This window comes from Botrytis deweyae (assembly GCF_014898535.1).
Source record: "Botrytis deweyae strain B1 chromosome Unknown BDEW_014, whole genome shotgun sequence".
Lineage (NCBI taxonomy): Eukaryota > Fungi > Ascomycota > Leotiomycetes > Helotiales > Sclerotiniaceae > Botrytis > Botrytis deweyae.
In genome coordinates this window covers 905,084-1,037,618 of record NW_024066221.1, presented here as the reverse complement: position 1 = coordinate 1,037,618, position 132,535 = coordinate 905,084, and the positions used below count along the sequence as shown (strand labels likewise).

The following is a 132,535-nucleotide window of genomic DNA, read 5'->3' as shown; positions in this document are numbered from 1 at the left end:
TTTTTTAACTAATTATTATTCTCTTTATTTTTATAAATTCAATTTTTTATAAAATTAATATAAATCAATCAATTCAAAAAATAATTTAAATCTATTTTCAGAATTAAATAAATAAATAAAAATAAGTTTTAATTTATTATAAAATAATTATAAATTTTTTATTATAAATAATATTTATAGTGATAACTAAATTGATTTATTTTGCTAATCACTATTCCCTTTTATTTTTGAAGATTACTATAGCTTAAAGTTCAATCTTATCAAATTTAGAATTATTTCAATTTAATATAAAATTATTAATTCAAAAGATATTGAAAAAGTAAAATCAAATATAAATAATTCAATTAAATCTTTATCAAATTCTTTTTTCAGATTTTCAAAAACCCTAAAATTGAAATGTGGAGAAGTAATGACCAAATAATGACTTTTTGGGAGAATTATTATTCTTTTTAGGGTAATAATTATCATTAATACTAACCACCAAAAAAATCCTTAGAATAATAGTTAGGAGGGTGTGGAAGATTAATACGTCGAAGAATTAACTCATACCCTGTATCCAATCACAAAATACTATGAATCAAATATCATACGGAGCATTACTATTGGCTAATATTGTATTAAACCAATAGGACAACCCTGAACTGTGACCTGATAGTATGATTCGCTATATCACACTATATCCAGAGCAGCCCCATTTATACTACCATATTGATTAATGCTAATAACTATTAATTATTTAGATATTAATATAAAAATTCTATATTATTTTATTTGAATAAATAAATAATTTTATTATAATATATATATATTATATTAAAATTGAAAGGTTTATATTATTCAAATTTAAAATTATTTAAAAAGTCTTTTTAATATCAGGATTTTGAAATATATTTTTTTTAATTTTATTATTATAATTTTAATTATTATTTTTATTTTTATTATTAAAATCAATTATATATAATTCAATTATTTCATTATTCTTTTGATTAATCATTATTTCCTTTATTCCTACAAATTCAATTTTTTATAAAATTAATATAAATTGATTAATTCAAAAAATAATTTAAATTTATTTTCAGAATTGAATAAATAAATAAAAATAAGCTTTAATTTATTATAAAATAATTATAAATTTCTTATTATAAATAGTATTTATAGTGATAATTAAATTAATTTATTTTGCTAATTACTATTTCTTTTTGTTTTTAAAGATTATTATAGTTTAAGATTCAATTTTATTAAATTTAGAATTATTTCAATTTGATATAAAATTATTAATTTAAAAGATATTGAAAAAATAAAATCAAATATAAATAATTCAATTGAATTTCTATCAAATCCTTTTTTTAAATTTTTGAAAACCTTAAAATTGAAATGTAAAAGAGTGGTAATCAAATAATAACTTTTTGGAAGGGTTACTACCCCCCTTAGAATAATAATTATCACTGATGCTAACCACTAAAAAAATCCTTAGAATAATAGTTAGTATTTAAATCGAAACACCCTAATACATTATTGACTTTATAAGTTCTCTAAATACTAATTTTTGCCCTTTATATATCAAATCAAGGCCCCTAAATTTTGATTTAAAACTCTAATATCAATTACCCATAATACTCTATATATATCAACTATACTAATTTTATATATGCTCACCCATATATAAAAAATTCTAGCTTTCAATATTAAGGATTATAGGCTATTGAACCACCTGTATAGACAAGGAAATTCACTCAAAGGAATTCACTTCAAGGAAATAACTTCCATACAATAATAACTATATTAAAGATATTTAGGCGAAAGCAAAAAAAACTAGTTCTTTTAGTAGTGTTTATATAAGGCCTATTATTTCTTTTATTTAGCTAGCTTCTTAAATTGAATATAAATAAACATTTAAGAACCTATATATAGTGGGAACCATATCTTCTGTATCTCTTTCAAACCAATATTAATTAGTAATATTACAAATTATTTATTTATTCGAAATACCTTTTTACTTTTATTTCTTTTACTTCCATTATAATATCCCAAACAAACGCTAATACTAACTTTAAACAAACCGATAAGAAATTCGATATTAGTAAGAAACTGATTTTATTTAATCAATTTATTAGTATAAAAGGATATATTGATATAATAATCAACAATACTAATCCTCTATAAGCAGATTTCAGTATTTTTTTTTATAAAGATCTGGATTTAACTAATATTTCTTTTTATCCTTATTTCACTACTTTTTCTAACCCTTACATTCCTTCTAATAAAATATCAATTAAAAAAAGAAAAGCTCAAAAAACTATAAAGAATTTGGAATTCAAAAAAAAACTTTAAAATTATTCTTTTTTAAAAAACTTTAATAAAACCAAGCAATTCTATAAAGAATATACATTCAAATTGAAAACAAAGTATTATATCAATAAATATTTTCTTTTTAGAAAGGCTGTATATTCAAATATGAGGATTATCGATATATTTTTTTAGAATACAATTACATTTGATTTCGATTGTATTTGTAAAAGTATATTAAGGAATATTAACAAGCTAATATTATATAATTTTTGTACAATCTTGTAATATTATGAAATTTATATTAATATTAATATAAATATTAAGGATATTTTTATAAAAATGTTTGATTATAACAAATATTATGATTAGACTATAAATCAATTTTTGGAATATTAATCTATTAAAATACAATTATTTATATTAATGAAATAGGCTTACCTCCCTATCGAATTTGGTTTGAGATCATAAGCCGAACCTCTCGAACCTAAGAATGGTGATATAGCTAGTCAACTAACTTTGTCAAAACCTAGCAAAGTTATATCAATCCTTTCTTTTGATATAATAAAAGAATTAGTTTTATTTCAATCTCCATTTCAATCTGGGGATACACAAAATACACTTTTATCAGATTTTAGGGTTCCATCAATTAATGCTCCTGTAGGATTATTTAATAATAATAATAATTCAAATAATAATCATAATAATAATAATAGTTAAAATAGTAATAGTAATAGAAATAATAAAGATAATAATAAAGATGATAGTAGAAGCAATAATAGAGGTAATAGAAATAAAGATTATTTTAATCATCTTAACTATTAGGAAAATAATTAACACAATTAGAGTTGTTGTTTTATTGATTTTTTTAAAATCTATAAAGATGATGATAGGTATAAGAATATCAATAATTCTTTTTAATTAAAAATCTTTATATTTATAAAATATTGTTGTAGAATATTTATATCAATTAAGATAACTTTAATAACCTTTTTTATTATACTTTTAGGTACTGTTAGAGATTTTTATTAAATTAATTTTAATACTCTTTCTGAAATATATGAAAATATATATAAAATAATAATTAATAATTTCGAAGGATCTGAATATTAATGAAATATGCTTTTTAAATAAAATAGAATTATTTTTAAGAATTATATCGAGAAGAATTTAATTAAAAAATTTCAGAAAGTGTTTAATATGATGATTATAGATTTATATTTTATTTAGTATATTATTTTTAGAAATATGTATAATTTTTAATTATATTATATTAAAATCTTGTTTGTATATGATGATATTCCGGAATGTTATTTTGTAATATGTAATTTTTATTTAATTGTTATAAAGTTTATTAATTAAATTAAATAAATTATTGATTTTTATTGAAAAACATTTTTGAAATAGAATATATTATTTAAGATATTTTTTATAGATTAATATTTTTATAATAATGGATTTTTGAGTTTCTTTTTTTGGAAATTTTATAATAAATATATTGGATGATAATTTTTCTTTGTATTAGTTGATAAGGGTAAAGATAATTATTATTTCTTTAATTATAAGAAGAAGGGCTATAGATATTATAAGTATATATAGAAGGAGAAAGATTGATTTAAGACAAATTATTATACTAAATATAGCAAATTTGATGATAAGAGTTTTATAAAGCAATATAAGCAGTTCGTTATTGATATTGAATAAGAAAATAATCAAGATAATAATAATAATAATAATAATAATAATAGTAATAATCATTTTATTAATTAATATTTTATTAATATAAGTGATTCTAAAAAGATCTCTAGAATATTCTTTATCTCCATAAATACTTGTAATAATTCTTTAATAATAATTAATCTCAATAATACTACAAATATTTATAAATTAATAACTAAGATATTTAATATAAATAATAAGCAATACAATATTGATATATTCTTTGATATTATAATCAATACAGGTGTAGCTGAAAGATTATTTATTGAATATAACCAGTATTTGATATAAAAGAAGATTGAGAATATTAAATATGATATAGCTACTACTGGGCAAGTAACAATCCAATACAACATTGAAGCAATAATTTTTATTAATTCGTTTTACACTAAATTTCTATTTGAAGAAATAAAATAGAATATAATAAAAGCCGATCTTCCATTCTTATTCTCTTTAGCTAATATAAATAGACTTAGGTTTAAGTATAATAATCTTAATAATATTACTATTATATCTAAAGATATTTATTTTATATATTAACGATTTAATTATACATTTCTACTATAGAATATCAATATTAAAAGATTAATTAATTATTTTATTAATAATAATAATTATTATTTTATTGAAATTGAGCTATAACAAATTCATTATCAATTCGATTATTTATCCGTATACAAATTCTATAAGATATTTAAATACTCTAAGTATAATAAGGATTTTGAGATAATCAAATAGTTTATTAAGTTTTATTATTATTATCAAGTTTATAGTAAGTTGTTTAGCAAATTCAAATTCTTTTTATTTGATAAGGATTTTGAGTTTAATTATATTATATTTATTAATATACTTTATATTAATAATAATCTGATTTTGTATATTATTAATAAAACCATATACTTTCAAGCCATTTGATAATTAAATAATGTATTTGTGAAATATATATAGAATAAACTCTATGAGTGTTAGATTGATATATATATTAATCTATTAAAGTATATTACTTATAATGTTAGTATTAATTTTATTAAAAAAGAGTTTCAATAATATACTATAATATTGGTACCAATTTCATTAAAAAAGAGTTTCAATAATATACTATGTCAATATTCATTTAGATAAAGACAATCCTTATAGAGATACATTATTTAATTAATATAATTAAAAGATTTCATATACTATCATATAGATCTTATAAAATTATTTATAAAGAAATTTATAAATTTGATATTCGTAAGATAGTTATACTTCAAATAATTATAAAGACAATTAATAATACTATTAGATCTAATGATTTAATATCTATTTTATTTGTTTTTAGAATATTTTTCTATATAATCAATACCAGCTCTCCAATATTTATTATTTAATAGTGTGTTGTTATAATTTTTAAAATTATAATAAAGGTTTATAGACTACATAGTTCTATATAAATACAAAAAGCCTTAAATATATACAATGAATCCTTTACAACTATACTTCATGATTTATTGCTAAACAATAAGATTTTGATTTGAAGAAAAGATAATAGAATAATTACCAATAAATAAAAAGAATCTTTTTCATTTATTAATATAAAAAGGGAAATATGTACTTTTAATTTATTTTATAGATTTATAAGATTTAGGTCTATATTGATAAAGCTGTATTATAAGTAATTAGAAATTGAATGTGTTAAGGAGATTGAAGAAATTAATTATAATATTGATTTTAAAATAACTTTATCAAAATCTAGTAAAATTATATTACTTTCTTCAATAGTTATATATATAATAAATCTAAAGGAACTCTTTTTGAATTTATTTAAAAATAATCAGATTCCTACTTCAATATCTTTTCTATAAATAATTATACCTTAGATTCAAGTTTATATATAGAATTATTATTCTAAATATTTTATTACCAATTTCAAAGATTTTATTATATATAAAGAATCTAGAAAAAAAAAATTAATAGATTAATAACTAAAAGTATATTCGAGATTGTATCACTTTTGAATATTCCTTTTGATATATATATTTTTAAATCACAATTTATTAATAAAATCAAAAATAAAAAAATAAATATTAAATTCTATAAATCAAAACTAATTATTCAAATATATAATAATATTAATAAAATATTTATATTAATATAATCCCCAATTATTCAATAATTATATTAATATATTTTAATCTTATTAATTATAAATATTTGAAAAATAGGTATAAAAGTATATATTCGAAATATTATTTAGGTATATATTTAATCTACTTCAAACTTATATTGTACTTTTTATATCTATATTCTAGAAAAAATGGATTTATTAATTAATATAATTTTATTAATTATTAAATTATTATATAATATTCTTAAAACAGGAAACTATTGGTTTCGGATATATTATATCCATTATTATAAGAAGTTTAAAATATAGTAATCTATGTATAACCCTTGTCTTTTGTATACTAGTAATAAAAAGACTGGATTTAATATTATAGAACTTCAAATAAATAATATATTTATTATTAGGGATAGTGTGTTTATATAAACTAAAAACAAGTAATTTAAGTAGATTAATTTTATAATTAAAGATTATAAGGAATTTATTTATAATTATTTATTAAAGTTTAATAATATTATTTTTATACTTAAAGATAATGATATTTATTTCAATTAGGAGAAGTAATATAACAATTTGCAGTTTATATCTATTAAATCTATAAATATATATGGTATATATAATAAGATTTAGAAATATATTTCTATATATAAATAATATATTATATAATAAATCTGCAGAGTATACATTACAACTATATGCTAATTTAAAGTATCTTTCGATTTATTTATGGTAATATAAATAATCTAATCTAATAAGAATAATATTGTGATATTGAATAAATATATCAAATAGCAAAAAGAAAATTCTATTAAAGGATTCAAATATATATTACTTAATCTAGATTCACTTAAAATTATTATTTTTACTAATATTTTTTTTGTAAATAATAAGGACTATTTGTTCTAAATAGGTTATATAATTGTAATAATAAATAAATATAATAATACTAATATTATTTATTAATTATTTATTAAATACAAAAAAATTACATATAATATTTTAATATTTAAATTATATAAATTAGTTTAGGGATTTAATATTAATACAATAATCATTTTTATAATTAATATTATTCTTGATAAAAAGATTTCATTAGTTTTATATACTGATTTCAAATTATTATATAATTTATTTATAAAATTAGAAATAATTAGTAAAAAGAAACTAATAATTGACATTATAATATTATATCAATCCTACAAACAAAAAGAGATTGTTAAAATAATTTGAATTAATAATTTAACTAATCCGGCCGATACAATAATAAAAGGAAAACCGTATCAAGCTTTTACTGATTTAATTAATATAAATAAAATTAATATTAAGATAATAAAATAAATAGAACAAAATTAAAAAAAGAAATTGATTCTATTAATAAAAAGTTAGGAACTTTAATTAACAAATAAAGAATATTTATAATTTCACAAATTTCTTTTTTGTTATTATATTTGAAATTATAAAAGAAAATTCTAAGTATATAAATAAGGAAATTTATTTAAAGAAATTTACTTTAAAGAAATAATTTCTATACAATAACAATTATATTAAAAGTATTTAGATAAAAGCAAAAGAGACTAACTCTTTTAGTAATACCTATATAAGACTTATTATTCTTTTCATTTAGCTAGCTTCTTAGATTGAATACAAATAGACATTTAGGGGCCTATACATAGTAGGAACCACGTCTTCCGTATCTCTCTCAAACCAACACCACCAAACTTCGAAATAAGAGTCCCCTAATATAGAACTAAAAGCCCCCTAAATATAAACCCTAAAGCCCCCAAAATCAAAAATAAAAGCCCTCTAATATAAAACTTATAATCCCTCAGATACAGAACTAAGAGCCCTTAAGATATAAAACTAAATCCCCTAATATTAAAAATAAGAGCCCCCAAATATAGAACTTAAATCCCCTAAAATCAAAAATAAAAGCCTCATAATATAAAACTTATAATCCCTCAAATATAGAACTTAAAGCCCCCAAGAATAGTATTAAAATTCCCCTAGTACAGAAGTTAAAGCCCCCAAGATCAAAAATTTAAGCCCCTTATTATAGAACTAAAATCCCCTAATATTGAAAATAAGAGCCCTCAAAATATAGAACTTAAATCCCTCAAGATATAGAACTAGACCCCATAATATCAAAAATAAGAGCCCCCTGATATAGAACTGAAATCCCCTAAAATATAGAACTAAGAGCCCCCAAATATAGTACTAAAATCCCCCTATTATAGAACCTAAAGCCCCTAAGATCAAAAATAAGAGCCCCCTAATATAGAATCTAAAGCCCCTAAGATTAAAAATAAGAGCCCTCTAATATAGAACCTTAAAGCCCCCAATATCAAAAATAGGATTCCCCTAATATAGAACTAAAAGCTCCCAAGATCAAAAATAAAAGCCCCTTAATATGAAACTTATAATCCCTCAGATATAGAACTAAAATCCCCTAGATATAATACTAAAATCCTCTAGATATAATGCTAAAAGCCTCCAGATATAATACTAAAAGCCCCCAGATATAGAACTAAAAGCTCTCAATATCAAAAATAGATAACCCCTGATATAGAATTAAAAGCCCCCAATATCAAAAATAAGAGTTTCCAGATATAGTACTGAAATTCTCATATTATAGAACTAGAAGTTCCTAAATACTACTATATAAGAAACCCCTAAATATTAGACTATAGTACTATATCATCAGGATTGAATTAAAAACCAGCAACCCCCACTAAGGTAATCACCACTCCCCCCTGCTTCCACAACCTCATCAAACTTAAGATTATTTCAATTCAATATAAAACCATCAATTTGAAAGATATCAAAAATGTAATTTCATAAATAGAAAATTCAATTGAATCTCTATTCATTTCTTTTTTCAGATTTTCAAAAACCCTAAAATTGAAACCAGAAAGAGTAATAACCAATTGGAGAGTTTTTGAGAGGGTCACCACTCCCCTTAGGGTTGTAATCACCACCAGTGCTGACCACCAAAAAAATCCTTAGAATAATAGTTAGTTATTTCGAAAATGTTTTATTGGAATATTTTTGTATAATTTGTATAAATATTATATTATATTATTTAATAAGATATTTCTAGTATTTTTTATTTATTTCGAAATATACTTTTATATAAATAATTATCTTATTGAATTTTATTTTTTGATTATTAAATCTATTAAAATAAAATAACAAAATAATATCTTAAAATATTATTAAAAAAACTAATTTATATTATATTTAATTAAATTTGATTTTCCTATACAATTCATAAAATATTTAAAGTTTCTTTTCTAGAAAATTATACTTTTTATTATTATATTTGAATTTGCTATTATTACATATTTTTTTTAAATCTAATAAAATGTTTTATATATAGTCTAAATTTAGTAATTTGTTTTATATTAAATAATTAAATAATATAAATTAAAAAAAGGAAATAAATAGAATTTGTTATTTTTATAAATCTCGAAAATCTATTAAAAATAATATTTGAATTTGAATTACTTTTTTTAATAAAATAAGATTATATATATTCGAATATTCTGTTTTATTTTTTAAAAGTAGTTTAATAAAGATTCTAATATAACTAATATTTCCTTTTATTTATTATACTTAAAAACTATAAAGAGTAAACTAAATTCGTACAAATTTGAAAACTTTGCAATATACAAATTTAAATATAGTCTCCATTCATCTCTAATACTACTCCTGAAATTCTTTCCACAAATATTATTCTTTATACTATTTATACTACAAATTAATAATTTATATAATAATATTACTATTTATTTAGATTTCTATAAAATCTGTATTCTCCGGATTTAGCTATTATCCCCAAAGTACAGAATCTACTTTGTATAAAAGTATTTCGGGAATTGAAAAAATTATTTTAAATAGTAAGGTTTGATATTGTTTATATTAAATAGATTTATTATATAATATATACAAATATATAATAGATATAAATAGAATTAATAAAAATCAAATTATTTTGAAAAAAAAATAATTAAAATTAGAGATTTCTTTTTAATATATAATTCGAAAAAGATAATTTGGAAAATATAATATTCTAGTTCTTTTATACAAACTATATGTAAACTTAATCTAATTCAATCTTATTTATCTTTTCGAAAAATATTTCTTTTTATTTCATTTAATCTAGCTATTCTATAATTGAGTTATTTAATTATTAATTAATATTGAATTGATTTAAAAAGGTAAAATTAGAATGATATAGTATTATATTGTCTGCCCTCTTCATACAATAAGGGTATATCTATACTATATATATATTCTACTCTACATATACACTTCGTGTGGCGGTGAGGGGCTAGCACATGATCTGATTCACGTGTTCCAACATTATCAAAGTGGATTAAATCTGGGAAGACGGCATCGACGACTACGACAACCTGTCAAGTGGAAAATCTATGGATATAGGTAAGAAGCAGTCTTACCTAGTCACTTTACCTGGAGAAGAGTAACTTAGTGCACGGGTCTTTCCCAGCGTTACGAGAATTTGTTTGCTTTATATTTACTTTTTATTGGATTTTCTATATTTTTCTCTCGTTGTACACTTCATCTTCGTGAATCAACTCACCTAAATCAAATCAACTCTTCGATTCAACCCAGAAATAAGAATATTAGCGATATGTCAAGCCCTGTACAACGTCTTTAGCTCCCCAACGCGCTCCACCGAGCAGCGAGCTCAGGCAACAATATCAAGATCCCCCTTACCCTCTTGACTGTACTCAATACCAGATAGCAAAGAGTAAGAACTGAAGAACTAATAATTACAAGCTGTAAGTATAAATTTTGGATTTAATACTTATAATCTATAAGGTATATTAATTACTTAAACAATAATATCAAAATCCCTTTTACCTGGTCGATTATATTTAATATCAAATGGTGAAAAATAAGAGTTAAAGGATTAATAATTATGAGCTGTAAGTATAAACTCTAGATCCAGTACTTACAACCCATAAGGCACATTAACTGCTCAGGCAACGATATCAAGATCCCCCTCGCCCTCTCGGCCATACTCAATACCAAATGATAAAGAGTAAGAGCTAAGAAACCAGTAATTGTAAGCTATAAGTATAAATTCTGAATTTAATACTTATAATTTATAAGGTATATTGATTACTTAGATAATAATATCAAGATTCTTTTTATCCTCTTAACTATATTCCCCTGTAGTAGTAGAGTTAATACCTATATATAAATAAAATGTCAGTATAAATTCCTGTATAAATATTTGATATATATATTATTGAATTCAAGCTTTTTTCATTCCTGACGAAATACATTCTTTATTATCGATGAATATTTTCCAGTTCAAAATAAGTATTGTTTATTATTGATATTTTAATAATAGAAAAAAAGAAAATAAAGGCTCTTCAGATAAAGGACCTTAGGAAAGGTGGACGGGAGGGGAGCGAGTGTAGAAGCTAGGAGGAGGAAGGGAGTGAGCGGGGGAGCTAAGAGGAGAAGGGGAGCGAGTGGGGAGCTAAATGATAGGCGGAGGATATTAGCCGAAAGTCTAAAGGGGAGAAGGTTTCCGTATTTTGCTATTTATTTTTAATTTGTTTTTTAAGTAGAAGCTTTATTATTGTACTATATAGTATAGAATGTATTGTTTAAATCAGAATACATATTAAATTTAATCTATATAGTTATAATTAATAATCGATTATTAATCGAGTTTAATACAAATAAACTTTTTCATTTCCAAATAATCTTAGACTAAAACTTTCGAAAATCAAAAAATTTCGAAAATTTCTTTAAGTTCTTTTGAAAGTAAAAATTTCTAATTATATATATATATAAAAGTTAATTATATTAATACTTTATGAGGCATTTTTTCAATATAATATTAATTATTGAAATTTTTAATATAATTGATGAAATTATTTATTCGTCAATTACGGATTCTGCTACTACAGGGTTCAATATCAAACAGCGAAGAGTAAAAGCTGAGGGACTAATAGTTATAAGCTGCAAGTATAAACTCTGGATTCGATACTTGATGTAGATACTAAAGAAGAACAGCCGCAATGCGCATATAGAGATACTCCTTAGTTCGTGTTTCAAGACGAGTGGCTTATAACCATTACGCCAGCATCCTAGCCGAAGCGCAGTCCTCAGTCCCTGTAGTAGCAGAGTTAATATTTTTGTATGAATAAAATGTTAGTATAAATTTCTACATAAATATTTAATATATATATTATTGAATTCAAACTTTTTTTGTTATTAATGAAATAAATACTTTATTATTGATGAATGTTTTTAGTTCCAAATGGTAATTGTTTATTATTGAATTTTAATAAATATAAAGAAAATAAGGGGCTCCCGGGCCTCTCTCCACCCCTCTTGCAAACTCTCCTTGGTACGAAAGTATGGTATGCATGTGCTGCCCGAAGGCATCTGCGACGAATGGCAAAACGGCGAACCACACCGAACAACCAGCCCTTGGTTCGACGGAGAAGAAGAGAGGGAGGATGGACAGTACACCTTGAGGGTGATAAACGATGTCCCGCACCACAATCGTACAACTCGCGCAACTGCAATAAGCCCCCTGCGACAAGCGTACGACATTCCAATCAATATCTCTGATGATGACGAGGATGACAATGAGGAAGAGGAGAATGAGCCGCTTGCTACACCTATAAGAAAGCGAAAAGCGACAAGGAAGGCGGAGGAGACAGTGGTGGTAATGAAAGAGCCTAGGTCTCCGGAAACAAAGAGACAAAGGAAATGATAGGAACGGACTTGAGGGCAAGCCGTTTTTCAAAGAGGGAGGGTGATGTGACGATCTTGCCTCAGACCTAGATTAGTTATTCAATTGCCCTACCCAATAGATCTAATCTCGCTTTGCTTTTGGTCCCCTCCTGATCCCCTTCAAATTTATAAAAGCCTTTTATAGATTTATTCTTTATATAATAGTTTATTATTCTCTGATTATAATGCTTGATTCTTTTCTATTATGCATTGAATTTGTTGTTGTTACAATGTGTTGCGGCTAAATCTTATCGATATTTAAAAAAACTTGACTATACCGATGTGGGATACATCACATCTCTGCAGTAGTACCATACGGGATTGGATACTAAGTATATGCCTTCCAGGTAGTTCAGGGCGTCTTCGGAAGTTCGGAAATCTTTGCGTAGCATCTTGGGCTTTAGATGCCTCAGTGCCTCACCAGTAGTCCATCAAAAGATTGCTCTTACTTGCAAATCTTCACCCGGATAACGGTCTGCATTATCCAAGAGTTAACCTTCAACAAGCAATGTCCATACTTCGAATGAGGGGTTAACTCCGTCATCCAAGGTTTCCGGGTCTTTCACCCTAGCACTCAACCTAGTTTTGCTAGCTAGGGAGGCTACGGAGCCATCACGTATCTCAACAGAAGGAAAAATTCCTGCAGGATTTTCGGAGGCGTCTCTTTGCTGTAGATGTGGTTCCGATGGGTTCGACTCCGTGGCTCGTCCAACTGTCACTCGTGTGCGATGGCGGCTTCTGCTGCGCGTTCTTGGTTCCAGCATTTCCCGAATACTATTCATCATAATGTCTTGTCTAGATAGACCGGGAGGTGGGGAAGCAAGAGGGTCGGGTTGATTGGATTCCATCTCTTCGTCTTCGGTATTTGGAGTGCTACAAGATTCTTGTTGTAATTGCTGGTTTGGGCCCAGGTTTTCGTCAAGAGTTTGGCCTCGTCGTGGTTGAATTCTACGAGGGGGCATCCTATGCCAGGAAAGACGGAAAGGTCTTTGCTTTTTTGATATGGGGGCCTTTCGCTTTCTTGTTCAATGACCTCGAGGGTATAACTTGAGCGTAGTGTCTGCTTCGTTCAGGGACTCGAAAGTATAACGCGTTCAGGGACTCAAAAAGAGTATATAACGTAGACCGATATTATATACTTCGCAGGTAGTTCAGTGACTCAAATGAGTATAACTACCTATAGATAGATATTTTGACCTTCTCAGAGAGATATTCTGTTCTTCACAGGGGTGCTAAGAGTTTGTTATAATGTGACAACAAAAGGTTCAAGGCATAATAGAAAAGAATCAATTATTATAACTAAAGAATAACAAACTACAATATAAAGAATGAATCTATAAGAAACTTTTATAGATTTAAAGGGGATTAGGAGTGGATCAAAAGCGAAGCGAGATTGGACCTATCGGGGCGCCAATTCGAGAAAAGTCTGCCATTTTTGAACCCACTTGAGAACCCTCTACAACTCCCGGGGTCCTACTAATCGAAAATCTCACCCCCTGGAGAACCCTGGATAATGCTACACCTACGGAGCCTCTAATCAGACGAAAGACCATATATGTGCAATGAAGATCCAAGAAATTGATGAGATGCAAGATGACACCCCCACTAATCCTGTCCAATCAGAAGTGTATCCAATCTCCGACTCCGACTCATGCGAATCGGGAAAAGACTAATCCTTGGGAAAGTCTCCCACCAAGGATTTCAATATACGAAGAATATTGATCTGAGGAGCCTTATGGGAGGTGACAGCTTTGCTGTCACCTGATACCTACGAACTCATGGCTTCCAAATCCGTTGCTACGCTCTGACGGATACTGGCGCTAGCACCTACCTTCTTATCAACGCTCGGTTTGCACGACAAATCTCCAAGCGCACGAGCACCCCTTTACTTACCTTGGACCGCCATATCGACATTCAAGGTTATGACGGACGGCCAGGGGCCTCTGTCACCCAAGCTATACGTCTAACTTTACGACTAGACGGTAGAACCTTTCTCCAAGCACCCTTCTTATTGATTGTTATGAAGAGAGATTTGATCTTAGGCAACGGATGGCTTAAATCTCACGATATTATTCCCCGATCCTACAACCATACACTCATATAGCCTGCCAATCTGCCAGCCATACCCAATTTCTCAGGTGGATTCAACATCCCCCGCAACTCTCTGAACAAGCTCGAAACCTTCGGCCATGAGGAACACCAAGCGAACGTCAATCGAAGAAGTCAGTTCTTCGATGTCAACTCCCTGGACCTCTCTATTATACCACAAGCAAAGTTCACTAGTCGACACAATTGGAATATTAAATACAACCTTAGGAAGATGGAAAGACTGGTCGAGCAATATAAGAATCAAAAGATTATGGTCCCCTCCGAGGGCACCAAAAATGACATCTTGGTCCCCTCCGCAGGTACCAAGACTGCTATTCTCAATCACATTCTTACCAATTCTGACCCGTTCGAATCTCCACTGCACAGCTCAATGAACATTGCTGCTAATCACGGCTGAAGCCTTCAAGCTTTATACTCATCGTCACGACAATACGGTTTTTGGCACTAGAATACATGAAGTCGACAACATACTTAAAGATCACATAGGAAACATGGAACCTGCCGAATTCGAAGAGCTCAGTTCTCGGGTCCCCGCTGCCTACCATGACTGGCTTAATGTCTTCTTCAAAACTATGTCTAATGAGTTACCAAAACATACTTGTTAGGACCACCGCATTGAAATACCAAAAGATACAATCTTAAAAACGAGGCCAATCTACAATATGTCGACTGAAGAAATCTTAGTCGTCAAGGAATATATTATGGATAACTTAAAAAAAAGGTTTCATAAAAGCTAGTTCCTCCCCATTCGCAGCGCCAGTCCTATTCGTGGCTAAGCCTGATGGAGGGCTACGATTCTGTATAGATTACCGACGTCTCAATGCTATCAGGAGGGCCTGCGGCATACGGATATTGCGCATGGAAGCTTCTTACTTTGTGGGGTGCATACATCACATCTCTGCAGTAGTACTATACGGGATGGTTGTCATAGCCTACCCACCTTAACTTGTAAGGGACCTCTTTTCGAACGATTTTCGAGGCTAATATGTCTTGAACCTCGAATTCGGCGTCTGCGGCGACTACAATTGGAGGTGGAGGGGGGCGACCTTTTGGCCAGGCACAGGATTGTCTGGTGCTTTTCGGAGTTTATCTGGAGAAAAGACTTCGTGCACTTTTATGCTGTCTGGCAGATCAAGACGATAAGAGTGACCTTCTTTGGAAAGAATGGCGTAGGGACCAGCCATCTGCAGATCGAGCTTCCGGCTAGGTCTTTCAGTGGCAAAGTTTTTGTAGTAACGAAGACTTTGTCGCCAACCTCGAAATTGACGGCTCGTCTGTGCTTGTCGGTATCCCTTTTCTTTTTGTCTTGGGACTTGCGGATAATCTCTTTAGCTACCTCCCAGGCTTTTTGTATCCTAGATGCAAAAGCTTGCGCTTCTTCTTGAGAAAGTTTCTCTTGAACAGTAGAAGCCGCGAGGAACCTATCCCAATCAAAAGAAGTGACCGGTCCGTACCCATTTTGAAGCTCGAAGGGGGACATTCCCAGACTTTCATGCGGAAGGGTGAGTTGTGTATAATCCATGATACACAAGAGTTCTGACCAGTTGTCCTGGTAGTAATTGACGTAAGGACGTAGGCGCTAGTCTAGATACTGATCCATAATCTCTGTTTGGCCATCTGTTTGAAGGGTGGTATGCTGTGGAAAGTTTCAACTTGACTCCTAAGATTCGGGTGAATTCTTTCCAAAAGAGAGATATGAATTGGGGGCCTCTATCGGAGGTTATGGTTTTTGGAGCACCTTTCCATCGATAGATGTTGTTTAAATATATCATTGCCATATCTCTGGCGTTGGTAGTCTTATAGCACGGTATAGAGATGGACTGTTTCGATAGTCTGTCTACTACCACAAAAACATTTTCGTAACCAAATTCGTCAATAGGAAATGTTTTGAAATCCATGGATACATCTGCCCAGGGCCTTGAGGGTATAGGTAATGGCTGTAGGAATCCTGGCATCTTATCCCGGGGAGTATGGAAGTTGTGACAAGTGGTACATTTGTCGACATACTGGTCAATGAATTTTGACATACCCTTGCAAAAATATCTTTTCCGCAGGATCAGCTTGGTCTTGGTTCTTCCAGGGTGTGCTGAGGAGATTTGAGTGTGGGCTTCTTCTATGAGACTGGTACGCAGATGGTCTATATCAGGGACAACAAGGCGATCTTGTGTAAAACGAGACCGTTTCTTATAGAGTATCCTTTCTTCAAGCGGGTTGCCAAATTACGTTCTGCCTATCAGAGCTACCCGTATTATCGCTGTTGTCATTACCCTGTTTCAATATACATTTTGAAAAAGGGTATTTTAGTAGTGATCATGAAGTCGTAGATGTGTTTCGTTAATCTTGGAGGTGCTACGAGTCTTGGCATCGAGTGGCGATTCGAGGAATCGGGAACGTTTGCCGAAAAATTAACATCAAAGTGATAAATAACACGATGACAGATAGAGAGATGAAATTGCAATGGTGGAGACTAGTATGTGTGTTAGGGAAGTTGTGATTATTGGAATATGTTGAAGATCGGAGATTCGCCACGAATTGAGAATCCTCGCAAATGAGAAGCTCCAAAGGTTTAGAAGTACTGTAGATTCAGGCCACTGGACATCCCAAAGGCTGTAGACATAGAAGTGGTGTAGATTTAGAAGTGCTGCAGATGCAGGAGCTTTGTAGGTTTATGAGTGTTCGAATTCAGGGGTCTCGCAAACTCGAAGAGCAGCAGATTCAAAGCGCCACGAATATAGAAGCGATGTACATTCAAAGGGTCGCGGGTTCAAAAACGCCGTAGATTCGAAAGGCGGTAGATCCAAAGGATTGCGGATGCAAAAGCGTCGCAGATTCAGGAGTATCGCGCAGTCTGAAGCGTCGCGGATGTGGAAATGCAGGGAATTCACAGGGCTGCGGATGTAAAGGAGCTACAAGCTCAAAGAGAGGTGGATCCAAGAGAGTTGCGGAGCCAGGAATGTCGCAGATTCAGAGGGCCACAAATTAAGAGATGTTGCTGGTTTGTAGGGCTGCAGGTACAGATATGCTGTATATTCGAAGAGCCAGGGATTCAAAAGGTCGTAAATATAGGAGCGCCGCGTATTCAAGGGCGTTGCGTATTCAAATAATTGCGGATGAGAATGCGACGCAGGTTTGGTAGCCTTGTAGAATCCGGTGCGAAGGGTCGCGAAGAAGGAAGATGATTTCCAGAGCCTTCTGGTGGCATGAGTACTGGTAGAAAGGGTTTGTCAATAGTTTGGCCTCTTGACATATCACCAGCCATGATTGCCAACCTCTTCATATCTTCATCTAATTGAGATCTCATTTTTCGACATTTTGCGCGAGAGTATCTTTCTCTTTGAAGAAAGTGGTTGTTGCTTGATGGTAAAGCTCCACCTCTTTGAAAAGAACCGAGTATGATGTATAAATAGTTGCCGGATCTTTAAATCTGCCATTTATTATCTTCATATCTGCGATGTTCTTCTTTAATATAGATCTGATAGCATGAAGAGGTACATTATCAGTGGTAAAGAAGGAGAGGTCAGTGGGGGATTCATTTGAAGCTATATGATGAGTCTGTTCAAGTGAAATTGAATGTACAGATGAAATATGTCTGTAACGGTGATACATTGACCATCTTGGTTATATGAGAATGCATTTTGTATGGATGTATATACTTCCTTCACTTGTACCACGAGCCATCATTGGTCCAGAAAATTTGATGTTCATTGTGAACTAAATTGATCAGCTCAAATAACACTTCCCACTCAGCAATCGGCGAGTATCCTTTAAAGGTGATCAATATACTTATGGATTTATTTGAGCTCAAGACGCAGCTCTTACCTCAAAACTGTTAGAACATAGCTGCTACAAGTATCACTTGCACTTAAAATTCTTATCATGAATGATATCAGTCTGAAGAGATTCTCGCCTTTTTTCTAAGGAAAAAACTCAAAGCACGTTTTGAATCTTGAAATCAACTTTTTTGGTCGATGGTACTGAGATTTTTCAAGTCGCAAAGCTCATCTTTGTGGTTTGGTGGAAAAACTAAGCGAGATAATCGTAAACAAAATATATCCTCAAAATTGTTAATTTCTGAATTTCAATACCTGCATCCATCTCCAATACCCAACACTCAGCCTTCCTTTCCAATCATGATTTCAAACAAAAGAAGGTATCTTCTTCAAGAAGATGCTGGTAATGATGATTGCGATGGTAGTGGTAATGGTAGGCAGACCGGCTTCGATGCCAAGAATGGTACGCTTCACAATAAGCGCTCCCGTACCAAGCTTTCGAGCAACGGTAGCGATTATCAGTCTTCCAACGAGGATAGGTATTCGCGGGATCGCGCAATTCGTGCCGCCGCGCATTGGCGTACCGTTGGTGCAGGTGCGATGTTTGGTAGTGGGGACCTCGGTGGCCGCAAGGTTCTTCCAAGAATTCACCAAGTGGCGACGCACAACATGGGGGTTTCCGTCCATGGTTGGAAGTTTCAAGCTGGGGTAAGCAAGTTCTCATCATTTAAACGCCACAATTTCTATATCCTGTACAGGAATGTTGGCTAACTTCATCAATTTGTAGTATTGGATCCCATTCTTCGGTATCGCTCTCCACCATCCGCTAGCGTTCCGGTTGACTTTTGGTACTACGATGCCACCACAATACATCGTCGAGTTACAAAGGGCAAATTCGGTATTGGAATCAAGGTATCACTTCTCAATATCAAAGAGAGATGTTGATAGAGGTAGTCAGAGCACGGATGTAGTCTTTGTGCACTTGTCGGTAAAGAGTGAACTCCTTCGAGACTGTCGAGAAGGGTACATTCTTGCCGACTTGGCATCAATGATGGAATTTCTGGACGATTACCAGTCGTATCTGGGCGGCTGGACCAACCGCAACGTGTACCCGGATACCATCGACGTCATGTTTAGGGCATGGCTGGTAAAGCATCCTGAGCTGCCCCACGCTCAGAATCACGTCATCTCGGTACCCAACCACCTCCACAGCAGCCCTGGTAGTACGAATGCCGATGGTAGATCCTTTCGCTCTTTTCCTGGATCCATACCTCCTACCGGACCCAGGTACTCAGCTGGTATGACACCTTCCACCGCATACAAGCCGGTACCTGGTAAAATGGACCCCCCCAAATCCCCGCGTCCTTGGGTAAATCGGACCATAGTTTCTGGATCGGTAGCCCCAATCCTTTCTTCTGCGGGCTCGGCTTCTCCGCCGGCAATCATGGTAGCATCTGCAAGCTCCAATGATGCAACAATCTCCCTTGGCACCGGGCGGATTGCAGGCTCGGTCACTCCTGGTACAACAGCTCTTTCTTCGTCGGGTATTGTGGAGCCTCTGCGCGGGGAAACCACGAAGGCTTTCAAAATTGCGGTAAGTACAAGACTTTGTCCCAACTTTCTACTTAATACTGATGTTCCACAGACTGGTCGTCGCATGCGAGAGCTGTACGATGATAAGTACACCAGGGAAGAGTTGGTTGCGGAGATTAGTAAGGATAGTGGTATTTTTGCAGCGGACTCACCTGCTGCATTGTCTTTGACAGTAAGCACTTCTTTCATTTGTCACTTTGTATACTAAGCCTCAATGACTAATCTTTTTTAACACAGATCCGCCGGTATCTACGAGAAAGATATGATGGTAAAGGTAGTAATGAGGAGATCTTGGCAGCTCTGGCTGAGGATTTTCTAGTGTTTCCGAAGGAGTTGGGGTATTGAGATGGGTAAAGTTGCTGGTAATCATGAGACGCTAGATCTGATTTAGCGTTGGAACCAGAATCCGTTGGCAGATGGACTTTAGAAATTAGTTAGTGGCTGTAATTCAAGGTCATTAAATACTCTATGAAGAAGAAAGAATTTTTTTGGTGAAATTAAGACATTTTCTTGTACTTTGACCTTTGAGAATCCCTTTTCTTTTCTGGTTCAGAGCTCAGCCTTATTAGATGAGAAGTTGATATCCAAAGACAATATCTCTGCGCGCATTAAATTTCCTGTCCCAGAGGACAATTTCTTGATCCTTTTTTTCGCTATTGTTCCAAGATACCCCCCATTTAGGGTCCATAGCAATCAAATCACCTCAGCTTTTGACTCGCCTTCATGATGCTAATGCCGGAATTATAACTAGGTTTTGTTCCACGGAGTGTCAAAAGGACATCGATCGTTCATTGGATTCTCCACTGGTATGTGTCACAATATGTTGAAGAAAGAATTCTCCAAATATGTTATAAAACCGTATATCCTGGCAGATTTTGCAAGCATTGATCTCAATATTAATCTCTTGAGTTCGCTCACATTTTTTGTAATACATATATTATATTAGGTAGTTGTGACTGTTGGACATAGAACCCGTGCCATTAACAACATGCAATGAAATACTTTGGCCATCCAATATTCAAAGAAACGTAACAGCTGCAATCACGGCCTCCAATCCTACAAGTCCAAGTAGAACCCTATCTCCACTTCTCACTCCAGCTGCCCCACCAGTACTTTATAAAAGACCAGTGGTAGTTGGTGTGGAGTTCAAAGTCTACGCTGAAGTACTTCTTGAGGTAGTCGAAGTGGAAGTCGAGGTAGAGCTTCCACTTGAAGCCCCCGTAGTATTTATGGCTTTGTCTCCAAATGAAACATCGAATGAATTTCCCATCAATACTGTCAACTTTGCCCTCTTAACTACATCTGCGGCGTTGAAGTTTCCTCGAGTTTTTCCCGCCACTCGAAGGGAAGCTAGACTCATGTTCATCCCTGTGGTGTTGAATAATAATTGTGTATATCTATGAGTAGTTGGCGCTACATCTGGAGGGTTTGGTTGTAGATATGTGGCAAATGCAGATGTGTTCTTTACGTTGATCAGTTCGTAGATCTTTTGACCTCCGATATTCGTCGTGGTATTTGATGATGTGAGATCGGCTTGCATCCAGTGGAGGAATTGGGAAGTATCACTCCCAATTGTTGCGGGTGGAATATCGGGATCTACCATCATTACTGCGTAGGTACCACTCATTTTTGTGGTTGTACCAAGAATAGGAGCACTGGCTGTGTCTGAGTATTTATTAGCATGCCGTCGCGATGCAACTTAGAGAAAGAATCCTACCAGCTCGTAACATTTGGATTCCATTTGTTGCAAGCTTCGAGCCATATGCAACAGTAAGATCGTTAGTTGAAGATGGTTCAAACCCAGACGGCGTGGAAGCTGATGCCCCGCCGGCGAGCGCAACAGTGAGTACGGAAATTACACAGAACATGTTGCAGGTGATTCTACGTGTCAGGTTGAGTTCAAAATAAAGTTAAATGGATGCTTATCAAGATTTTCCTCCGAGTGACTGAGTTCATATAAATGAATGGAAAGGATAGACTGTTCTTGGAAGTATCACATTGTCACATCACCGCCAAATCATACACTTCAAACTGCCAAGGATTCGAGATGACGACTCAATTGTAAAACAACACACCAAGATCGTTCCAAAACACCATGCGTAACAAGCCAATATTGATCAGAAATCTCAGCATTTCAGAGGACAGATCAGAATTATCTGAAACTACTTCCAATAGTCCCATAAACAATCAGATTGAGCCTCCGAGACATCGAGGGGTGACATGCGAAAAATCATGACATGGAATGATTCAAATACGTGCAGATACGAAAGTTTCTTTGGATTTCCAGAATAGAAGCTTTCCGTATGGAATTATATTAAAATCAATAACATTCATCAAGGGGGCAGCAAATGTCTGACCCCGATGTCATAGCGCTATGTTGCTGGCAACTCCTAGCGGCGTTGGTGTATTATCGGACGGGTTTCGTCACGTGTCATGACATTAATGATCATCTCAAGAGCAATTCTAGTCGGTGCCCTCACATTGTTGTTGTAAAACACGGGGTCAAAAATACATCGCGAAATAAGAAGATTCAACTGTTGTAGATTACTAAAGTTTTAAGGATCTTCAAGGTAGATGGTGATCCTGGGAGCTGGAAGACTTCCCTCAGCCTTCTCCTCAAGCTGATAGGCTTCTTTGAATATTTCGTTGAGAAATTCCAAGCTTTGCTTTCTACCCAGCTCAGTACAGAGCAAATTATCTTCGGTAAATCTGACAGATCTACCCGGGTATATCAATATTTCCCGGATTTGACAAAAACGTGCATCTCCCCAGCAAGAAAAAGATAGTGTTCCGTGCCGGTCGTTGTTGAAAGAATCGATGTCCCCGGCGCTCAAACGTGCCTCACGAATCACTATAGTCTGCATGTATCGAAAGTGATAAAGCTCATAGCCACAAATTGGTAGAGACCAAAGGATCGCATTATTGTAGACGCTAGAGGTAAGTATCGAGAGCTCATCTATTCTTGGATGATAATATATACCAAAACTTGGTAGAAAGGTATTCTCCGGATGAAAACGGTTCGTGAGATACCTGGATTTATACTTTCCTAGAGTTTGGACAGCCGGAGTGGCTTGATAGTTCTTTTGAAAGATGTAATGTCGCTTGACTTCTGCCCGACTCTCTCTATTAATCAAAAGTTGAATTGGGTTTGATGTTATGACACGATTCTTGCTAAAATCAACAGCTCCTTCTATCGTTCTGGGGTACTCATCAACCACAATCGTTCTTCCGACAAAAGACATCTGCCATATCTTGACTCTGAGCTCCGCAGGAAGTTTTGAGAACAAGGTAAATCTTTTTAGCGGGAGACTGCCTTTATGATTTCGCATTTGAACATGTCGATATAGTCTCCTGTTTTTCTCTGAAGCTGGTACCATTCTCGAGATCGCATTGTCCATGGCTTGAACGCTGAGTCCCATCCGAGGATGCGCAGGTGGTGTAATCTTGTTAAAGCAAGTCGACTTCTTTGATATCATGAGATTGTCATTGGTGGGATCCAACGGGAAGAAGATTTTATCGTCAATCTTCAGATTCGAAAATAACTCTATCAACAATTGATATTCTTGGTCCAACATTTGCGCCGCACTACTTTCCACAAAGTCCAAAGTCTGTGTTGTATGAAATTGGAATGTTACCACAAGTCTAGTCTTCGATTTGTGCTGTGCAGATATTGTTAGTTTTGAAAATCATGAGACCTAAGACGATTGAATTTGAGCAAAGCTTTAGAGGCATCTTACTGTGATGGAAGCACCAATTCCAAGCAATGAGCTCATCTCTGAGGATTTCACATCAGGAGCGCCATCAGTGGCGGCTGAAATTCTGAAGACACTCGAAAGATTTATTTTCTCCTACACAAAAACTTGGTTAAAGGTAATCATCGACAGAGCTAGGAAAGACTTACCATTTTTTTGTTCAAGAAAAGGCGTGGACTCTTTGCTCCGCTGTCGCTGTGAGAGAAAGACAATGGATTTACGATCTTAAAAGTTAAAACTTCTAAGTTATATTCTATAACATTAGATAAGTCAAAAACAAGGGACCGTATCCAAAAATATTACGGGCTGCGCTTGGAAGTTGGATTTTTAACCATATCAAATTATCATTAGCTTCACGAACTGGAGAGTGAGGTCCCCGTATTCCGTAGCCTTGTTGAGAACATCAACAATGCTACCTCAATCACGCTGGATCGTGGTGGTCGATTTGAATTTCAAAAATTCACTATATGAAGTATTCTCCCAAGCCCGAGCGAGAATGGGAAGACTTTTTAATTCGTACTGCAGATCTTCTTCTTGGACATACACATTACGGATCTTCTTCCTCAACATCCGAATTGTGTCTCTTCTTTCTGGAAATGGGCATTGCGAATCTTCTTCTTCGAATTTTGTATTGGGGTACTTCCTGGGATGCAGGACTTCTTCACCATCTACATCTGTATTGCAGACCTCCTTCCAAGGGCAATGCCCATCTCCAACATCTAGATTGCAGCCGTCTCTCCACATGCGCATTGTGGCTCTTCTTCTTCAGCATCTACATCTACATTACAGCCCTTCTTCTAAGGTTGTATTGCGGCACTTAATGTAGGCATTGCTATGGCAAATTCTGGAGCCGTCAGCATTTTATGCAGCCTATAATCCGTCCCCTTCCCAGGACTTTATGTAGGCTATAATTCGTCTCCTTCCTAGGACTACACACCGACGAATACTTCACAAGTTCTTCCTGCACAGTACATTTCAACTATATACATGTTTTCTGCAGTTATAGGGATGTCAAGCTTTGCGATGGCGGGCCTCAAGACCGTCATGCTGATAGCAGGTTTCCGTTTCAATTGAGAGAAGAATTTCCCTACTTCAAAGAGAACTTTCTTAGTCTCTGTAAAAGTGCTGGAATACCTCGCTATCTAAATCTAAAAGAAACTGCCAATCCCAACTACTATCAACAAAGCCCTTCCACCAGTCAAGGCAGAGAGCACAGCCGCCCGGCATGCTAGTTTAAAAGCATGGCAGGAGCATGATCGAGAATGGTATTGCACAGCTTGCCATCGAATACAACACTCATGAAAAGGGTCATGTTATTATCGTAGGTTGCACGACCGCGGCAGAAATGTGGAAGAAATTGTGTGCTCATTACAAGGAATCAGGGTTCTCTACTAAAGCTAACGCTATTAATGCTTTTATCTCCATTGACTATACAGACCCTACTACAGTGGAGGAGTCCAAGATCGCGTTCAATAACACTGTTACTGGTTTGGATAAGTTGAGTTTACCACTTCATAGAGAATGGTACGCTTTGCACTATATCAGTCCTTTACAGTCATACTAACCACAATAGACTCAAAGTCAGCGCTCGAAATTGACCAACAAATCTATACCTCCAACCCTGGTTTCTTTCAAAGCCGACATTGCTGACGAGAGCAGAAATCAAGCCAAGACATCATCAACTACAGGCTCTGCACTTACGGCACATAATATAAAGAGCAAGAAGAAGGACAGAGTTCTTTGTAAGGGGTGTAATAAATGGGCGTTTCATACAGAGTCGGGTTACTTGGAAGTTTTTCCGAAGCTTAAGGAGAAATTCTTCAAGAGAAAGTCGGCTATAACTACCAACCTATCCGATCAAAGCGATAGCGATAGCGACAGCGACAATTCGGCTCATCTCAGCGAGCTTTCCAATAACAAGAGAGCATATATGATGTCTGGGATGTGTTTCTATCCAGCGGCAAACTCACAGCTGAGTTCGGCAATGACTTGTTCCTAATTTTGGAAAGTGCACCAAATATCTTGCCATACTGACGGCTTTTCACACAGCAAAGCTTACCGCTATGAACAAAGTATATCAGAGGAGCTTATTGATGTATCGCTCTGTTGGATACCGCGAATGACGAAAGTCAAGGTGGAGTACCGAGGAATCAACCGGCTCAGCGTCGAACATAGAGCGAATGTGGAGGACATACAGAGGACGCAATACGATAGCGTCATACTTAAAGATGGTTCAGAAGACATACCATGCAGCTGGTTCGTTTGGTGTCGCATTTAAGGACAGTCAAGGAGATACATCGGGAACGAATATGACAAGTGTTAAATACGAGAAGAATTCCAGAGTGGCAGTTCGTTTGTTACCGAAATAAAGATGATCGTAGGGGGTTATTGGAGGACCAATTCATTGAGTGCCGCACATAAAGGGAATGAGACGAGGTACCGCAAGAACAGTTATTTTAGCATCGCGAGAAGGATAGGAGAGACATGCCAAGAAGCTAATACGTGCAGTTCAGGACAAAAGAAAAATCAGGGGGGCCTACCGAGGAGCCAATGTGTGTGCAATCATGCAACACACAAAGAGAACCGGCTGGGTGTACAGAAGAACTAATGCCTTGAGTGCAGTACATGAAGAGATTCGGAAACAGAAAAGGAATATTTACCGAGCAGTACAATTAGGAATAATTTGAGATTCAAAAGGATACGAACCGAGCTCCGCATTTAAGGAAAATATCATGAACATACCGAGGAAGCAATTCGTGGGGCGCTATCTATTTGAAGGATTAGATTGGACATCGAAGAGAGGTAACAAGAACTGGATTCTTCAAATACCGCAGATGAGGCAATCGAGAACACAAAGAAATTTTATAACAAGGGATGCAATTGGGTGGGGTTGATGATACAATGGTATGCAAGCCGAGCTGGAGCATGGAGCAAACTCTAGGATCGAAGCGTGTTATCGTACACATCGAGATGGTGAGAGAGGCAGATCAACGGACCGATTGATCATCTCGAGTATATGGGGGGAAATCGGAGAGCCAGATCAAGGGGAATACATTAATCAAAAGCGCGGTTTCTTCGCTCGTGAAACTAAAAGTTGTCCTTTAAATGTCGCAACCAAGTCTTTGGAGAGTTTTCATCAATCTATTTGCCTTTACAACTATCTCAATGAAGAGAGTCTTGCTATTCGTTGCCCTGCAGTCGATTTCAATTTTGCCAATACCACATTCTGAATATCTTAGGATTTCGTGCAGGCTGCTCATGAAATGTGCATCTGCCACGGCATATGAGAAGAATACCAGAGAGGTAGGTCAAGGAACCGATTGATCATTCACAAAATGCGGACAGGGACGGAGAGGCATATCGAGAAGCGGAGCAATCGACCTCTCAATACAGAGACCAGAGACTGATTGATCTACTACTGCATATGAAGAGGGTCGGAAATGCAGGGCAACAAACGAGTGAATTAGCTACCGCGTACGGAAAGGATCAGAGACGTTGGTGAAGAATCTGATTGATCGGAAAATACTCAAATCTCTTTAAATTTAACTTAAACTATATGTGGAAATAACGACCCACATATTATAGAAGTAGCTTATAGATTCGCTTATACTCAGGGGGACTTGTAATGAGTAAAGCGAGGTTGTGGGAAGATCAAGTGATTCCAGGGGATCGACATATAACATACCCGGTGGATTCACAGATATGTACCAAGTCAAGAAGAGTAAGTAAAATTAATTTGGGTGTCAGATCCGGGGTACTTAAACAAGTTTTGTAGCCGAGACGACGCAGTCGGTCGGTACGATGGTAAACGTCATTTACAAGATCTTTAATCTGCGAGTGGATAATGTGAAGTAGATAACGGTAGCTTAGGGTCGGAATATTCAATGCTCAAGTAGATGACAAGACCAAAATCACCTATCCCGTTGCTATGCTTCGACAGAATGGATTCGAGAGAACGAAGTTGAAACAATCCGATTCAGATCTATGACACGTGAGCTTAAGGGTTGACATATAAACTCAGGTCAACTCATAAGCGTATAATCTATCATTCATTTCTATTCATTACATTATTAATACACAAAATCTTAGACCTAAGCATCGATATGCTTCTCATTAACCAAGACATATCTATATCTTGCTTTACCATCCTCCATATCAACAATAGCTTGGTTAGCATCCTTCATTGGGATATTGTTGTTCCATGTCTTAACACCCTTCTCAGCGAAGAGTGCCAACATATCCTTAATCTCATGTGGGGGACCAATGAGCGAAGCACCGATGGAAAGCTTCTTAAGGATGAGGGAGAACACTAATTTGTGTTAACAATGATTTTTGAAACCAAAGGAACAATAACTTACTGTTGAATCCAGGAATAGTATCTTCAGGAGCACCGACTTGGATGAATTTACCCTGATATCTGAGAAGGGTAAGGTAGCTTTGAAGTGGGAGTTTTGGTGAGGAAACAGTGCTGACGATAAGGTCGAGAGAATTTCCGTATTTTGTGGCCCAATCTGGTTCTTCATCGGTAGCTATACATTCAAAAGTCAGTAAAACTCTCCACTGCAACTCATGAAGTTAAAACACTTACCAATGAATCTAGTAGCACCCATCTTGAATGCATCTTCCTTCTTGGCCGAGGTTCTAGAGATTGCGGTGATTTCATCACAACCTAAAGCTTTTGCACTCATGATACCGAAATGTCCAAGACCACCAATTCCAACAATTGCGACCTTTTTTCCTGGTCCAGCACCATTTTGGGCAAGTGGTGAGAAAGCTGTGATACCACCACAAAGCATAGGAGCCGCAATATCAGATGGGATTGAATCCGGAATCTTAATTACGAAATCACCACTTCCACGCCAGTAATCAGCATAACCTCCGTAAGATTTGCTTCCGTCAGCCCATTTGCTGTTATAAGTAGCGGTCATGTGAGCGCAGTATTGTTGTTGACTGAGGTATATTAGTATTATCCGTCAATATGATGAGTAAAGGACCTACCCATCAGCACAAGCTTCACAATCACCCTTTTGGTTCATACAAGAACCACTTTGGGCACCAACACCAACACGATCTCCAAGCTTGATATCCTTCACCTTGGATCCAACTCTAACAGCCTTTCCAACAATTTCGTGGCCGACACAAACTGGGTAATCAGATGCACCCCATCCGGATCTCAAAGTGTGAATATCAGAACCGCAAATACCACAGTGAGTGATTTTGATATCGACATCTGTCTCTTCGAAAGGCTTAGGTTCAAACTCTTGCCAAACCATCTTGCCATTGGCGGCTTCAGAGTCGAGGCCCAACCATCCCTGGAACTTGTAATCGGTTGACATTTTGAGGAGAGATTTAATTTTTGATATTTCGAAATTAATGGTATAATTTTTGTCTTGAACGAAAAAAAGATTTGAAAGACAAAATTTGGACCATGGATTTTATATCTACTCCCTTCATTGTGAAAATGTCATCGTTTGCCTCCATACTCGGAATTACAAATCTGGGTGGAGTCATGATAGGTAGATAGATAAGAAAAGATTGGGCCCTGATTCGGAAATGTTGAAGTTTTAGGTATTGCGCTTGAGCCGTCGATAATGGTCAAGGATATGGGATGAAAAGTCTGATGCTGGAAAAGGATGGAATTGGCTGGAACTATGTTGATGATCTAAATTTGTAGTCAAGGCATTCGTTTCGTTATTCGGCACTTCAGGGGGAGAATAAAACTGTTCACCCTTCTCTTTCTCATCACACATGAGAGCAAAGGTTCAATGAACTCGCTCTTGTCCATAAATATTACGGATAGTGAAGGTTTTCTTTTCCCACTTCCGTCAAGTATTGTTCTTCAAGTCTAAAGCTGCTTTCCTCTATTAGAAGCGTCTGTGTACGCCTGCTTACTGAGGTACAAGAAATCCGTAGTAAAACAGGTCCAAGAGGGTCAAAATAGAAAGCCGCTCTATGCTTTACTACAATATCTTAATATTAGCTCCATTGAATACTAGGATCTAGATTTTGGTTATTGACCATGTGCTTTGTAAAGCCGATGGTTTCGCTTTGTCTTGAATCTTTTGTGGAATACGTAATGTTTCGGCCGATGATGTCTCATGATGTATGATGAATGCATTTAACAAGGAAGATTGGTGGGTCCGAAACTCTACACTCCATCTGTATGGTTCGTATTTTAGACCGTTGAAGCTTTCTTAGCTGCTCGCCCCTGTCAGCATCTTAAGCCCGATCCGCTAAGGTTTAGTGTATCCGATCCGACTGACCCCTGAAAGGTTTTTACTTTAGAAAATTTTTGTAATTGACAACTCGACAGCAACATACGATGTAGACTGTACGGTGTACTTGGTAGGATCTCTAGTTGGCCAATATCCCCCACTATGAGGGTTTTCCATGTATGCTAGGCAGATATTGAGGATCTCTGGAGTTTACGGGGTTTACATTCTCAAAATCCGGTAAACTGAGAGGCCGGATAAGAAAACTCGATAAGATCCGGTAATTGATGTCGGTTACCTCGATGCTTTCCCGTCGGCAATTTACTCCACAGTCACATTTCTGGGTTGACAACACGACAACACGTTGAAAGCATGACTATGCTTTTGCGAGGGAAAGGTTGATTTACTATCAGTTTTCAATTGAGGTTGATGAACATCAACCAAATGTACTCCTCTATTGTACAAAAAAGCCCTCAGCTCTCATCATGAACTATCTGACTGACTATTACTACTCATCAAGCTCATGTTGAACGCCGCATGTATATCGCTTGTGGAGTTGCACAGGAAGTCGTCAAACATATTCCAATTCTCCTGGACATTTACCAACTTGATCTCCTCATTGGGATCGGATAATTAACCAAAAGGCGGGACTTTCTACAGTAAGTGCCAACTGCTATCAGCCGAAACATATTTTCAAATTAAAACTCACTATTTATAATCCTAGATTTTCATATTATTATTAATATAATATAACTTTTTATATTTATTGATTTATTTTCAATTAAAATTTAATAAAAATAAAAATAATCATTTTTTTTATTGTATTATATAAATTAAAAACTCGAGTATTTTTAAAATGATTAGATTTACTAATAAAATAAGCGAAAATCAAACAACTTTTTTAATAATTTAATTCATTATAATATGAATTTCTAAAAATATTAAAATATCAAAGATATTGATCATTATCATAAAAACTTTATAAAAATAAATTTTGAAACAATTCGATTTATAAATCATAAAGATTTTTTTTTGAAAAAATATAGCAAAATATCGATTTTTAGTATGAAAATGAATTTCGCCTGATAATAGTTGACTAGTACTGTATATGGTAATCAACATTAAGATTAAATTTAGCTAAATCAAAAAACGTAACGTCAATCTTTGAGACTAATTAAAATTCAAAGGACTGAATGCCAACCTCATCGACCCTTCACTGTCGATGTTAGACATTAAATAGACGATTCCTAGGGAAGGTTCACGGAATCAAATTCCTTTGATCTGAGATTGTTTTCCAGATTTCAGAATCCGATGTCTGAGAAATTACTGGACAAATTTCAAAGCAACTCTTGTCAAGATATTTCACTGCGATATCACAATTTATCTCTCAATCATAACATGTACTGTGTCTGGAGAGTCTCTGTTATACTTGGATTAGACAAAGGTAATGATGAAGAGTTGTATTCAAGGCACACACATCTATCTATGAAGTATTCTACGCAAACGAAAACCCAAAACCCAAAATTTGTCCGCTATGTATCACTCCATCCCTTTCAATGTAATCGCCATAAACGCCATAGCTATGAATTGAACAATGATACACATATTTACATCATGTGCAATAAGAATGAGAATTATGTAGGAGACCCCATCTCAACTCTATCTGCTGATTTTGTCGGCTGTGTTTGAAATTGGTAATAACAGTAATTCCAATTAGTGATTCACACATCTCTAGTGTCCACTGGTGCTGGCGTTGTCACTGGCGGTATTTGGTGCCACCGTCGTGTATTTATTTGCTCTCGCCATCATCTTCGGGAAGTAATTCGCAATCAGTTGCTCACTTTTTTGATATAAATGTTAGCTTCCGTTCATTCTCCTTTCGAAAAATGGATTCAAGTACAAACAAAGGGCAATACTCACGTATAGAAACTATGATCAGAATTATGAGGTCCAACCAGATTATGGGCTAATTCATGAGCAAGTACTATCCACCAATAAGCGCCCGCATCTACTTTTTCCTCTCCACTTTTTGAATCCAGTTTCTTAAGATGTAATTGTTGAAAAAACCTAAAGTTACAAAATATACTTCCTTGGCTATTGAAAGCAATAGTATTCCCGTGATCATCGTAGAAAATATGGATAGCTTTTCTAGGCAAATTATAGATATCTGCGGCTTCATGAAGTAAAGCTGCGAAGCTATTGAGGGGAGAGACATTTGCAGCGAGGAAATCGGTAAGATTGGGACCGTCAGGATTTTGTCTATCATTAGATATGAAGATACGAGTGCCATTAGAAGCATCTGCAAAGTAGGAGAGGTTTTGACCGGAAGTTGAATCGCAATATTCAGCTTGTTCCTTAACCTGATTGGTAGAGGGAGGGGAAAAAAGGTCGGAGGAATCATGAGCTCGAGATGATTGAATGGCATTGAGCAGATTTTGTTTGATGGCGCCGTTGGAAGTAACACTTTCTGTTTGGGGTTTCTGACCGGTAGTCTCAGAGTAAGGGGGTGGTGGAGCATCTACGGACAATGGCGTCGGTGATTTTACTGGTTCGTCATTGCTGCTTTCAAGACCAAAACGTCGTGAAAGATTTGAGAATAATCCTCGACTCTTTTCTTTCTTTGCCTGAGGTGGTGATGGAGAATCGGAACCAAATGCGCCGGGCATAGCAACATGAGAATTTCGACGATTTTCATCTCGTGCAGAAGCGACAGCCTCTTCTTTTTGATCTTCTCGCCATTGGTTTTCTTGCTCCCGAATTTGTTCCTGTTCTGTTTCGAGTTGTCTCTTTCTTTCTTCTTCGGCAATCCGTGCCTCAGCTGCCTTGGCTCTAAGAATTCTCTCCACATTGTAACCACGAGAACGTAATTGCTGTAAGGATAAAGTGAGAAAAGATTCAAACGTAAGATATGACTGTTGTTGTGGGCGAGCTAATAAGTGCTTGCACATAGCCAAACTAATTTGATATGTATCATATGCATTAGTCACCAGCAGTTGTAACCCTTTGTATCGCTCTTGAATACAGGCAGCAGTTCTTTTTTCTGTATTCGACAGATTGTGGCCTTTCAAGGATCGTCGGACTTGTATGCCACTGACAACTTGTACCGTCAAGTTCTTCTCCAGCCATCGACTATCCCGTTTCACATTCTCACGTGGTGATTCATGCAAGAACAATTTTGATCTCTCAAGAATATGTTTACGGAGTTTGACGGAATCTCCTTGATATGGAACAGCCTGACCAACACGAAGATCTTCTTGTACAATGTTACTAAGGTTGGTAGATCCAAGTGCGAGATAAAATTCTTCCAAAGTATCCTCTAGAGGGGCGCAGACCAAATTCTCTTTGAAGAGACGGTAGCTGTTGTAATCATCAACAACAACAATCTGATTAGGTTGCTCCAAATGCCACTGCTTAAGGGGGGCATCCTCGGTTTCTTCCACCTCAAGATCCTGCTGGTCTATAAGACTGGTCGTATTTGATATTTCCTTGGCAGCCGAGATTTCCTTGGATCCGAGAAGAAACTTGGAAACTCTCATCTGCCTGAATAGAGCCGTGTCTCTTCTCAGCATGGGCAGATCAATTGCAAGAGACCTCAGGAGATTCAAGTACTTTTCAGGACTTTGCATGATTCCAAGAAGACGAGCAGGTTCTTGGCAAACCAGAGCAGCGAGTTCTAACTTGGTAGGCTCATTTTTAGACCCACACTTAAGAAGAAATGTATTGGCCTCGGTACCAAAATCAACAAAGTCAAAAATATTACTATATTCTGAAGAACTTCCCAGATAGCATTGTCGAGGTGTAAGATACTTGATCTTATTCGGAGGTTGTGGTTTTTCATTGGAAAGTCCGCTCGTAATTTCTCGATTGTCGGGTATAGGAACGATAGGTGAATCACTCAGTTTAGCACAACTATTGAGACCAACCTCACCGAGTCTACTCGAAAAATATCCAAAGAGTGTGATAGCTTCACGGCGAGATTTTGGAGGACTTTTGATAAGTCGATTGACGCATTCTGTAATTGGGGGATCAACGGCAACACCAAATTTGTTAGCATGGATACGAAGATCTTGTCGCAATATTTCGAAACCAAGAACGGAGCTCTTCTCATTCGTGAAGCATTCATAAGGGGCAACTCTTCGTTTCTCATCGCCTTCGATTGGAAGAATTCCTTTCCTAGTGTGATTGACATCAAAGCTCGCGTAACCATTCATGTGATGGTTTGCAATAAAGTAAACCATAGCTTTGTCTCGGAGGATGAAATCAGTCGACGACATCAGATCAATAAGTTCAGGAACAGAAGGAAAAGATCTCAGCCCAAGCATAGACAAGAAACGACCTTCATTACTGGTGGATCGATAACTAAACAAAGGCCCTGGCCATTGAAGTATTGGCAGTCCCAAGTCCCTGAGTGCGTCTTTAGGCTCAAAGAGTTCACGAACTTTGTACATTCGGGCTGTACCTTGGGACGATTCCTGACCAGGCGGGCCTGCCTCGGCAGGGCAGATTTGTGATTCTTTCAGTCTCTTAAGATCTTCCAATGGAATGTCTTCCTTTACTGAGGCTAAATACTTGATCAAGTCCATGTGGCGACTGTTGTTGGATACCTCGCCTTCTTTGGCTTGTGTGGGAGGTGCAAGAAGTCGACTGAAGATTGTCTCCAGATCTACTGTTTTTCGTACTCCAATAGCTGCAAGGAACTTCTCTTTGACACCCGGACAATTCGTTAGAGTGGGCAAATCTTCAAAAAGCTTTACACTCTCGAAAAACGCCTCGCCGGGTTTTTTCATGCCACACTTGGTTGGAATCACTGTCAAGGTTGACAGTAGTGATGTGACAGTCGCTTTGGAATTGGCACTCATTCCTTCCCACGACTTTGAGATGATGTGAAGAACTTTGGCCGCGAATTGTGGTGTCGTAGTTATGTTTTGTTCCGGGCCATTTCGATCTCTCGATTCTATTAAATAACGCAACCACGGCACAATCTCGAGGGGCTCCCATCCTAGGGCCTGGAGTTCGTTCGGTTGACATTCTCGAGTGAACTCGAAAGGGATTGTCGTTGGAGGAACCGGAGCTTCAGGTGGTATTCTATTAACATTCAGGTAACTCGTGACACTGCCAAGCGCAATAATTCCACCCTGATTTTTATCATCCCCTAGAGTGGCAACAGCAACATCGAACAAAGAGTGGATAGTCTGGGCATCGATGTTTCCAAGGATAGCCTTATGGCCTGCCCACTTGATAAATTGGATTAGTTGTTCCTTGGTAAGTGCCTTTGCCTCAAGCTCTTGCTTGACGTCGCCAATTGTGATTTCAGTGATGAGCTCAAAGTCTTTCAGCTTCTTCACAAATTCAGATTCGACAAGTGCATCTGGAACGACAGGGATCCCCTCCACAAATCCACTCAAATCTTCTGTGGCCAATCGAACCTTCGTCGTTGGAAGAACACTCCTGGTACTATAAACTTCGATCGATGCCTTCTGATACGCTGTCCAAAACGCTTCTTCGATAACTTGGGAAACTTGAGAACTTGGGGTAGAATCTCCAAAGGTAAAAGTTTTTAATATGTGTGCAGCTTCTGGCAAAAACTGCTCAATCTCGCGCTTCGTTACTTTATTTCCATTTCCGTTTGATTGAGTTGCACGTTTAATCTTGTCAGCGAGATCAGACATTTCATTAGCAAATGCTAATCTTGCCATGATACCAGCAACTCGAAGCATTTCCAGATTCCAAGTTCGAACATACCGAGCATTCAAATCAATGGATTCACGCTCTACGGTCGGAATAACAGATGGCGCAGATAGATGCATACCTGCACCAGTGGTTTGATGAGTCGGGAAACCGATGAAAACCCGACCACCAGGTTTCTTTCCCGGAAGAACAGATGCAAAAACGTCAACGTTCTTTGAAACTAGATTATCATGTGCGGATGCTTCGGTCTCATCATAAGAAGATGTTAGGATGGCCAATTTGGTTGTCTTGGGAGGTGGTTTCTTAGTCGCTCGTTCCAGCTCCGCTGCGAAACTTGGCTGAATATAAGTCTTGATCATTGCCGTAGTCACACGTAGAAATACATTGGTTGTTGTCAGAGCTGTCAGATCTTCAAGTAGCACTTCTTGCATAGCCTTTTCCTCTTGCAAGGCTTTTGCTTTTTGTTGAGCCTGGCTATTATTCGAAGTAAGTCTAGAGAAGAAGGAACGGAGAGAGGGTACATCGTTGGAACTCCCGTAGCTATTATCATAAGAGGGTTTAGATGTGGATGGTTTGGCAGGTTTCCAACCCACCACATTCATAAAGGTAGCATCCATTTGTACACTTTCTCTCTCAAGCTTTTGAACTTTCATGAGCCCTTCTTTAGACCTCGTCGTAACATCCCTCGCAATAGGAACATCATAACTTGGTGCTGATTTCTTCTTCAAAGATATAATCTTAAAATCATCGACATATAATTCGATATTTTGTAAAGCCACGAATGTCAGACTTGTTGCCAAGAATTGGGCTATAGAAAGCAAATTAGGCATTGGCGTCGTGTTGTTCCGGTAGTCGAGGACGAAGCTTGTATTGGGATTCGCTTCACTAGGAGGCAATTGTATCTTCTTGGTAAATAAGGAGTTGCCTTTCCAGTAAAATGCCATAGCCTGATCTCCCGAGCTGACGAAAGGGTCTTCGCAATCAGCGAAAACACTATAGAAACCAACACCGAAAGCCCCAATCTTGGTTTCATCTGGATTCCCCTCAGCTATTCTCTTCAACCTCGACCAATCATTGACTCCGAATGCCTGCCCGTTGTTGGTGGCTAATAATCTCTTCAGCGTATGATTGAGAAGGACATGTTTCAATATCTCTGATTGATTTGTGGTATTCGGGGTTGGGACTTGAAAGGAGGGCAATGTCTCGAACTTGATTGTAACTGTCGTCGCCTGCGCATCTGCAGCATTCTGGATTAGTTCTCGTAGAGTTGTCCATTCCCCAGAATATCTAGCTAGAACTTTATCTATCAAAGCTCTCGTATTAACCGTAACGGCCTCTTCATCGTCACCATCATTCAGCGCAGCTGCTCGTAGTTTTGTAAAGTCCATGGCGATCATGTGTGTTCTTGATCTCGCAGAGTGTCGATTTGCCTCCCCTCGACGGCTCGATAGAATGGGGGGGGTGTATCAGACAATCAAACAAGCTAGAAGATTATCTTTTGTGAACCATGCTTTAATATGAATGACAGCGTTCTGTATGTATGATGTATGCCTATGAGAAGTAGTATCTATAGTAAGGAGTTATGATGAATGGGCGGTTGTTTGCTACCAGCGTCGGGAAGGCTAGAAGGAAGGCTGAGACACACTATCTTACTCTAGCGGGTTCCAGAACATGTAAAGTCTAATGAATTTAAGGATTAAATAATTGCTCGGGAGTTAATGAATGAATAACCGAAAGATGACGCTTGAAATGCAAAATATCAAATTATTTGGGTATTGTTCAAGAAGAAATGGAATAATTCAAAATTCTATCAAAAGCGCGGTGGGTTAAAGAGCAAGAATAGATAAGGTTGCCTGCAGAAAGGCATCTAGTTCCGCAGAATAAGGCTACCAAGTAAGGCTGCAGAAGTTGGTAGGCTATGCTTGATGAAAGACGCCGACCTACCTACGTAGGTACTGAATGATACTGAATGCGTATATGCATACCCTGATAATATTCATAATCTCTACGTAGATTATAAGTCAACTGCTGATGTTGGAAATCAGATAGGGGTATTGTCAGGTATGTGAGCAATTTTGAATCATTACTTTGCATTCTGAATATGTATTTGAGTAGACTGAATACTACAAATGGGTATACTTTCATTACAATATCAACGCCATTTCGATGACTCCCTCCCCATATGTGAGAAAAAATATCATGAAATTAACGTCTCTTCTCTGGCATCCTGTCTTCTCTGCCTCGTATGTCTGGCGAGCGACTTCTTCGAGGCACTCGCTCCCGTGGATTGTTGTGTCTAGAACTCTCATCTTCTCTCCTTGATCGATGTCTTCGATCGGGACTTCTGCTCCGATATCTGCGGGGTCGAGCTGCTGGACTACGACTTCTTGCCCTTCTTCGCGGGCTGGCATCATGTCGACGCCTATGATGTTCTCGTTCACCACTTCTTGACCTATGTCGATGCTTCCTGTGATTTCGTTCTCTTTCATGATCCCTACTTCGACTTCGATGTCTTCGTCTATCTTTTTCCTTTGATCGCCCTTCTCTATCCGCTCCGGATCTATTGGTTCTTTCATTATTGCGGTCATTCCTCAGTAATCCACCTCTCTGCTCTGAAGGCTCGGATTTTATCTGCAGCATCTCTTGCCCATCAGTATTACCAACATAATCGCCAAATCCAGTACCCTTTCCCATTCCTTCAGCATCATCGGTTCCTTCTTCCGATTCTTTGATAACTCTTTTTAATTCTCCAACTTCCACGTTATTTGCTCCTGTGGCTTCACCACGCTGTGCGACCGGCAATCCTAGAGCCCTTGCTATCGCGTCTTCCTCAGCCTCTTTAATTTTTCGAATCTCTTCTTTTCTTTCTCGTGCCTGCTTCTCTTCTGCAGTCTCGTTGCCAGTCGTTTGAGCGTCTCCCTTTGCGTACCAATTCAAATCTTTTCCCTTTTGCCATCGACCAACTGGGGCCATAAGAGAATGACCAAGGTAATTTTCTCGATGCTGCGAGAATATTATGTGAGTAAACGGCATCCATTGGATTGATTAATTGGTCGCGGGGTTTACTTACTTGAGAACTTTGAACCTCATCCCAACTAAAGTTTACACCTCCTCGTGAACCAGATTTGCGTATAGTAGATAAGAGATCCATGATGAAGGCGATTGACTGCGGTGATTGAATTGCTTGGAATGGCTTTGCGCAGAGCGATAAACGATGATGAGTACTCTAGGCTAGGCGAGGCTATCGTGCAGGATCGGTATGTCGGCGTCGGCATCCAAGCTACCCAGTCGAGCCAGTAAGCATAAAGCATGGGCATAGACAACCATCTCCTCGCCTTTCGCTAAACCCATGAATAAGGAGAGCTGGTGAGCCTCTCGAGACTCGAGAGCCTTATTACTCCACGAAGAACTTTATTAGAATGATTGAGTGGACCACTGAGAGTGCCTAGGAGAACGCCAGCTTCTCAGCCTTAGGTCACCCTGTCATTATTTAGTCACAACATCCATCCCTTTGACTTTTAACCTCAATTGTTCGAGATTATTCACATCATCAGAGTTCACAATCATCAGAGAAACATAAGACGTTCGCAAAACTCGCCTGCAAAAGGTCCTATTGTGTGCTGCCCGAACATTTCCCTCATCTAACCTCCAAGGTATATACTTGTCTTTGGAATCATTGTCCGTTGGCTTCGTGCCGCAGCAACCTAGATAGTCCCATGAATAAGGTTACCTAGGCCTTTGAATTACTCTATTCACTCATTCAAACAAATTTGCTGATTTCCAACATGAATCATCCCTCTTTGATTGATCATACTTGATTCATTACATTAAGTTTTGACCTTTGTTATACGATGACCATTATTGCGCAGGATTTTTGAAACATAAATAGTTTCCTCCCACATCACTATCAAAATGGATTCTTCCACTTCATACACCCACGGAACTTCCAATATTCTATGCCAGATTACATCAAAGCTAGAACACTTTCTTCAGAAACACAATATGACTGGTCCAAAAACTCAAACCCCTATTCCGGATGGCCTCAACGACATAGAGACGGCGGTCTATCAAAAAATCATAGATGCTGTCAGTACCTTGCGTAAACAGAGCTTTGATATCCCCCACGTTGTTGTCATTACAGATGTCGGTAAAGATTATGATGATCTCGCGGCTATGATACTTTTGAAGGAACTTCATCGTCTGGGTGCAATAAAACTCGAAGGTTTTATAGCAAACCTGCTACCGGAAGACGCAAGGGCACATCTCGCACGCCAATCTCTTGATCTTCTCGGCCTTGAGGATATACCTGTTGGACAAGGCACCAGAGGCACCGAAAAGAACATTTCCCCAGATTTATATGAATTCCCTGTAAGCGTCATGGGAAAAAAACCTTATCCTAAGCAACTCAGAGGCCTGGAACTTTTGCAGCAGCTCAAGAATAACGCCGAGAGAGACAACTATAAGTTAACGTTCTTGCTTATATCTTCTCTACAAGATATTTCTGATTTTGAAAGATCATTACGGCCAAAGGATTCCTCAGAGCTACACCCTTTGAAGCATGTAATAGCCAAGGTTGTCCTACAAGGTAACTACAAACTCGATCAATCCAGAGATAACAGCAAAGAGCCCACAAGTCACAGTATCCTCAAGGCTGACCAAGGAGCTGCCAACAATGACTTTCATTGGCCATCTGCGCAAAATTTCCATTCGTTTCTAGATCGAGAAGAAATCTCTTCAGTGGTTTACAACAAGATCGCAGCATATGGCACACCATTAAGACCTACAATATTTTCAGAAATGGCCGAAACAGGACAAACTTTGGGAATCGCTTTGAGAGATATAGAAGCACCCCAAAACATACTTTACTACAAAGGAGCATGTAGGATGATCAACGGGAAGTCTGCCCCGATCATGAAAGATCGCGATCAGCAATGGTTCCTACTGAGAAGAACCACTTATTTCGACACGAGAGAACGCGAAATAAACCCCGAGCTGCTACCGGATCCAGAAAGTGAAGAAATTGTGGAGTATTGCAAAGTCATAGTCTATGATGTGCTAGCTGCTCTAGGCACATGTCCTGAAGCTGTCCTGGATGCGTTAGATGTCCTAGAAACCCCCGATTATGAGAGACAACCGGATCATAATAAACTACATCGTGTTGTAGGTATTACTCCGAGAATGAATCCAGACACTGCTACCCAGGAGGAACTTGATGCGGCGGCTCAATTGAATGAAGATGAGGAGAATCCGTTCAAGTCTCCTGCAAGTACCAATGCGGAGACCATGAAGAATGTGATCGAGGCGCTTTTAAAAGGGGCTTTATTGGATTGTAAAGCTAAAGGCATCGGACAAGCAAAGGTTGAGGATAGGTTCTAAGAGGAGAATAGGCTGCGCAAAAAATCTGCTCTGCAGATGCTCTACTAAAGGTCCTATCTGTTCTGTAGGTTATTTGCAAGATGTACTACTTGCTCTGCAGCATGATATTCTTCTAAATTCAGTATAAATCTAAGCTGGAATAAATAATAAGTCGTGGATTTACCTGCAAATCATCTGTTTGTACTTTTCAATAATCTGCTCTGCAAATACCCGTTGCGCACTCCAGAGAAGAAGAATGACGATCCATGAATCTATGCTTGATAGTCAAAGCACTGAATGTATGTTGTTCGTAGAACATAGTTTCAGGAGTCTAGTGTATGGGCCAGGGAGAATATTGGAGTTCAAGGTTTGGGAATTGGAGGTTGGAGTTTGGGAGTTCAGGATTCGATTTGAGCGGTTTCTGTGGCGTTCTTTCGATTGCAAGTGGGAATTTTCAGATTTTGGTCTTCTAGTACGATGAGTTTAGGTCGTTGCACTTCACTTCATATGTTGATACCAAATTAAGACAGTCATCTGTACAAATTGCTTTGCTAGCGAGTACTTGATTAAATCTGGAAACCTACCGCCTTTCGATATTCTACATGGATGCTATCATCTATCAGTAGGAAGAGTTATTGACATTCGATTGTATCAGAACAATTGTTCTTCATGGCAAGTTTGATTAACAAAATGACTCAATCCTACACACCATTGGAATTGTGATGTTTGCATCAATGTCGCCTCAACCATATTCAGATTCCAGTTGATACATAGATTACTACCACAAATGTTGTGCAAATGCGATCAATCTTATACAGAACTAATCATACGATAGTTCAAATTCATCAAATTCCCCAAGCTCCCTCGAGGCAATTTCTTTCTCCGAATTTCCATACTCGGGTCTACGAACAACCCCCCCCCCCCCCCCCCCTCTTCCCCCAATACTATATTCTGTTGAATTTCCCGCAAGCATCAGATATCAAACAAAGGAACTATCGAATTTTGGACCAACGTATTTTCCTAATGATTCCTAAATTCACATTATAAATCATTAGATAGTCTCTGAACAAAGAGGTCTATCAAATCCACGAATCAGGACAAAGAAAATAAATCCGAAAGATGTAAAAGCATGTTCGCTTTAATGAGAGACTCTCACATCATGTCATCGTAAACTCCATTTCATTCTATTCTACTTCGATTGTTTGATTCCTAAATCTTATTGTTGCCTCGATCCTCTGAACTGTGCGAAGTTTGGTGCAGACGGCTCTCCAACGATAGCGAAATCGAGTTGCCAATCCAATACGAGAAAGCTTCATTCCTCGCCGTTTAACTCCCCAGTCACCATCAGGATGCCCTACACACTTCCATCAAATGCAGATGCCAACTTGATAATCAATCGACCGCGACCCCCCACTTGGGTATTCCTCCCCCCTTCCGACGAACAAGAATCAACCTCAGATTCGGATACCCTCCCTCCTTATCCTCCCCCTCCTACTCGTCCACCACCTCGCACTCCACTTACACCACCGGCTCAAATCCACACTTCCCCTCCGACTACATCGAGTTTCAACCGTAGCTCGTATGAATGTGAACACAGCAGCACATCCACAATCAACCGCGAGCTCAAATCATCCAGCCCGTCAAACAAAGAACCCTCTGACGTTCCACCATTTTGCAAAGCACTTTTTTTCGATTCCTTACAATCAAATTTTGATTCCCTAGCGCCACCATCTCCTTCAATTTCCCCCTCTGTGTCCTCACCCTCGACGAAACCATCTACTCCCCAACCATCTACTCCCCAACCATGGTTCCACCCCATCTCGCACCGTCAATTCTCTAAAACTTCTGTCCCTCAAACCAGAGATCGTCCACCTTCCCCCCTCATTCAAGATATCTCTGCTTCAGAATTTTACACCAGTTCTCGTTCTCCTCCTGATTATAATTCCCAACAGCAATTGGAAGAGGAAGACATAAATGATTGGGTAATAATACCACCAGATATCTACTCCCTTTCATCATCGCCATCTTCCCCATCTAATCCTGCTGCGCCAACTTTGCATAAAAGGGGGAAAGTCGGAAGAGAAGAATCTATCGGTACTGAAGGCAAAATGAGTACATTGGGGTATTTATTCAGTTTTTTGTACGTATCCTAGACTTATATCCTTTATGTATAATATTCAATTTGGGGAACAAGAAATCGGGACGGAATGAGAATTGTACTGACAATTGGAGCCAGGATGTCAACGAAAGGGTACACATCAACAGGAACCTTGAAACTTGCACACCAAGAGGACAAGGTCAATGGTGGAGGGAGCACAAAAGACTACAGTGTTTGAAATCTTGCCCGTTGAAAAATCATTCGTATCAGAAAGGGGAGAGAACTGTAGCAATAACAAGGAGCAAATGGGAAGTATTAAATATCTCAATACAAATGTGATTATACAAGTGGCCGATTTGACATGTGGAAATGCTCGAGATCATCTTTACTTCATTTGAGATTTGGAGCGAGAACAGAAAAATTGAATGCGAGAATTTATGAACATCTGCATGCATACTGAAGCGTGAGCTCTAATCATTGCAAGATTGTTGCAGCAATGCCAGGAAATATCAATGATATATTATGAATGTATAACACTAGCGTGACTGAGATGCAGATGTTTCATTTCCATTCGACCAAAATATAAAAATACCCGCATGGCCCCCAAATACTTTCAACTCACCGCCTACCAAAACATTACAACCCAAAGAACTCATTGAACGTACAGTTCGTGACCCAGACGCCTGACCCATATTTCCATTGCCATATTCCCTTCCCATAAATTCACTATTGCTTCTGCACTTTGGCCAAACCCTCTCCTTCTCTCCTGACCAGTTTCCTGGGCAAGATCATCACTTTCCTGCTTAACAATTCTCTCAGCTCCTTGCTAATAACTTTTGGTCTCTCAGGCATGTCTTCCAATTCCCCATTGGTTGGCTTCTTTCCTTTGTCCTTTCTTGCACCCTCGATTGTACCACTCCCCATATCTGTACCACTTGATGCACTGGTAGAGCTAGATGGCTCAGCAACTTGTGATGTACTTTGAGTAGCACGGTGTCTAATAGATGGCTTTGGGAAATTGGACTTTTTATCGATAGCCTCGACTGTTCTCTGGAAGCGACGGAATAATGCTTCTGCACGAACAAGAGTGGATTCCAAATCTATCTGATTGGATAATTCATTAACTTTGTCTCGTTAGTATTTGACACCCTTGAATCTTATGTCATGAATATGAAAACATACCATATTTCAATACTTCATCGAAATGTTGCAGATGTGTCATGATAACGTCCCTATGTTTCTCTAAGATTGCTAAAGCAATGAAAAGATGAAACCCTTGACTTAAGTAATCCGTCCATAATACCTCCCAAAGATGTAAAACGTCCAACCATGCAAATTCACGCTTATACCAGACGAGTAACATGCGGAAGAAGAAAAAGAAATTAGTACTATCTGCGCTTTGAAGGTGGAGATAAAGCTTGGGATCCATAAGTTGGACAAGGTGATCGAGAGTGAGAAGCTGAGAACGCATTCCTGATTGATCCCGGAGAAAATTACGTTCCATACGCTCCATGAAATGTTGAAACCCCCAGAAAGCGATAGCATCGTCTTGCATGACAGCATATATTGGAGCGAGAAGATCGGACATGCCTTGTACATAACCGAGGTCGCGATTGTATTCATTATAGGTTAGAAGCATATCTTTCATTTGCTCCAAATGAACATTGGTACCAACATCAGCAAATGGTGAGTTCGGGTCTGGATGTGGCGTATCTTCTCCTGCGTATAATGGGATGTTACGATCCGTCCTATGAACATCTTTCTCTATCGTGTGAACCCCAAGAAATGGGATATGTCAGCTCTTTCAAGTCTTCAGAATGAGGGGATATTGAGTTTTATTACCTATTCGATTTTTCTGTTCTCGCCACCACTCCCCTTCTTCTCCTTCACCACCCAAGTCGATTAAACGGTCCCACCAAGCACCTTTCAATTTCACATACTCATCTCGTAGAGCTGCCATCACAGCTTTTCTTTCATCTGCTGAAGAATCCCATTCATAAACACCGAGCAAGAACAACCAGGCCTCTTTTCTAACTCCATCTTCTGGGTCGAGTCCACCATGAAATATCCTTTCTTTAACCTCATCTACGGTAACAGATAATCTGCCAGTCCGTTGATCAAAAAACTTGTTCCATTCTCCGAATGTTACGGGTTTCCTCTGTTCCCTCATAGTCAAAGAACCCATTTCTGTTTCCAATAACTCGAAGTCGCCGACATCTGTCTCCTCCATTTCTAAAACATCCCTTGCTGTCCATATCCTCTGATTTTTGTCCCTTTCACTCTGCTCTGCGATACCCATAGCCCATCGCGCTAAGTATATCCTAGCACTATCAAACTCCTCTTGTATTGTTTGAACTTCCGGGTTCTTCATGAATCTCCTAACCTGTGGCGGTACTTTCGGATTTTCAACAATTGAATCGGCCGTCCTTCTCGTAAATGTCGTAACCTTACTAAACTTCTCCATCAGATTCCAACCTGCTTCCTTTACAAACTTCGTAACTGGATCCATCCCAGCGTCTCTCTGCGCACTTCTATATGCACTCGAACCTGTACCGGCAGCACTTCCAACTCTAGCACCACTGCTTGATGGTCTCCTCACCAGCGCAGATGTGACTGGTTTGTCTCCGAACGCTTCCTTATCTTCAGCCGAAGGCTCCACCAAGTAAATGTTAGGTTCTGCACCACTCCTTTCAATCTCAACATATCGTCTCAGCCACCTTAACACCTCATCGCCACCCCAAAACATCTCTCCATTCGCGCCAAATGGATCGAATGATTCCCTCGTCCTCTTCTTCTTTTGTAAAATTGTAGATTGACATTCCGAGTCATGAAAGAATAGTGCAGGGAAGGAATCTCCTGCTCGAGAGTTTATTATGACACTTCCAAACCACCATCCTAAGCTCGGTGGTCGTACGAGAAGGCTATAAATCTGCGAGACGGGTATAGCGAAGGCATAATGACCGACGGATCCAGAATGGGTGGTGGTTGTTGGAGGAGGTGGTACGAGATATGATTGCTTAGGTGGAGAATCGTCTTCTGCAAGATCGACCTTCACATATGTATTCAAGGAATCCCCAAGAGATGATTCTGGAAGCCATGCCAGGAGTAAGGAGGCGGAGGTCTTAGATTTTGCATCTTTAGAGGCGGAAGATGTAGGTCGCGAATCTGGAGTTGACTTCTGTTGTAATAGAGCTATGTATCCGGGTATATTATCTTTCGCAGATGGAGTAGGATGAATATAAACCTGGTGTTGTGGTTGTGATGTTAGTAACAAGCTGCTTGAACTACCCCGCACTTTGCTGGAAGCATCAAGCTGCTGGAAATTATTACCTTGCTCTTGGAGAACAGTAACTTGACCCCTCTTCCCGATTCTGTATATGTAACAGTATTATAATCGCCCTCCTCGTCGTCGCTCAGAGCATAGAAGCTATTCGGCGATACCGGTCTTGCGGGGCCAGAAGACGACGTCATTGCCACGATAATGGGAATTTTGTAAGTCTCACTGAAGTTGCAGTCAAGCAGAAATGTAGTGGGATAACCTCAAGTATCACAAAGTATTAAGTTGACAGCGACGGTATGAAGAACATTATATCTTGAGGTTGTATGATACTGTAGTTTGTGGCTTTGATAGTAGTAATATGACGCGATTGTCTCGTCCTGGAATCATGGTTTGATTTGGTGTTTGCGCGGCAGGCGACTTTAACCAACTCGTGATCTTATGCCACATTCACATGAAAATCAACATTTACGATAATTTCTTCTCCTTTGAAACATTCATTATATTTTCTAGGGGGAGAGGAGATAGGATCACAGTTATTCTAATAATTTGGATAATAGATATTGTCAAAACGAGCCGAATGAGAATGCTGGCTTTTGCCGGCTGCTATCAAGTACCATCAATGAAGCTTTATCTAGGAAAGAAGGCTTCAAATTGGTTATTGCCTATGACCTTATCCATTCCCTTTCGGTGGAAATATGAGAAGTGTCTCTCGCGTTGATGCTATGAGCATTGTTATCTTTACAAATGAATTTTGCAGATGCAACGGACGAAATAGGGACAGACCTCAATCATCCATTCATTCATCCAGACGGCGAATTCGTCGTATATGACATGATCCTTATGTTTTTTGTTGGTCAAAAGTATAGATCCACAATCTTCAGAAATCGAAGCTATTATAGATCGATTTCAAATTCGAAACCAGTCTACCAGCGAATCTCACCTGTTCTTTTCAATGCATTGCGAATACGGTCTTGTCTTGAGAATGTTGCCGTTGAAGAGTTTGACTATTTTCATTGCTCATCAATCCATCCACAAAACATTCTCCTACAAAATTATAGTGTCTAATTTCGAGAGTTTGGTATCCTGATGTTTTGTTTTCTAAAATGGTTGAAATTTTGGCATCTAGGCATTTGGTAGGGAGTTCTTGTCTTGGTACTCTCGAGTTATTCCACCAGCGAGAGAAATGCAGCAATGTTTTCCAAGCTCTCCATCCTTCTTCGGACTTGATATCTGTCGATTGAATTGGCCTGAGAATATAGGGTAGTGAACTCCCGATGAATTGACAAACAATATCACCAATTTGTGTCCCTCCTGGTACCAAACAACACGTACCTTCAAGCGTTTCGGCATATCTTCGATTGTATATCAAGGGATGTAAGCGACTGAAAAGTTCCAAAACACTATCCGGAAGCTTTTTATCTTTCCACTCATTCCATAGTATTCGACCTGCTCTGCCTTCGTCACTTAGTTGAATATCGCGAGGGAAATCAGTAATTAGGTTTATTATGCCGATTTTGTAGCCCACGCAAGCGAGGACTCCTTGATCGTCGAGATATGCACTATTCGAGAGGGCACTTCTTGATTTATCAAGAGGCTCAACCCAGTCAACGATCTTTTGTTTGTATTGTGCCCGGGTTGTCCAGTCTGGCACCCATGATGGCATCCGTGATGGCACTAATGGTCGAGTATGGTAGGCATGATTGAAATATTGTTCTGCATGACTCAAAACGTCGAAATTCTTGTCAGTCTCGATGAGATAGTTGACAATGTCTGAATACACTTGGCGCGGCGATTTTTCATAACTTATCGCAAATGGCTGTGTACCTTTCGGTCTTTTAGCAATGCCAGAGAGTGCATAGATCATGTCTCGACTGTCTGAGGCCATATAACCTCTCTTGGTCACAAGAAGATCAAGGAGATTCAATCGTTTTCCATCTTCAGGTATATGAGGTGGAACACACAGTGGTAGTGATGATTTCCCGTCATTTCCAAGTGACTTTCGATATTCAAGTCGTTCCCAATAGAAACCTTCCAGACGATTCTTGATCACATTATCATACCCTGCACCAAAATAGCTGGTGCTAGGACTTAGGACTACGATCATAGCATAGTAAAAATCATCCCATGAAACTTTTATAGTTCCGCATTGTATCCATATCCGATCGGATACAATTATCTCTTGATAGATCCATACCCGGCTCCAATAAGGACGGCAAAGAACTTCAAATGCTGAATTTCTGATTTCGTCTTGACTTATCCTCCAAGATTGAGTAAGATTTGGCAATGATAAAGTCCCTTTTGTCATGTCTACTAATCCTTTATGTTTCGAATCCCTAATCGCATGAAAGATATTCCCTACCCGTTCACTTGATTCTCCAAGGAAAACAATAGTATCGCAGGCTGCAGAGTAAATCGACCGCATGTGAGTCACTTGCTTGTTTCTCTCTTCAACGTCAGATTGATTGATACATAAACCATCAGCCCAAAGACGAACAACCTCTGTCTGATGTCTTAGATGTCTCAGAGCGGACTCCAGGTTTCGTGTTATATACATAGATTTCCCATCGACTTCTATCGTCCGTTGATTCTGGGCGTCACCCCATGTGTAGGAGAGAGCTATGAATCTTTCAGAATCTCTTTTGGGGGTCTCGGAAGACCATCGACTTTCAATTAACGAACAATGAATTGCCGATGTTATACAAAGAGAAGGCTTAAGTAATATAAGACGAATTGAGTTGAGTGGACCCAAAAGTGGTTTGTAGATATATGATGCGTTTCTAGTAATGTGGAGGGGTACATAAGGTAACGAAGTTCTGTTAATGATGGTACGCATTGTGTTTACTATTCAGAATTCATATGAGAGGGAGGTTAACATATTGTTTGTTGATGGCACGTAGGGATGCAGATGAGCCTCCTCATGCTTGCCGCGGGGTTCTTGTCTGTTGGGCGTGGGGGATTTTGAGACCAGGGCTCTACTGCCAAATAACCAATCTGATGAAGTCCTTTGTATATGTTGACGATCTGTGAGTGTATAATTGTAGTACTAGTATCAATGTATATAAGGATAGTAGAAAAAGTATTACAAAATTCAAATTGAACGCTCTGTTTGGAATATCACGTTTTATTTACGAATAGCGAAGTCAAACTCGGAAACAGACAAGCTCACCGGGAGCGGGCTTGCGGGGTAGCATTCTCCGGTGGAACAAACAAACCAAATGTGCAAATCTCCAGTCCTTGCGAGCTGGTGGGATTCAGTGGGCACTTTGTTCATTGTCTCGGCTTTTTCATTCAATTGACAACTTAATCGAGAAGTTACTCAAAGTTGATGCTTGTCAATGCTTCGAAGGGTACCTTCAAGGTCCAGGTACTTACGGCCCAATGTCATTTATCGCAGACTTAATATAATTGCCAGCCGGAGGGTTTCTTCTTCATCAGCTCGACCCGCCATTACCTCAATATCCATCGGTCAATCTGGAAATCTCAAGACCTTTCTACATACAAAAGCGCAAAGCAGAAATGAGTTTGCAGACGATACAATATATGCGGTTTCCACGGCGTCTGGCAGAGCCGGCATAGCTATCATACGTATATCTGGCTCCGCATGCCTCGATGTATGGTATCTTCCTTTCACTTGATGAGATTTTGTTATTGACTATTATAGATCTATCAAAGCTTGTGTCCATCTAAATCGATCCCAAAACCACGATATGCCGCTGTTAGAACACTGTATGAACCGGCGAACTCTATTCCAAACATTCTCGACTCCGATGCTTTAGTTCTTTATTTCCCTGCGCCAAAAACCGTTACTGGTGAAGACGTCCTCGAGTTGCATGTGCATGGAGGTCCAGCTACAGTTAAAGCAGTTCTAGGCGCAATTCCACAATCTATCTCACCTACGAAGATCCGATATGCTGAACCTGGAGAATTCACACGTCGTGCATTTCAGAATGATAGGCTAGACTTGGCGCAAGTGGAAGCATTGAGTGATACATTGTCTGCAGAGACAGAGCAACAAAGGCGTGCTGCTGTGCGAGGAAATTCCGGGAAGCTTGGTCGTACATATGAAGCATGGCGGCAACAATTGTTGTATGCGCGGGGGGAATTAGAGGCATTGATTGATTTTTCCGAGGACCAACATTTCGATGAATCTCCAGCAGAACTATTGTCAAATGTCACAGCTCAAGTCGAGAATATGTTAGAATTGATTGCCGCACATGAGTCAGCAAGTCATCGGGGTGAATTGCTAAAGAAGGGAATTAGGATTGCTCTACTAGGACCACCCAATGCCGGTAAAAGTTCCTTACTAAATCAAATTGTTGGTAGAGAAGCTTCTATTGTTAGTCAAGAAGCTGGGACTACTCGAGATATTGTCGAGGTTGGTTTAGATATTCGTGGGTACCTGTGCACGTTTGCAGATACAGCCGGTTTGAGAACTCAAGCTTCACAAATTGGAAGCGCCAAGAGTGACTCAATAATCGGGGATATAGAACAAGAGGGCATTCGAAGAGCAAAAGCAAAGGCAAATGAGTCAGATCTTATCGTTGCCCTCGCCAGTATAGAGTGGTCAGAAATTCGGAACGGGTGGGAAATTCGCTACGATGATGAAACATTCGAGATAGCGGCTCGAGCCTCGAAATCCATGATCGTTATTAATAAATCTGATTCAGTGACCCCTGAAATACTGTCAGAACTTATAAATGACTTCAAAAAGTCTCAGAAAGGCAGATTTGATCAATATCCCGTTCCGTTGATGTCAATTTCATGTAAAAATGCTCAGGCATTAACGGATAAGGGAAGTATTGGTCATTTCGTCGACAAAATGGTATCTCTTTTCGACAATATGACATCTCTTCCGACTGGATTTGAGGATTTGCTCGGTGTTACTGAACGTCAGCGCCAGCTTCTCACAGCCTGCTCAGCCCATCTATTAGACTTTATGAATGAAGCACGAGAGCATGTCGATCATGAACAGGAAGCGGATATAGTTTTGGCGGCTGAGCATCTCAGATCCGCAGCCAATTGCTTGTCACGAATTACAGGTAGGGGTGAGGCTGGTGATGTTGAAGAAGTTCTAGGCGTAGTTTTTGAAAAGTAAGTTCAACGGATTTTTTCTCTCGTATCTTGTACGTACAGTGGACTGATTTTTTGGCCCCTAGATTTTGTGTTGGCAAGTAGACGCGAGACGAGATTCAAGACGCATTTTCGCAAGTTGGACAATAGAAATGAGATGGAAATATCGATTTGATATATTATTTCTAAGCATAAATGTTTACGTATTAATAATACAAGAAGTGTGACCCGAAAAAGTGATAGAAGAAAAAGAAGCTCTATGTAATGCAGTGCACTGTAACAACCAGAAATGCCCAAAAAAAAGTTTAGAAAACTCCATCAAATGTATCATCATGATTCATCCCTCAACCGGCGTTCCTCCAATCCCTCTAATCCCAATCTTTAAATCTTAATATCGCCCCCAATTTATGACTCCTCCAAATGGTTATCAACTTTGTTCCACCAACCCCCGACGTGCATGCGGCCTGCAATGCAACCAAACTCGCCAATCTATATTGCAGCCCCAACATGTTGGATATAAGGTAATGAAGATGCGTAATGAAACTCTCGGAATATGCTAGAAGAAAATTGAAATAAAGAAGAAAAAAAGCAAATAAAATGATAACTCCGTGTGTATGCTGCCGTGTATATGCTGATAAATCTAAGCGTTGCGAAAGAAGAGAAGAGTAGGGAAAGTAAAGGAAAACCCGTGAGGATGAGAACTTCTTGATCTTGAAATAAATCGAAAGTAAAAGCTGGTGGAGATGCAAATGTCGTGTAGAGGAAGAAATATACGCGAATTGAAAACTCCGGAAAATGCTATGATGTAGTCGTGAGACTAGATATTTAATGTGCTGTGTTGCCAATCTAGAAGTCTATAGTTGTATATGCCGTCCGTGCTATGCAGATAAGATGAATCGCTGAATCGCTCGAAATCAAACCGCCAAAAATGATATGGATATGATGCGATGAAGGGGTTTAACCGAATAAATGTTTATCAGGTTATCCGATCACGATAAAGAAACGAGAGAAGGGAACATTTAGTTGTATCCACCTCGTCCATCTTCTTCCTCATCATCATCTCCGCGACGCAGAGAAGAGATGGTAGGACGGAAGCTGTCTTCATCTTCGTCGTTCTTATTGGGTCCATTGTAACCTCCTCGTCCGTAGTTGAGGGGAGTAGAGGAGGTGGATGTGGAGTAGGTGGTTGAGGTGGAAGTTTGTGCGGCCATTTTTGAGATTGAGTTATAAGTTGATGTGACAGTAGAGTGTATTGATATGAAAGTTTTAAATTGAAATCGGAGAGACTTGTTAAATATATGATATTGAAGTGCGTTCGACAGTGAGTTTAAGTAAGAGACTGGTTTGATGTAATGTGAAACTTTGTCTTCTATTGTAGTGAAGGCTGTTGATGATGATAGGAATAAAAACCTCAACACAGGAAACGATGCCACTCTATATACTTTCCCTCCTCCTCGTCCGCATTCTCAAATTGTTATAACAGTATCGCATTCTCAACTCATCATGACGACAAAGCCTCACCTCATCCTCTTCTGGCCCCAGTTAGCAACTCTGGGAGTCGAGGAGCCCACGAGACCCATGCAAATCCATATGAAATCTACGCTAACAGAACAGAATATGTATTTCATGGCAGTGAATACCTAGGTAGGTAAGAGCGTAAGAAAAATACTGCAATGAGGAATTGAGTAATGAACCTACATTAACTCCAGACAAATAACCTATCAAATCCTGACAAATCCACTCATAGCATCCTAAAGTTCTCTAGTTTGCCCATCCATAATCACCCTCGTTCGTTTTCGCACTTACTCTAGTAGTCGCGAAAAACTAAGATCAAGTACATCCACATCTGCTGCATTGTCAGATACCCAGTTGTGAGATAGTCCATAAGGTTGGTTCGGATACTTCGCAAAGTTCTCAGCCTCCCTCGTGAACCGAGCTTTGTACGCTTTGGCATCGAGTTAGTGTACATAGAAAAATGCAGTTGTGATTACATGCCCTAAATTCTATTTTTTGGTCTATGAGTGGAGTTTTATGGCTAAATCTTACATGTGCTTTTGGCGGGGCAAGGGTCATTCATGGTCATGGTCATGGCCATCACATCACAATCCATTCCCATCCCCGAGATCCCTGAATGCCCTTTCTTTGGTACTTGGAGGAACTGGGATTATTTGGGCGCGTCTATTTAGAGGACTTCTCATAACGGTAATGTCTCGTAAAGAAAGTGGATTCACTGCGCCAAAGAAGCTTGTTGTTCAATGTTAAAAAAACTCTAATCGAGTCTGAGTTGCATATATAGTATTACGTGTGTATTTTGGCTGGAAAATTAAGAGGAATAATTGTGAAAAGAGACGGAAAGTAACAATACAACACAATATGCATGTAAAGTACCTTACATCTCATCTGTCCATCCACCGATCGTCCACAACACGTTTCCTTCCAGGATTGTATTATGTTGTGTGTACGAATCTCACTCTCCGCTCTCCAATCAACCTCGATAGAAACTGGTATTTGTTAGCCTTGAGGCTACAAGGTTCTGTGTTCACCAACACACCGGTGTATCTCAGCCCTATGATCTAATCTATCTGCAAGGGCCATTGACAGGTCGGTTATTTATATCCCAGTTCGATCGTTTGAATAAGAGCGCGTGAGAGGTTGATTTGTGTGCGGTGGGTACAAGAGTTGCAATAGTCTTTCTTTTGACCAAACAGTTTGTGGCTTGTGTAATATGCATGCATGATTATTTCGAGCGTTCCACTTTCTCTCGGAAAATTTCTAATACTCAGAGAAGTAAGAGCTGTGGCACATGCGCATGTTGAAAGTGTGTTCATTTTTGTCTATGTTTCTTGTTTACGTGTTGCTTGGCCCGAACCTGAACTTGCAACGGCTCTTCTAATGAAAGCCAAGGTGATAAGCGCGGAACTAATCTATTTCCTAGTTAAGGGATCTTCAGGGCATCTAAAAACTTGCCTTATAATTAAAATACTAACTTCTCAATTACCAGATCCAAATTCTCCCAAGCCCCAAGGGAAAGGCGAACAAACGGAAACAGGCGATGATATCCAAACCGAAACGTCGTAAGCTTACCACCATGTCTCTCGGTACCAGAGTATCACTCTTTTCTTCTCTTGACACGATTCGAAAACAAAACGCGATGGAACTTACTCCTAACGGAACCAGTCATCACCCATAACATTCAGCGAAAGTCCCAAAGAGGAAGTTCTGAAGGCTTTGATATGTGGATACATACTTGTGACTCGTCTAGATTCCTAAAAGAGTACGAGCACTTCCAGGCGCTGTGCTTTGTGGAATTACAAGGGATTCGTACGAACATGCCAATGGGAGTTTGGTTTAGGATTCCCCGGATCGGGATTCTCACTTCATCGTAAGGTGGATATACTATATGTTATATTAAAATCAAAGTGAATAATTTTTTGAAATTTGGGGATTGCCGTGTTTATCCGACCTAAAAACATTGCCATGAAGAAACCCCCACTATCACAATGAATAATATACTTACATACACGAGATTATCTTATTAAAAATTAGTTATACTTAACAGAGCCACATCCTAGCAGATCTTATCTACCGCAAGGCCGTTTCATGTTAGTTCGTTTTTCATATCCAAAGACTAAAACGATTACTTGCTTTGCATGGTTTGACAGTTACAGTGCATACAAGCCATGTGTGCATGGTAAGTTCCCCGACCCCGAGTTCGCGTCATTTCATGACCGTCGCCAATAATGAGTAGACCTATAGTTTTCACATTGGTGTGTTGAGTCATTTTGGATGACCTCGTTGTACATACGTTGCGCACAATATAGATTTCTAGGTTACTGTAGATTTATTCGAAGAGGGACTTGTACATGTCTTTCTGTCGAACTCGCAAGGTTATTTTAGTGTTCCTTAAATGGAAACAACAATTAGATAGAAGGTGCCGATTCTTAACTTTGTTAATGACTAAGAGAGTTTTGGAAATTCAGATCTTTTTGTTGCTTATTGTAATCTGTCTACTCGTACAGTAACCTGATATTCGTGAACGCACCCTCCCTCTCATCGTCACCCCTGAATCTCAAACGACACACGGCTATTGCCGAACGATTCTTGTCCTTTCCGCACTCTCCCCGCCTAGGAACTAACTCGAAAGCTTTGTCCATTTGAACAAACTTGACAACAATTTGGATAATAAACACAAAAGATGATGATAATGATTGATGGAGAGGCTGGTTGTTATGGGGCTCTGGCTGAGTAAACATCATCATGAATAAGCAACTAGGAGATGAATAGGTCATCAATCTAGCACTGCCTTCTCCTGTCCACCGAGAACCACGGAGTCATTTGTGTCCAGGTTGAGAAACGTACGATATCGTGACAAATGATGGACAATTTGACAAAATACAAGCCTGGAGATCATAACGGGCATCACGGCATCACGCCGTAACTTTCCAGGTACTTTCTGAATCATTAGTAGTTCATTGTGACAAATTCGACCTTCCAAGCCCTGAATTCAAGGTTTCCAGACAGCCTTCCTGCGATGTACAAAAGCAGGAATTCCATTGGCACCAAATTCTCATAATATCATCTCTATCAAAATGCTCACCGATGGATTCCTCCGAATCTTATTCAAAATTCTCTGGTAGTACGCAGCTCACTGCAGTGAGCAGCCGGATCTCCACAACAATGGAACGTTACCTCGTGATGTATATCATGCCTGAAAAGACACGTTTTTTGGGGGGGGGGGGGTTAAAAATTATTGTTAGGGCTTATCGGCAGTTCAAAGCCTGGGCAAATCCCAATAGCATGAGTGGGTGCCAGAAGGATGGAAGAAAATCAGAGCTGGGAAATGTTTTGGATTGCGAAAACAGGATTGATAGGTTACGGATGTCATCAATTAGCGCCCGCGACAAATTGGAGAATCGAAACCTGAGTGAAAGTGACGCCAAGCCTCGTTTGATTGAAATATTTTGTGTTTGATTTCTATTAATAGAGTCTAAAGGGACAATTATGTGGTTTTTGGTAGATACTACATTGCACTTTTAGTGTTGTGTATATACTTGTTGGAGCAAATTAGTGAGGGTAAGAATAGATATCAAATCTTTTGAATCTAAATTCCTGATTGTCGACCAATTTCATTCTTCCATTCATAGATCATATAATTCCAGGATCGTGCTATATCGTATACCAGAAATAGTCAATTAAAATGTACATTGGATGTGATGTTATCCGAGGAGTCATCCGGTGGGGTATCATTTTGTGAGATCTTACATTGGAGATTTATCATCATCACATCTGGGAGAAGGAGGTGGAAGCAAAACGTGAGTCTAACCGAAATCACGGATATCAAGTTGTAATAGCGACGGCTGCGCAGCTTTCGCAACATGGAACTGAGATACATGTGTGTGTGTACATTTATATCACATCCTAACTGGGAATATTGCAATACAGATCTACCCAGATCTTTTATTTGCGCCGTCAATTCGCCCATTCAACTGTCCAAAGCATCGCATACCGAAATTTGGGGGCTGAATCGATAAATCCCAGCCACTCACCCTTCCTACTCCAATTAGGAAATCTTACGATAACATTCCCGAGGGTGGATCGATAAACGAGAAAAGTGATGGGAGCATACGGTAAATACACTAACGTCGTTCCTTCCAATAAAGTACGGCGCGGTACTTCTCGTATAAAGCTTCGTGTGCTAAAGATTTGGTACCTAGCACTTCTTTCCCCTGTCGTATAGATCTCAAACAGCCATTCTAACCATCAAGTAGTGCTTGATGACAACAGAAATCCAGAAACTACGATATGGAGCGCAGACAACATGATGCAGAAGAAGGCTTACAGAAGGGACCAAGAAAGCCCCGAGATGACAGTACCTTTTCTTAGCACAAGCATTCATTATTTCTTGCCGTCTTGCATGTTGAAATGTCATTTCATGTGTGATACAATCAATAGCCCCCAAAGTTGAGGCTCGTTCGCTTCCATATTGAATTGCGTGGGAGAGGAACCTTGTTGACATGCGTACGGAAAGCACGGAAAGGATGTGCAACCACGAGATAGATGGGAAATACTAGCAGTTGACTTGGCCTCGTGGCTCGGCTTCATTCATGGATGAGGTTGGTGAGAAATCCGGGAGTCTTGGGTTTTGCATTCCAAGGGGTATTGTCAGATTTCTGCGGGATACGGGGGAACACGTTTTTATCATGGGGGTTTCATGATCAGCACACATAAACGCAGTGCGACATTAGAGTGATGGGAAATAATAAGATAGGGCTGTGTTCTTGATGTCCAGAAAATGGGATGGTTTTTCCATGGGTTCGGATGTAAATAAAATCATGTGGGGGTCAATAAGCAGGGAGAATTGTTGCGGTGAATTCTTTCATGTTTAGTTCTCACTCCTTCCATGTGTTTGATAGGTCTCCGAGTAAAATAATACATTGGAGAATAATATATTTGTACGGGAATGAGATTTAAGAGTCATACCGGACGGAGATGCTCGGATAATGCCACCTAATTATTATGCTTTGGAAGATCATTGCTCTTATATTTACAAATTGAGAGATGCATACGTGAATAAATATTTGACTAGCGAAAAAGAATATGATAGAAAGACCAGGTGTTAGTTTCGAGGATTTTGGGTATTTGGAATAAAAAATACATTCTAGGATTTTAAAGTTTTCTACTGAAAATTAATCATAAAGTTGATCATGACCGTTGGTAATCAAATCCCAAATCCATCATCTTTCATACCAGTATCATACAACATCTCTCTGAATACTGTCCAAGGGAGCGAATAAAATGATCATGACTGCTTTGTCAGAGCTTTTTTGAATACCGGGCTTTCTAATACCTTCGACCAGTCGTGTAGCATTGTTGTATTGATAACACTGAGATGTACCTCTTTGCCAGCTCTAGCAACCATCTCTTCTTCATACTTAGCAATGGCAGAGCTTTGACAAGAATCTTTTTTGAGTAATTTGACAAGATTTCCGGCGTCAGTAATGGAATGATTGAGACCTTGACCACGTTCTATTGATAGGTCAGTATATGTTTTCAAGTAGAGAACTGGCACTCACGATAAGTCATTGGATGAGCAGAGTCACCAGCCAACGTCACTCTTCCATTTCTATTATCCCATCGATGAGTTTCTTCTCTCGGGTCCCACACAGCAAGTCCAAAATACCAAACTGGATGATCTTCGGGTAACCATTCAAATGCACTTTTCCAAGGCTCCGCATACCCCTTGGCCATTTCTCGAACTTGTCTCAACCTTCCCGCACTGTCAAATATCTTAGATTCTGCATCTTGAGTTTCAATACTTGAATTCCATGAGATAAAAAAGAAGAACGTCCAACTTTCTGGCTTCTCCGGATCTGGAGCATCTTGCAAACCAAAGAATGCAAACAGATTATCGGGATGAGGTGCAGCCAGGAAGAGAGGATGGAACGAGCGAAGGTGAAGAGCCTGTTCTCGAGTATATTTTGCTTGCACAAACGAAGCAGCATATGGAAGTCGTGTGTTCAACGATTGTTCAGGCCCTAGAAGTAGTCTTCTAACAGTTGATCTTGCACCGTCCGTACCAACTACCAATCTGCCAGTTATATGTTGGCCATCATCAAAGACACAAGTTGTACTTTTTCCATCATTCGCAAAAATTATATCCTTTAATCTTTTGTTCCAACGGATGTCGAGATCCTGGGTCAACAGTGCACGAAGTTTAGATCGTCGTAGTCTGTGGAAGTATGGAATTTCTGGAGCAAACATGACATCTCCTGTTGAGCCATTAAGGAATGAAAGGGTATCAAGGGGTTTCGTGGGTGTATGTGGATCGACTTGACAAGATTGTAGTTTGAGAAGGGCAGATTCGGGTATCAAGGTCTTCAAGGCATTCATTCCCCAATGAAATCCCATGTTCCAGTCCCGTTGACCAGGAATTGATATGGCAGCATTTTTTTCGAATGCAATTGTTCGAATTCCTGCCTGACATTGCAATTAGCAGTTGCGCGTTGCTAGATTGTAGGTATACCAACTTTATGAAGTCCTTGTGCTATGGCAAGGCCTGTACACCCTATGAGATCACATAAAACGGTGAGCAAGTGCTTAATACGCAGGGACCATTCTCAGGGCCAAATTTGTACCTACCTGCTCCAATTATAATTACGGGGTCGGATGGACCAAGCGGAGAATCTTGAAAATTGTCCCCCATAACTTTGTTGAGATGATAATTGATACAAAGACGAAATGAAATTGAGATCAAAAACTGGAAGGGTAATAAAAGCTCGGCGATGACAGTCTCTTATACAATTCAAAGCTATTTTAGAGGAAAACCCACGTCCCTGGAACTAATCTATCTTTGCTAATTGTTTACTTACATCGGAACCAAATGAAGCAAGATTATTGCGTTAGTAGTAGATCAATCTGGATCGTGATTGGATTTGATTTGGAAACCCCGATTCATGTTGTCTTTGAAGAGTTGGATCATCGGTGAATGATGTCTTTAAGTCGCGGGTATATGGTACATTTTGGTATCGGTGGAAGTCTCTACTTGTATCAAGAAGTATTCCAGCATCCACTTTCGATTGTCTGTGGATAAAACATCTCGGTCATTGTTGATTAAATCATGACGAGCCGAAGTATCCGTGATGGATAATGCAATATTCTTGCATGAGAAACAAGAGGACGAAGGCGCCATTAAGAAGATATGGTTACGGTCGCAAAACCCTCGTGGAGTCCAGTACAACATGCTCCAGCTACCTTGGCAGGTTTGGACGGCGAGGAGGTGTACGTGAATAAATGTCTTGCAAAATGATCTGGTCCCCTTGACTAACACACACTACTTGCGGCTCTTCCCGCACTCCTTGGCATCTCTCCTCATGAAGAAACCCGTAGTTACTTTGGATTACTGTCCAAGTAAAAATAGCACTTCACAATACATGCCGCCTCGACGTCTTGCTCAACTAGAACAGCATCAGCGGCTGGAAGTAGTATACGTAAGCCATAACTCACTCCTTTGCGCTTCTATCATTTGATTACTCTTTGCTTAAAATCGAGTAACGAATGATTGTAAGAATTCATTCGTTTTAGATGCAATTGAACCAGATCTTTTCATTATTGAATAAAGATCACTAGAGTTTAGACGCGTCATTGCCTGATTAATTTCTGCACAAGTAAGAAGCGAAAAATGGAGAAGTTAAATTCGTTCCGGAGACGAAATTCTCCCAACAGTTGGGTATAAAAGATACATCTGATCTTGAATCTATAATTGTATTTAACTTACAAGTTTGAATCATCCTATCGCACGATAAAGTTGGAGTAATTTAAAACATAAATCCTTCAACTTCCTTCACATTTCTCACTCCTGAGATACTTTCCGTACACGATTCGTCTCTGTAAATATCGCTTTCGGAGTCTCACCATGATAGATTAGATATCGATATCCCATCGAATTTCGAAAATTTTGAGAATGGCGACAAACGGGCAGAAGGAAAACTTTGACAATTATGATTCTACATTGGAGGGATCCTTAATAGGACACGATACCGATACATCGGCTAGCTAAATCACAGATTATAGTTAATAGAATGGGATGCGTGATCATGCTTATCAAGATGAGGAGTATTCGGTACGGAATACTGTTATTTGAAAACCGGACGGATACTGAACTCTATGGATAGGTACCAAGAGATGAATCTTCTAATGATTCAAGAGATTCTGCCTAGCAAATGTATCTGATAACATTAGATGGTAGAATTTATTTAGCTCTTTTAGACAAGACTCGTTATATATCAGATTAAATATAGCAAGCTCTTTATTTCATGAAAACCAGTTCGAGGTCTCTTCCATACTCTTTAGTTTTTTGCTCTGTATCCATCGTCCAAATGTCATAACAATACAGAAATCACCCAATCTAGACTGGCACTGATCCGTGCTAGAAAAGTGTAGAGACTAGCACCGGGATATGGACTATGAAATTCTGAGTTTCTGGAGGCTACATTGTCTCACTTAAAGCTTTCATCCTGATTTTGTTCGGAGAAATATGGCTGAATAAAATCCATTCGCATCTGTGAGTAACACTGAGCTTTCTTCAGTCCAGACCTTGTTCGTCCTACCCACTTGAGTCATCGAGATTGAGAACACAAACGTCGATAGGACATCGCTCAGAAAGAAACATGTCTTCATTCATATACGAAAATTGTTTGGCTCTCTCGTTGATTGGGACAATTTCTTTTCGAAGACATTTGCATTTCTGCAATAGGTGTTTGAGTCAAAATTTTGAAGCATAGCGTATGAGCGGTCTCCGATGACGATACGTTACGTTGCGTGAGACTAACTTGTGTGAGAAATCGGAGAAGCCGTTGACAGTTCTTTGGGGGACAAGTTCGGCAAAAGATTCACGACTTGGAGGACGGGAGGTTGGTGAAAGCTACAGGATTGAGGAAGTGGTGGAAGTAAGGCATAGATGGGTCATAAATCCATGACCAAGTCTCGCGCATATTTCCGTGTAAGGGACTGAGATAAAAAAATAGGAGGGTTTGAAGGAACTGAGCCGATAGAGCCAGTATAGAACATCTGAAGAAATGGAAGAATGTATGAGTAGATCGCTGATTGTGGTAGGCGATGCATGAGTGCTTCTGTTTTTCTTCTCATCAAAATGGGTCTTCTTAAACTGAATCTTTCTTGATGTGACATGAATAGTCCTGTGAAGTTGCTCACCTGTTCCTGGCCGGAATGAGAAAGGCACCGAAGGAATAGGATATCCACGCCTATCCAGACGGATAAGTTCTGACTCTCTTGTACAGATTTGATATTAATGATAATGGTACCGATACATATAGTCATAAACCAGGAGCTATACTGCATCCACCGCTTCTATACTACCACTGTTTCCATACCACAGCCATAATCTTTGGATTTAGACTTAAAATGAGGTGAAGCGCTAAGATTCCGTACCTCTTAAGTATCCTACGGATCTTTTGATCCTTAAACTTTCAAATTCAACGATGAATTGCGGTTCATCTCTTTATGAGGCGTGTCACTTGATATACAAGTGAAGATAGGATGTACCCAAGGCGTCGCGGTATTTCCTCTTTTTGCCACATCTGGAGCGTTTGTATTTGCCTCAAGAGAATGCAAAAATGAAATACTACTACTTTATCAGAAATAGAATAATCTCTTAATATGTCTACCAAATTTGTAGATTTTACGGGCTTAAGTCAATGAGACCATACATAGATCGACCAGGGACTCACCGCAATTTTCATTGTGGCACTTGCGAAATGAGTGATTGGTGGTCATTAATCCTTCCCATTCCTGCAACCTTACACAGATCATATCGACACAAACCAAATGTCATTGGAAAGGGTAATATACGGGCCGCATAGACTTCGCAAGCAGGATGGAAACTGAATAGGCATTTTGCGAAGGAAATGAGACGTGCAACAAAACTTCTAACATAAAATATATTGGTGAGAGTGAATTTTCATGACTTGCAGTGCATATGATGTGCAGAGTTGGATGGATGCTGTGTCAGGTTATTTTGTGCGATAGGTATGTTCGCCCGCACGAGATCGGAAGATCAATTTGTCTTGGAGCAACATGATTTAGTTGTATATGCCATAGACACTCAGCCCAAGTCATATTTCTGGATAAGAATCTACATCCATAATGTTCTTTGAGAACACGATTGGATGTGGTGATGGTGAGATTGATCACCTTGCAAGTGACAATTACTTTCAGTTCGACAGGTGTGCTTTTAGCGCTGTTCGGCTACAATCACTCGCTTCTATTCTGTTGTATGATGCCAATCAAAGCATAGAATTGAAAACTAAATAATTCCACCCATTTGATTGAAATATCAATCAAGAGGGATTCTCCTTTAGAACAACATCGCTCGACTTTCAGCTTCAGTTTAGATGTGTAGTCGGGCTGATGGACATCGATTATTGCCATTACATTGGTCTTCTGAGCTCGGCAACGCTTTGAAGGAGCGGCCGGAATATTAGAGCCGACAAAGACGACATGAGAACTTTTGGAATAGACCGAATCACAACGACAGTTGACGTAAGCTTATTCGATCTCTTCACGAATCGTGAGAAAAAGGTGATTTTGGGGAGGACTTATGATGAACCCCAAGAGGATATACTAGCTCACGAAGATCTTCAAAACTTTTCGGAGGCTTCCATGTAACATAACCTCTCAATTGTGAGCGTTCGGTTGAGGCTACGGAAAATAGCTCAGCGAACGGGAAGTCGCCGATTTTTTCTTCTCACTAGATACACGGTTTATTGACTGCTGCGAAAGCTGCACTGAGTGCATCACCGGCATGGAACGGGTTCCTGCGCCCGGCGATCAGCTCAATTATGCCGATGTTTTTGGAAGAGTACATCATCTAGTCATGTATCTCTCTTACAAACACCCGAGATTGTCTAGCTTCCGGTGTGTAACAGCCACCGCCCCCTTCACGAAAACCAGACACTGATTTGAGGAGAACCAGAGTCACAAATCGCCCTCGAATTCAAAATCATTTGAGTTTTGAAAAGAGTCGATCAATGATAAATCAAATTTGGCAGCAAAGAAAAATGATAAAATTAGCTTTTCATGCCGAGGAGCTGGCCAGCCAATTTTTGTGTCATAAAGTTGCTGTAGGACTGGAATCTGAAGTATTATTACCGGCTGCCACTGTGGGACGATTTTGAACTTAGCGCAATCAAAAGGTCTCCAGTGAGCTCTTTGCATAACTAGCCTGGAATTTTATTGGATTGTTAAATAAACTTCCGAGTCATTAACACGGGAAAAGTCAATTTAAACGAACCAGTGGCATATTCGCCATCCTCTCCGACAAAGTTTCGTTGGTCTATTTATAATATCAGGGTTTGACAGCACAAATTATTCCATGTACGAGTATTATTCATGAATAGATATGAATAGAGAATAGATGGATGCGCCGTTGTGGCACAGACTCTCTAACGGAAGTTTCCCCGGAATGCTTGCTTTGGCACTACAGCACATCTGTTCACTTCAACCCTCTTTCGTGCTACTAGTTACATCGCGGAGACTGCATATTCCTATCAAAGATACGTCAACAGGTCTGGAGAGTTCGCCATTGAAAAATTGTCGGTACGCGGGCTTCTCCTTTGAAACCATTCAAATCGAATTCTACTCCGACATGTCTTTCCCGGGGTATCATCAGCGTTGTGTTTAGCAATGGTCAGCTACCGATATGATTACAAGGTTCGAGATCTCCACCAAAAGAAATGTTGTGGCAAGTCCACTCAACCATAACGTGCGTCCTGCGGAGAGTGCGTAGGGAAAAGATGCGGATATACAAAATGCTCTGATCTATACACAACCCCCCTTCTTTGCCCTTGTGCTCTTATTTCTTTTGCTGCTTTGCTATTTTGCTTTCTTTTGATGCCTCTGTCCTTTCACGGACTGGTATGGCTCTAACACATCCTATTGCTGTGCTCTACGTTTGTTTCTAACCTTATTCTCGTCGTTCTTACTGCAATCCACACAATTTGACGCTCACTATATGGAGCGATAATGCCTTCTTTTGCTGATCAGCCAGAAGAGGTGAAAATCAGAGAACGAAAAAGAGTAAGGAATCTCTTGAGGTAAGAGTGCTCAGAGTTGTATAAAGGCGGGCTAATTTTTAATTTTTGTCAGGTATTATACCCCGGAGAAATGGAAGCTCACCAGAGAGAGTGAAGATTATGATATCGAAACAAACGGGAGAGGAATACCTGAAACCACATGTGAAGCGGCAGAACAACCGGATATCGCAGAAGACCCGAAAGAAAACGAAACAGGGGGACCGGATTCTTCAAAGCGACTTCGTCATGATCCTACATTGACAGCATTTGCGCAGCTCGGCGCATATCGATTAAATACTGAAAGATCTTTTATTTCTCTTATGGATTCACATAATCAATACATCATTGCAGAAGCAACAAGGAGTGTCTCTTTACATGAAAGAGACGTTACAAAACCTGGCGATGAGATCTTCCTTGGGGCCCGCATTCTGGATATGCATTGGGGAATATGTCCAAACACTATTCAAATATTCACGGCCAAAGACGATACTGGAAACTTAAAAACAAACCTTGTTACAGCAAATCAGACTCAGTACGTAATGAATGATCTCTCTGCTATCGAAAAATACAAAAATCGCCCCTACATCGCGGGATGGCCGCATATGAGATATTATGCCGAGGTTCCTATATACAGTGAGTTGTTCGATCAATTTATTCGTTGAACATAGCTTTCTTGGACATTCGGTCATCCTCAGATTCATCCTCGAGCCCCTCTTGTCTATCAACTAGCCATGAAAAGTCTGCACAGCTGGACTAAAATTGCCACATATTTGGGTTTCATTTTCTGATCAAAAACATTCCTGTCGGATTGTCATTTTCTGTACCTAAAGGCTGTGGAATAATTCACAAGACTGGCATTTGTTCTGACTACGACTTTAATAGGTCCGGAAAATATTGTAATAGGAACATTTTGTGTAGTAGACAACAAACCACGAATGGAGGGACTAGACGAGGAGGAATTTATCATATTAAATGAGATTGCAAAAGCAATTATGAGTCACCTTGTTCTCATCGAAAAACAAGACCATCTAGAAAGGGGAGAGAAGATGGTCAAAGGCTTGGGGTATTTTGTCGCTGGTAAATCCAACTTGGGCGAAGGATTAAAAGATACATCACAAAATGGAATGGATCCTCAGAATGCGTCTCAATCTCATCCAATTGACACATCTGGCTCATCATCAATAACAACAGAAGAAATGGAGATTCGCCAAACACAAGTGAATTCCGTTAGCCCACCAGATCAAACCAGCAAGTTATCTTCTCTTTCGTCTGGATTTGAAAAGGCTAGAATGGTCGGGAAAAATAGGCCCAGTATAAGTAGAACCTCTTCGACGGAATCCACTCGACAAGAAACCTTTGCGATCACGAGACTCAAAAAGGTATTCTCCCGAGCGAGTCAACTTATACTTGAGGCCATGAGTCTTGATGGAGTTATATTTGTTGATGCATGCTTCAGAGATTCGGCAAGCAAACTCGCATCCAAGAATAAAATTATTTCCAGTGCAACCCATGATAAGTCTCAAGGTTGGACTCAAACTGAAGACGTGATGAAATTGCCAGCTTCTTTGGATGAGATAAAACCTGAAGGTAGGCGAGCAGGGAAGGTTTTAACAAGTGATTTGCTTGGATGCAAAATCAGACATGATCAGAATTCCTCTCATTTGGATGAGCCTACGAACATCACCCTCACACAGGCGACTGTTAAGGGCTTAATGACATGTTATAGCCAAGGTCGAATGTTTGTTTTGCATGAAGATGGATCTTTGAATCTTGATTTAGAACCAGAGTCATTCGAAATTTGCGAGAATGGGAATGTCGAACCTGATAGAACATTGGTTGCAGCTTGGGTCGCAGAGCTGATAAAAATTTGTCCCGGTGCACGCACAATTGTGTTTTTTCCTCTGAGAGACCAACAGCGAGAGTGAGTATTTATATGTGCGGCTATAAATTCTACCATTCATGAAAGGCAAGAATTCTGGCCTGTAATGTCTCCTAAAACTGTTTTCTCAACATCACTTTGTCAGTAAATATTCATTTCTAATCATGTGCATAGTCAGTGGTTTGCGGGAAGCTTTGCATGGACAACAAGAGAGCTCAGAATCATGACCGCTGAAGATCTCACCTATCTTACAGCTTTTGGGAACTGTATTATGGCGGAAAAGTCTCGTCTAGACTCCGAACTTGCAGATCGTGCCAAATCCGACTTCATCTCTGTGGTATCTCATGAACTACGCTCGCCGCTTCATGGGTTCGTATTCAACCATCTCTCTAATATGAATTACCAAGCTAATCTCCCCATCCAGTGTATTAGCCAGTGCAGAAGCACTTCGAGATACTTCGACTGGCGATGAACAAGATGATATGATTCGTTCTATCACCATTTGTGGTGAAGTTTTATTGGATACCATGGATCACATGTAAGAAAAAGTTTGGTGTATCGAATTAAACACTGCTAACTCAATAAACAGTCTGGATTACGCAAAAATTACAAACAAAGGAGACACTAAGGATATGAAGGACCTCCCAGTACAATCGAACGGGCTAAATGCCGACTTTGATCTCAGTAATCTCATTGAAACTGTCATCGAAGGAGTCTCGGCGGCACAAAGTTTCCGACAGTTAACTTTCGAGGGTCCACCTGCCGTTGATACCACTCACCTAGATGCGATCTCAGATGAAAATCACATGTCAGATAATGTTATAATTGTTCTTGAAATCGATTGGCAAAGCTCGTGGACCTTTAACTCTCAGATAAGTAGTTGGAGGCGCATTTTGATCAATCTTTTCCAAAATGCACTCAAATACACCGAGTTTGGGTATGTTCAAGTTCGTCTGACAGCATATGAAACCGCGGATGGTCAAGTTGCGAGATTGACTGTTGTTGATTCAGGGAAAGGTATATCCAATAATTATTTGAAGTACGAGTTATGGACACCTTTTGTACAAGAAGATCCTATGAGCATTGGTACAGGATTGGGACTCTGCATCGTTGGCAAATTGGTCGATGAGCTCGACGGGACAATTGATATATCAAGTACAGTTGGTGCGGGCACAGTTGTCCAAGTGGAAATTCCAGTCAAACATTCGGCGGCATTTGATGAAGATGAAGAGACAGACAGCAACAGACTGATACGAGAGACCAGAGATCGTTGCCGAGGATTATCGATGTGTCTTCTCGGTCTTGATAACTATCCTGATCCATGCGAGACACCTACAGATGTGCGGTCTGCACAGGATAGAAGGATGACTGCGATCAAGTCTGCGTTGGCAAATTATGCCGGTGATTGGTTTGGTATGGTTATTCGGAAATCTTGTTCTAGCGCTTCTGCCAGCGGTGTCATTTATGTTTGTTTGAAATCACAACTTCATCGGACGGACCGAACTCGACGGAAACCTTTGATTGTATTTGAGGATACAACGAGAATATTGGATAAGGAAGAAGGTGAATTTTATCTGACACAACCGTAAGTAATAAATCTTTCCCGTTGAAGTTTCGAGAAATCTCTTCTATCCACATTTGCCATTATTAATTACTACATCATGATTGTTTCTGACACGTCATTAGGTTTGGTCCCTACAAATTGGCGAGGATTTTGGGACAATGCATCGACTATCTTGAATCCAAAGACCCTAAACCAAATGATAATGATCCATCCAATACATCACCCAGATTACCATCTAGCACAGGTTCCACCCCGATGCCTACGCCATCTAGTAATGACTATCCCGGCGTTAGGAATACCGGAGTAGATACCAAATATGTCGAAAAGGAAGAAAGACCCAAATTGGTCTTGTGTCACAACTCCAGCGAATCTATAGAATCGTTGAGACCCAAATTCGAAGTACGTAAGCATTCAAATGAATCAACGGACTCGGCAGTCGACATGAGATCAAGTGAAGAGCCTGTCGTGACTTATCACTCCTTTCCCTTTCCAGAGGGATTGCCACATTGGTTCAAGATAGAGAATGGAGTACCTCAATTGATTGATATACAGGAGAAATTGGACGGAAAGGACATGGAGGAACCTGTCGCAATTAGTGCGCCTGATTTATACAACGCAGGCGCAACTTTAGAAGGACATACAAGTTCAGAAAAACGGTTTTCTGTTCCCGAAAGACCGTTTATGCTTGAAGAGCCTGTGGGCATGAATTTCTCAAATCTGGAGAACCTGGCCATTATAGAAAATGCTTCTGTTACTCCAGAAAAATCCCAGATTCTTGGAAAACCGTCAGCCATTGAAAGACCTTCGATAGTAGCCACTGATAAACTTGGGATCGTTGAGAAGGGTAAAATTGCCTCGAAACCAGCATCTATTGAAAAGCCAACAACAATCTCGGAATCACTCATCCTCTCGAAAGCAGCAGTTATCGAGATCGTCAAGCCAGAGCTAGAATTGGTATCGACATCTGAATCTTCTACTGCACCAACTGTCAAAGATTCCGCACGTGCAGTCGTCCTTCTAGTTGAAGACAATATCATCAATTTGAAAGTAAGCCTCCTTACCCTTCCTTTCATCCTGTAGCACTTAATTTCCAACATTCTGACGTTGCACCAGGTACTTGTCCACAGTATGAAAAAATTGCAAGAGGTGTACGACACTGCATCCAACGGTCTCGAAGCATTCGAGAAATACAAAAAAGCACCTGGATCATTCAAATTAATTTTTATGGGTAACCTCCCTTCTCCCAACCCATACCCATCTCGTGTTCCCTTCTGACGTCGAGCCCGCCCCCCACTAACCCCTCTCAGATATATCCATGCCCATAATGGACGGACTCACTTCCGCGCGTTACATTCGCGACTACGAAAGCCTCCACAATCTTCCCCGTGTTCGTATCGTCGCTTTAACCTGTTTTGGTACTGAAGAACATCGTCGAGACGCTGCCATGAGCGGTATTGATATCTTTTTGACCAAGCCAATTAATATGAAGAGTTTGAAACCGGTTGTTGATTTGGATCCAGAGAACGTGGAGGAGGGAGTGATGGCGGAGAAATTTTAAGTGCTACCTTTTTTAATAATCTTCGTCGAATGCAAAAGATCGTAATGGGTGGGGAAGGAATGGACTGGATTGGACATAATTGGATGTTCGGAGTTTTGTATTTTCTTGTTGGCTGTGCTCGGAAGGATCAGGCTCAGTCATCTATTCATCTTCGGATGTACTTTTTATGTATAATCGACGTAGCGTTCTTACCTTGAAAATTGAAACGTATTTTACCACCAAGAGAGCCAACATGGATTTTGTATAAATTGTCCTCTGGTTCATTGTGCTTATTGGCACATCTTTTCCATGCCACTCAAACCCGAATATGAAGCAACAACCCAGGTAAATCAAAAATACAAAATGAGTCATTATTCCTCATCTATCTAAGCTTAAAGTAAACTATTAACCAATCCCAACATGCAACCAGAAACGAATGGTATCATCTATTTCATCCATCCATCCATCTTCATCTTTCATGTATCATAGCACTGCTCTTCGTACAAAATTACAAGGTCGTTTGTTACCGTTCTTCATTTTCTCCTTCACCTTAGCCAATCCACTTCTCATGCATACACTTATAATACACCTTCACCACCCTCATCCCTCAGTCCTCAGCCTTGACTCCCACTACTTCCCCCGGCCTTATCCCCCATAACATCAATATACCCTCTCCCCTTCTTACCCTTTCTAACCGTTCCCTTCCTTGAACCCGCGGTGGGCGGCCCCAACAAATCATCAATACTGGATGCAGTGCTCATTCCCGTACTTGGTCTAGTGGGTGGTGCACTTCCAGTACTCATCAATCCACTCAAATTTCCACCCATTGCACTCCCGTTACTCTGCGTCCTAGCCATTGCTGGGGCCATAGGAGGCTTCACCAGCCCACCATCAGCTAAACTTCCAATATCGCTAGAACCACTAGAGGCTCTTTGAGGTGGTGCGCTTGCTGAGCTAACGGGTCGTGGGGGCATGTTTAAATGACCTGCCGCAATGGGCATCACGCTACCGCTAGCTGATCTTGGTGGACCTGTAGCTCTTGGTGGAGGTGGAGTTGCTGATGGGGTAGGGGTGTTGTCTGCCCCTGCTTTTTTATTGATCCATCTCTTAAGATCTGGATCATAGACAAAGCTACTTTCTTCGCCAAGTTTGGCTCTAATAGCTTTCTTTTCTTGTACGGCATCGGACGAAGCGGTGTCTTTTTTACCACCTCCGAACCAACCAAGACCCCAGCCTTTCTTTTGTGGAGCGGGCTTTTTATCCTTTGCAGCTAAAGAGTTGTTAGTATCGTTCTGAGGCATTGAATCCAAGGTGTACTTACCATCAGCTTCGGCGGCTTTGCGGAAAGCCTCATCTGCTTCTCTATCTTTCTCCGCTTTAGTCTTTTCTCGACTTGTATCTACAGGAGCCTTCAATGCAGGAATATCATCGTCATCATCCATGAAGCTTTTCTTTGGCTTTGTGCTGATCGGCGAATCGGATTGCTCCATTGAATTAGGCTCATATAATGGAGGTTCGTATCCTGTGCTTAATGAGGGTGGTTCATAAGAGCTTCCAGTCGGTGGTTCATATCCAGTCGAGGATGGAGGTTCATATCCATTGCTAGATGGGTCACCACCTCCCATATGTGGTTGATACGAAGGTTGTCCATCAAAACTCATGGGTTGTGGTGAATCGAAATTGGTTGATGGAGTTTCCATTGCAGAAGGAATAGCTTGTGGAGTATAAGGAGAATCACCACCAGTATATGGACTATAACCACTAGAATGAGGTGTGAAGCTAGGGGGTTGATTGTATTGCTGAGAAGCTGGACGATATTCTGAAGACATTTGTCTTTGTGGTTCATATATGTTTCGACGGAATTCACCTGATGTTCTACCACCCTCAAATGAAGTTCTAGGCTGAGAACCATGTGAGGAACTTGGTGGCTCATATGATCCTTGTGGAGTATAAGTAGAACTTGCACCTGGGGCGTATCTCGAAGATGCCTTGGTTTGTGGTGGTTGAGTTGCTGACATGATTCCATTGATACCCAAACCCCCACTTCCATTATATGAGCTACCATAAATATCGGCAACTGACGGCGATCTGCTTATAGTTGGAGTACCACCAGCAATGCGTGCAAATGGACCAATATCAGCCTGACTTCCAGCATTCGACATAGTATCGGTAGTATCCTGTTCGTCACCAGCAACGAATTTATTGAATGTTGCCCATACAGAACCAGATACTTTGTCAATGCTAGGCTTTGAGATCCAAGACCCGTTTTCATCCTTGGGTGACGATTTTAATCTGTTACTAAGATCATCAAGAGATGAAACTAATTGGCCATGATGATATGGTGATCTTCTTGTTTGAGAAGTGATTGTCGAAGCAATACTCTCACAATATTCTAAAGCTTTTTGTCGATGTCCATACTCTGCTAAAACTGCAGCATGATGCAATTTGTAAACTGCCAAATGAGGGCTGGTAGTGACGATGCTAGAAGTATTTGAGAGCGATAAACCATACTCATAAACTTCACTGAGAAGAACTGGTTCCAATTCCCTATCGAAGTCAAATGGTTGCCTCAAATGATCAGAACCAATGAGTACCACATTTGTACTTGGATCATCAATTCCTCCAAATACAGATGAAGTCCTGGCAAACAGGTAACAAATGTGTGCAGCTTCAGCTCTGCCATAACCGGAAAGAAGTTTTCCCAAGGCAGCTAAAGCTTTACTGTCATCTGTGCTTCGGTTACTTAGAACAAGACCAAGTGTCTCACGCCATCTATCAAGACCTTCAAGTGCATCCTTTGAAGAAGTCATTGATGTAGATGTGCTGACCATTTGGAAACCGGCACGGGCAGATGGTGGAACGAGCTCGTCGATACTTTCTTCAAAGTTGCCAGCAAAAATCTCATACAAGGCAGCAAGAGGCTCAGTATTATCACCGACGTTCTTCACCTCCTTTTGTACGAATTCTTGGGCAACTTGTTTGTAAAGTTCCTTTGACACAGTGTTTGAAATCAGCATTGCATGTGCCCAGAGTCGTTTATCAACAGCTTCCCAAACAGCTTTCTCTCTATCTCCTCTCAATAGATGCTTTCTCATGCGATCTACAGCAGCAGGGTCCACGGGATCAGCCGTTGTTGGATTGGTGGATGACGATGAGATACCGGAAAGATCTGCTCCGGTTGCATACAATGGCGATTCTTGACCAACCTCATTTTCGATACCTGGGGAGAGGACAGCTCTAACAGCTTTTTCAACAACAGGATTCCCTTCCAGAATACCGTCATTCTCGATGAATATTTGTAAAATTTTCCAGAGAAGTAGACGTTCTTCAGTACGTTTGTCATCATGAGACAAAACTTGGAGAGATCTTAGGTAGGATGCACTTTGTTCCAATATCTCTATACCAGATGCCAACCAAGATAGAACTTCCTTCTTCTTTGCCTTCCCCTTCAATGGGCCAGGGAAGCTTGTCAACCTGTTTTCTAATGGATCAAGGTCTTTAACATTTCGGACTTTGACTTCTCCAGGACTTCTAACAACCATGGGTGTTGTTGAAGTTATACCGTATCGAGGTACATCTACGGGGAAAGATGTAATCATGGTACCTCCGACGCCCCAAGTAAAAACAGGACAGCCTTTCCATCGTTGCAAAGAATCATGTTCACGGCCATCTATAGGGGCGACATAGTTAACCAAGGATGGTGCTCTGAGGCGCCCAGGGGCGTGAAATGTTGGTTGAGTAGGGGTGAATGCAGATGCGTTCCTAGGGGATAGAGCCTCAATAGAAGCTGGCCTTTGATATGGTTCAGGAATACTCATTTCCAGTCGAGATCCACCAAAAGCTCTACCAGGAGATTGTGTTTGGGATCTTGGCGGTGGGACGAAGCCATGAGCAGGAGGTGGGCTCAAGGTATTAGAAGGATGCTGTGGCGTGTATTGCGATGGCGATGATCTTTTCGGAGGTGATCTAGCCATACGAGCAGCAATGCTTGAATTGGGCGGTGGCGTTTGAGAAACCGAACTCATTCCTTGTGCAGGTGAAGCAAAAAACTTTGGCTGTTCACTATATATTGGAGTGTGCGGTACGCCGGCATCATTTTCATCGAGCTCTCTAGTGGGTGGAAGTGGATGTGCCCTCAAAATAGGCTCATATCCTGATGAGCTACGACGATCATAATTCGGGATCTCGCCACCGGGGCCATGCCCGCGTGCATCTTGGCTTCTCTCAAAGTGAGCCAATGGACTCGAAGTTCGAGGTAAATGTGGTAATATCGCTTGCGGCGGTGATTGAAGATTTGCTGACGGTGACGGCGCATATTGTGACCGTGTTTGAGGCGGGGCAGGAGAATATCTAGACTGTATGACTGGTACTGGAGCGCTTGTTGAATGTTGCAAAGGTGGCGGTGCTGGAGAATATCGTGATGTTACAGAAGGTACAGAGGTTTGTAATTGTTGACCTGCCGATGCAATAGAAGCGTAAGGACTTACACGCTCAGGGGCTATCAAGCCACCTTGAACCATTGGAGGTGATTGCATGGGTGGCTGAAGAGATGGTGGTTGTCGCATGGTCGCTTCTTGATGAATTGGAGTCGAATGAGGAGGGTGAACAGAAGCGGGTGCGTAGTTTTGTAGATGCCCAGCATTGATTGACGGAGTGTATTGAGAAGGTGCAGGTGTAGTCTGGTGTCGAGGAGCAGCCTTGGGTCTGGAAAGAATAGGAAGATCCTCGAAGAAACCACTATCTGCACCAGACTTCGGTTTTTGCGTACTGGGCCCAGTGGGAGAAGTATTCATCGCAGATTTCTGTTGTTGCTGAAGGGGATACGCACTTGGTGGTGGATTGTTCAGACTGGCAGCCCTGGGAGGAGCTGGAGGAGCTGATGCGTTATATCCACGATTCATTTGATTTGTGCTTACTCGTTTACGAGGTTTAACAACTTCCATTGGCAAATCATAAGGAGATGCGTAACCCCCTTTAGCTTTGTCGGCAAAACTTTGAGCTTTAGGTAATTCAGGACGTTGTTGTACTGGATAACTCCCCATAGCGACCGCAGGGTTGAATGGCAAGGAAGTTTCTGGAGTAGTATTCGATCTCGAAAGATCGGTCAAGAATGGTGCGGCCGGTGCAAAAGCCTTGTTAGATTGCGGCTGGGCTACCGGAACTGCCTCTGCTGGTCTATAGCGACTACTAGTAGCTTGTGGTTTCGTTTCATTAACATCGAACCCAGTCACGTGACCATTCAAGCCACTGGCATCTGCGCTTTCTTCAACATCATCCAAAAATCCTTCATCATCACTCCCAAAAAAAGCGGCTGGATCAACAGCCTTGTCGTTAGCATCCTCATCCTCATCTGGTAAGAGATCGTCATCGTCATCAAGAAATTCATCGTCTAAGGCGGCTTGCCACTTTGCAGCCAAATCTTCACTACTAGTCTCACCAGCCTCTCCGCCTAAATTCGCCGGGAATTCGGAATCAGGCCCGTCGAATGCATCTTGAAGGGCATTTTTTGGGATATTTTCAATTTCCATAGCTGGATCCGGGACAACAACTTCTGCTTCGGAAAGTTCTGGCGTTGTCTCTAGCGTTTGATCGTCTCGTTGAAAATGTAATGAATCCATAACTTGCATAGTTGATTTTCTTTCAAGTGATGGTTGACCTATATCTAAGTGTTGAGGAGCTGATATATCGCTTTTGTCAAAAAAGCCGTTTTCTTCTGCCGTATCTTGAGTATTTGTAAACATGAAGTGATCTGGACCAGCGCCAGGAGTTTGCGTTTCATCAGAAGGCTGTACAAGCGGGATTCCTTCTTCAAATCGTGCGCGAGATTCTTCATCCTCTTCTTGTTCAACATCTCCCCCGTAAGATTGACCATAATCTGGTGAATGGTCCAATGCAGATTGTGTTTCTTGGGAATTGTGTACGTCATTGAAAGTATCACCGGAGCTTTGTTGTGTAAAAAAGTCCCCTTCAGCATCATGCGCCTCATCGAAAAACGCGCTATGTGGTGACTGTTCCACCTCATTCATGATATCCTCGACTTGAGAATGCGGTATCGAGTGTAAAGTTTCTTGTTCGTGAGAAGGAGGGACGATAGGAAAGGAGTTCGTTCGATCGGATTTAGGCATCATTTTGAAAGGATCTGTGTTTGTACGCGATAAATTCCATTCGGGATCTACTTCATCATCCTCACCCCAATTTACTTCATGCGATGTCCTTGCGAATGAATTCGTACTAACGTGTTTACTATCATTCGAAGGACCGGTGGTTGGAAAATCCGCTTTGACTTCTTGGGCGACATTTGCTTCCAGTACTTCTTCGTGAGATGGACTCTCATCCATTTCTACACCTCCAGGACTTCTCAAAGACGATGTGAGCGCACTTCGCAGATCTGTTAATTCGGAATGCTCCGTATCTCCTCTCGCAACATCCGCCTCCACGTCCGGCTCCTTCCACGCATCCAAAGTCTCGTCCAATGTTGTGTCATTTCCAACCGTTGGTTCTTCTCCATTCACTGGATGATCCGAAGGCTTGAGTTCAGCAGTGGGCGGGTGCGCATCTGCAATTGGTTGTGAAAGAGTCTCCGAAGGAATTATATCTGCTGCAGCATTCGGCATAAAGGCAGGATGCCATGATTGATTTCCTGGTTCCGAGGGCATCGCGATTCTCTTAGTATCCTGGAAAAAAAAGAAATGAATAATACTATACCAAACAAAACAGATTAGTAAGTATATAGAGTCTCCTCGGCAGTGACATGTATCATGACTCAAAGACTGAGCTGTATGAACAGAAATGCTTCTAGATATCAAAGTCAACAATCGATCAATTAGTACTCACTTATACAATGGATCTTGGGATCTCTTTCCGCTTAAAAACAAAACCAGATTAAAAGGATGATATATTTTGGACTGAAAGTTGATTCATAACTACAAAAAGTTTGGGTTTTATTCTTTTATTTTTTGTGAGGAAAGTAATGGAGAGAACAATTAATCAAATCCCCATATGATTTTGGTTGAAATGGATTGATGTAAAGGTGGTAAAATGGACTCGGACAAATTCCAAAGGCGACCTGGCTTGTGAGGCCGTGTGGAGAAGGCTGAGAGAAGGCTGAACTCCGGGTTAAAAGCTCTCCATTCCGTGACAATGTTGTGAGGCCTCAGGCCAGATATTGATATTTAACGAATCATGTGGGCGAATTCAAGCAAGGGTATGAATACGGGAGAATGTATTTGATTTATATTATTTCATTGATGTCCGAAGCTTATAATACTTAGGTACATTGTAATAAGAAAGAAAAGAATGAAGCTCACCGAATACCTCACTGTAAATAGACTCACGATAGCATGATAATCATTGAAGGGGGCAAGCCCCCAAACCCCCATAGCTCGCTGCGCTCGAAGCTCTACTTGTTAGGTACACACCCCGCGCGGTAGTCACAATCAGCCGACAAACGATGCTTCTTTTGAGTGATGAGGAGAAGCAAATACCTAATAAGTAGTCGGCCTCCACGGCAGTGGCACCCGGAGGGCCAGCGGAGCGTCATTTAATCAATAGAGAGATACTAACTATAGATTCAAAGTGAAACACACTCTAGTAAATCCATCGACGACATGGTTGACATGACATATGTGTGTGTAATAGATAATGGCTACCTACCGTAGGCATGTATAAAACTGCTATATTTGTCCTTATCGCTTCCCAAGATACCTACGATGAGATGCTACCTACCTGGGTAAATAAACATTGGTAAATATTGGTAAAAACTGGTAAATTATGGTAAATATTGGTAAATACTACGGTCAGACTGTAACACGCTAGAATTCAATAATGTATTGCTGTATCCATGTAGCTACAAGGCTACGTAGTACCTTGTAAATATTCAACCCCAATACTCTACCGGTAACCTTACTCTTTCTACGAGCATAACTTTAATCATTGACGACGTTGATTTCGTGGCTGAGACTTCCAATAAGAAAAGAAAGAAAGAAAGAAAAGTAAAATAACACAATAGATACAATTACTTTTACTTTTCTCCCCTTATTTTATGATCGCATATTATTCAACCGCATCAATGAGGTATGTCTTCGAGCTCTGCATATCACCATCAATCAAATCCACCAGACTCTCCTGTGGATGATGCGGATTCCGACCTTGAGCTGGACTTGCAGGAACTGGATCCAATAACTTCTCCAACTTCAAAATCATCCAATTCTTCTTCACACATCCAACAGAACTCTAGTAAAGAAAGACGAGGTCCGAATATACCCTTAAGAAATCTGCGTATGGGTGGTTTGCGAAATTTTGCAAGAAATAGAGGTTATGGTGATTTAGGAAGAAACAGGGATGTCGATACAGATAGTGAGGATCTGCGAGCTTTATTAAATGACGATTTGGGAGGGGACGGTATGGGGAGGATGTCGGGAGGAAGTGAGAATGCCGTGGACGACGATGCACCTTTATTATCAGGAGATGGAAGTGGGAGTGGGAGATCTCGAAGAGGACGTCGGTCAAGCTTCGACAAAGTAAAGAATATATCATCACAAATACGGCTTCCAAGCTTCTTATCAGGAAATAACCCATCGCAGCCACAGCCAGAGGAAAGCGAAGAACAAGACGACGAACATGATCCAGCTTCATCGAGAACAGTACAAGTTGGTGCAACACAAACTTCACGATTTCCTCCGAATGCCGTTTCGAATGCGAAATATACCCCAATTAGCTTTTTACCACGAACTCTGTATAACGAATTTTCTTTCTTTTTCAACATGTACTTTTTACTTGTCGCTTTATCTCAAGCGATACCACCTCTGCGAATTGGATACCTCTCAACATATATCGTCCCTTTAGTATTTGTTTTGGCGATCACCCTGGGGAAGGAGGCTTTTGATGACATTGGAAGACGAAGACGAGATTCCGAAGCGAATTCCGAGGGATACACTGTTTTATGTTTCGATAAACCTTCAAAAGCGGACACGGATAAATATAGTGCGAGGAAGAAGTTGAAGTCCAAGGGTAAAGCAAAGAAAGGAAAACATTTACTTCAACCGGATCGCTTGTCAGATATACAAGAAGAAGAGGAAAGTACTCAAGGCCAAGGACGAGATGCACCAAGTTCGAGTGTTCGTGAGGTAGTCCGAAAATCTAGGGATTTGAAAGTCGGGGATGTCTTGAAATTAGGAAAGGATCAAAGAGTTCCTGCCGATGTCGTTATTCTGAAAAGTACAGCCAACGAATCTTCAGCTGCGGTATCACATGAACCTGCAGTGACCAATGTTGTTGAACCATCCGAGTCTTTACTGGTAGATCCAATATCTGATCCTTCAATTGATCAATCTACGGCCACTGTTTCAGAATCTAGAGGGTCGACTTCTCAACTTGGAAATACACCTTCAGCAGATGCAGCGGGCGCAGGTGAAACCTTTATTCGAACAGATCAATTGGATGGCGAGACAGATTGGAAGTTGAGATTAGGCTCTCCTTTAACACAATCTCTTGACCCGTCTGAATTTATACGTCTTCGTGTTGTAGCTGGGAAACCCGACAAAAAGGTTAATGATTTCATCGGTACCGTTAGTCTTCTGCCCAAAGGTGCTAGTGGGTATGACCCACATTTGCCGAAAGGGGGAGCGGACCCTGATAACAACGAGGAAGACGGAGATTCAGCACCATTAACGATTGACAATACTGCTTGGGCCAATACTGTTCTTGCCTCGAGTGCTACTACTTTGGCAGTAATCGTTTATACTGGACCTCAAACTAGATCAGCTCTCTCTACATCCCCATCTCGATCAAAGACCGGTCTTCTTGAGAATGAAATCAACTCCCTTACTAAAATCCTTTGCGCCTTGACACTCACACTATCTGTTGTTCTTGTTGCATTAGAAGGGTTTGAGCATGTCGAAGGAGTCAAATGGTATGTGAAGATCATGAGATTCTTGGTATTGTTTTCTACAATCGTGCCTATCAGTCTCCGTGTCAATCTGGATATGGGAAAGAGTGTTTACTCTTGGTTCATTCAACGAGATCCAGGAATTGAAGGGGCTGTTGTTCGTACAAGTACTATACCTGAAGAACTTGGTCGAATTGAATATCTACTTAGCGACAAAACCGGAACACTCACGCAAAATGAAATGGAAATGAAGAAAATACATGTTGGAACTGTCTCATATGCGAATGAAGCAATGGATGAAGTCGCCTCCTATGTCAAACAAGGATTCTCGGTTCCCGTAGATGCCAATCAATCTTCAATACTTGTCACACCTTCATCTGTCGCTTCAACTACTGTTACTGCTACTCGAACCCGAAGAGAGATTGGGTCGAGAGTACGTGACGTAGTCCTCGCTCTTGCTCTTTGTCATAATGTCACTCCAACTATTGAAGAAATAAATGGTCAAGATGTAACATCTTATCAAGCTTCTTCGCCTGATGAAATTGCGATTGTTAAATGGACTGAAGCTGTTGGGTTGCGGTTAATTCATCGTGATAGGAAAGGGATGCTTTTACAATCAGTCGATACTGGTCGTTCCGTCGTTCGTGTTCGTATTCTTGAAGTCTTCCCTTTTACATCCGAAGGAAAACGTATGGGAATCATTGTTCAATTTCTTGATGGTTCTGAAACATCTTCGAGCAGCAATCTCGAAGCTGGAGAGATTTGGTTCTATCAGAAAGGTGCAGATACTGTTATGACTTCAATTGTCGCTGCAAATGATTGGCTTGATGAGGAAACTGCAAATATGGCTAGAGAAGGTCTCCGCACTTTGGTCGTTGGACGAAAGAAAATGTCTGTTCAAAACTACAAGGACTTTTCGCAAAGTTATAAAGAGGCTTCAGTTTCCATTAGTAATCGAGATACCGGCATGGCTCGTGTGGTTTCACATTTCCTCGAGAAGGACCTTGAACTTTTAGGAGTCACTGGTGTTGAGGATAAGCTTCAGAAGGATGTCAAACCTTCTTTAGAACTTTTACGAAACGCAGGTATCAAGATCTGGATGTTGACTGGTGATAAAGTCGAGACTGCTCGATGCGTTGCTGTCAGTGCCAAGTTGGTAGCAAGAGGACAATACATACATACTATCGATAAGCTCAGGCGAAAGGATAATGCTCAGGATCATCTCGACTTTCTTCGCGGCAAAACTGATGCTTGTCTCTTGATCGATGGCGAGAGTCTAGCTCTACTACTTACCCATTTTCGAACCGAATTTATTTCTTTGGCAGTTCTTCTCCCAGCAGTCGTTGCATGTCGATGTTCACCAACTCAAAAAGCCGATGTCGCAAAACTCATTCGAGAATATACCAAAAAGCGCGTTTGTTGTATCGGAGATGGAGGAAATGATGTTTCCATGATCCAAGCTGCGGATGTGGGTGTAGGTATAGTTGGAAAAGAAGGACGACAAGCCTCTCTTGCTGCGGATTTCTCCATCGAACAATTCTGTCATCTTACCAAACTTCTCGTTTGGCATGGACGAAATAGTTATAAACGAAGTGCTAAACTCGCCCAATTTGTGATTCATAGAGGTCTCATCATTAGTGTGGCTCAAACGATGTATAGCATAGCTATCAAGTTCGAACCAGAAGGCCTATACAAAGATTGGTTGCTCGTCGGCTACGCAACTGTTTATACAATGGCACCAGTCTTCTCTCTAGTTCTTGATAAAGATGTTGACGAAGATCTCGCAAATCTTTACCCTGAACTTTATAAAGAACTAACATCTGGCTCATCGCTTTCCTACCGAACATTTTTTGTTTGGGTCTTTGTTTCCATCTACCAAGGTGGAATGATCCAAGGTCTTTCTCAGATTCTCACAGAAGTTGATGGACCGAGAATGGTGGCAGTTAGTTTTACAGTATTGGTACTGAATGAACTCACGATGGTGGCTTTCGAGATTACGACATGGCATCCAGTTATGATAGTCAGTCTGATTGGCACAGGCTTGCTGTATTTGGGAAGCATTCCATTCTTGGGAGGGTATTTTGACTTGTCGTTCGTTGTTACTTTGTAAGTTTTCTTTCTTCCTGCCATTTCTCCAACTTGCTGTGGTAAAGAAGGATCAGGTGATGAACGGGGCACGAATCGCTCAGCCATTGAGGCGCCGAGTCATGTAAATGAAGCTAATCAACTATCTAGGGGATTTGTATGGAGGGTCGCGGCAATTTCGGCAATTTCACTCATTCCACCGTATGCTGGAAAATTGATCAGGAGAACGATCAAACCGCCTAGTTATAGAAAGGTACAGGGGATATGAGGATTCGATGGGTGAGGATGGAGAAAGGAATATTATTGTAGGATGGTGGATGGGAAATGAATGATTTGATCGTGTGCAAGCATAGCAATGGCGTTTTGGAATATGCTAGGAAAGTAAAAAATGAATTGAGTGTACGGTAGTCGGCTAGCATTCACAATCATCGATATCACCCACAGAAATGGGATATTAGCCGTATACTTCGGCAGTTCATCCCATCGTGAACGTAACAGGTGAAATATGACAGGAACAATGGAAGCTCAGTCTCTGAGATTGATGGAGTTTGATAGAGGGTTGAGATTTATGATTCGATCCGATTCGATTGGATGTGTTACCCTGATCACATTCTGAAGTATATCCGGTGGCCGATGGCAATTGTAGGTGAGATATTGTGGTCATGCAGCAGTTGCGATGATCCATGAGGAGGGAGGGATAAAGTTTATTACATCTTCTCCCCAATCATTTCCAAACCAAGTCCTCATATCATATCATATCATGAAATTTTCAGCTTCCACCCGAATCTACTCTTCGTTAAAGCTAGGTTAAAAATTCTGCTCATTTCAGCACAAATGCAGTCCTGTCAAAGAATCAAATCCCTCTACTTTATCAAATTCTCATCCCATACTACGATACCAGTCTAGCATTGATTCTTTCATGCCCTACTTTTTTGTCATTCATGAATCGTAAGGTTAGAATGGGGATAAAAATGAGGATAAATACCTAGTAAGGGATAGCTCACACGCTATCACGAATGCGACCAATTTAGCGAAGTACGCGATCGGGTCTAGTGTTAGTTCTTAGGTTGGTTTTGAGAGGATGTACCAAATTCTTTCTTGGCAATCAAAGAATGGACGGGTTATTGGCTTCGCTTTCAGGGGTGGGACATGATGCGTGTGAGCGGTCGATAGATTCTAGGTACTTGCTTGAGCGAAAATCGTTGTAATATACTGTATACCTTACATATCCCATGCAGTTTCAGATTTTTCACTTCTCCATCCTTCCATGTATCCATCGTGAATGCGGTATTTCCAATAGTCTAGATTCCCTTTCGTGTATCGTCCAGTAGAGTATAGAATCTTGATGCTTTACTGCGCCTTCTCAGAATGGTCCAACCCTACGACGATCACACTCAAAACCCAATTACTCCCCAGCAAATCAGAAGATATCAAAATCAAGCTCACTTACCTAACCACTAAGCTCCAATCTCGTCCTCTAATGATTTGAACAGTGACTTACACATATCACGAAATCACCTGACGTAAGGACTAATCCCCCTAAGGTATCTAGCGCAGGTTCTAGTCACGCCTACCAGATTTGTAGCGTACATTTCCATCAGGATGGGAGATTTGATTGTATATAAAATTCGCTCTTCCCACCGTGAAATTCTACATCCATTCACATCCAAAATATTATCTCAAGCACCTCAAACTTCAGATAACTCACCACATCGACATCGACATCAATACTCCCTTTCAAACTTCAAGACTTTATTCTATACAAGAGAATCTATTCACTAGTCGGTACCCTCGCCCATTCCCTTCTCACTATTGCTATTGCTGTTGCTTCTTTAACATAATTTGTATATAATAGTTGTCGATTGTAATGCTATTGCTTCTTGCTTCTTCAATGTTGTTTGCATATCATACTTGTTAATTGTAATGCTGTTGTTAATTCTTAACACATTATATTTGTAATGCAATCCCATGCTTTGATATTTGCCTGTACAATCGCACTGTTTGATATATTATCGTTGCTATATTCAATTATGTCTACCTGTACATTCATGCTGTAATATATAACCTTGTTGTCAAGTACATTCACATTATTCTATGTATTCACATCGTCCCATACATTCGTCATGTCTGATTTGTTGTTATCATCCCATACATTAACTAATCCCACATTGTCTAGAATCAAGATGGACAATTCCAACGCTTCGAACAGCTCCAATGCCGTAACTGGTCGCTTCGCTGCCGCCAATGATGAGGAACGACCAGCTGTCTACGGCGGGATCACGCTCGGTTACGCTAAGCGACCCGTCCTTCGTACCACTGACGCGAACTACAAGGGCCTCAAGAAGGACTTTTGTGATGGTGGACCCATTATGGAGCAAATTGCGTGCATCCGAGTCAGGCGTGTTTCGATCCCCAACTTGTTGAATCCAGCGACCTAATGGTTTTTGGAAACAAAAATCAATCTCTGGGTTCAATCGTGTGTCGGTCATACAGAGGTCTTCTAGGATCTTGGGAAGCCGTAAATAGAAAATCGACACGCGTTTTGAACAAACGCTTGAGCCTTCAACAGTGATGATGAATGTATTCGTGTGATAGCTTGATCCTCTCATGAACTGATGTGGTGTGTATCATTTTCCCTTGTTCTATTCGACCCATTCTTATTATTTGACGAACAAATGTTGAATTGATAATCTCTGTCCTCGTCCTCGTCGGTAACTCGCAGAACTGTCTTGACACCATCGTCAGTAACATGCTTAGCAGATACACTTTCTTTTCTCAAATGACGTTACATCCAAAGGTAAAGCAAGGAAATTGAAGTGACGCAGTCTCTGCTCAGCGACAGACAATTCGACATTTCTACCCGAAACTGAGTGTCGAAAAATCTAACTAGTTGGCTTTGTTGATGCCGACGTCGTGTAAATTTGGCAGACGAAAAGTAATGACTTGGATTGCATTGAATGAAGAGGGTTTCGACAATTTTGTTGTTCGAATACTAAGTAGTACGTGTGAGGGATGTCGCAGCTCGAGGAGAAAAGTAGAATCCAGTGCCAGGATGCGAGCATTTAGTCAATGGAGCCAGACTAAGAAATAGAAGGGTCGATTCTGGAAGGCATTGCGTTTCTCTGCATTTAAATGCAGCATAAGTCTGATGAATTGATTGGGGACGAAAAGTGTAGTGGTGAGGTAGATAGAGTCGCAATATTATATCACAATTCTCAACATTAATGTTGAAATTTGAGAATTCAGAAAGGGAATAATTTAAACAATGTAAGACACAGAAAAAATCGGATGGATGTATAATGGATGATAGAGTATTTAACTGTAGGTAGCTGTCGTACCTTCCAATCGAATACAATTTGAACTGTCAAGAGGCATGGATTCCTGAAGTTCGCGGAAGGGACAGATTCGCAACGTGATTAATGTTCATTCACTACCATTTATTCACTAGGATCTGAGTGATAATGGAAAGCAATTTGAATCCTCAAAACTTAAAATCCAGCAGTAGGTAAGAGTAGGTGTATGCTTGTAGCACAAGCCGTATATTCCCAAGTATCGCATCTTCATCAAAACCGTACTCGATCCTTTATTATTTCTTCAAGTCGGAATATCCTAAGGAACAGTATTGTTCAATATTTGAGATGTTGTTTGCATATATACTAAGGCCGAATAAATTGAATTCTCGACATTCTTTATAGCTGTCATTTCTTATTCAATTTTAAAGTTTTATTGAATATCAGTAGACTAATTAGCCTATTTATATCCATATCAATCCATCCGTCTCCACTCCCACATCCATATTTACACTGTGTCTACTCCATGTCTACTCCCTTTCTCGTTTATATCGGAAGAAATAATTATCGACAATCTATCTAATATTTTCTCAAATCTTCCTCAATATTCTGTTTCGATATAATTTCAATTATAACTTCTATACCTCTACTTGAGTACAACAGTTTCTATCGGACACTTCTTCCTCGCCATTGGAATCATAACTATGATAAGAACAGCTATGGTGAGAGAGAAGGAAGACCACAAAACGTAAGCAGACGCCATATTTATAAAATAAGCATTGCGCAAAGCTAACATTATATAATGAAGTCACCTATATCGAGTCGCATCCTCAAATCTACCCGTCGTACCTCGAAAGTCTTGGGAATATTATGTCGCAATCTTACAACCGGGAATCGCTTTGGAGAAATGTGAACATGGAGATTTTTTGTGGATTAAGGTCAAGGGGGTACATTCTATATCTGTTCTTCAATTTGTTTGTGTGGCATACTGATTAACTTCTTATAGACAGTCACGATCGAAAAAATCCTGACATTACACTTTAAGAGAACCGGCCGAAATTCTATTCTCATGGATGGCGACATCGGGTTGTCCATTGATACCAAAATCGAGGATATAAAATGCTTAGGACTTGGCGTTTATGCATTTTGGGAGATTGTCAAGGTTGAGAAATGGTGGGAGTATACAGTTTCATCGACATCGACATATGCTGACGAAAGGATGAGGTCGACGAAGGAAGAGAAACATGGGAGATTGTTGGAAAATACGGTTCGTTCAGCTATGACATCTGAGGAGAAGGGTTTGATTAATTCCAGTGAACTCTTTCAGGATACATCGATCCAACATCATTCGATTGACAAGAAAGAGGAGTCCGGAGGCTTATTAAAGTTGACAGTTGCTTCCACAATGACGGCATATGAAGAAATGGGGGGGGTTAAGTTCAAACGCAAGACCAAGTCACCGCTGAGTGAAAAGAAAGAAGAAAAACCTTGGAGTTGGGAAACTACAATGCCATCAATCATAGATAATACGGTAGGAGCAAGAGGAAAACAAACTCTCAGTGGAATTTCAAAGAACAAGTCAAGCATGGCACCCTCAGTTACAATGAAAGAAGAGAAGTCCAAGGAGCGATCAGGAGGTACATCAACCAACAAAACATCTTATGTTATTAAAGCAGGACAGAAACGGAAAATTGGAAAAACGACAAAAGAAGAGATGTTGAAAAGAGAGTTAGCTCAAGAGGATAGGGCCGAAGTTATCAAACGTAGGAGAATGGAGTTGGAATCGGAAGATGCTACCAAAAATATCATCAAGCAAATGAAAATGGAGTTGGACGAAAAACTGGATCTTATGAAGTCGAAAAACGATCAGGCATCAGCGATCAAGTTGCTAAAACCTTTTGCTGAAGACACAAAATTGGGTTTAAAACGACACGACGATTATGTCGCCAAACAGCGAAAAAACATGGAGGCAAATTCCCAAAGACTCGGTAAATCACAATTTAAAGACATTCTCGAACGATTCGAGATTTCGTGGGAACGACAAAGGCAAGATATTATCAATAGAGATCCACAGTTCAAACTGCGTGTTGCGGCTGAACCTCAGAAGTCAACAGGAAAGATTACTTCAAAGTTTCAAGACCATGATTCCTTTGAATCCATTCTCAAAGAGCGAGAAATTCATCTTGACCTTGAAGCTATCCAGAGACAACTCGACATCGCGAAACGCGAATACTCTCAATCAAAATTTACTCTTCGCTATTCTGGCAATACCGTTCGGTTGGAATGCGCATACTGTCCCAATATCAATATCCAAATGGGACTGAAAGACTCTCGCAATGTTGCTGGTATAGTGAAAAGACATCAAACATCAAAGTATCATACGGATAACAGATACCATGAAGCTCAAAGGAAATGTACAGTCAGAAAATAATATCTAGGTCGAACTTGCAGTAGTTCTGGGAGCCGATATCCAGGCACTGAGACTGTCGTTTGGAAAAAAATCGCAAGTTCAAACGTATTGCAACGATTTTTTATCCACATAGGAGGCTCCAGATAGGTGATTTGTTTTGAATGCCAAGCTCTCGGAAGGCATACAACGAAATCAGAAAGGATTTGAAGGGGCATGCTCTGAGCTATGATCATCAGATGGGGGCCCAGGTACAGTAATAGATGTGAATTTGGAAGAAGAGAGGTGAGGAGTCAAATTTATAGTGATTCAGCATTGTATAGCAGATACCTAGTAGGACTTGTTCTCCTCAAGCGAAAACTTTTCAGCGCAGGCCATTGGCGTAGTTTCAATAATAACAATAAATGTATTCGATTTGGCTTTGATTTCCTCCTGTGAGACATAAAATAGCGGGTAGAGTATGAAAGGAATCAATTAGAAGGGGAACAAGACTCAGACTTCGGGAGGGATCCCGTAAGACATGTCAAGGGCCACCCGGGCAAGGTTCATTAAAGCATTTTCTCCCTAAACGGACACCTGTCATTATTCAAAGTTCCATTACTGCGAAGGGGTATTTACTCATAAATTCCAATAATATGCCAGATTTTTCAGTGATACGTGCAACCAGATGAGATTTATTGTTTCTAATTATCTTTCTTCTGTGGCGACAGCATCGGAGGATGTCTTCTCACAATAATCCTCAACCCGTTCGCCAGGATTTGATAATCCCTTTTCCATTTTTTCAGCCGCGTTACAGGCTCCATCGCGAATTTCCTCTTTGCCATCCTTCAAACGAAGTCGGCGTTCTTCCATCGTCCAAATGAATCTCAGAGAGCCCGATATCTTAAAAGATTCTTTGATCGCAATCTCTCCACCCTGTTTCTTTATCTCCAGTCGTTCGTAAAAGGTTTTGACGGATACATCGTTTTTCTTTTGATACTCCTCGGGCATGTAATTCAATTCCAATTCCGCGTCAGCCAGAGGTACAGGAGTTCTCCCCTTGGAAGACTCTGCTTCCCAAGCGCTGAAGAGTTCCATTGACGTGAAACATTTTGTGGTTAATCTGGCATCTGTCTCCTCTAGTTTCTTTTGAAAATGATCGATTTATTCGTCGGTAGCCATGGCGGTATTTAGAATGTGGAAGAATAAGAAGTTGAGTAATTGTTCATTACGTGATGATCATGGAGCGGTGAGAAGTTGGGAAGCGATGACGTGACGAACGAGAGCGTGAAATTCCGAATAGACTCCGAAAAGAAGGAATAGAATCCGACGACAAAACCGAGCACGAAATGGAAGAGATTGTTCATTTTCAAGGATGTCTATTAGAGTGATGATTGTGAACGGAGGGTAGATGAAGAGAGAAGGGATCTTGTGAAGTGTGGGTGGAAAAGATTTGTGTGTTGCCGAGAGGGAGCTAAATGGTAATAATGACGTTGAGATTTGGAACTAGTATCACGTGCTTTTGAATCAACTGTTACTAGTATGAGGAGGAGAAAGAGGAAGGAGGTAGAGTATTAACAAATATTGGATTAATCTTGTGAGGTTTGAACTATAGTTGATAAAGTTAAGCTATCTTTAAATCACCCAAAATACGTCTTTCAAATGCTCAAGACTTACTTTAGGTCGCTTCCTAAGCGTCCATGATTGACACTCTTTTTATGCTGTTCAGAAATCATCACAGGATTGTAGTGACTGAATAACTCCATTGGATCATACTTCCTCTTCAAAGCCTTCAGTCTCGGTAATTTTCCCTCGCTGTACCACACTTCCTCTCCTTCATCCCGACCATAATTCATGTAGACTCTCAAATCGCCATATCCACTAGAGGCAGCCATCTCCGCTTGGAAAGAAGCACCAAAAGCATTTATAGCATCATCCTGCGAATCGTCATTTATTTGCAAAGCGACAAAAGTATAGATTGTAGTATTCCTCCACGGATATGCCGTTTCATCGTCTTTTGTTGAAAGAGTTACTGAATTAGCGAATTTTTCAATTGACCAAACGCTCGTTCTTGATGAAGGGAAAGCGGAGTAAAAGTCTGCTAATTTTTGGAGCGTGCGAGTCAATGCTGGAATAGAGATGGTATAGAGATTTACGGCCCAGTTACTACTCTTTGTGCCGCGATCACAGCTAGAACTGCCGCCGCTGCCGAGAACAGGTGAGCTGTAAATTGAGGTCCAAGGAATTTGAGTTATGCTTCTTTGAATAGGGTTGAGGGATAAGAAGGGGGAAAATGCAATGAGGGCTTCTTCCATTGGTCCGACCCATTTTGCGTTTACGTTGATGTTGAGCTATTTTGCAGAGGCGATGTTAGCTTTTAAGACAATCTTAACCCGCGAAGGACTTACGCCACCAAATTCATCGTTCCAATTTACTTGAAAAGTCAAAGCCATTTCTCTGGGCTGATTACTTCCAATATCCTTCATAATTTCCCACAAAGATGTATTATCTCTGGAATGAAATCTCATGCTCGCCACTACCAGCTCTCCATTATTGGTGGCATCATGTATTCTGTATGTGGCCTCATAGACAACACCAAATTGATGACCAGCTCCTCTAGCTCCCCAGAAAAGTTCAGGATTCTCTGTTTTAGATGATGTGATCAACTTGCCGGTTCCGGTGACATATTTTACCTCTAGCAGAGCATCAATTACAAGACCGTGAAGACCAGTATATGGTCCTAGCCCCGCACCCAGTGTTGCTCCAACAACACCGACGCATTCTGCTAATCCTGTTTCTTGAGAATGTCAGAACTTGCTAGTGATAAGTGTGTAAATGTCTTACGAATCTCTTTTCCAACATCAAATAATGGTTGTATGAGTTCCCCGAATTTAACAGATCCTCCAATTGTGATGGTGCTTGCTTCTTTGTCGATTTTGATATCGTGGAAGAAACCTAAATCGATGTCGATTCCATTCTTACAACTGTGCAGTGTTGTCGAGTATCCATGACCTCCTCCTGTTGCCATAAAAGGGATATTGTGGTTTGATGCAAATTTAATCTGAACCATTATCATCAATCGATGAAGTGTCAGCCTTGGTGTATCAATTCGAAGTGTTTCACATTTAAAAGGAAACACGTTGATATTGGTAGACAGCACGAGTAACAGAGACTTAGAAACCTCTAAGCACAAAAAATACAACTTACAATACTTTGAATATCAGAAGGCAGCGCTGGCTTTAGAGCAAGAATATATGTAGGCTCGGCTGGTGGATAGATTGTCCATCTTTGAGTTATTGCGGAAGTGTAATTAGCGCTACTGGGAAGCCAGACTTGAGACCCAGGTGAGAGAACCTCACTGAAATGAGCTGCCAATGCATCTACACTGAATTTATTGAAGGTGAGGGTTTGATGGAAGAGACCAAACAGGAGCGTAAGAATGTACATTTTGAAGATCATAATTGGATATGAGCTGGAAAAAGACGTCCCTAAAAGATAGAAAGAAAATACTGAATATTGACTCGGAGATCTCGGTGTAGGAGAAGGCCGTGTCTAACCATGCATTTACTATATTCTTTTGATTCTCCGCTTTTTAAATTATTTGTACACTTGTAACCGTTGCAGCATTATTATCTGTTGGACCACTTCTCCAAGAGCGACCATCTTGTGCTCGCTGAGGTTGAGAAAAGCGGAGCGTGGAAGAGCGAGTCGCCGTCATCAGGAGACATGTTCCTGATTTAAAGTCACAAAATCTCTGCCAATGTCTTGTCTTTCTGGTACACGCGTAACCACTGCTCCTGAGCGACTCAGGGCGAGCCACCTTCTACGGTACGTCGATACGTTTGATCAAGGACATGAGGTTCGGGACTCTTATACTCATCATTACGCTTTTTCATACCCAAGATCTTGCTGCAGGTTAAATGGACTCCAAACAATTGTTGATGTTGTGGTTGTTGGTTTTGTTACACGAGAAATATGTCAGGTACAGAAAGGGGGGCAAGATTTGGCATCGGTCGGCCTTCATCACATTTCCGTGCCGACTTCAATCACTTAAGGTTACGTAATGGGACAATTCATCTAAATGTAAACAGAACATTGCATATTAAATCTAGAGTGCGCCGACAAAACTAACAAGCATTCCATCTACCCTCTTTACTTCTCATCTTCACAATCCTGATAGTATCTCGAATAAGAAATCATATCCTGGTTCAACACCCTGCCTCCATTGTTCCATACCCGGCCTCAAATTCAAGTCATGAATATGTTTTGCACAAGACACCCCCAAGAAGCCAGATCGTACTCCATGCTCTTTCAAAGCAGTCACAAATTTCTTCGCTGTATTAAATGGAACAATCTCATCATCCTCGCCATGAATTAAAAATGTTGGTGTGGTGTAGATACCAGAACGGAGTTGAGCCATAGGACTAATGAACGCGACGCGTTCCGGATCCGGTTTTCTACACCAGTCATCATCAGAGATACCATTCAGCATAATATCAAGGCCATTTCCTTCTTTAAAAAGAGATAAAACAAGCTCGGATCTCGGATCTCCTGGACGAACCCATCCTAGTCCTGTTGAATCGGTACTCTCACCATCATAATTTGTGATCTAGTCTCATGTTAGTTTATCAACGCTCGATTCAAAATGAGGAAATTTCTCACCGGACGCGTGGAGAGAGATTTTCTAATCGTGTCCAAGGATAACTTCCTTCCTGGGTATTGGTTCGCACGACTGATGTCTAAATCTGCTGACATTAGTTTACAATCATTTTGGTTTCACATCTGTTCACTTACCTCCCGATTCGAAATCCGTTGGACTATAAAATGCCAATATTGCACAAGGAGGTTCTAAGCCCATATTCTTTGTTGTCCATGCGGCTGTCATTGCCAAATGACCTCCTGTTGACCAACCAATCATGACAATCTTGGTAGGATCTATCTTGATTCCTCTATCACTCACAAGTCCTGGCAGTTTGGTTTGAGCCCAAATATATGCATCACGAATATCTGCTATCGAGCCGTTGATAAGATCTACCTCTGGGCATAATCTGTAATCTAAACTGACAGGAATTACATTATTTGCAAGGAGAAGTGATGTTTGAGCTGGACGAATGGCTTTCCTCGATAACGTCATATACCCGCCGCCGTGGATCATCAAGGCTGGTGTTAAATAGTCAGCATATCAAAGGCCTTAAAAGGGTGGCTTGATATTACATTACCTATAGGCATTGCATTGATCGGCGCCATCCCCGGTAGAAAGATATCCGCCAGTACTTCAACACCGTCAACAAGTTTATAAGTCACCGTTTTGACTTTTTGACCCAATTTCGACTCCCTCTTTGTAGTGTTTTCACGAATTGGAGTTTTTAAGAGCTTGGTAGAAGCGACAAGTAGACGCTGGGTATTGGAATCTGGTGTCGGTCCTTCCGTATACGAAGCTGAAGCAAATCCCGCCTTTTTAAAGCACTCCATCCAAAATTCTGGTGGTTGAAGAGGATAATCGGTGTCATTTCCTAACCACCAACCATCTAGAAGACCATATACGACATCATACCAATCAATGAGCTTCGTAACTTCAGAGAGAATCACAAAGCCGCCATCTCTCAAAGTTTCCCTCAAATGACTAGTCGAAGAAGTTTTGTTGGTGGTTGCATGGACACAGTTTGTTCCTATGGCGATGTCATATTGTCCTTTCATATCTGCTGGAATATCCTTTTCAAGGTTGAAAGTTTGGAACTTCATCCAGTCATACCTGACAAATTTTGCCTTGGCATTTTTCACAAGTGAAGGAGAAATATCTGTGAAAGTATATTCAACTGGACGACCAACTTCTTGAAGGACTTCTGCAAGACGTGTGGTGGTTCCACCAAATCCAGCTCCAACCTCTAGAATTCTGATTGGTCCGTGACCGGTGGTGTTGATGACGATTTGTTTCATGAAATCGACCAATTGCTCAGTGAGAGTACCAAGCATAGGCGAAGTAGTATAATAGTCTCCCATGATCCTTTGTGCTGCCGGGTTACCAAACATTAGCGCAACAGGATCAGCTTTTCCAATCAAACAGCTCGCGAGTTTTGGACCGGTTAATTCCATTAGTCTCGATTCTGCTGCGTACGCAGGATATTGTCGCAGCAAGTTTTGAAGCAGGTCATTCGAAATCAGATTTGAAAGGCTTCTTGAGGTTCGAAAATATTTGCTGCCTTTCTTCTCAATGATCTCTCCTACCTGCAGTATTTCCATATATCGAGCCATGACCTTCGAATGTTTCGGAAGATAAGCAATGTCCGGTAACTCTTGCCCGTTGTCAAGTTTCCACAAATCAACATCGAGTGTTCTGAACGCCTCTGCAATGTATGCTATCAATAGTTCATCTTGCTTTGGACCAACTTCGGACCAATAATTGATATATCCGAGTTTCTTTGCTGCAGGTTCAAAAGCTGCTTGACATTTCTCGATTATGTCCATGGGGTTTGCTAGAACTACAGGTAAACTTTCGATGGCTCTTTCAGAACTTTTTGATAAGCTCGTGTTGCCGTTTGAAACTGCGGTGATAGGCTTTTGTTGTCGTTGAATTGCCTCAATGCCGAGATACTTCAGTACTTCTTTGACTGTTGACTCTAGACTGAGATCATCGTCATCAATTTCGATTGAAAAGGTATCTTCAAGCTCACTTTTCAACTCCACGGCCGAAAGCGAATCAACACCAAGTTCTTGCAGAGCCGCTGAATCTCGAATTTCGTCAATTGGAGCTCCACAAATCTCAGAAATTATGTGTAAGACCTTTTCTCTTTGTAGTGAATTGTTGTCATACTTAGAAGGGTCTTCGGGTGTTTGTTCAATGATCTCAGGTGGCACTGTTTTGGCTTTTATAGGCTTTGGTTTCCTCAATTGTGGTGTGGGAACAAAAATTCGGAGCAAATTTGCGTAGCTGCTCATCATAAGATCCTCGGCTGCAATTTCTTTCCCAAATTTTGTTTGCAGTTCCTCTGCGAGTTCAACCGCTGCCAGCGAATCTACTCCAAGTTCACCAATATTCGCATCATCGATAACTTCCGAGTCAGAAAGACCTGTATATGATGCAATCAAACTTTTCAGATTATTTGCCCCTGACACAAAGTCCGTAGGTGTAGGTGGTCCTTCATCATCAGAATCATCAATGCTACTTCCTGAATCATTTTCGGTTGGTGAACCCGGAGTTGTGATGGGCGTTAACGCTCTCATCAGCTTTCTTTCCAGTGGTGCATCAGTCGATACTTTCGGATTTGCTGCAGCAAGCATTTTCTCGAGCTTTGTGATCAATAACTTTGTGAAACCGACTCCCGTACTTGTCAATACCAATTTTCCATCTCGAGTGAAAACATAGATGTCACCAGTGGCTTGGGTGTTGCTAGTTGGTGTGAACATGGCGTACACCTTCCAATACTTGCAACCTTTGAAATTGCATGATGAGGCTGACATGATTGTACTGTCAACGCCAGTAGCAACATATACTTCATCAGAGGAGCAGTGAGAGCTACTATTGATAAGTAAACCAACAACTTGAATAAAGGTGTCCAAAGCGATAGTGTCGCAGATATGGTTGATTGTGCTCTCCTGTACCTCAATAGGGAAAGGAGGCAACTCAATTTCTGCAATTGCCTGGTTCCCATCCATCGTGATATTGGAAATCCCATGTAAGAAATCCGAATAGTGTACAACTGTTGAGAAAAGACCATATGCTCGCTTGGACATCAATTTCTCAGTATCCGGTTGCTTAACCAATGCGTTGACACGATCCGATATAAGTCTCTCATAAGTTGAAAGTTGTGGTTGAGTAGTCAAACCAATCATTCCTTTTGCGTGTATTGTGGACCTATATTTTGAGTCGGTCTTCAACAAACTCTTGACTACAAAGGTCCAGGTTTGTGGTTCTGACGACCTCTCCAATATCAAGGACACTTCTCGGTCCATGTCAACACCAAGAGGAGCTTGAAATGTCAAGCCATTAAAGAACATTGACTTTGTCTCAACATCAGCACCAGCAATCTGTAATGCCATCGCTGCACACTCCATATACATTGATGCGGGGCATAATGGCTGTCTTCTAACTGCATGACCCGATACAATTCTGCTGAATCGTTCGGTATCGATATGGACTTTGAATTCATTTGTCGACCCGTCTTTCTTTGTCACGAGCTGTTTGGGAGGTTGAACTTGGAGTTTCTCTGTAGGCTTAAGTACGGTTGAAGAGAATTTATCTTGAGCTTCGATCACTCTATCTATGTTCTCCAACCAGTGTGAGGTACGTTGGAATTGATATGGCGGAAGCCAAATTTGCTTATATCGTACCTCTTGTGGCGGCGATAGAAAGGTCCAGAAAGATACTGGGATGCCTTCACGCCAAAGGTTCATTGTCATAGTCGAGAGCACAGCCATTGGATCTTGAGAGTTTCTGAGTTTCATCTCTTGGAAACAATGATTAACCGGTTCATGGACAGCTCTCTTGACCATTGTTATTCCTGGAGAATCTATTCCAGCTTCTAGAAAGATACATGGTCCGAATCGTCTCTCAATTCTTCGAATGGCATCGAGGAAGTAGACAGGATCTCTGGTGTGCTGTGAAAGGCGACCTGGCAATATCTCTTCCAATGGATCCAAAGTACAGCTCTCGAGTAGAATCTTTGCTTTATTGAACTTCAAGGTCTTTGACAACTCATCGATATCACTAAGAAGTGGTTCTGTAAATTTGGAGTGGAAGCCGTGGCTTACGTCAAGGCGTTGAGATTTAATACCGTTGAATCGAGACTCAATTCTGAGCAATTTCTCGGCTTCGGCTATCGACATTGAATCGCCGACAACAATTTGACTTGTAGGAGCATTGAAACAGGCTATCTCCAATTTTCTAGCTCCTGAGTTAACACAAGCTATGATATCTTGTACACGCTCTTTATTGGCATGAATTGCGAGCATTGTTCCCCTTTCCGGACCCCATTTCATTTGCATTAATGAAGCTCGAGTAGCAATCAATTTTATTCCGTCTTGTAGTGATAGTACTCCAGCTATAGTCATAGCAGTCAATTCACCGAAGCTATGACCCACTACTGCATCTGCTTCCAGTCCAGCATCAAGCCAGCATTTGGCGCATGCATATTGCATTGCAAAAGTACCACATTGAAGCGTAACGATATCTATGATTGGCTCAGATTGAAATATCGCAGGCACGATAGCCGAAAAGCCGAGATTCGTAACAAGATCGTTGCAGTCATCTATGTACCCTCGAAGTTGAGGGTGAGATTGGTACAAGTTCTTGTCAAGTCCAACTGTTTGTTTACTTTGACCTCCAAAAACTAGAACAGTATGCTTTGGGGCCTGTGGGATCTCAAAACACGACTGAGTATCCGCTCTCAATAGTTGAATAAGTCGATCAATATCTGACTCTGTCGTAGTCCAGCGAAATTTATGATGTTGCCTTCGTTCACTCAATGTAAACGCCAAGTCATCGAGACTTGGCTTCGGCAATGTAACTGCAAGATAATCTCCGAGAATCTTCACGTACTTCAACAAGCTATCTTTTGTTGAAGCACTTAGAATGATTGGATACTTTGCGCTAATCTGAAGTGGATTCTTTGGTGCTTCTATGTATTGCCGTGGACCTTCACATATCAACATGGCAGCATTACTTCCAGCAGCTCCATAACTATTCACGCAAGCTGCACGAAATGGGGCATTCCACGGTATAGCTTTTGTAGTGATTGCCATTCGATCCGGCTCCAGAGCTGGAATCTTCGGATTGAGGGTGTTGTGACTCGCGAGAGGCGGGATGATTCCTTTGTTGATCATTGCAATTAGTTTCAATAGACCAGCAACTCCAGCTCCGGTCTCACAATGTCCAATGTTGCCCTTGATAGATCCCAAGTATAGAGAGTTGGTTCTTCCAGATCCCCCAAACACTTGTCGAATGCTTGCTACTTCGAGTGGGTCACCAGCTTGGGTACCAGTACCATGAGCCTCGATATAAGACACCTGGTCCGCTTTCATTTTGGCTTGATTCAATATGTTCTGATATAACTGGATTTGTGCCGGGGATGAAGGAATTGTAAGTGAAGATGATAAACCTCCTTGATTGGTCGCCGCTCCTGGAATGACACTAAGGATTTGATCTCCATCTGCAACCGCCTGTTTCAATGATTTTAAGAAAATCAGCCCGCCTCCTTCGGCCCTGCAATATCCATCAGCTGACTCGCAAAATGGTTTGCATTGCCCTGTGGGACTCAGAAATCCAGCCTTTGCCAGATCTAGATAATTGTTGATGCCAGTCATAATATTGATCCCGCCAGTCAAAGCCATTGGGCATTCTCCACTTTGTATGGCCCGAACTGCTCGATGAATTGCTACTAGTGAAGAAGAACATGCAGTATCGATAATTTCTGATGGGCCACTCCATCCAAAGTAGTAACTGATCTTACCACATAGAAAGGCCCTGATAGTTCCAGTCGATGTATAAGCAGTTGGTGCGTTCGAGTTTGTGTTATCGAGGTATTCCACGAAGCTAGCGCCTATGAAACACCCTATAGGATCATTATTTTCGCGTTTATGCGAACGTAAGTACCCACTAGACTCCATTGCTTCATACGCAAGCTCGAGCAGGATTCTTTGCTGGGGATCCATGTTTACCGCTTCTCTTGGATTTGTGCGGAAAAATGCATGATCAAAATCTTTCACGCTGTCCAAAAAATTACCAAAGAACTTCCTTTTGCCAGCGAATTTCCAGTCTTGTGAAGCTCTGAAACTATTGTGTAATTCAAAACGATCGTTGGGAACTTCTTTCGCAACTGAGGTTCCTTTTGATATGAGATCCCAAAGTTCTTCCAGATTATTTGCACCGGGCAGACGACATGAAGCCCCAATCACGGCCACGGCATCACCAGGAAAGGAATAATGCGTTTCTTCTCTTAATCTAGGTACCGATGACACAGCTCTGTTGATTGCGCTGAGGACATCAAGTTTTGTTATGCGCAATTGTTTCTTATGGAATGGTGCCAACGGGACACAATCACCAATGCCAAAAGTTGCGAATACATGTGATCTCTTTCCACTCTTCTCAAGTTCATCTGCTAGTTCCGTGAGAAGAGTATACCATTCACACCTCGATGCTAAGATCGTCTGCACAGCCTCATGACTCAGAGATTCGTTTTCGAGTAGGCGCCCCGTCTTATTTGATCTCATCGGTGCCTGTAGAGCTGATACCGGTGGAAGTTTTAAGGAATCTATTTTATCGCATAGACTGCACAATTCTAACGAGAGCTCTGCATTCTCAGGATTATGTACCTTTCCTCGAAGATGCATTTCCTGTACAAGTAGACCTTGCTCGCGTCCATATGCTTGTACTTGAGCAAGTACTGGTACTGACCCTACCATGCTAATAGTTTTGGGATCAGTAACAGCGGAAATATGTGCCTGAAGTATAGAGCGTGGTTAGAAATTGGACCTTCAATCTACATGTTTGTGGGGTCGATTTGAAGAGGGGAGCGACTTACGCCTGGGAACTTTGATACAATCTCATCCCCTTGTCCTATATGTTTCAAGCGTATGACAATTGTTGTTGGTCCTGGAATATTTTCATCATCACCCAACTCTCCATATGCCCCTATTCCAAGGGCAATACGCATAGCCACAGATGCATATTTCGCCAATTCAGTTTCATCTTTCGAACAAGCGATCACCATAGCTGGTAATAAGCCACCACAATATCCTTGAACTCCTCCCCCGTTTCGAAGTTGAGTGAGAAATTCAGAATGTCTCATTCCATTCAATTCAAGAAATTGAAAGTATTGTCCAATTTGAATTATGACTAAAAGAGGTAGTGACAGTATGCCGGACATTGCATTTGCAATGGGTTCAGATTCGCCAGTTTTAATCCAGTCAGACAAATTCTTCATGTATCTTGGCCCCTGTTTGAGAGCCGCAATATCTTCCCTATGATTTGCGAAAATTTGCCAAGTCTGAGGAAGGTCCTGAATATCTTGAACAAAAGGTTTTAAGCATGGGTTTTGGCAAAGGAAAGAGTGTAGTCGGTCGAGGTAAACCTTCTGTGGAGCTTTGCTTTGAGGGCAGAATATAGCCACAGATGGCATCTCGTCAGTTGTCGAACGCATGACGTACAAGATATATCGTGTTGAAACTAAGAATTCTAGTAAAGACTAAATAAAGGTGTCAGTGGACCGGAATTCTGTTTGCTTTAACCCATTCATACATGGTCGGTCATATAGCTTCTAGTTTGGAAGCTATTATTGCTCGCTACCTGATGTATCCATTAATCGAAGACCTTCCCTCATTGTTTCATTCTGACAGCCACGTTTTTCAATGAAACTGATCTTTATTCCGATCATCTAACACTGAGTAATCTCCACTGGTCACCTCTTTCTCCACCTTTAGAATATAGATGATTATATTATGACGCCAAAGTTGCATTTTTCGATTCTTATCAGCTTGCACGAGCTTCTCAATTCGAGGTTCTCCTCCTTGAGCTACTCACTCTCGGATGATGATAACTATATTATGAAAATTGAACACAATACATCTTATATCTCGACCAGACTTTGATTTTCCTATTGGATCGGACCTATCTGTTGCTACCTTCGGATCGCCATGACCATCCTCTATGTATGGAGCAAGTATTGCGATTGGGTTAGATTCTTTTGATGTTCAACAAAGACACTGGATATGTTATATTCCGTAATTTACACCAAGGAAACGATCCGAGTTTGAATTAGCCAGGAAGTCTAGATTTTGAAGTCTGGTTCGTGCTAATAAACGCGTTTAGCTAAAATGGAAGAATTAGATCAAAATATCATCCCGATCTAATGAAGTAGATCCGATCATCTACTTCAGGCTAGAATAAACCCGGCAGAGCATTTTCTCAATTGTTTGTTCAACTCCAGTGTGTATTTGAGATTCCTCTTCGAGAACTCCACTTAACTTGGGCCTAGATGCTCTGATAAGTTGTATCTAGGGCTTAGCGGCAAGACTTACTGCCGGAATCACATGTTTCCGTGAATTGAAGGGTACATCAAGGCTTATCTCGATTTCTCCCTGGCAGACTTTAAACATTACCAATTATCAAATTCCAATTAGCGCATGTAGCATGAAATGTTTGAGGCTCCCATGGTTGCAAATTTAAGAGATTGTGATGTCTTGGATAGTCGTCTGAGCTCCGTCTACATTTTATTGTAGACATCGTGGAACATTGATTGGTGCGGTAATCTGTTACTACTCAACCGGCTCGAAGTACTTCCGGTGTTTTCCGGCTGCCGGGAAAATCTATCGTTGATAGCTATGCCCAACATCCCCATAGCTATGAGTATGAGCAAAGTGGTGTAGGATTTCGTCCCCTTTACCGATGTAATAAAATCAAGACACGTCAGGTTTTCAGCAGCTCCACCTTCTTCAATGTAGAATTTGCCATGTGCGCCTAAAAAATCTTACATCGGGAAATCAACATGCGCAATCAGATCAACACACAAGATTCAAGTTCACTATTCATGTGTTTCTCTGCAGCCCTGTGGAAGCTATGGCAGATCATGTTCAGCATGGATCTTCAGACGTCCCGAAGCCGTAAAAAACGAACTTTGGATGAGAACATGGCATTTAATTGAGGTCAATTGCTACCGCAATCTTTGTTAGCTTGACGCTTGTCTCTATTTCTATCATGAACTGTTGCACTGAGTATATGTCTCAATCTTGATTGCAAATACTCTGACTCAATATTAAAGTTACGCGAAGACGTAACTCAGAAGTTGGTTCTAAACACAATACACATACAACTGTTCGGAGAGTCAAAGTCTCATACCTCAGGTTGATACTTGGGTTTGGTGCATTTCAGTAAAATATTTAAAACATGTGACGATGTAACATCTGGCACGAGAATCTGATTTTAAAACCCTTTGGAAGGCTTAAGATATAGTAGAGATGAGATTTCTCATTCATTTACATGACAAATGAAGTGATAGAGGGCCTAAATATGTGGATTTCTCCTAGAGAGCTTCAAAGCCAACATCAAGTATGATCTTGAATTTCGAACAGCGAGTGGTGCGTATCCTCAATAACAAAGATCCAACTGACTATTTTGCAGTGATATGAATGAGCGCAAGCCTCCAAAACACCTCTTCTCTTCAGGCTCAGGATTTTCAGGACTAAGTTGTAACTATCAACAAAAATGATCATCTAAATCGAAACATCAAGAAGCAAACTCGAAAGGTAAGAGATACAAAATGAGCAACAGTTGCGCCAGTAAAGTCAGCGACTACTTCGACTAGGATACAAATTTCAGTTCCCCCATCTACAAATCAAACAGCATTAGTGAAAGCAATATCACTATCTCCGCTGCTCGCATTTAGATTCTCAATCCTAGATTTCTCCTCACTTATCTGAGCCTGCTCAATTTGAGCTTTCAATCTCGGAAACAATTCCAATGCAGTTTTTCTCAAAGCAGCCTTTCCTTCATCTCCATTCTTTTGTATCCAATTCTCCACGAATTCCGATTCTTTTATCATGGTACTTTCGATTGGGAACGGGAAATCACTGCCGTAAGTAGTTCTTTCAGGCCCCAACCATTTCTCAATATATCCCACAGGACCACTATAACTGTTCGCTGCTAAGTCAGTATAAAAGCTTCTCGCTTCCCTCATGAATTGCTCCGGTTTTTGAACACTTCGACAAGCATCGAAAGTCAGATTTGCAACAGAAGAACTAATATAAGGAAGGGCACCTCCTGCGTGCGAAAGAATGATTTTGACTTTTGGATATGAAGACAAAGTATTGGCGTAGATGAGAGAACAAGCTGTGCGTGTCATCTCATGTGTAAAGTCGACAATAGGAGGGATTAACGAATTATTGTTGAATGATTGTGGAGATAGCGAATTAGCAATGGGATGTATGAATACCACCGCGCTGATCCTGTTTAATTCTTCCCAAACGGGCTGAAATATCTCGTGTCCAAGATATTTCCCATCATAGCTAGTCAAAAGTGTGAAACCTTCTGGATTGAGCTTTTCATAACAAAACTTGATGCTAGCGAGTACTTCTGGTAATGAAGTTACAGTTATGATTGGAATAGTGGCAAAGAAGCCGAACTTGGTGGGATATTGAAGACGTAAATTATGGGCGTAAATATTGATGTCCTGGCAAAGGGATGAATCACCAATAGCGGTATGGGCAAACGATAGGATGGAGGTCGAGATAGAATTTCTTGCCATAAAATCAAGAGAGATTTGTGGAGACCATGTTGGAAATATCAAATCACTGGGTTCTTTGGAATTTTCTTTGATATCTGGTAAAGTTGTCAGAATTTTATAGCAGATTGATGCCGAGAAATACTCAATAGGAGAACCTCGGGAAGATCAGTGAAGGCTAAATGGAATGTACTTACGGTCTAGATAGACAGGTGGAATCATATGGTGATGAGTATCTATTTTCTCTATTTTTCTTGCTGGCCGAGTATCTGGTAAAACGCAAGCAATTTGCGATCGTGGTGTAATGTGCCGAAGTCGAAATTGTTTAGCATGATAACATAGGAAAGAGCTGACGTCTTCTCTATTGACTTCAAGTTTGATTAGTAAGTCTTGTTGTATTAATTGGAAAGAGACATACTGTAGAAAACTATGCATGTAGTTGTGAAAATAACTGCAACAATTATGATGCATATTGAGATTACAGATAACGTTGGCATAATGCATTCATTTCAGTCTCAGCTGTCTATTGAATTGAGGTGCATACGCGGCATCAATTCAGTTTGGATTTGAGACGATTGTGGATGCTAGTTTGCATGCTCAGGTAACTCACGCTGCAGGTAGAAATCTGGATGTAGGTATAATGATGAGGTTGTGTAATGATATCATCAGGATGGCCCATGATCTGTCATATATGATAACTAGCTGTTTTCCTTTTTCTTTTTTGCTTTCTGGATTGTCTAACTTCTTGATACTGAAAATAAACCCCAAGAGCTCCAATTACATAACATTAATCCCATACCAATACCGAATATAGGAGGTTGATTCTGAAGTTATTCTCAACTTTGAACGACAATTACTTAAGTGGTGGTGGTTCATTTCTCCTATCTCGACTTTCTCCTGTGAATTGGACGCTAGACCTCAATTTTCGACAACGAGACATTGAAAAGTTAATCTTAACACATTGTATTGTGGATTCACCTCGAACATCAAGACAGAAGACAAGTCCATAAATAGAATGCCCAAGCTTGCGAGACAATTCTTGAAGGTTGAAACAATTTCCATAGATCTCGTATACGAAAGCAGCTTCCTTCCTCACACGTTTGCGTCATGTTAAGGTCTCGATCCTCAGATTCAGCAATCAAATGGCGCACCAGAATTGACACCGTGTAATTGAGTAACCCTGTGTAACTTAACGACATTCAGATGCACTATCAGAGACTACTACAAGTCCTTCAGCAAAGTCACTTCTATAACGGTGATTTGAAGACCAAACCCGAATTAGAAGGAGCATAAATTTTGGTAAGGCAAAGAATACGGCATGTAGCCATGTTAGTCCCATCTAGCACAAAATCAGCTTGAGCTACCTTCTTTACTCATTTGGTTGAACATTGTGGGAGGTTACATCTCTTGGTGTTCGCGGTTTTACTTGGCAACTAGAGTCTCACATTATGTTAAGACATGATTCTCCGCTCTTGACAATATTTGTCTCCACTGTCTTGGGATAGGCTTCATAGTCCGAGTGATGATCTTGAACATATCTGGATGACATTGGATCTAGATGATAGTCTTGCAGGCTGCTATCTCTTTCTTGCAGATATTGCTTCCAAAATTCCTTTTGTAGTTGATAATCTGGTTTTTTGATTCATTCATGATCATGGGGTCGATCAGCTTTTTCCCGAATCGTGAAGAAATAATAGTACTCGCAGTATTCCTGTTTATTTTTGTAAGCATCCCACTACAATTGGATCGACGTCAATGAGAATAACATATACCAGTATTATTTAGTCTTTGCAATCTACAATCTTTACTTCTCACCATTATCCAAGTTTCCAGGTCCAAAACGTCTGGCGATCTCAAGATTACCCCTGATACGATACGTAATTCTTGGAACCACTTACAAATATCTGGATGAACTACATGAAAAATATGGACCAGTGGTTCGAATTGCTCCAGATGAACTTACTACTATTTCTCCTGAGGCCTGGAAAGATGTGTACACCAGAAGACCGCAAATGGCAAAAGATCCATTCAGCATGACACCTCCTATGAATGGCGCGGAGTCATTATTCACAGCCACTGGTGATACTCATGTTCGTATTCGACGAAATTTTGCCAATGCTTTTTCTGACAAAGCACTTCGAGAGCAAAGCAAGATCATCGAGGGATACATAGCGCTGTTACTTCAGAGATTGAGACGTGAAACAATGAAAAGTCCTAATGGGGAAGTTGATCTAGCAAAATTCTTTGGATATCTATCACTGGACATATATGCTGATCTCATGTTCGGAGAATCTTTTCATGGTCTTGAAGGAGATAATGAGCATTCGTGGATTTTGGGATTCTTTTTGGGTGCCAAATTTGGATCCGTAAGAAACAGTATTCAAAGATTTCATCCACTCGAAGTCATATTTGGTTGGTTGTTCCTCCGATTGACTGCAAAGATGAGAGCACAAAATTGGAAATTGGCAACGGATAGAATTACCAATCGATTAGAGATGGGAGATCTGGGAGCCGAAAGATCTGATTTCGTTAGCCCTATCATTGGGAATGTCAATGAATCGGAAGGTGGAAAAGGTATAACGAGGAAGGAGTTGAATACCAATGGTCTTGCTATTGTGATAGCAGGATGTCAGTTGCCCACTGTTGCGTTGGCTACGGCTTGTTATTTCTTGATGAGATATCCACGAACAATGAGGAGATTGACTGAAGAAGTAAAGTCATATTACTCGGAAGAAAAGAGTATCAATGTTCAATCGACATCAGAATTGCCTTATTTGGAAGCAGTCATAAATGAGACATTGAGAATTCATCACCCGACACCAATTCACCTACCTAGGAATGTTCCCCCTGAAGGTGCAGCTGTCGCAGGTCAATGGGTACCAGGTGGAGTAAGCTAGGTCATCGACCACTTTTGCTTCGATAGTGACTGACATTAACATAGAGTGTAATCGGCATAGCAATGCAGACAGCTCAAACTTCGCCCTTGAATTTCTTTGAACCGAAAGTATTTCACCCAGAACGTTTTCTTCCAAAGCACCACCCTTTATATGATGATCGATTTGAAAGGGATCAAAAAGAAGCGTTCAAGCCCTTTTCAGCGGGTCCAAGAAACTGTATGGGAGGAAAGTATGTCCATTCAGCCTTTTCGACATTCACAACCAATGCTAAGACGTCCATAACAGAACATTCCTGGCCCAAGCCCGAGTAACACTAGCTAGAATGATATGGAATTTCGAGATGGAGTTGGTAGATAAGAATGACTGGAACTGGACTGATCAGCGAGCGTACCTTGTATTTGAACCAAAAGCTTTACATGTGAAGTTGAAGGAGAGGGAGGTCTGAGGCGGGGGATGAGGGTATTCAACATACCGGCAGCGGGAAGTGTAGGGAGCAGTTGTTAATGCATGCCCAGTTACATATCAAATTTACATCCACTGTGATTGACGTATCGGAGAATGGTCTTCAAAGAGCTCAGAAGTAACGACGGGAAGTAATTGTTACGCGTCGTGTGCGTGGTCAATCGCGTCGCGGATCCAAAGAACGATGTAGTAAAAAGTGTCAATTCTTTTAAGAATTAGCAACATTTCACCTCAGTGATCTTGGATTCGAGCAAAGTATCGTTTAGGATTTTATGTAGTCGATGAAGTTACCTGGGCATGATCGTTAACAGAAGCCATACTCGCGTCGCATATGCTGTAAATTAGCGCCTAAGCGCCATTATCGGCAAACCTCATTTCATGATCACAAAGTGCGACCTCAGGGGGTACTATTATAGATCAAACACTATTCAACGGAATTCTCGAACATGGTCGTAGTATGCTTATTGATTTCCCTAAATTTACCCCTTTGAAAAGTCCTAAACTCTACGTCTTCTCAGTCAGTGCCAGATGTTGCCTTCAAGGAGCTCCGACGATAAGGTAGTCTTTAATATAAATACCGGTAGTCGGAATCTGAAGGGATCATAAGTACTGGAGTTTTTCGTTTATACGACGCGATCCTTTCCGCGGAAAGAACTACTTCAACTCCAGGTTTACAGCTTTCAGGATGCCATTCCTCGATCCACTGTTCAATATCATTCTTCAAATCTCTCATCTTAACCTCTAGCTCCGGGTATGCCTTTCCAAAATTGGTGTATGCGATAGGCCAATGAACCTTTATTGTGTCTAAATTATCGAACGTTCTCAAGACGTATGTATAGTCTTTAGTTTCGCACTCAACGTGTTTAATTGATGAGAAATCAAGATCGATGTCCGAACGCCAACAAGACCTGAGAATTGACCAATCTAATACACACAGCGTGTCGATGTCTGGATTGAAGTACATGTAATGCTTTTGGGGTCTGAATGGGCAATCTCCTTCGAATAGGAGCCTGTAATTAGAGAGAGCAACAGCTCGACTTGTACGATTGACTCTTAAAAGAGTCCAAAATTCTGGCAGATGCTGACGCGGCTGAAAATTGGTAACTTCTTGATCTAATACCAACCGTCTAGGAGTTTCATCAACGACTTTGCCAAATATGGTCATTTGAACTTCACGTGGAAGCGTGTTGAAATTTGTAGGTCCTGGTTGGCGAGGCGGTGGTCGCGGAAGGTATTTTTTTGTAAGAATTCTTGTTGAACGTCGTGTTTGAAATGAGGTCGAAGGTTTTGACGACCTCTTCGCCATGTTTTTGAGTTCGAAAGAATGGTCAATTCCTAATGTTTTTATCAGAGATACAATCTTTGGATAAAAATAATCCTAATCCGTCCTAGTTGTGATGGGATTGCGGTCGCCTTGATTATACTGCAGGTTTGAGCGTATTTTCGCCAGATGTCTTGATATCGTTGAGAACAATAAGACGTGAAATTTCCAGTTAATTTCTTTCAAGTGAAAGCGTCAAGAAATATTTGCCTTCATTACACGGGAGATGACTATGTAGTTCATCATTCTTTGTTATAGCCGATATCGATATGACCTGGCATACAATAAAGCAATAACGTCTTAATAAAGGACCGGTATTATATAATTTCTACTCAAAACAATTTCAGATATATAGTAACCGCGCACAGCTGTTCGTCGGTTTCAAAAATCACACCAAAAATAGTCATTTTGCTCTATTTATATAAATAAAAATAAAATATTCAAAACCATTAAAATTGATCAGAATTTTAAATATAGTTTTATTATATAATGAAATACTTAGAATTTATAATTCTTTTGATTTTAAAATATAGGAATATTATTATTTATAAGATTGAATCTAAATCAAAAGTAAAGTTCTTGATTTTCGCTTATTTTACTAGTAAATTTCAATATTTTCAAATTATACTAACTTTCTATATAGATTTTATAATAAATAAAAATCGTAAAAAAAAACTATCTAATTTTTATTAAATTTCAATCGAAAATGAATAGAATTATATAAAATACATTAAATAAAATCTATACTATTATTGAAAAATATATAGATAATTTATATGAGTTTTGGTGTGATTTCGGTGTTTGGCAAACAGCTGTGCCCTAGTACTATACGAACAACAACTCGTTTAACTAAGATATTTATATTATATAATAGTTGCCTTTTATCCTCAAATTGCGCAAATTTTTATAAAAATTTTCCAAAACGAAGTAGTACCTCTACAAGCCATTAATCGTACTCTTTTAATAGATAATACTTATAATAAATTCTCGAATATACTTAATTTAATAATATATTTTCAAAACCTTAAATTTCAGTACTTCGTTAAAAACACCTAAATGTTAGATTTTCTAATTTCAATCTATAATATCTTTAACAATTATAATTCAATTCAATTGAAAACTTAATCAAATGATAGATAATAATAAATTATATCATTAATATAATTTTTGATTATTTTAAATTAGTATTAATCGAATTAAAAATTTCGAAACGAAAGTTTGAAAATAATCAAAAGTAGTTTAGAAACATATTAATTTTCAACCTCAAAATCGAATTTATATTCTACCTACCTTTAATTCTATAATCATTTCTTTAATATATTTATAAAACTATATATTGATTCTTTTAATTGAAATATTAATTATTCTAAAAAGTTTATTCAGTTTGAAGATATATTAATAAATCTAAAAGTGATTAAAATTAAATTTCAAAATTGATGAGGTATAAAAAATCGCTTATTTTTTTGAAAACACTTCATTAAATTAGATGTATTTGTTTCATTACACCTTTGGCATTCTGTTCGCTAATCATTTATATTAGGAGATGTAGCACGAGGTGTGAATCCGAGGTTATTTCCAGACCGCAATCATTGTATTTCATCCAATTCACAAGTAGACACACCGATGATATTTTAACATCGGTGAATGATTCGAATACTAAAATATTTCCTTGCGCTATCATATAATGATCCTTCTTTGCTGAGATTTTTCTTCCTATTTTAAATTCAACAACTTCCAGGCAGCCACAAAGTGACCATAATTCAACTAATCTCTACATCGACGCCCCAAATACCAAACATCACAATGGCATCCAACCTAGATCTTAAAGTTTCTGTCCAACTTAATGGTTACCCCTTATTCAGATCGCCCCAAATAGCCCTCAGCTCTACTAGAGCCCGCGCTATACAAAGTATAATCGACAAATGCGCTCAAGACGTCGAATATCAACTCACACGGGCCGGCGCAGATGAAAGGAGAGACGCGGAGCAAGATAGGAGATTTCAAGAAAATTTGAGGGCTAATACGGCTAACCACAATCCATCTTGGGATGCTCAGCTTTGACTGGCCGAACAGTGACCGTAATTCCTATACGAGTCTAGAGGTAGTAATACGTTGTACTCATGGGTATGGAGCTTGCCGTTTGGCTGTAGAATCTTTGATGGAAGGATCAATATATAGGTAGAAGATTAATCTATGCAAGGTTTACAACTTAAATTCGGCTAATCCATTGTTTCCATGATGTGAAGCTTTGGTAATACTAATGCGTTTCAACAATAGCCCATGCTAAGTAAAATATCCAGCATTGATAGGAAATCACATATAGTCATAATATAAATAGATATCTTTCAGTTGGATTGTATGTCTTGACGTGGTATAAAAAACTTGCGAATCGAAGCTCTCCGTCTTTCTCTATATTAAAAAAACACAAAATATGATGAGGGTATAACTAAGACAGAATATTAGCAGGAAGAACTTGGAAATGCCGAGAAATGCCGAGATAACTTACACCACGATCAATAACATTCCGTTGAGCCAATTGGATGTCCCATTCGTAACTGCGTATTTGATTATGAGACTGCTGAGCGCGATGACTGTTGTGCAGTATAAATCACAAAGCAGGGTCAACGTTTTGCCCATGGACCAAGACAGTACAACCAGCAAAGGGCCTACAAAATGGCCAATTGTCACCGTAAACCCCAAGGTCAAGTCTAATGTATGATCCATATCATCTTTAACTGACGACTTGAAAGCTTCGACGTGTTTAGAAAAGCGAAGAAGGAGTGGTATGCAAACAAAAGCCAAAGCACGTTTGTTTTGGGGATCAAAACCTTGTAATGATGCCACAATAATACGACTTTGCATTGCCAATAAAACAATGAAAATGATTGCCACGAGTGTGTTATTGAAACGAGAAATTGCAACATTAGGACGACTATGCTCATCATCGTATCCATCCCGAAAGTCATCATTGAAGATATAGGTGTGAGTATAATGTCGAAAGACAAGCCATATTACAAATAGAACAAGGGACACGATAGCAATGGCTCGGGATAAGAATATGATGTCTGCTTCTAATCGTGGGGAGGAAGTATCTTGCGTCTCTGCGAAAAAGAAAACAATCGTCGAGAATACCGATGCTATTACGGCTAGTGTGGAGGTTAGACCAATACTTGTGTCGTTAAATCGTTGTTCTATGCCCATCGACGTCCCAGCCCTAATGTTATGAATACCGCCAGCAACAAAGCAAATGCCGGGTAACTACAAAATAGTCAGGAGATCAGTATGTGTATGAACAAAAATGATAGGATTTCTTACGAGCAGCTGATTACAGATAACAGTACCAGCAAGAAAATATTTGATGAGTTCAGTGTCCCCTCGGTTAATTGTTATAATACCGATCTTTGGCTTAAACTTAGTACACATGGATACAAGAAGTGTATGGGGGCTTACACAGGCTTCAGCAGCACAGCTACCGGCTCTCGAGATTAGCGTCTGGTTAGTGGAGTCTTGTAGCACAGGATGGAGATCTTTGAGGGCAGCTTCCAGACTCCCTATAATAGGTACTGCTGCCAACAAAGAAATGGCCAGTAAAATGCTATTTTGCTCTTTATCTCTTGAGAGAAATAGGGTTATTGGTAGAAATATCAGCAGGATATCGAGATAGCTTCGGAAAAAAACAATCCTAGCGGCATTGAAGATTTGAATTATCACTCGAATCCAGAGTTTCTTCATGGAGGCTCCCACAGAGGAATGAAGTCCTGGGCATTCAGATTCGTACCAAACATCGCCGAATTTGATGGGAGCATCTTTCAGCCGATCTAGCAAAGGTCGGTGCATAAAACGTACTAGATCAAAATTATATGTCAGTCCTCCATAACCAGAATTCCTAGATCCAAGTGGTATCCGAGCTTCTTGCAAAAGACTGAATTTCGGAGCTTGAAAAGTCAACGATGGAATTTTTGGGTTCACCGTCGATTCAAAAAATACATCGACACCATCTCTAAGTTGGAGAGATTCCCATCCCAGAGGTAACGCAGATATAGGGGCCTTTAATTTTGAGGTTTTGGAGAGGATCCCCACTATTGCGTTGATTTGAAGCAGTTGCCATTGTTTTAGGTGACTCTTCTTTGCCTCAAGAGCGAGTTCGAGTGGCGTTTTTCCAGCCCTATCACGTAACATAAGAGGAATTGCGGCGCACTGAACAAAGTGTTCAACCGCAGGATAACAACAAGCAATCACTGCTTCATGCAGTATTGTACTTGTATTATAATCATCAACTTCATCTTCTGTTTGATCAGGGGATTCTCCCTTGAGAAAAAATCGGCGCATCGCCATAGTGGTCGGGTTCTGATCAGGTTTCGGGCTCAAGGTTACCTGGGAGAATTGCATGACCTTAGCGCATGCACTGATTATATAACTATAATTCGTGTGGATTGACTCCGATTCTTCCACCAAGCTTTCTAGAAATTGACGGAAATGAGGGCCAACATAACACCCTTTCTCAACAAAGAGGTGGAAAAGATCCAGTCTATATGACAACGAAATTTCTCTTTTACATGTCCACAGCCAAAGACGGGATGAATAGACTTCTGAGTTGGCTATCTCTCTCAATTCCCGCTCACCGACCTCCCCCCTACACAGCCATGCAAGGGCAGAAAAATCATTTCTGATAGAAGATCCTAACCAGCTTGAATAGTGACGTATTCCAAGTCTGGGGTTAACCGCTGTAGGTTTTGTAAAGCATAAAAGTCGCGCTAATGTATTGAAATTCCCAGAACTTGTGGTCCAGCTTTGCCAACAGCAGTCCTTGAATCTACTACGCAGTCGAGCGAGCGCGTAAAGTTTATGGAAATCTTCTAAACCATAATTTCTAGTATCCCACCATCCAGACATATGCTCAAGTTCTGAGGATAGCTCTGCAAAAGAGTAGCAACTTGCTCCTGCATGATCCAATTGTGAAATGTCTCCTAAGCTCCAATTGAGTGAAAGCTTGGATGAGGCGACGGCGTACAAATTTTCGAAAGCTTTCTGGCGTGACGGCTTTTCGATTGAAGATGGAAGTCTCAGTCTGATATAGGTGTAAATCGATAGAATTGGACCTGGCAAATCCGAGAAGAAACGTGTCTCCCACAGCCGACGTGATGTTCTGAGACTCAAATCAGAGACTATATCACGATTGTGCCTAACATTTCTGTAAAATATTTCGTATGTCTCACTTCTAACTTCATCTCGCATTGGATTTTCCTGGAAAGATCGAATCCTTGAATAATATATCGTGTCGAAAAACTTCCAGGGACGGGAGTCTCGGTATTTAGGTATCGGCTGCAGCGCTGCCCTAACAACCCGGAGCATCCGCCACATGTCGTTCGATGTAGGTATTTTCCCGACATCCGTTGCTTTTTTGATGGCTTTGGCTGCATCTTTGTATGCCAGATCATATGGAGGTAGATACTGGGTTATCTTTTCTCCGTCAACCAAGTGTCTGCGATTCGGTTTGCGCTTCTTACTTCCGTTATCGTAATCGCCTCGTTCATTGTCATTTTGAAACATGCGCCACAAAATAAGTCCATAGACATAGATATCGCAACGCTTCAAGTTTTCAAAATCAAAGGTCTTGAAGGAACCTTTCTCGGGGTATGCTTCTGGAGGAATCCAGCCTGGGGTTCCTGCGTATGCAAAATGCTCGGATGCTTTTGTCTTTGGGGAGTACATCTGCGATGCATCAAGACTATCAATGACGGTTGATCTTTGCCATGATTTTGACTCGGCATTGCCAAAGTCGCACAACTTTGCTGTCCAGGCCACTTCTGATTGTATCAATGAGTCATCAGCAAACAACAGAACATTTTCGGGCTTCATGTCTCCGTGAGTGACATTGCCAGCGTGTAGAGCTCCCAGTCCAGTTCCTATATCGCTACAAATCTTACTGAGACTTTCGAATGATATCTTAGCATAGTTTGAGCTCGCCAAGAAGTCGGCGAGATCACAGGTGGCCTTCTCCATTACAAGCAGAGGTATTCGCGTATTAAGTCGGATACCCCACTTTCTGGCCACCCCCCTTTTGGGCCACTTTTTACACCAAAAATGGAAATTTTAACTCTCTCATTTATGGATAGAATTTCATGAAAATTTGTATATATATAATTTAGATCGATTTAAGCTTATTCTGAAATTTTCAGATTTTTAGGATTTTTCTATATTGAGATCTAAAGCTTCAAAATATCGATTTTTAAATTTGTATAGGAATCACATACAAATTTGAAACTTTTATAAAATCTTTAATAACTTTCGAATAAAAATTGCTAAAAATATATTGTAAAATTTCACTATCATTTTATAATATATTTCATATAATAGATTCAGAAAAAATAAAAAAATTCTCATAAATAAATATTTAAAGGGGTACCCTCAAAATGACAGGGATTATTTATACTACTCTAAACTCACTGTATACTATATCTTTATATCTGTTAATTTTTTTGAATTTTTTTTTGAATTTCTATATAGATTCAAGCTCAAATATCTCAGAAATATATATAGTTTTCTTTTAATAATTATTGTTAAAAAGTTATTAAAGGTTTTATAAAAATTCTAAATTTGTATGTGATTCCCATACAAATTTGAAAATCGATATTTTGAAGCTCTAGTTCTCAATACAGAAAAATCCTAAAAATCTAAAAATTTCAGAATAAGCTTAAATCGATCTAAATTATATATATACAAATTTTCATTGAATTATATTATATATTGATAGAGATATTAATAGGCCTAAAAAGTGATTTTTGATGTAAAAGGGTGGCCCAAAACCCTGTTGGCCCGAAAGTAGGGTAACCGACTTAAGAGTCGTGTTAGCTTCAAAGGTATCCAAGCAGAGTCCCCATCCCCACAATCGAACTATGTTAGGGTGCTCTCTATATGATTTATTGCAAAGCTTGTCAATTTCTTTTTTAGCCGACCGGAGCTGGCTCTCTAGTTCTCTCGCCATATCCTGTTTTGAAAGATTTTCACCATGAGCTTCAGAAAGAAATCGACGATTGGTCAGATCTGGAGTCCATAGTGCTCGCTTTACAACAGAGTTGGCCAGTGTATCTAGCGTATCCCAAAGAATGGCTTTTTCTTGAGAGAGCTCTACATTATCGAGCTTCCGAGCACGCTTGAGCTTTGATCGAAATTCTTTTGATGCACCTGTTACCCTGAATTGAGTCCCTTTTCCAAGTTCCAAGCTAAATTCGCTATTAAGGCGAAGTAATTGTGGACCTTGAATATCGTTCTGCAAAATTATTTCCAAGACTTCCTTCATAGCCTCGAGAGCATCAACTGATTCACCAGAACCTTTGAAATTGCTATATTTGGAAATTGTATGTTGTTCGTCCCACGAAGAGGGGTCGTCAGTATTCGAAATCGGCATGTTGATGGTACTAGAGCTCTCGGCCATATCATCAATCTCCCAACTCAGGTCAGCATTATTGGATGTTGAACCCGATGTTGAATTTCTCTCAGCAGCCACCTGGGGCATCTGCTCAAATTTCACGATTTGTGGGTGATATTATTTTGATGCACATGCACTCATATGTATCCGTGTTATTGTCAAGCGTGTTGGCCCGCGGGAAATATGGTAGGCAAGCGACCGATCGTGTTTCAACAGCTTGTTGAGAAATGCAGTACGAAAGACGATCGCGAATTATATAGCACATTCACCAGTTCGAAACTCATTATCAGCCTTGCTTATGAAGCTTTACAGATGACTGGGATTATCTCAAGATGGGTCTACAATGTAACCCCAATGCGGGGCTCATTAACACTGGTGCCACATTTCTCTCCAGACTCCATACTTTTCGCATCACGAACTTAAAATTATCATACTGAATGGTCCAGCATGTTATTTGTGTTTTGGTCGCGAAATATCTTGACTGGCAATTATGGATCCGTTCAGCATAACAGTCGGGGCTGTGGGACTCATAACAGTCTTCAAAGAAGTCTATCTCCTCTCGCGATGTATCTATCGAGCCTGTGAATCAGCAAGAGCGAGCGATGAGGAGCGTGAGAAGTTGAGACATGATTTACGATATGATTTGCTTCGCATACGATCATTTGGGCGACATTACTTGAAGAACAAAGATGTGCTTGGTGCCCATGGGCTTGATAATGTAAGATAAGAAAGAAACTCCTCATGTTGATCAATATTAATATCCCGCAGCATTGGGCTTCGATGATCTACGATATACTAGAGGAACTCCGAAAGTCTCTGGATGATTATAGAAAGTTAGACGATCCATATTACCTGCAATATTCGCCATACGTTAACGACAGCATGTATGGTACCCCCACTATTGAATTTCCTCTGGACGACCAAAACGATCCGATTCCGCCAGTAAAATTACCAGCCAAGAAGCTATCATTCAACTCTTTCTTCAATCGAACAAGGGAAACCACTAAGTTGGCAGTAAAATCAGCAAAATGGGCACTTTACGACAAGAAGCGACTCGAGTCCACGATCAGTAATTTTCGGCGGGAGACAGAAAAGTTGACGGGTCTCTTACCTCTCGCTCAATCTGCACAGGTCTCCAGGATTGATAACAAGATCGATGCACTTACAGCCACAATCAACGACCGTGATGCTCAAATTTTGGGACTGGTTCCCCACGCGAAACTTATGGAATTTAACGAACAAAATGAGGATGATTACACAGATGAAAACGAAATGAAGCAATGCAAAGTCAAGACTACTTCAGATGACAACGAACTGAGTGCAGGAACTATCGAGTTGAACCACGAAGGAGGTAATACTGCTGAACAAGAGTCGGTTCTGATTGAGCTCAAATATTACCCACCCTTGGAGGAGAATTGCAATGCCACGCCAAATAATCCTGATTCTGATACCAAAACAAATGTTCGACGACTGGCCGGGCTCCTGAGTATATCGTCCTCAGGATCGGAACTGCGAACTCTCCCTTTCAAATTTTACGTTCATGAGCCAGATCAAGAGCGATATGCCTTTGTGTTTGGCTACCCCTTGCATGCTCTCCAATCTCAGCCAATATCTCTTCACGAACTCATCAAATCATCAACACAAGATCAACGATTTCCACTAGCTATTCGATTTCAAGTAGCCGAAATGATTGCAAAAAGTATTGGGGTATTCCATGCTGATGGCTGGGTTCACAAAAGTGTGTGTAGTCGTTCCGTCGTATTTTTCAAACGACGATCAAAGGAAAGTCTTATGCTCAGGTCTCCGTACCTTGTGGATTTTGGTTACTCACGCCCAGAGGAAGGAAAGACTTATGCACGCTATCAACAAACAACTAATAGCGATGCTCTTTACCTTCATCCTGACCGCCCTCGTATGACTTTTACCAAACTTCATGATATATATGCTCTGGGAGTAGTTCTTCTCGAGATTGCAACATGGAAGACCGCTAAGGATCATTTTGACTCTGCGTTAAAGGGTCTCGATCTTGATGTCACGACTATTGATAAAGAAGAGGTTAGAGAAAAATTCCTAAGTATTGCTAAGAAGAGTATCCCTTATCATATGGGAACTGCTTATATGGAAGCTGTCATTTCTTGTTTGGATGATACGTACAGAGGTCATACGGCTTCCTCGACATTTCTGGAGACATTTCAAACCGAGATTATTGAAAAGTTGAGTGCGAAGCAATTATCGTCTCGCTGAGTGATAGTAAATTATCGGAACTAGAGCTTTCATACTTGCCATGGCATGAGTTGATATTCTAAAACCCTGATAGTTTAATAAAAAATTGTCTCGATAAAGATTGGAGATCCATCTATATCTCTATATCAAAGTCACTCCTCATAAAACTTTCGCCCCCGAATATCATGGTAAAGAGTCAGTCATACACATACCGAGTACATCAATCATCATTGTGAGAGTACGAATTTGTGCGGAGTTCGAAAAATTAGCGATTGGATTCCATTTCAAATGGTTATTCACTCTATTAATTACCTAGATCTGAAGTAGAATGCCAAGCTCTCAGATTTAGACTCCTGCACTCTTGACATGTGGACCCTGTTTCCGAAATTCGATCAGGCCAGTTGCTTTGACTAGATACAGATTCTGGGTAATTAAAGATCGGATTAAATTACTCGTGCTACCGGGAAGTATTGAACTCCCCCACTAAGAGATTCGGGTTAGTCCTCTTGTGGTTTACCATGTTTTGGTATGAGTCTCTAGCTAGCTTCGGGGTTGCATACTTTTCGGTCGTACGAGTAAGAACAGGAAGGTAATATTGCGCCATACTTTCGGTACTTAGTATTTGTCAACGCTGGACAAGAAGAAATGTCTTGATATCGCATCTCCCGACATAGTCTAAGGTTTACATAAACCCACCCCTGTTTGATATCGGTTGATTCAACGGCGATCGACATTTTGTGACTGGTTAGTTCAGAACCAGACAACCGCACTGAAGATCTCGGTGCATTGTTTATTGTTTAAAGTGTAAACCATTCTGATCGACGCCACGGTTTTCTTCCTATCTTGGCTATCTGGTATGTGGAGAAGTGGCGGCTCACAATGTTGTGCTCGGCCGTATAGCTCTTTGACATCAACCTAATTTAAGAACAATACTTTGGTACAATTCATCAATTTTTCTCGTATCATATACCCTCAGTCCCCTCGTAATTTTAAAAAAGAGGAAGAAATGGTTCTTATCTCCACCATCCCACTATTCTCTGGTTGAGCGTCAATGAGCTTATGAATTTGAGAAGGCTATTCTTACCTTACAAGGCGGTTTGCTAACATTCGAAACATCCAGCGGAAACATGCACTCTAGCTTAGTGACGGCGCCACAACTTGGACTAGTATTACAATAGCTTCGGGGGTGGCTATAGCTCATTCTTAGGCACTTTGAACTTCCAGTTACTATCAAAGCAGCTAAAAACATTCCGTGAAAAGTCAAGCAACGGGATATCCGACACCAATTATCATTGCAAAAGTCGATATCGGTATCTTTGAACTTTTAGTCAAGTTTCAGAACCTCAATTCGAATTCGAGGATATGGTAGATAGTCTTGCGATTTATCTTGTATAAGTACATGTCAAATCCTCTCGTTGTAATTTGTTTTCCATCATCCATCACAGTATCCTCAGCTCACTTCTTCATTCTCTAAACTTTCCATTCACTTCTTAACAATTTTCAAAAACTCTCGTTGAGTTCATATTCAAACCTTCTTTTCAAATCTTGATAGATCCCTCTCCTTAAAATGCGTTTTACCGATTTCGCCCTGGTGGCATTGACTGCTGCAGGTGCCAACGCCGCTCCTCATCCTCAAAAGATTGACTTCAAGTCCCTCAACCCTGTTGTGCAATCCGTTCAAAGTGTACCAGTCGGTATTACTTCCGAGGTCGTCACATATAATCCTACTGCTGCTACCTCCTCCGCCGCCGCCGCTGTTACCACAAGTTCAGCTGTCAAGGCAACAGCAACCACATTAGCCACAAAACGGGAAGCTGGTCAACTCGAGACCAGAGACGGTGATTGCTCAACCCAACCAGCAACTGTCTATACTGGAACCAATCCAGCAGATGATCCAGATTCTTTTTTAGCTTATCAGCCATTTGCTGATGCAGCCAATAGCGCCGCAACTCCATCTGGCTTTACTAGATCTTTCGTTAACCTTAAAGCATCCAACAATGCTTTGAAGTACATGGGATTCACACAATTGCCTACATACGATACAAATGTCTGCGCTAGCAAGTGTTCCGACATCGCTGGATGCAATGCCTTCAACATTTACTTTGAACGCGACCCATCTGTCGATCCAGGTGCTTCTTGCACAAACCCATCTTCTATGACCAACGTCAAATGTGTCTTCTGGGGTGGTGCAATCGATGCCAAAACTGCAGTCAACGATGGTCAATGGCGCAGCACATTCCGTGTTGTCATTGCAGGATCAAACGGTTACAACGTCAATTCATTCCCAACACCAGCTGGATATAATCCTCCTACATCCCTTGCAGGCGCTTCTATCAATGCTCCATTGGATTGCAACAAGGCTGATACTTACCTCGGATCTCGTTTCTTCACTGATACACCATTCGATGTCAGCCTTTGCACAGCAGCTTGTGATGCCACCACTGCATTCAATGTTGCTCATCCACCTGCAACTGGCAGTGTACAAACTTGTCAATTCATCAATACCTACATCCTTTACTTGAACGGTGTTGCTCAAGGCCAAGCTTGTGCTATGTATACCGACTCATGGGATACCAGTTATGCTGTTAACACTGGTTATACTAGTGGAACCGACGTTTACACTATCGATTCCTCTTACACCTTGTCCAACTCTATCAATCCAAACTACGCAGCAAACTGCAAGGTTGCAGCTAGCTCAAGCTCAAGCGTTGCTAGCAACTCAACTATCGCTCGTCGGGCTGCACACTAAATAGATCTCTGTACTCTTCAGATGTCCACAAGCAGCTGGAGTAGTGGACTGTTCATCAGAGGTCCCATGCACACTGCTGGTTATTTGTCATTTGTTAGGGTTCAGAAATAATTCTCTTTGTATGAATAGTCTGCGGACTATTTGTAGACAATATGTTTATCTTTTGTGATTTTTAAGGGGTGGAAATTGGCGGGATGATTTAATGCATTAATATTTACATGAGCAATAATACTAGAATGTTATCTTTATAAATCTACGCTTGAATTGTTTGCAAACCCCGGAAGTGATTTCCGCTAGTGAATGCTTCAAAGTTAAATTAATTTACCTAAGGTTTTTGGATAATCTTGTTGTCAAGATTGCTAGGATATCTCAATAATATGACTTCGAATTCTATATTTTCAAAGAAAATCTTGCATGCATAGCCCCATGAAAACTTCTCTACAACCGGTTGTGAATATTGCCTGGCAGGCGAAGGTGATATCGGGTCGTACGTAATCTACCCCTAATCTTTGCGAGCTTGCAAATTGTCTATCGAATATACTTAGATCTCGGGTTTATTATTTCCTGAATCATTAGATATGTATGAGCATTCTAGGCTTTTTGGCGTTGAATTGTGTTGTTCTCCGCATCTGCGTAGGATATGCAAGTGCAAGATGAGAGGCGCGCTAGATCAGCAGGATTTTCTGGATATTGGCCGATTCGAAGGAATAACGTGCCATGGATGAAAGATAATAATGGAGTCTTTCTTTGTACACATAGAGACATTTCTTTCTATTGAATTCCACCGAATCAATATTTCTGATTAGCAGGCCTTCAAGTTAGGGTAAGATACCCCAATCCCAATGGCCCCCAGAACCCACATTTAGCCAACATATTGATGGTTCGCCGCCCATCATTTTTCGAATCTACACATCTCATAAAGCTCAATGCGAATATGTAGCAGCTCGGAAGAGAATAAGCCACAAGAAGATGCAAGTCACCTCACAAGCCTCTATCTCACATTTTGCTCAAAGAAATGCAAATAGAAGATGAAGGTTACCCCTCAAACTTCCAAACCACAGAACACTTTGCGCCAAACCACCAAAAGATGAAAGTTTCCTCTCAAGCTTTTACACATCCCGATTAGCCATGTGAATGGAAGTTAAGTCAAAGAGAATGAGAGTTTCCTTTCAGTTCTCTATACCATTCATAAGAATGATCCACAAGAAGATGCGAGTTGCCCCACAAGCCCCTTAACCACAAATAAATCGAGTAAGCCACAAGAAGATGTGAATTGCCTCACAAGCCTCTAAACCACAGAGTTTTCAACGTGCCGTTTGTAAAAAAAAAACCCCGAAAGGGAAAAAAACACAAGAAGATGCGAGTTTCCCCACAAGCTTCTAAACCATGAATGTGATGATGTAACACAAGACGATGCAAGTTGCCTCACAATCATCCAAACCACAATTCCCATGCGAATAGAGTCAAAGTCCCACAATTCCAAGTCCCATAAGCCGAATATAATATGTCAAATACCACAAGTCAACGTGCCCACATGTTCTCAGACAAGACCATCGATCTCATCTGGCCAAAAGAACAAAAGATTCCTCATGCCTGTGCTACTCCCAGGGTAAACCGCTTTCGAAGAGCAATGGGTCACGAGAGCAATCAAGGTACAAGCAGCATTAGAGCTGAAGATAGCCAATATCCCCACTGTGCCCTGTATAATTTTAGCAAGTGACTCAGAAGAAAGTGAGAGAATGAATAAGAAAATGAAAGGATGGAATGGGAATACTTAGCTTTGGAATGATATGGTGAGGAAAAGGGAAGAGAAAGAAAGGAAAAACGCTGGGGGACGAAGGTGTTTAAATGAATTCTATAGCTAGTGCTGAAGATCTATCCATAAACTAAAATTGATTAGCCTCAATTATTCGTAATAGTCGTTATTTATCCGATATTATCGATGACTTCATTCAAGTTTTTTTTTCTTTAGTAGTTTGGCACTAAGAAGGTTTATGTTGTTAGTAAATGCGAAAGTTAAATTCGCTACTGCGGCTACTAATTATTGTTACCGCAGCCGGAACGATAACAACTGTTCATAATAGACCGTAACACTTTAATACATCCGACCATATAATTGGCTGTATGAAAATCATCAATATCTGATTTTGTATTAAAAGCAGAAACCCAACATTGAGCATAGATTTTTCGTCCAGGAAAATCATGATTAGCCCCTGCATCTCGGCACAGATTTCGGCAAGGACTTCGATTCCCATCGTGAGATGAACTCTGGTGATGAAAGATCTGACTGTGTTGATTATTGTTCTTGATTATTAGACAGAACTTTCAGACGGATTGGATGATATGGGACTGACATTTGAAGTCTACCTTGATTGGAATTGTACACTAAGCCTTTGGATGATGATGCATGAGTTTACTTAAATCATGCTCTGGCAGCGTCAACCACTTGTCTCCTGGAATTTCGCAATTTCTGATCAAACTTCCGTTTCTCATATTCTTATTATCATGATCATGATGTTAGGGCGCTTAACGTCAGTTGTTTTTCATTTTGGAAGTACGGAAATCAAGTTGGAAGTACGAGGTATCGATGAGACGAAAATAACACGGTGTTAGATATCCAAGTAGGTATCTAGTGACATGATTTGAGAAGAGGACATGAGAGGATTATGTTTTATTTTTGTACATAGGTAGTTATTCGAAGCATGAATTTGCCTCTCTTTCAATATCATAGACCCTTGGTCGGGAACATGTGACGGTCATGATTCTCAGGACGCTTCTGATGGAGAATGAGAACGTATCTCTAAACACTAACACCTCACCCGCCCCCCCCCTCCCACCCATTTCAGGACATATCAAGGGTGTCTGTTGACGATTTACTTGATCAGCAAATATCGGAACAGCAGAATAAGGTGGGATACATGACCTCTATCTACGGTGTGGCGCGAATATAAATTTTTTCAATATCAAGCCATCGTGGGTAGTGATGTAACAGGAGTATGAATGCTCTTGAGTACCATCCATTAAGGCCGATTAATCTACTATAACCGTTGTTAGAGAATTCATCCTAAAAAGGGAGAACGATGAGAGTATTGGCCTTCGTATTTCTGTCAAAAAGAAAAATAATCTTTTTTATTGGGCTTTAAACATCACTTGATGTGCTTCTCCCATGAGCTCCACGGAATTCCGAGGAGGATCTCCAAATGGAGGTATCTCAAGCAAGCCAACTCCCGCTGTAGGATGATATCCTAGAATCCCAAATGAACCTTTTTTCTTTTTTTTTTTTTTTTTTTTTTTCCTTAAATGTCAAACGCTGAAGTCATCGTGAGATGACAGAAAAAGCCGACGCCCACATAAGCCAACTCCCACCATTCGAAAGCCCACAAAGTCAACGCCCGCATATCGCTGAAGTCATCTTTAGATGACAGAAAAAGTAAAAAGCCCACACAAAGCCAACGCCCGCGAAAAAGAAAAGAGAATAAACCCACAAAGCCAACTCCCGCAAAAAAAGACTAAGCCCACAGATTCAACGCCCACAAAGTCAACGCCCACAGAGCCAACACCCACAAAGCCAACGCCCACAGAGCCAACGCCCACACGAAGCCAACTCCCCACATTAAACGCACAAAAGGTCGATTCCATAAACTTCCAATAGGAATCGCGCCTTCGCGCGTTTATACTCGTCACCCCACATATAGCGGACGTCCAGCTCTGGAAAGAAGAGGAGTCCGCGGCGGACCAAAGATTTTGGATCCGGTGCATTCGAAAATGGTGGTTCGCCGCTGCAACGACCACTCTGCCCTTCCACGGAGGCCACCGAAGCGTCCTCCAAAGAGCCAAAGACCACTGGAACAACACGCTGGCAACTTTTAGAAAAGATTGCCTGCCTCAATCCGGGTCTAAGGATTCCCGGTACTCCCCCACGGGACGATACCGAGTGCCGGCTGACTGCCCGCCCAGCCGGTCTTACAGAGGCTGTGGCGCGAATCCACTCCTCGATTGGTGCAGGATCACTCCACTTGATCACCTGCGTAGGGGCCTCCAAAAGAGAAGCCTCTTCGGCGTGTTCCAGCCTTGCCCGGGCCGCCACGTCATTGATCAACCAGTTGATGTAGCGTGTTACCGCCAATCTTCTGGTAGAAAAGTAATCGGAGACGAACTCCGGACGCCAGACTTTTTCATCCGCAACGCAGAACGATGGGATGCAGAGCTCCACAGCTCTGGTCGAGGGGCCATAGTGACAAAAGCCCGGTTGGAGGAAAGCCATCTTTTCTCCTTGTCTCAGTGTGTATTGAGACGAATTATTGAAAATGGTGGGTAGACCGAAATACCCGAGTGTTAAAACAGGCAAATTTGAGATGATTTGTGATTTAAAGAAGCAAGAACTGTATCTTTCTGTGTGTATACTCTAATTTGTGATCTGTTTTGACGATGAAGAGAAAAAAGGAAACAAGAAATGGGGGCGGGGGAGGTAATCCTATATACAGCGCGGTAGAAACTTTCCCCCACAAGTAGTCCTCATTCTATAGCTACTATTTTTTCAATTACGACATGATAATCGAGCTATTCAATATACCACTGGGCCACTGAGCCCTACAATACACTAGTATTGAATGGAAGATCTTTTGCTAATCAGAACTATATCTTAGTGTATAGTGGATCGCTCCGCCTGTCATACCTAACAGGGAAAGAGCTAGATGTCTATTGTCTAGATTAGAAATAACACTTACAAGACTGTGATTTGCTGAGTTTGTTTTGATGATTTGAAACGACTTAAGGTTTCAACCTAATTCAATGTGCCAAGTGATTTGGTTATTTTATATATATTCCGTACTCCAAATACTTTAAGTGTATGAAGTAGAGATAACCAATCAGAGGGCCTAAGTAACTGAAGATTTTTAATTGTATAAGTGATAACGAGTGTCTCAATTGGCCATAAAGTACCACATCCATTCAGTATCTTAGTTAATCTCAAAGTACCATGCAGATCTAATATCTCAAGATATTCCAGAAATTGCAATGTGCTTAACAATCTACACGTTATCAACAATTCAGAGTTCCAGACTAGTCTATTAATTAACAAGCCCAAGTTGTCAGACTAAAGAATATGCTTTTAGAACCCTAAAAATTAAGGGAAGGCGCGACCCCTTTAGCTTCAACCTTAAGCGAATTATAATCAGGCCCCACTTCCCGGAATTCACAGAAGAAGTAACGGTCTGAAGTAGATAGGTGAGTGGATGTTTTGGTAGAATTGAATAGAGAACCCTGTTATATGATATGAATTGTGTTCTCTCAGCTATTTGAATTACTTCATGACTGACAGAAAATTTAGTATTGACACACAAGACTTTAGTGACGTCACTATCTCAGCGCTAGGGATTGATTCACAACAATATTAAATTGAAGATCAACCGCTTCGAGTAATTATGAGTATTTACAATACTTCTCAAGAAGAAATAATAGGCGGTTGCGGACTGTAGATCTTATGACAATCATGCTCCCTGACGGATCCAAGTTTTTGGGCGAATTGATCGATATTATTCGTATAGAAATTATGACCCACGAAGCTTGGAAACTACGAGCACCTGCCAAATCAATGTCTGGTACTCGGCCAATACCGCATAGCTTTCTCCTCCACCATGAATTATAGCAAATGGCATGTCATCAACGCTCGGTGATTCCCTACAGTCTATGTCCCGATATGATTTTGGCCATCTAGATCCTTTCTTATCACAGCCTACCCCAAGTAGATGGCAGTGATGGACTCGGCGCAAAACATCACCTTGACTTTGTGGCTTTTATTTTTCTCCTTGGGACTGCTTTCTGGCTACCATGTTCTATGGCTACCATCGCAATGAATAGCAGTAGCACAAGGAGAGCACTTAATCGACACAGCAAAGAGGGTTCCAAAAGACCCATACAAAAAGCTACACTTTTATAGAATGGGATGGAGTACTGAAAACAACCACAGCGAGCATCTACACTAGCGCCCTCAGAACAAACTATTACCGTACGAACGCAACAGATAAGAGTTTCAGAACGGAATCGTGTTGTGACCAAGGAATAACATCGCTAACAACCACAAAACATCAGTGTAGGCAATAGTATTTCCTGTAATCCGTATACAAATTAGTTTAATGATACATATCAATTCTTTTCGAAATACATCCATATATAATATAGAATTCAATACTACTGAAAATATTCAATATTATTTATTTATTCAATACTACTAGCAATATACTGAGATACTGGAATTCATTATAAAATATTCATTTCTATCTAAACTAAACCAGAAAAAAAGGATTTCTATTCATATTAAATAATAAAATTCCATTCCTTATTTCAAATTAAATAAGAATCCCTTATTTCTAACCTAATTAGAATAGGAATATATATATTTTGTATTAAATTCCAGTATTTTAATATATTACTAATATTCTTTAAGCATATAAATATATACAAAAGTAGTATAACCTCCTTTCTATACATACTAATTGTAATATCAATATGCTAATACACACCACAGTTTCACTGTAGTATACTATTGCCTACACTGCAAAACATAGGCGGAATTCAACTCATCACTCCGACGCCCATCAAACCTCGCGGCCTCATAATTGCAGCCCTAACAAGGACGATTATCCACGCAAAATAACGCACACTCATTGATGTTATGAAATAATGGGCTGGTAAATATTTATTGATATTTCCTCTGCAGGACTATGGTTACCAACGCAGCTGAGTCTACGGTGCCCCTTAGTTCGCAAGGTTTGAACCCAAACGAGACATAGTTTTGTTTGGAAGCCTGCGAATTCCCCTAACACTTGTCTACGAAATTCCGCGAATACCACAGTCCATCCACCCGCTCCTCCTCCCTCTCCCACCGAAAATAATTTCTGCGGTCGAAATTGATCCCTTATTGTATTTCAGAACGCACAATTATGAGTACGGTCCCCGTTTCCTCAAACTCCTCGCCCTCCTTTGCGCATGTTGAACACAGCGGGTGGTGGTAGATAGTTGTTGGTGACACTCGATTGTTACCACACAAGTTTGACCTCTAGACGAACAATTCCAGCTTTGAGAAAGAATGAAAGAAAGGAAATCCTTGGACTTAATTCACCTGATTGCGGGTACAGCTGCAGGAAAATGAAAGCACTCGCAAGATTTGATTGCCCAGCGAGAATCCTCAAAAGTAGAAAGTGAGCCCCTTTGAGATACAAAGCCGTCCATATCACAAACCATTGAGCTTTTGTTTAGAGACCGGCTAAAGCTCCAGTAGAGAAGGCATAAATAGCAATTAATACAATGGTAATTTTTAATTCGGGCTTGTTAGGCGACCGATTTCTTGCTCAACAGAGAGCGTTTGATGGAGAAACTCGAGAAATTCTCAAACAAGCAAGACCAGATGATTTTCATCAACTGGCAAACTGCATCGAGAGGAAAGTTAAAAGAGTTATCGAGAAGGATAGGGCCGGATACTGTGAGAAGATATTCGGTTCCGAGCCAAGGTACTAACAACACCCAAGAGTTATTATGAGATAAACATTGTGTACTGTTGAGAAAGTAAGAGTCAACAGAGTCTTCAAAGAATTCTGTGCAGCTATCTTTAAATTGAAGATCGAGCGTATCAAGATGACCTCGTAACTGAGTTGCGATGTTACTTGCGATCAAGGTATCCATCCAGGAAAACAAAAGCGTATTCGACCTCTGACACGAACTGCTTAGCGCAAAAGAAAAAGCCCCCAAAATAACACTAAGAAGAATGGAAAAGAAGGCGTGTTCTTACATTTTGGTATTCTTGGTCTAGGGAAGGAAGAAAAGATATCGAGGGACGCGAGATTTAGTTTTAATATGTGCGGAACTCTTGAGGCGGGTCACGTGATAATTGCCCGACGTTAGTAATTGAACAAATCACAAGAATTCCACCATTTATGTCTTTGGTTAGATTCTACGAGCAGTGAAGATGATTTACGAGGCCTCATATGTGGCTTTATGAGTGAGGTTTCAGTTTATCGTCACCATGTTCATGCGAGAATTGGAATATGTACTGCAACGTGATGTGAAAATGAATAATCACTCCAAGTGTTAGTAAGACCAATCGCAACTAACCTTTTACTTCCGCCCTATGACTGGATCATAGGAGAAGTTAGGGGTTGAGATCTAGTAGTGTTGTTTGTCGTGTCTTGAAAGCGATCAAGTCACTCCTTCAATCTCAAATCCATCCCAATGACAACTTTCAAATCCACTACTCCTGTAGCCAGCACTTGCGAACCGCCAAGACTTTCAAAATGAGCGTAGAGAAGGGATTCTCCATTATTCGAGTATTGTACGAGCAGGGTAACATCAAGAGTATAGCAGCAAGGATTCGTGAAGAGAATTTACATGAAACACACAGCAAGAGAAACAGCGATGACTACAAGTCATTAATCTGCTCAAGAATGTTACAAGCATATGTTCAAAGTCAAGAACTTTTCATCCTTTGTATCCGAGAACCAATGAACGAGGTCTTTCCTAAGATCGTAAATCTTATGGCCACCTTGATAGAGTCTGACCTTGTTCGATACTTGGCTAGTGATCGATGTAAGAAGATATTGAAGTATACTGAGGATCTGAGAGTGTGAGAGGTGGGAAAATATGCAGGTATGTAGCACTCTCCCCATGAAATTCGGGGAATGTATCGATGATCTCTAAACTGGAAGAGCCGAATTCCCTTTCTGAACCACTATCACGGCTATTAACTCCTAACAATGCTCAATAGACAAGCACAAAGGGGAAGGAATTCAGCCTCTTTGACTTAATCGCATTAACCTCATTATTTATTCCGAAGATTCAGGTGTCCCGTATTATCCTGTATGCTGCTATGCGTTAGATCAAAAAGTAGAATGCAATACAGTTATGGCAAGTTTATAGAACGATAGCCAAACCCCATCTTCTCAAGTCTGCCTGTCGTAAAACTGTCATTTACAATGACAACAGAGAGGGGAAGCAGCAGCAGTAAGAGATGATATTTGCAAGCCCAAAAACAAAAGGTCGACAATTAAAAAACACTAAATACTAGCCGATAGATACGAAACTGGCTGAGGCAAAGTATGAAAATTCCAAGCCACGAAACAAAAAAGTAAAGCGCTTGCAAGGTGATCTTGGAACACCATGTTATGATACTGTGTATATTGTAACAACCCCGACCACAGAAGAACATGCATGATCGCACCCGTGGTTCTCATATGAATAGAGAAATCGCAGCTGTGAATACAGCGAGCCCTAGCTCTTAAAAAACTACGCATCCCCTCACAGTGTATACTTGACATGAATCTTCCATCGCCATTTCTTCTAGCAGCCATCATTTGTCTCTCTCCCCATTACCTCACATTTCTTTACTCCCCTCCCTCACCACCCATATCAGAGTCCCCTTCTAACAAAGAAACAAAAAAAACACACCTCCCCCATCTGCAATGCATTACACAATCCGGAGCTCTCATAAACCCCCCAGCATCTGCCAATAACCCAGCACACCTTCGCTCGCGAATTCCCACCCACCTATTATAACTGGCACTCCCCATCTATCATTCAATCTATCAATCCCAAAATTCTTCTCATAATGGCAACCAGAATCCATACTGGTACCCATCTCATACCCAAATGAAAGCAAATCCTCACACTTGCAGCAAAAATCACGTGAAACTTTCAGCTGACATTCGACATTCATCATACTTCTTCCCGCCTCATCGTCTCAACTTTCTCCCTATTTCTAACAAAATTTAATAAATAAACATAGATTAAGAAAGCATTCAAACTTCAGAGCTGTCGGCTCCTTACAAGTCATCAACTATAAACGTCCGAATGTTATTTTCGACACCCGTGAAGGTTCTTTCAGCACAAGTCAATAGCCACTTAGCTATTCCCACTAGAAGTCTTCGAAAATTCACTTATCTATTACTCCCAACCCGCTTTCGTAGTGAGGATTACCCATACCACATTCTTAGGTAAGGATCTCTGACATTTCCTTCATCTCCCCACTTAACCACATCTCTGGATGACGCTTTTGGACTATACCAGGACACAGATACTTTAAAATTATGTCAAATGGTAATCAAGTGAGAAGGAGATGTATTAATAGTAAAAGAGTATGTGATTATTCAATACCCTGATATTCATTCAGTGTTTTTCCTATGTTATCTATCACATCCCCCCCTATCTCATTCACCTTTCCATTTTATCCCATCCAGTTTTCTGTCCAACCCTTTTGATAACTTTCCACACAATCCCCATCCCTATTCCCTCTCCAATGGCAACACACTAGCCATCTATCGGGTATTCATACATAAATACATCAAGGCCATACGAGTAGTGCTGCTGTAGCATTCTCAGTGAAATTGGGCTCATCGACGTCAAAATTTGCATATCTAATGCATCGTACACTTTCATCTCCAATCCACCACAAGACCAATTCAATCTATCAATCCAATTGAATAGAATCCTCTCCACCAAGGAAGTCCCAGTCAGCCGACTGAGAAAGAATGAAAATTAAATAAGCCAAAGAACGCCATTCCGTGATTTTCATCTCAGTCATCTCATCTCATCTGAGTTGCCCAAGCACCAGGTCGGCCCAAACCCTTTAAATATGCGCGAAAAATAAAAGATCATCTAAGGTATCATCGCTCTGATCAAAACAACAACAAAAACAAACAAGAAATGAATAGCGAAATCAAGAACGCTCAAAACAAATATGCAATCTTCCTCTGGCACTTCACCGTTTCTCTTGTTGCCTCAGGGTCAAAGGAAGCCTCCTTCACCACCGAGAACACCCATTCCTCTAAAGCCGCCACCACATCTTTTCATTTCCCGATCGGCGACTTGGACATCTCCACCTCTCAAACTTAATCCATTATTACCTCTCATTCCTCTTCTTCCCTCCATTTCATTATCCGCTGCGAGTTCCGATGCACTCTCAAGACCATAATCACTTACACTACCTCTTCTAGAGTCATCTCTTTCCCTAAAGCTATCTCCTCTGCCAGAGTTTGAACTAGCATTTGTTTGAACCAACAAGAGGGAGCTTGTCGAACTCAATCTTCTTGCGAATTCCTGGAATGAAAGACGTTTCGTAGACGTACTGCTTCTTCTTTTCTCCATTTCGGCTTTGGTAAGAGCTATACCTGAGTTGCCACTTCCACCATCCTTTGATGAAGATACCACATTCGAAGAGATAGATCTTGGAGGTAACGCCAGAGATGTTGGTCGACTATTCTTTCGCATGTGCGATGAATTTGTACCAGTACGTGGGCGAAGACCATTTCCAACGGAAGAGAAACTTTGGTTGGTAGAGCTTGAACCACCACTGTGGAGGGCATTCATAGCATCCCGATTCAAAAATGGTACTGGTGGACTATTTGGTGAAATGGGTCTTGAGCTAGAGCTGGATACCCGAGGTAAAGGTGTTTGTCGTCCAGCAATATAATCCAATGCTCTTTGTGCTGGAGTAGGCATAAGAATGTCATGACCATCCAGTTGCTCCAAAACATTACCAGGGTCCTCATTGTCTGATTCCTCAGATTCCTCCTCAAGTTCCCAACCAGGTTTAGATCTTCCCTTACTATCAGTAGCTGAAGTCGCTGATCTTTGCAATGCCCTTTCATCATGCTCCCTCATCAATGCTTCGAATCTAGCAATACTACTACCTTTTTCCTCTTCATCCCTCAATCTTTCGCTTCCTGGAATACATCTCATTTGAAACGCTCTATCCAGAATTGTTTCTCTTGGACCAGGTGATGTTGTAGTCGGTGACGCAAGTGGAGGACCAATAGCGGATGCAATACTATTGCTACCTCTAGTGTGATGAGATAATGCAGAAGATCTTCCTTGAGCCGAAGTCCAACCTTCAATAAAATTATCATAACCAGAAACGGAAATTGGCGAGGGTAGATCCGTGGGTAAACTTGTAATATTGTATTGTGGATGAGCCGATGTAAAACCCATAGGCGGATGAGATGAGCTTGCTTGAGATGAAAGGTCTGAGCGTCGGGAACGCAGACTTGGAGATGGAGATATCATAGCGGAAGGACGATCTCTTGAGGTTTGAGTGTATTGTCCGGATGATTGAAAAGGTGGTCGAGTTTGTTGATCCTGTCTACCATTTCGTGAAGATGGTCTTGGGTCTCTGGAAGAAAAGGGATTGGTGAAAGATGTAAATATTGGACTCAAAGGACTCAT

General features: G+C 40.0%; 32 protein-coding genes across 32 annotated transcripts in view; 13 read left to right on the top strand and 19 right to left on the bottom strand.

Annotated features, from left to right (window-relative positions):
* Positions 1 to 13,383: 13,383 nt before the first annotated feature.
* On the bottom strand, positions 13,384 to 13,854 carry EAE98_006713 (uncharacterized protein; the record flags this gene model as incomplete). The annotated part of the gene is made up of 1 exon (XM_038954336.1): positions 13,384 to 13,854. The coding sequence occupies one exon, from the start codon at positions 13,852 to 13,854 to the stop codon at positions 13,384 to 13,386; it is 471 nt and encodes a 156-aa protein (XP_038809581.1).
* Positions 13,855 to 19,131: 5,277 nt separating this feature from the next.
* Positions 19,132 to 20,764, top strand: EAE98_006712 (uncharacterized protein; the record flags this gene model as incomplete). The annotated part of the gene is made up of 4 exons (XM_038954335.1): positions 19,132 to 19,479; positions 19,559 to 20,365; positions 20,417 to 20,536; positions 20,602 to 20,764. The coding sequence occupies 4 exons, from the start codon at positions 19,132 to 19,134 to the stop codon at positions 20,707 to 20,709; spliced, it is 1,383 nt and encodes a 460-aa protein (XP_038809580.1). The 3' UTR covers positions 20,710 to 20,764.
* Positions 20,765 to 21,517: 753 nt separating this feature from the next.
* On the bottom strand, positions 21,518 to 22,232 carry EAE98_006711 (uncharacterized protein; the record flags this gene model as incomplete). The annotated part of the gene is made up of 2 exons (XM_038954334.1): positions 21,518 to 22,029; positions 22,082 to 22,232. The coding sequence occupies 2 exons, from the start codon at positions 22,230 to 22,232 to the stop codon at positions 21,518 to 21,520; spliced, it is 663 nt and encodes a 220-aa protein (XP_038809579.1).
* A 687-nt stretch (positions 22,233 to 22,919) lies between these two features.
* Positions 22,920 to 24,268, bottom strand: EAE98_006710 (uncharacterized protein; the record flags this gene model as incomplete). The annotated part of the gene is made up of 3 exons (XM_038954333.1): positions 22,920 to 24,023; positions 24,102 to 24,212; positions 24,266 to 24,268. 3 exons carry the CDS (start codon positions 24,266 to 24,268, stop codon positions 22,920 to 22,922), a joined length of 1,218 nt encoding a protein of 405 aa, XP_038809578.1.
* A 1,100-nt stretch (positions 24,269 to 25,368) lies between these two features.
* EAE98_006709 (uncharacterized protein) lies at positions 25,369 to 26,115 on the top strand (the record flags this gene model as incomplete). Its single annotated transcript, XM_038954332.1, has 2 exons — positions 25,369 to 25,640; positions 25,698 to 26,115. 2 exons carry the CDS (start codon positions 25,369 to 25,371, stop codon positions 26,113 to 26,115), a joined length of 690 nt encoding a protein of 229 aa, XP_038809577.1.
* Positions 26,116 to 28,207: 2,092 nt separating this feature from the next.
* EAE98_006708 (uncharacterized protein) lies at positions 28,208 to 29,452 on the bottom strand (the record flags this gene model as incomplete). Its single annotated transcript, XM_038954331.1, has 4 exons — positions 28,208 to 28,425; positions 28,475 to 28,645; positions 28,705 to 29,066; positions 29,115 to 29,452. 4 exons carry the CDS (start codon positions 29,450 to 29,452, stop codon positions 28,208 to 28,210), a joined length of 1,089 nt encoding a protein of 362 aa, XP_038809576.1.
* Positions 29,453 to 32,059: 2,607 nt separating this feature from the next.
* On the bottom strand, positions 32,060 to 37,404 carry EAE98_006707 (uncharacterized protein; the record flags this gene model as incomplete). Its single annotated transcript, XM_038954330.1, has 2 exons — positions 32,060 to 32,168; positions 32,249 to 37,404. The coding sequence occupies 2 exons, from the start codon at positions 37,402 to 37,404 to the stop codon at positions 32,060 to 32,062; spliced, it is 5,265 nt and encodes a 1,754-aa protein (XP_038809575.1).
* Positions 37,405 to 38,055: 651 nt separating this feature from the next.
* On the bottom strand, positions 38,056 to 39,167 carry EAE98_006706 (uncharacterized protein; the record flags this gene model as incomplete). Its single annotated transcript, XM_038954329.1, has 2 exons — positions 38,056 to 39,019; positions 39,087 to 39,167. The coding sequence occupies 2 exons, from the start codon at positions 39,165 to 39,167 to the stop codon at positions 38,222 to 38,224; spliced, it is 879 nt and encodes a 292-aa protein (XP_038809574.1). The 3' UTR covers positions 38,056 to 38,221.
* A 761-nt stretch (positions 39,168 to 39,928) lies between these two features.
* On the top strand, positions 39,929 to 41,392 carry EAE98_006705 (uncharacterized protein; the record flags this gene model as incomplete). Its single annotated transcript, XM_038954328.1, has 1 exon — positions 39,929 to 41,392. One exon carries the CDS (start codon positions 39,929 to 39,931, stop codon positions 41,390 to 41,392), a length of 1,464 nt encoding a protein of 487 aa, XP_038809573.1.
* A 1,328-nt stretch (positions 41,393 to 42,720) lies between these two features.
* EAE98_006704 (uncharacterized protein) lies at positions 42,721 to 43,707 on the top strand (the record flags this gene model as incomplete). The annotated part of the gene is made up of 2 exons (XM_038954327.1): positions 42,721 to 43,511; positions 43,608 to 43,707. 2 exons carry the CDS (start codon positions 42,721 to 42,723, stop codon positions 43,705 to 43,707), a joined length of 891 nt encoding a protein of 296 aa, XP_038809572.1.
* A 138-nt stretch (positions 43,708 to 43,845) lies between these two features.
* Positions 43,846 to 47,145, bottom strand: EAE98_006703 (uncharacterized protein). Its single transcript, XM_038954326.1, has 4 exons — positions 46,800 to 47,145; positions 45,312 to 46,713; positions 44,652 to 45,233; positions 43,846 to 44,593 (listed from the first exon to the last, which is right to left on the bottom strand). The coding sequence occupies exons 1-4, from the start codon at positions 46,938 to 46,940 to the stop codon at positions 44,196 to 44,198; spliced, it is 2,523 nt and encodes an 840-aa protein (XP_038809571.1). The 5' UTR covers positions 46,941 to 47,145; the 3' UTR covers positions 43,846 to 44,195.
* A 553-nt stretch (positions 47,146 to 47,698) lies between these two features.
* On the bottom strand, positions 47,699 to 48,853 carry EAE98_006702 (uncharacterized protein; the record flags this gene model as incomplete). The annotated part of the gene is made up of 1 exon (XM_038954325.1): positions 47,699 to 48,853. The coding sequence occupies one exon, from the start codon at positions 48,851 to 48,853 to the stop codon at positions 47,699 to 47,701; it is 1,155 nt and encodes a 384-aa protein (XP_038809570.1).
* Positions 48,854 to 50,032: 1,179 nt separating this feature from the next.
* Positions 50,033 to 52,043, top strand: EAE98_006701 (uncharacterized protein). The gene is made up of 3 exons (XM_038954324.1): positions 50,033 to 50,360; positions 50,411 to 51,840; positions 51,906 to 52,043. Exons 1-3 carry the CDS (start codon positions 50,085 to 50,087, stop codon positions 51,922 to 51,924), a joined length of 1,725 nt encoding a protein of 574 aa, XP_038809569.1. The 5' UTR covers positions 50,033 to 50,084; the 3' UTR covers positions 51,925 to 52,043.
* Positions 52,044 to 52,838: 795 nt separating this feature from the next.
* On the bottom strand, positions 52,839 to 53,030 carry EAE98_006700 (uncharacterized protein; the record flags this gene model as incomplete). The annotated part of the gene is made up of 1 exon (XM_038954323.1): positions 52,839 to 53,030. The coding sequence occupies one exon, from the start codon at positions 53,028 to 53,030 to the stop codon at positions 52,839 to 52,841; it is 192 nt and encodes a 63-aa protein (XP_038809568.1).
* Positions 53,031 to 58,618: 5,588 nt separating this feature from the next.
* On the bottom strand, positions 58,619 to 60,022 carry EAE98_006699 (uncharacterized protein; the record flags this gene model as incomplete). The annotated part of the gene is made up of 4 exons (XM_038954322.1): positions 58,619 to 58,845; positions 58,893 to 59,796; positions 59,847 to 59,884; positions 59,959 to 60,022. 4 exons carry the CDS (start codon positions 60,020 to 60,022, stop codon positions 58,619 to 58,621), a joined length of 1,233 nt encoding a protein of 410 aa, XP_038809567.1.
* Positions 60,023 to 65,358: 5,336 nt separating this feature from the next.
* On the top strand, positions 65,359 to 70,409 carry EAE98_006698 (uncharacterized protein; the record flags this gene model as incomplete). The annotated part of the gene is made up of 9 exons (XM_038954321.1): positions 65,359 to 65,429; positions 65,482 to 66,041; positions 66,291 to 67,329; positions 67,462 to 67,656; positions 67,712 to 67,825; positions 67,877 to 68,872; positions 68,974 to 69,898; positions 69,965 to 70,079; positions 70,159 to 70,409. 9 exons carry the CDS (start codon positions 65,359 to 65,361, stop codon positions 70,407 to 70,409), a joined length of 4,266 nt encoding a protein of 1,421 aa, XP_038809566.1.
* Positions 70,410 to 71,002: 593 nt separating this feature from the next.
* On the bottom strand, positions 71,003 to 77,044 carry EAE98_006697 (uncharacterized protein; the record flags this gene model as incomplete). Its single annotated transcript, XM_038954320.1, has 2 exons — positions 71,003 to 71,658; positions 71,710 to 77,044. The coding sequence occupies 2 exons, from the start codon at positions 77,042 to 77,044 to the stop codon at positions 71,003 to 71,005; spliced, it is 5,991 nt and encodes a 1,996-aa protein (XP_038809565.1).
* Positions 77,045 to 78,305: 1,261 nt separating this feature from the next.
* On the top strand, positions 78,306 to 82,871 carry EAE98_006696 (uncharacterized protein). Its single transcript, XM_038954319.1, has 2 exons — positions 78,306 to 82,380; positions 82,510 to 82,871. The coding sequence occupies exons 1-2, from the start codon at positions 78,464 to 78,466 to the stop codon at positions 82,625 to 82,627; spliced, it is 4,035 nt and encodes a 1,344-aa protein (XP_038809564.1). The 5' UTR covers positions 78,306 to 78,463; the 3' UTR covers positions 82,628 to 82,871.
* A 1,671-nt stretch (positions 82,872 to 84,542) lies between these two features.
* On the top strand, positions 84,543 to 84,797 carry EAE98_006695 (uncharacterized protein; the record flags this gene model as incomplete). The annotated part of the gene is made up of 1 exon (XM_038954318.1): positions 84,543 to 84,797. One exon carries the CDS (start codon positions 84,543 to 84,545, stop codon positions 84,795 to 84,797), a length of 255 nt encoding a protein of 84 aa, XP_038809563.1.
* Positions 84,798 to 86,353: 1,556 nt separating this feature from the next.
* On the top strand, positions 86,354 to 88,080 carry EAE98_006694 (uncharacterized protein; the record flags this gene model as incomplete). The annotated part of the gene is made up of 3 exons (XM_038954317.1): positions 86,354 to 86,397; positions 86,458 to 86,596; positions 86,656 to 88,080. The coding sequence occupies 3 exons, from the start codon at positions 86,354 to 86,356 to the stop codon at positions 88,078 to 88,080; spliced, it is 1,608 nt and encodes a 535-aa protein (XP_038809562.1).
* Positions 88,081 to 88,743: 663 nt separating this feature from the next.
* On the bottom strand, positions 88,744 to 89,133 carry EAE98_006693 (uncharacterized protein; the record flags this gene model as incomplete). Its single annotated transcript, XM_038954316.1, has 1 exon — positions 88,744 to 89,133. One exon carries the CDS (start codon positions 89,131 to 89,133, stop codon positions 88,744 to 88,746), a length of 390 nt encoding a protein of 129 aa, XP_038809561.1.
* Positions 89,134 to 89,708: 575 nt separating this feature from the next.
* On the bottom strand, positions 89,709 to 91,482 carry EAE98_006692 (uncharacterized protein; the record flags this gene model as incomplete). Its single annotated transcript, XM_038954315.1, has 4 exons — positions 89,709 to 90,386; positions 90,444 to 90,832; positions 90,880 to 91,096; positions 91,243 to 91,482. The coding sequence occupies 4 exons, from the start codon at positions 91,480 to 91,482 to the stop codon at positions 89,709 to 89,711; spliced, it is 1,524 nt and encodes a 507-aa protein (XP_038809560.1).
* Positions 91,483 to 92,200: 718 nt separating this feature from the next.
* On the bottom strand, positions 92,201 to 100,169 carry EAE98_006691 (uncharacterized protein; the record flags this gene model as incomplete). The annotated part of the gene is made up of 5 exons (XM_038954314.1): positions 92,201 to 92,644; positions 92,698 to 92,780; positions 92,830 to 93,195; positions 93,255 to 99,471; positions 99,552 to 100,169. 5 exons carry the CDS (start codon positions 100,167 to 100,169, stop codon positions 92,201 to 92,203), a joined length of 7,728 nt encoding a protein of 2,575 aa, XP_038809559.1.
* A 2,190-nt stretch (positions 100,170 to 102,359) lies between these two features.
* On the bottom strand, positions 102,360 to 103,741 carry EAE98_006690 (uncharacterized protein; the record flags this gene model as incomplete). The annotated part of the gene is made up of 3 exons (XM_038954313.1): positions 102,360 to 103,342; positions 103,442 to 103,612; positions 103,663 to 103,741. 3 exons carry the CDS (start codon positions 103,739 to 103,741, stop codon positions 102,360 to 102,362), a joined length of 1,233 nt encoding a protein of 410 aa, XP_038809558.1.
* A 1,151-nt stretch (positions 103,742 to 104,892) lies between these two features.
* Positions 104,893 to 106,586, top strand: EAE98_006689 (uncharacterized protein; the record flags this gene model as incomplete). The annotated part of the gene is made up of 4 exons (XM_038954312.1): positions 104,893 to 104,967; positions 105,020 to 106,132; positions 106,186 to 106,370; positions 106,427 to 106,586. 4 exons carry the CDS (start codon positions 104,893 to 104,895, stop codon positions 106,584 to 106,586), a joined length of 1,533 nt encoding a protein of 510 aa, XP_038809557.1.
* A 582-nt stretch (positions 106,587 to 107,168) lies between these two features.
* Positions 107,169 to 107,909, bottom strand: EAE98_006688 (uncharacterized protein; the record flags this gene model as incomplete). The annotated part of the gene is made up of 1 exon (XM_038954311.1): positions 107,169 to 107,909. The coding sequence occupies one exon, from the start codon at positions 107,907 to 107,909 to the stop codon at positions 107,169 to 107,171; it is 741 nt and encodes a 246-aa protein (XP_038809556.1).
* A 1,818-nt stretch (positions 107,910 to 109,727) lies between these two features.
* On the top strand, positions 109,728 to 109,985 carry EAE98_006687 (uncharacterized protein; the record flags this gene model as incomplete). Its single annotated transcript, XM_038954310.1, has 1 exon — positions 109,728 to 109,985. The coding sequence occupies one exon, from the start codon at positions 109,728 to 109,730 to the stop codon at positions 109,983 to 109,985; it is 258 nt and encodes an 85-aa protein (XP_038809555.1).
* A 441-nt stretch (positions 109,986 to 110,426) lies between these two features.
* On the bottom strand, positions 110,427 to 115,440 carry EAE98_006686 (uncharacterized protein; the record flags this gene model as incomplete). Its single annotated transcript, XM_038954309.1, has 4 exons — positions 110,427 to 111,182; positions 111,240 to 111,323; positions 111,375 to 113,870; positions 114,820 to 115,440. 4 exons carry the CDS (start codon positions 115,438 to 115,440, stop codon positions 110,427 to 110,429), a joined length of 3,957 nt encoding a protein of 1,318 aa, XP_038809554.1.
* A 335-nt stretch (positions 115,441 to 115,775) lies between these two features.
* Positions 115,776 to 118,312, top strand: EAE98_006685 (uncharacterized protein). Its single transcript, XM_038954308.1, has 2 exons — positions 115,776 to 116,071; positions 116,122 to 118,312. The coding sequence occupies exons 1-2, from the start codon at positions 115,844 to 115,846 to the stop codon at positions 117,595 to 117,597; spliced, it is 1,704 nt and encodes a 567-aa protein (XP_038809553.1). The 5' UTR covers positions 115,776 to 115,843; the 3' UTR covers positions 117,598 to 118,312.
* An 831-nt stretch (positions 118,313 to 119,143) lies between these two features.
* On the top strand, positions 119,144 to 120,325 carry EAE98_006684 (uncharacterized protein; the record flags this gene model as incomplete). The annotated part of the gene is made up of 1 exon (XM_038954307.1): positions 119,144 to 120,325. One exon carries the CDS (start codon positions 119,144 to 119,146, stop codon positions 120,323 to 120,325), a length of 1,182 nt encoding a protein of 393 aa, XP_038809552.1.
* Positions 120,326 to 123,938: 3,613 nt separating this feature from the next.
* Positions 123,939 to 124,589, bottom strand: EAE98_006683 (uncharacterized protein; the record flags this gene model as incomplete). The annotated part of the gene is made up of 1 exon (XM_038954306.1): positions 123,939 to 124,589. One exon carries the CDS (start codon positions 124,587 to 124,589, stop codon positions 123,939 to 123,941), a length of 651 nt encoding a protein of 216 aa, XP_038809551.1.
* A 5,849-nt stretch (positions 124,590 to 130,438) lies between these two features.
* The window catches only part of EAE98_006682 (uncharacterized protein), a 3,693-nt gene continuing 1,596 nt past the window's right edge, over positions 130,439 to 132,535 (bottom strand). Inside the window, exon 3 of the mRNA XM_038954305.1 lies at positions 130,439 to 132,535. This exon is cut by the window's right edge and continues 306 nt beyond it. Coding sequence (XP_038809550.1) covers positions 131,099 to 132,535 — 1,437 coding nt within the window. The 3' untranslated portion in view covers positions 130,439 to 131,098.

Bases quoted from the DNA above. Each gene is read 5' to 3' on its own strand.
- EAE98_006703 (XM_038954326.1), bottom strand. From the start codon at position 46,940: ATGACGTCGTCTTCTGGCCCCGCAAGACCGGTATCGCCGAATAGCTTC. The intron at 46,714-46,799 runs GTAATAATTTCC...CCACAACACCAG, and splicing joins TACTGTTCTCCAAGAGCAAG to GTTTATATTCATCCTACTCC. The intron at 44,594-44,651 runs GTATGTTTTCAT...AACGAGACAAAG, and splicing joins CGATGAAGTATTGAAATATG to TTAATGAATTATCCAATCAG.
- EAE98_006701 (XM_038954324.1), top strand. From the start codon at position 50,085: ATGCTTCGAAGGGTACCTTCAAGGTCCAGGTACTTACGGCCCAATGTC. The intron at 50,361-50,410 runs GTATGGTATCTT...TGACTATTATAG, and splicing joins CTGGCTCCGCATGCCTCGAT to ATCTATCAAAGCTTGTGTCC.
- EAE98_006685 (XM_038954308.1), top strand. From the start codon at position 115,844: ATGGATCCGTTCAGCATAACAGTCGGGGCTGTGGGACTCATAACAGTC. The intron at 116,072-116,121 runs GTAAGATAAGAA...AATATCCCGCAG, and splicing joins GTGCCCATGGGCTTGATAAT to CATTGGGCTTCGATGATCTA.
- EAE98_006696 (XM_038954319.1), top strand. From the start codon at position 78,464: ATGTCTTCGAGCTCTGCATATCACCATCAATCAAATCCACCAGACTCT. The intron at 82,381-82,509 runs GTAAGTTTTCTT...TCAACTATCTAG, and splicing joins TTGTCGTTCGTTGTTACTTT to GGGATTTGTATGGAGGGTCG.